This window comes from Solea senegalensis, linkage group LG20 (genome assembly GCF_019176455.1).
Source record: "Solea senegalensis isolate Sse05_10M linkage group LG20, IFAPA_SoseM_1, whole genome shotgun sequence".
NCBI lineage: Eukaryota > Metazoa > Chordata > Actinopteri > Pleuronectiformes > Soleidae > Solea > Solea senegalensis.
The window spans coordinates 5,900,146-6,007,428 of NC_058039.1; the positions used below are offsets into that span (position 1 = coordinate 5,900,146).

Sequence of the window (107,283 nt, forward strand, 5' to 3'; positions counted from 1 at the left end):
AGGAAACAAAAGTCTTAACTTATATATTTGATATTTACAAATGAAGAAATGCATAAAGGTTTCAGTAACTGTACAATTTCACAGCCCTTTAATTGTATAACTGACAAATTCAAATCTAAGCAGATTGTGTAAAGTATGGCATATATATATGTAATGTCTGATGATGTGAAAGGCAGCACCTGCATTGCCAACACTTCTTTATGGTAAATAATGTTAATATTGAATATTAAAAAAAGAAAAATGACAAAAGGAATGGCTCCAGTATTTGCCGCCATATCACCAAAGATTTAAAGAGACACGAAGAGCTAAGAATAATACAATATAATCAAATACCATTGCATTTGTTTTTGATTTATTAAGTTCAGACACAAGTGTACAAAAACATGACACCCCCAAAAACAGCAAGAGAGAAATCTTGCTAATTCATAGTTTGTGAAAAGGCACTGTTGTGATACATATATACAGACTTGCATACTTAAACTGAATATATTTTAAAAACACATGCATATTAAATGAAGCATACAAAAAAGTACAAGATGATTTACCAATTATGTTAATAACCTCAACCATCAAAGTTTGTACACTTTAACCTTTAACATTTCATGCCTTAAATACAAGGTCACTGCGCCAAAGAAAACATGCATTTTCAAGGAAACCAGAAAAAAAGAGACATACTGATAAATACTATAATAAATATGACTATTTACATGTTTGGTTCATAGGCTACATGTTGACCTGCATCAGACTTTCAACAATTAAGGCACAGTTTCTATTATGACAATTTACAGGATGTATAAAAATGCTCAAATTATGCAAATCCAGCTCATCTCGGTTATAAAAATAGTCAATTTGCTTAATGTATTGCAGTCTATTCATTCGCACATACAAACCACATGGCCAAACATGCCAACCATGACATTAAAACACTGTACAGACACTTTGAGTGTTGCCAACTTGTATCAAACCACCACAACTATTTCTCCAAAAATTAGATTAAGTGTTCCATCGAATTTTTCTTTTCATCTGTCATGCAGCCATCACCGTATTACATCTATATCATACTTGGGATGCATCTCCAAAATGTCTCTTGAAGTTGTCGGCCTAAAATTGCCAATTTTGATTTGACTCATTTTACAATGCTCTCAAAACTGCCTATTAATACCAGTACAACTATATGCTCATGAGATGCAGTGTTTGTAATTACAAGCCAATACATAATATACAAATCAACAGTGACTTTAATAAAGAGATGGGGCAAAAATGCCTCAGTGTTGGAAAATGTAACAAAAGTTAAGTGAACAATAACATGGATATAAAAAGTAAGCGAGTAAACACATAATGCACCTGAATACAAACACCAGGAAGATGAATACATTACAATCAACCAGTTAAGGCAACATGTCATAATCAATGGGAAAATATACAGATTTTCTACTCCAGACTGTAAGTCAAGAGTGGAATGTAACATGTGACTTAATGCATAGTTTTAACCTTTAGTAGCGTACCACAGTAAATTATGAAAAAGTATAGATATCACCCAGTTTCATAGATCTAATATTCAGCAGCAAAGTAAAACTCTTACTAAACCTTTGCCGGACAAATAAAAATCTGATTAGAGTAAAACTCGTTTTTCCCAGATTAACTAAAAGAACAAGCAATATTAAGACTTTCTACACGTCCAACAATATGTTACATTTTGAAAGGTTAAATGTAACATATAATACAACAAATAAACAGTCACCATCCAAACAACAAAGTAGTTCTAAAACTGACTGGCTTTGAGCCCTGGTGCTTCACCTCATTAAAATGTTGATGAGTTTAATACATGCAGTTTAAATACATATGTTCTTATCCACCCTCACTTGTATAAATACTGCAGACTCCTTCCATCATATACCTGCATCAACACCTATTCTGTCTTTTACTGCAGTTGGCATTTGTAATGCTGCACTTCTGCTTTCTTTTTCCCTTTTCCTCTCTGATTGCGCATCACTAAATCAACACAACTGACTTTTTAAAAACTACACTGAACCAATGTATTGGAATTACATCCAGAAACAGCTCTAGTTACATGCTCCATTCTACAGTTTGTTGCCATGGTGAAATGCTGGTTATACTGGTCAACCCTTGCATATTTATGACATTTCCAATATCATAAATATAATGGGGGAAAAAATGATAGTACCACAGGGTAATTATAAAGTAGACCTGGACTCTTTGATACTTTACCCAGGCCTCAGGTCACTGTGTGTCTTTTATGGTACTTTATTCACAAATGTCTGAGAATCATTTTGTTGGTCACAAGCTGATGAACTGATAGACAATCTTGCATATATATATATATATATTAAAGAAAAAAAAAAACTTTATAAAAACACTCTGACCAGAACACAAAAGGTCACATTTAAGATTCACAGTCTCTTAAAAGTATAGGTCCATTAGAACAGATGGTTCAACAAAAAACATAGTTTGAGGATCATTTCTCTCCTCCAGCATGATTTACATGTAGAGTATGCTTACAGAACTGCAATCACAGTGTATATAAAACATATTTGCATTATGAAAAACTAACCATTTTTATATTTTAAAAAATGGTGTTATATCATTTTGTGTTAAAGGTGCAGTAGGCAAAATTTCTTGGGGGCCTTTTTGGTCAATAATTCCACAATAACCATGAGAGAACACTTCTGTGGGAGGAAGTGACCAATCATAGAACAGTTCAGAGAGTGGAAGGAGACTCTTACTAATCGCAGGGCAGTTCAAAGAGCAGAGGCTGAACCACTTCACCTACTCTGCATACAGGTTCCCGCAACAACTGCCTACATGGCAAAGAAACCTTAAAATGGAAAGAGTCTCAGACACAGACAAACGCAATAAAACAATATAAGCAGACACTTTTGGGAATTGAATCGGGTCATCTGTTGTGCAAGGTACAAGTGCATCTGTCTGTGTGCCTCTGATGAGAGGAGCTCAGACACAAAACATGAATATTTAAAGAAACTGCAGGTGAAACTCAACAATTAACATTTTCCAGTGATCCTGCCTACTGCAGCTTTAAAGTGTCTAGAGTATTCTGACCTGACACACTTGCATAGGATGTGCTGCAGCTGTGTGATCATAAAATTGAAGAAACAAGACAGGAATGAATTGGAAAGTTTTGGTCTGAAATAAGGCAAAGTTCTCCCTGAATGTTACTCCCTACACTGTACCATCTTCGGTGGTGAGCATAAGATCATTATTGGATGACAAACAGCATTTAATAACCTAAGTATTAATTCACCCACACTCAATAGTGTCAGAACACACCCATTTACATATTCTTCCCATGTTGAGATTTGGAAATCAAAGTGCAAAAATAACAATAATATAAAACGATGAAAAATCCAACTTGGTCATGCTGAGACTAACAATTATGGTACCTCTAGTAACACGAAGGGGGTTATATTTCCTCTCAGCTCAATTTGGGTTCATTTGAGTCTCATTCCTGCATACATTCCTGTAAACCATAAGAAAAGGACCTGGTTAGAAAATTACTCACAGAACTGACTGAGAAATATGAGAAATTGTACTTACTTGTTTGTGTGAGGAACTACGTCACAATTGCTTTTTGGGCACCAAAGTTTTCATTAGGAACCTCCAACTGAGCTCTGAAAACAAAAACAAGAAGGTGAATTAAACTTCTACACAATAAAGATAGGTGAATTGAATAAATATAAAGATGACCTGGTTTTCCACCAAGCTTACAAGCATTTCTACAGAACTTTAAATTAGATTTAATTTTGATCACACCTTTCCTAACTTATATAATACAGTACATAAATATATACGTACATATATATATATATATATACATACATATATACATATATATATATATATATATATATATATATACATACATATATATATATATATATACATACATATATACATATATATATATACATATATATATATATATACATATATATATATATATATATATATATATACATATATATATATATATATATACATATATATATACATATATATATATATATATATATATACATATATATATATACATATATATATATATATATGTATATATATATATATATACATATATATATGTATATATGTATGTATATATATATATATATATATATATATATATATATATATACACATACATATATACATATATATATATACATACATATATATGTATATATATATATACATACATATATATACATATATATATGTATATATATATATATATATATGTATATATATACATACATATATACATATATATATGTATATATATATATCTCATATATGCTAACTTTTCTGAGGTTCTGGTTTTTGCCTTTATCCTTAAATGTCAGGCAGCCATTACCGATTTGGACAGTAAATGATTATGATTAGTTGTAGCCAATAAAAGCATGTACAGTCAAATAAAAAAATTAAGAAAGTTAAATGAATATCATAATTACATAATATGTAACATTTCTGCATTTAAATATCTAAATACAATGAAACTATTTATTTATTTATTTATTTATTTATTTATTTATTGAGTAGTGCACGTGCATTAGCCAAAATGTTTGCAACACTCCCTTAAAATCCATTGAAACCCATATTTATATTGAAGGTAACAGACTGTGAAAAATGGGAAGCTGAACAGCAACTCCAGAGTACTTTTACTTTGAAAAAAGGTACAGGAAATGTGTTTGTGATACATGTGAGCTGTTGTCCTGCAGCTCAGCTGAGATTCACCAGCTGTAGTGAGGTGTGTGATCATGCTCTCCAGTAGTGAGCAGAGAGTGAGGGAGAGTTGTTTAAAAAAAGAAAAAAAAAAACTTTAAGAAAAGGTAGCATACAAAGCTACAGAGGATCCGTCACGTCGACAGGAAGTGAGCTGAAGATCATGCTCTCACACTGCCATCTAACAAGGTCTTTTGTTATTGTTTAGATTGAGAGACCCATGATGGCAAAAATGATATACTGTGTGTTTCAATCTGGTAACTGTAGAGGATTTCAAATAATGTATGTATGTTTCCCCTTTTACCTTCTGGAGGCACTGCTCTCCATATGTTTACTCAACATTTTGTTAATATCCACTCCCACTGACTTGGATGTATCTTGAGACTGAGGCGCAGGCTGAAATGTGGGAATGAGTCCAGGCTTTTCCAAGGAGGTGGTGGTTTCTGCAGAGTCACCATCATTTCTGGGCAGTAAGGCCTTAGGGAGCAGGTCAGGACGACCTGATTTTATGACTGAGTGAAGAAGATGGGAAACATTTGTTGTTAACAGAACTACTCAGGTTGGTGATTGCTGAAGGTCTAAATCTCCACAGCTATACATAGTTTGTTTCATGTACAACATTTCAAACATTGCTTTCCTGTTCTTACCATTGTCTCCATCCGTTTCGTCTCTGGTCTCAGTGCTGATTTGATGTTGGAGAACAGCATACTGGCTGCTGCTGCTGCTGATTTGAGAGAACAAAGGAGGCCCGGCACCAGCTGGTTTTCTCGCAGGACCATGGCCCATTGCACGGCGCTTCTTAGACGGTGAGTTCTTCACTACATACAAGAGAGTAAACTGTTCATTTAGAATCAGATAAGTGGCGTATCCGTGCTCAGATACAGTATATACGTACATGAGACCTTCCTGAAGAGTGTACCACACATGAACCTCTGAAACCGCTCTGCATAAAAACCTGGTCTGTGAACAGATACAGTATCCTGAAAAAACAAAGCATTGATTATGAGTTAACATTTTAAACATTAAACCTGAGGCTAGCCTAGTAGAAATACTTTACCCCGTCGTGAACCAGTGATTTCCACGAGTGTTCAAGCCTCTTCGCAAGTCTGAAAATCGACACATAAAATACAGGTAAAGAGACATACATGAAGAGATTAAATTAAATTAAAAGAAAGATAAGTAGCATAGAAAATAAATTTTTTGGTACAGTTAATGTAACTGAATGACTACTGTGATACCATTTTCTATAAAAGTCAAATTTCTTGACTACAGTGTATCTTCTCTTTACCTATAGGATTGCAGAATGTCAATGATACCAATGTACACTAGAAGCCTCTCGCCTTTTGAGTTTCGTGCTGGTATTCCTCCAGTTCTGTTGAATACAAGAGAAATTATTGTTATAGTGCATCTTTCCTTTCAGTAAACATTTGATTGCGGTGATTGGAATTGTTCAAATCGGGCTGCCTAACACAACCACAGGACTCACTGGTCCTCTGTGTCCAGTGATCCTATGCTTGCTGTATCTGCTTGGATGGCCTCCATAGCAGTTCTGTACAGGGACTTTTGGCCTTGTGGCCTCCTCTGATCCATGGCCCCTGCCATAGCCTCCTCACTCTGCTGCTCTAGACAGGCCTGGTCTAAATTGTGGATTCCCACCAAAAGGCTGTAGTCCATTATCTTGAAACTCTGCAAGACCTGAAATGAAAACAAATTTTATTTTCAGTAAACATAACGATATTTTGCTTCCTGTCAAGCAAGTAATATGTTTACTATGGTTCTCACCAGACAGTCTCTCTGAATGGTCTTGCAAACAGCATTGTACATGTCCCCCTCCAGTAACAGCCCTTCAGCCATATCCTGCAAGAAATCCAGGTCCTTGAATGTGGGAACAGCCTTTTCCCTCTCTTTAGCTGACGCCCGTCGCCTGTAGGTGGAGCCCTTAAGATCAAACTTGAGGTGCATTCGCACTGTACTTGGCAGCAAATTGTTCATCACTACAATGCGGATGTTTTTTCCTGCTGCCTGGACACAGTAGAGTCCATAAAACTTTGGTAGTAAAGTGCGCTTGTTCTGGTTCAGGTTCTAGAGGAGGAAAGAGGGAGTAAGACTTCAAAAACAGCATTCAAGTATCAATATAATTTACTGGAAATTAAATAAGTGCCTGACTATTGTAAAAGATGGACAAACAAGTAGCTAATCCACACAATAAACAAATGATGCAGCCGAACAACACTGACATAATATCGTAGCAGCGTGTGACCAAAGGCATTCGGTTTAATTCGGTTTAATCTTCAAATCTGGGAAGCTTATAGTAAATTACTCTAAAATAAAAATGACAAACTATCACTTACATATAAATGTTTATTTGATTGTTATTAATAATTTCAGGTGCTGACTTGAACTGATTTTTGTTGTAACAGCACCAGTGGTACCCAAGACTGCATATGATAAATAAACCAGATGATAATGATTGCAATTATTCGACAGCTACCATCTTGCACTTGTAACCTCTAATTAGAACTTACCATATAGTATCCTGGAAGCAGTTTTTGCAGAAATTCTGCCTCTTTGTGCTGAACCGTTTTAATGATGTATTCATCATCACTTGAGAGGTAAAACAGTGATCCACTGGCACCAGAGTTTGACAACTCAATCAGCGACTCATTACACAGAGAATACTGCAACAAAAGCAGAGCACAGTGGTTAGACGTGCAATTACAAAACCAGACATGACAGGAAAAACTGTAACATCAACAGTCAGCCATGTCGTTTACATCACCAGCACAACTGCATGGGGGTGCTGGTTATCACCTCCCTATTTTCACTTTCTTCAGTTACAGTGTCTTATTCCTTCTAAGAAAATAAAAAGGGAGTACAGATGTGAAAACACCAAAGAAGAAAAAAATTACCATGTAGTCATCAGGACGGATTCCAAACAAGTCTCTAAAGTAACGAAAAGCCATAGGAGCATATGTCTTGAACCTGAAGTCTCCATAGTGGTGTGCTGGTGTCAAGTTGCTGCCCTCACTGCAGGTAAACAACAAAAGAGTCAGATGATTACACCACATACAAGGGAGGTTAAGAAAAAGAGACACATGACATCCTAATGCAATTTTTTAAAAAGCTTACACAACCTCACACACACACACCCTACATTGCATTCATCATAGCTTATTCTTACTTTGGGAAGAAGATGCTTTCCACCACTTCAAAGTCATGCAGCAGAACATCTCTTTCAGGTTTTTGGCTTAAGCTGCCCACCGTGTGTGTGATGCCTAACTGGATAGCACCTTTGAGGGCTGATGAGGTTGTCTGATAACAAGAGAAAAGTAAAAAATAATTTCATCTTTCCATTTAGAAACAATCTGATATCGAGTTTTGAACTGTTGATCAGAGTAAACACCTCTGGCTGATCAGTTTTACATATTTTCTGTGTTAGTCAATGACCTCCCACCTTCTTGTATGTGGTCTCCCCACTGGGATCAATTCCTCGATGGCCAATCGTCTTTTTCATGGCCTGAGACATGGTGGGGCTTGAACCCTGTCAGCAGAAGCATAGCAGAAGGGAGAATTACTGGAGAAAAAAATCATTCATTGCAAGTTTGCAGCAATAGGTTTGAAAGAGGAAGGAAATAAAGATGTGTCAACTAAATATCAGTGAATTCCTCACTGTTTGGGAGAAATGCAACATGTGTTTCCTTACTGACTGGATTACACATTTCCTTTCAAATCAGTAATCAGTCATTTCTTACCTCTGGATAAGCATTTTTACGAGCTCCAGTCGAATCTAGAATGAGAGATGGGAGAAAGCATTCAAGTAATCCCACTAAACACACAGGAAGGGAAACAAGTTGACTAAACAAATGTAGCTTTCACATTGTATGCAAAAAACATCAAACAACCCCTAATGGTGTAAAGAGAGAGTGCAGCCAAGCTCTGACGAAAGCATGCAGAAGTTCCTCCTTAATTACCTCTGAGATAATACAGTTTCCTCCACAACTGACTTTGCAGGTCTTTGCAGGTCTTTGCAAGCAATGGAAGGAATTAGATAATAAGCATTACAATTAAAGTGAGTTCACAGTGCCAGAGATCTCAATACAAAGTTATGTATCTGAGATACCAAAGTCAAGACTTCAAAAGCTCACATACAGAACTGTGCAAAAGTCTCAGGACACTCAGGCTTTGTTGTTTTTATGTCTGTTCAATTCTGAAAACTAATGGTGTGATATTTTCAAATGATTTTCTCTGTGAACTGGTGTGGGGAGAGCAGTTTGAAACCCCCAGTTTCCAGCCAGAAAGAGGCTAATGCATTTGTTTAAATCTTTCTGACATGACTCTTGAAACGCTTGTAGCTAGATATTTACATATTTCCTGTTATAACAAGCGCCTGCGGAGTACTTCTTCCCAGTGACGTCACCTGCAGTGTTCACCAAAGAGGAAACTGAGAATGTTTCCATGGGAGAGGATGATAGAGAGGACATTTCATGAGGGAGGTCAAATATGGTCGAACTGATATGCAATCTTGTGTGTGCTGCTGAGGAGGGAGAGACCAAGAGACCGGAGAAACACAGGGCAATCCATTGGGTTGGGCCAATGTAAGGATCATACTGCACTTGATGGGATGCAAATTCTTCTTCATCTAAACATTTCCAACAGGCAATGAGAAGTGCAATCCTGCTCTCCAGTTTAAAGATCTCAATCACAGTTAAAAGTTCATAATGAAGTAGACACCAGAGCACAGAAAGTTTTGTCTTCTGTCGTATACTGGCATGTCGGTGACATGGCAAGCAATATCAAAGTGATTAAAGCACTAAAATGTTGACCTTGATGTTATGTGGACTTTCATATACATTTTCATGTGGTCAATACCAAATAGAGAGTGACAAGGAACTTTGTGCATGGGAGGAGAGAACTGAGAGGATTAGAGTAGCTTTAAATGAGGGAAAGAACCCAGAAGGATTAAAGAATGTGGATGAGAATAAAAGGAAACTTTAAGCTGTGCTGAGGCCACTAAATGAGCAACAAAATCCAAAACTGAGATAAAAACATTTTTATCACATCTTTTCTTTTCAATGGCATGTGGTCCATAATAATAATAATTTACTTTACGTTACTTACTGCCATTGTGGCTCTGTAGTTCTGAGCCTGGAGGCTCTTCTGCAGCTGTGGCCATTCAGAATGTTCACTGAAATCAAGCTTGTTCTGGTGAAACTCAGATGCTGAGTTTCTCCTCGTCAGGGAGAGCTGCTCAAGTAGGTGGAGACCTGAGTGGATAAGATGACTTAATACCATTAATCATGAAACAAGCCAGCCACTTTCTGTGATGATGAATGAGTTGATCAGCATATAAACAACATAAACTATATTGAGCAGGGTAGTGGAGCTGAATCACTACGCCATTGCTGCTTGTTAAAACAGGCTGCCACACCATCTACCCGAAATGTGTGGATTGCGACATTAAACGAAATAGAGGCGCATAAGCTAGCTGGTAACACAAACGTTAACTCGTCTAAGTTAAACCAAAGAATTTGCTCTTATAACTTACCAACGACAGCACACACCAAACAGCCAACTCACTCTAAAAACGTCTGAGTGAGTTCTCGCAGTTTCCAAGGAAAGAAAACAAACTTTTTCTCTCGTAAACACAGACTACACTAGTTTCTCCTAAACTAATAAACAAGGAAGCAATGCGGAAGCGGCACTTTTGTGTTCTTCTCCGAGATTAAGAGCAAGCACAGCACTTCCGATATGAACTTCCTTCAGAATATAAAACAATGTCACAATAAAAGCATTCATTTCAAATCAACCGAACCAAACAAAATGGACTGCAAACACATGCTTAAAGTTTTAAAATGTGCATTTCCGGCACAAAATGTGTGAATCTATGAAACGTGAGATCATCAGGTGCCTCCTTATTCCTTCCTACATCCAGTAATTGTGTGAAAGCTAATGGGTATTCATTTCAGTTGTGAAAATTGCAGTGAATGTAAACTGTTTTGTATTAATAGTATAGGATACGATATTGTACAAAGGTCCTCGGTACTTTAGGAGAGGATGCAACAATAGTAAACAGATAATAAACTCAATCGACACAGAATTGAAGTGATCAAAGTGTTTATTTGTGACTGCCATTCATGAACAGTTCACTGACATGTGTCACACACTATCGTAACCAACACTGACGCCTAGTGGAGACTTGTTTTATTACATAGATGAACAGTATTCTTCGTCTTCTCTTGTCTTCCTGCTGGTGCTCGCTTGACATGTCTACCATGACACAAAACATATATTTATTTAAGCTTTTAATCTTCTAACAAATGATACGTGTAAAGAAAAGATGTAGAAGTTCATGTAAATTGGTCACAAATCCCGACAGTGAAATATGGTTTTATCTATTATAAATGTAATAGTATTCTGAATGATGGAATTGAGTGGAAAAGCAGGAAACATGCTAATGTTGGGCAATGTGTTTATTAACTCACAATTTTTGTTTATCAAAATGTGTATTTCAACATTTCCCTCCCCCATTTTACCTCTAACAAGCATTACTATCAAAGGTGAATCCTGGCTCCGCTGGCAGCTGGGGTGCAGTGTAGCCTGGTGTTGAGCTGTAGTTTGGATTAGGCAGCTCGCTGTCGAAGCATTTCCACCGTGCATCCCCTCTGTCCTCACAGCACTCATATGGGACAGTCATGGTGGAATATTCCTCAGCACAGAACTTAGACAAAGCTTGTTTCCACTGTGAGAAAAAAAACATGACAATGTCACATAGTTATGTTAAGTATTTCATTTGTATAACATTATCTCTACATATAAAATGTGCTTGTAGCACTATATGAAAAGTGTTACAATAGTAAGAATATGCTGTTTATTGTATATCATAATTTTTCACCTTAAACATTAACTTAATCATGTAAATATTACACCTACAACATCAAGTAATCTTACACCTACAGTTGTATCTGTCTCTCTTTAAATTTCAGAGACTCACAGCTTGTTGGGCGCAGCAGAGGAGCTGACTCTGCTGTGCTGCATGTCCACTGCAACACAAACTGTACCACGACTCCAGGCGGTTGATGGCATTTCCACAACGGCGAAAGTGACTTGCACCAGAGACCGGGAAGAAGCTGGCCGGGTACCTGGGTCGACCCTGACCCTGATGGCAAATGGCAGCAAGGTTTTGAGCCGTAGGACATGCGGGCGGAAAAGGGACATCAGGCTCATTGAGAGAGTGTCCTTGGGCTTCTGTGGAGATCAAACATAAAGCAGCACAGATTTGAACAACATTGCAAATGTTATAGTATACACCAAAAAATAGTCACAGAATCTAGTAGAAATTACCTCCATAAAGAGTCAGCATTGCAATGACCCAAAAACCTGTGAGGCCTCCAAGTGAAGTCATAGTTACAGAGCTGTGATGGGAACTGAATTTCAAAGAGGCTGATTTCTCTCTCTTTCAGACTGGATCAGCACACCGCTTATATCTGGGAAAAACAGAATTTGTGGGCGTGCAATGCCTGGAAGTGGAGTTGGAAGAGGTGAGGAGGAAAGATGGTATGTATGAATGGAGGTTGGGGGAGTCACTTAATACTGAAACATGTCAAGATGTAACACTTCAGTGATATGTGCTGGTGTCTGCAATGTACAAAACCATTCCTCTGAGGTCTTTAGGTCCTTAGTCATTTGAACATTAAGACACCAAGGTCAGTGGTGGAATATTTTATCTCCCCCAACTTTGGCAGTTTCGGTAAACTCCCTCAGTTCTTGTTTTCAAAAACTGTCTGATTGTTCCTCCTGTTATCAGACGGGATGGTTTGCGCTCTCCAAAATACACCTCTTTGTTTTGACTCGCTGTACATGAGTGGAACGAGAGGTGCACTGACTTAAAGTCATCAAATCTGCATACTACTATTTCTGCTGTCTCTATTGTGCTTTTAGTTAGTTACTGACCATTTGACAGCTCATATTGTTAATATTTGTTACATTTGCTTACAAACTGTTCAGAAATTTAAGACCCTCCCAGAGTTTTAACTTTATATGACTTTTCACTACCACTGACATTGCGGTGTTATCATAAACACATACTGTAGCTGTACAGTAAAGACACCATTACATTTATATCCTGCTGCTCACAGTAACCCACATTATATTTATTGAAATCTGTGTTTATGATCTTTGGCATGGCTTCATTTACTTAAACTTACCCAGTGAGAAGAATTCAGTGATGAACAAATAACTATGTGCATCTACATCTAAATATCCACACTATAAAACTATTATTTTACACATTTGAAATACATTTAAATGTGACTCAGGTCCACATTTTTTCTAAATCTCATCATGTTTACTTAATAGCATATTCAAAATACTTAGTTTTAAGTTACTTGGCACCTGCGCAGGTTCACACCTTCACTGTGTAACCCAGACAAACAAAAGGGCATCAACCATGATGCCAATTATCCAGATCCCAGGTTTTGTGCTTCAGGTGCAGTTATTTATGAACTATTTTTAAGACATCTAAAGGATTGGCAGTAATAATCTCTCAAACAAATCCCTTCATAAATCTTTAAAATCACATCACAATCCCATAATGTGGTTTATTGCAATTGTAGGATAACGTTCATCCAAAAACAGTAGGATAAGTTGTGTTGTCCATGTATATGAATTGTTTTCAGTAGTCAATTTTGAATGTAGGCCTTGAATGAGGATTTTGTTAAATGACAGAGTCAAAAGGTGATACTTTATTTGCCTACCCTCCTCTTCATGCAAAACCTCAGGAGTAGCCTGGAATACTTTTCTCAGTTGAGGTTGCAACGCTTCCCTCTTTACAAGGCAGCACCAAGGTCAAGGTGACTGCCATGGGTGAGGTTGAGGCATGATGTTCTTTATAGTCACTCCCTCCAACTCTCGTCACCAAATACCAAAACTAATACATTCACCTCTGAGTTGGACTCAAGTCTAGGGGAGATATTACTGGAAAGGACGCAGAGTCAGGAGAACCTGAGTGGTGCTCAGGTATTCTCAAATTATGGGTAAGGAAAAAGAAAAATAGTCTTGGTGAGATAAACTACATGCAATCTATATTTGTTCTTGAAAACTCCACAGTGGAGCTTTAGCATCTGTTATACATCAATTTGAGAGATAAAGCATGTTAGTTCAAGAACTGGGGGTGTTTTTCATATCACAGGGCTACATAGAGTCCATAGAGAGTGTCCAATTTGCCTAATCCCCAAATCTGTATGTTTTTGGATAGTGGGTGGAAACTGGAAAACCCGTAGAAAACCCACACACACTCGGGGAGAACATGCAAACTCCATGCAGAAAAACCCTTGTTCTGATCGGGTTGCAGATCTGGAAAGTTCTTGCTGCAAAGGCAAGAGTGCTAACCACTACCACATTTATTCACAATAAGAGAATTTGCTCTCTCATCATCCTCCTCTTCCTCACATATACTTCAGACACTGATATAATGAAATTAGATTAACATGGCGTAAGAGATAAGGTAACTCTAATTATTATTATTTAAATTAGTTTTGTTGCAGTCTGATTACGTACCCTGGTCTACACAGTAGAGCAGTGTTTCTGATTTTCCTCCAAGTACCACCAGAGGAAGCTTGAGAACCATAGTTCTAGAAATGTCACATAGTGGCGAATGGATCTTCTACTTCTCAGTGGCATTATCAGGGGTTTATAATCTGCTGGCATGTTCAAGGTTATGACTAAAAAGAAGGCAGTGTGACTGGTGTGAAGAGCATTGTTTACACTTCTGAGTCTCAGGGTCACTGACGAAGACCTGGCTAGGTATTTCAAAAGGTGTGGTTCAACAGTTTGAGAAATGCTTTGCCAAACTCGTTTGTTCACTTGTTTAAAGGGCCAAGGGAAGATTGTTGCCAGTTTCGTATCCATACATTGGTTAAGTCAGGAGACCATTAGCTTAGCTTTGTGCAGTGCAGTGCGGTACACCTCAACTGTCATTTTTGAGTCATCACAAGGCAGTGAAGATCAGTAAAGTTAGACACATGATGAAAAAACTCTAACCAGTTTGGTGACCTTTGCATCTTTTCCATGTTCTGTCATGGTGTAATAATGTAATTGAAGGCAGATGAAGATAAAATATTACCATACATTCACTGAATAAGTGATACTTAAGTAAAAGTACAAGTATCTTTCCCAGAAAATGACTTTGGTAGAAGAAGTCACTTTTTAATAATATTACTTAAGGAGAAGTCTGAAAGTATATGACATTTACTGTACTTCAGTATCAAATGTAATTGTCTGATATAAAAGGTGCTTAAGTTTTAGAAGTAAAAGTATTAAAAAAGTGAGGAGTTAAGATTGAGCCATAGTCGTGCAAGTTGTCTTTCAACTGGAAGGTTGTATGTTCAATTCCTGGCTCTGCTTGGTAGTAACAAAGACAGTTAGAGGAAATGTAGTGGAGTTAAAGTAAAGGTTGCTAGAAATATAAATAACAAAGTAAAGTACAGATACGTGAATTTTGTACTTAAGTACATTACATTACAAGTTACATTACAACACTGGTATTTACTCATCATACTTGTGAGACTGCATGTGAAGGTGTAGGAACAAAGTCATCTGTTTATTGTCCTGCGGATCATCGTTGATGTTGATTATGTATATATTTTTATTTTGAAGAAAACTGTTATAAAAAAAAGTTATAAACACTAACAGATAGAGGCCATATAGGGAGATATTTTAAAAAAACAAGCAAATACACAATGATATAAGAAAATAAAACATTCAGAAACAGAAGACCAGAGTCAATGCTTGTAATCATTTACAAACCATCACCACACAGATTACGCTCAGAGCAGACTTGCAGTACATCATTTTTACTCCTGAACCTGAAAATCCGGTGGCACTGTGACGTCTGTGGGTAAACCTTTGTTTCCGCTTGACTGTCTGCTGTAAGTGACCTTTCTGCTCACTTGTTTAAAAGTGTATTTTTAATTTGCACATTAAAAATTGGCTAAAGTACCAAAGATCCTGCTCGACAGATTGGATTAAAAAACAGATATGAAAATCTTTTTTGATGTATTTATTTTTTGTAAAGATGACGAGACCAGTTCTTTCTCCTCTTTATTTTTAAATTTGCATTTAACATCCATGTGATCCACCTGTAACATTAAAACCCTGTGTTTTGTATTTGACACAACAGAAACCTCACAGAAAGTTGCCAATGTTCTGATCCCTTGCAACAACAACAACATTTCCTGATGAGCGGGTTAAGCCGCCCTCCTTTAATGAACTACAAATATGAAACGAATGCACAGATGTCCATCTGACATATTCATTAGTAATGCGGCAGTTTAAAATAATGTTTTAAATATATTTTTTTAAACCCCTTATCTGTTTAAATACTGTGGCTGTGAATTCAAGATTTTCTTTGGAGGCAAAAGGACAGAAACTCAATATACAATATATATATATATATATAGATTTTTCTTATCTTAGATTTGAGAGATGTTTCAGTGTTTGCATTTTCTGCCCATGAACAAGTTTCAACCACAGTTTCCTATTTCTGCAATTTTCTCTCAGAAGCTAAATTTAATCTTCAAAAATATCATGATTAATCATGATTGATTGATTTTCAAAATGTTTATCGTGAAAACCATTTCGGCCATATATCACCCAGAACAGAGCATTCTACTTTACGTGGAATAAAACAGAATGGCAAGAGATACACACAGGTAAGGAACCCCCATAGGGTCAGGTAGGGAACTTTTTTAGTGTGAACTTTAGCATTCCTTCGCCATTCTTTTGCATTTCCTTCGCATTACTTTTGTTCTCTCGCAATATGTTTCGTTCTCACTCTCCATGCCTGAGTAGACCTATTCTCCCTCCCTCACTCATACCTCATCTACAAATATTGCGAGGGAACACAAAGGTTCTGTTTAAAAATGTTTCCCACCATGAACCTACGTGGGCTCTGTACACATTATTATTATTTTTGAGTATCAAAAATAAAGATCTGGTTCAAATCCCTGGACAGGTCACAAGGGCTGGAGTGCCCCTGAGGTAAGTACTGCCCACTGCCCCTGTCCCTGGATTATGTGTGTTCACTACTGCTGTGTTAAAAGGATGGGTTACATGCACAGGTGGAAAATGTATTTAGGTAAATGTTAATTACATTTTTTGGAAGTGCTGTACTTAGCTAGGTTTTCAATCACATCTGTTACTGAGTAAAAGAAAATGTTATATTATAAAAATATATATATATAATCTAAATAAAAAACACGTACCGGAAACTTTGGCAGTGAATGATGAGGACAGGTATGAGTGAATGATGAGGAGAGGTGAGTGAACGATGAGGACAGGTGAGTTAACGATGAGGACAGGTGAATGAATGATGAGGACAGGTGAATTGGCATTAAATAACCTTTGACCCATTTTGACTAATACATTGTATGTACATGTGTTTACGTATTTGTATTTTTCAGCACTTTCATTTGTAAAGGTTTGCCTTAGTTTCCTTTTTGCATGACACAAGAAAAAAAACAACTTACTTTTTAAAAAAGTAAGTTACTCAAGGTACTTTTTTACTTTTAAAAAATGCTATCAAAATAGTGGCAGCCTACTTTTACTTGAATAGATTATTTCAGTACTCTTTCCAACTCTGGTTACATGCTCTCAAATTCACTGTCACTAATTGGTGTGTATGTGTGTGCAAATAAAATAATTCTAATAATTCTAATTGTGAGTATTAAGAATATTAAGCAGCAGTCACTGGAGAAGCAGGTGCAGTTACGAGGAAACGCTATAAGATGCCAAATGGCTGTCAGTGGAGTCTCTGTGACAGGGAAGCAGGAAGTTGACAGCAGGTGACTCGGAGTGCAGAGTGCAGGAAGCCCGTTGCCCATCGTCACACCCTCACTAGTAATACCTGTTCCCAGCGTCGAGCATTGGTTTCACAGGTGTCGTGTCTTCTCCCCTGCACACACCGCCACGATGCGCTTTCCGTGGATTGTGACCGTCATAACGGTCATGGTCTCCATGGGTCTGGTGGTGGTCAACGTGGGACAGCATCAGGAGATGCGCAAATTAGAGCCGATTTTTATGAAGCAACTAAAGGAGTTGACACTCAAAACCGAGCGAGCGGAAAACCAGCAGACCTTCAGAACGTCCGTGGAGTCGCTGCTGGTGGACGCGACGAAAGCTGCGGAGGGCATGGAGGCGAAGTTGAAAGACCTCGTCTCAGAGATGGAGAAGAAGAAAACAGAACTCAACAACTGTCAAATGGATCAGGTGACGTGTGTGTATTTTAGGGCTGAACAATTACTCGATGAATCGATTACTAAATGAATCTGCAGCATTTTTGATAATCGATGTTTTTTTGCTCCATATAACAAAGAAAATAAATCACTCAAACTGAATACTTTTCAACAAGAGGAGTTATTGAGAACACTGTCCTTTCCAGGTTTTGCGAAGCACTAATCAACATTTTCTAACTTTTTATGGACCAAACGATTACTGGATTAATCGAGATAATAATCAACAGATTAATTGATTATGAAAAAAGTCATTAGTTGCAGCCATAGTGTATTTGTTACCTCTTGAGTTCCTTTACTGGCACAAAAACTGACCTGGTCAGGACCAGTAGTCCTCATGGAGACTAAATTCTGGTCTTAAAGAGGCTTCACTTCTTAGCAACCGGTTTTTAGTTAGTTTTGCATTGTGGTGAGGTTTAGGTTATGACACTAAGGTTACAGATAAACAAAACACAATTTTTCTTTTCCTTCTGTAATGAAGTTTTATATGGAAGAGGAGAAAAAGAAAAAAGACAGAATTCTGACTTTAATCTCAAAAGTCAGACTGTTTTCCAATTTTATTTTACATTTGGCCCTAATCCTCTTTCTTCTAATCCACCTTTAAATAAAAAAGAAGCATATGTTGGACTTTAAAGCAACACATTAATATTGTCTAACTGGTTTTAATGTTGTGCCACATCAGTTCATTTCAAGCCATAAAGATATGGAGGATAAGCCAAGCCTACAAAATCACTCTCAAATCACAGTGGTGATGGTTCAGAATGAATCATGTTCATATGTACACCACAGAGAGTCACACATAAACATGAAAATCAGCACCTGGTTTTAAAAGAGTGGTTCATCGGTGCATGTTAGTGTTGAAAAAACTGGTTGCTCCCAATGGAGTGTGTAGTGTGAATGCTCATAAAAAAGCCATTGCCTCGTTGACGCTCCTTGTCACATTACAGTAGGAATAGCTAGTGGTTCCATCCGTTTTCTAATCTCAATTTCCAAAATAATTCAGTAAAAATATGTATCACAATATCACCTCAGATGTGTGAGATATTTCTGTGTTTTACAGTTATTTGTTGTGTTTTTAGACTTAGTGACATCTAAATGGTGAGACTGTAACAAACAGCAGACTGCTCACCTTAGTCTTAGGTTGGGGATCACTGAACTGATGTTAGGTGAAGTTCTGATATCGCAGTTATTGCTAAGATGACAATAACTGTAACCAAAATATGGAACTCCAATTAAGAAAATAAACAATTTTACCTGAAATATATAGATGTATATGTATATACTGTATATAGATTTGTAAACTTTGTGTCCTTGTGTAAGAAATAGCAATACAATTTCCATGAGTGTTACTTCTGCATTGTTTACTTTGCTGCCAAAACTTGAGTATGATTGTAAGGGTGATGTGTAGGGGACTGAAAGCGTTTGTTGTGTGTATAATACAAGTTTTGTGTTTTTACTGAAACTGCTCCTTTTGTTATTAGAAAAGGATGAATGATGAGGTGGAGGTTGGAAAAAAAGCAAACACCGAGACTGAAGGTAAAAAACACAACTGCCACACAGATTATTTTTTTGCCATCGTGTGGAGAAATGTGGTTCTGAAATGTTTCATCTCTTGTTTGTCCTTAAGCTACTTTTAAATCAGAGGCTGAAGCCTGGAACAAGGAGCTAGAAACCCTGAAACAACAGATGAAGGGTTTTAGTCCAGTATGTAAGCATGTGAAGCAGGACCCTATGGCAGAGTAAGACACAGAAATTGCTTTTCATTACAATAAGTCAAACATTTGCAGACATGGAGCCTAAATAAGTGGAATAATGTTGATATGATTTTGTGTTTTAGTAAATTATGTGGCATAGAACGAACTGAGGCTCCAGCAGCCCCAGAAGCTCCAAAAGCTCCAGAAGCCTCAAAAGCTCCAGAAGCCCCAAACGCTCCAGAAGCTCCAGCAGCTCCAGCAGCCCCAGAAGCTCCAAAAGCTCCAGAAGCCCCAAAAGCTCCAGAAGCTCCAGAGGCTCCAAAAGCTCCAGAGGCTCCAGAAGCTCCAGAAGCCCCAAAAGCTCCAGAAGCTCCAGAGGCTCCAAAAACTCCAGAAGCCCCACCACCCCAGTAGCTCCAGTAGCTGCCGAGGCAACAACAATAAATGGATGAAGATCTCGGCAATAACTGAACTTGTCAGTTTTTATCAAAGTTATTTTTATATTCTCAGTGTCTTTCCAGGTATGAGTTGATGTGATATGTTCTTGCACTAAAAGGTATGACATACTGGCAATAAAACAATTTTTACTGAATATGTTTGAGTTTTCAGGGGATTTTTTTAAAAAAAGTTTTATATTAAAACCATTTTAAACATTTGAAAAATCTCTTTGCCCACCCATGCTTGATGCCCCCCTCTCTTTTGTGCTTGTATTAGATGTAACACAGACAAAACAATGAGAGCAAAGAAAGGCACAACTCAACTACCTCAACCCTGATCACCAGGATCACAAATTCACGTTAACAAGTTTTTCTGAGCTAAATTGACATGAAGTGTTGACATGTCAACAGATCTGATAGTGTTTTAACATCTTGTGTCTCTATTTGGCTGAAATGAGGAAATGAGGGTGTTGATAAGCATTTCCTGGGTAGTGATTCAATGTTGGCACAAAAAGCACCTGGATAAGGCTCAGTGAATATAATGTTTTTTCTCAAATGTCAGAATCTTGACACTGCAGAGCCTCTGTTCTTGGCACACAGGAACATTAAAACACACAGGGAAAGATTATACAAACAAACTGCAACCTTTGGCCTCTGTTTGCTCTTGGACTTCCTTCCTTTGCTTGACATAATGTCTTGTTTGCAGTTTTACAGGCCGACACCAATCATTCTCTATCCGCGGTTAAAGATTTGCTTCAAATACTTTCCCGCATTCTTTTCTGAACAGATTGTACACATTAAACATTTGTGGGAGACCAGACTGGCTTTGCTGTACTGGTTTATATATACTGGGTTTAGCACTCAGAATGTGCAAATGTTTTCTCTATTTTTTTACATTTACATACTGTTGCTGTCCTGTGAGCATGTCAAAAAAAACCCACCCAGTTTTAAACTTTGATTATGGCCTCAAAACAGTGATCAGCCGGAAGATTAAAAGCAGTCACTGGTTTTAATCTTGTGGCTGATCATAGTCTACAATCTGATCTGTGTATATTTAGTATAGAAAGAATGTCAGGGGAAAAAAGGATAAAGGATATGTTTGAACGCTTTTTTGTTTCACTGTTTTATTTATACAGATTTTCAAAGTGGTAGAAAAGAGAAAGTATGTGTATCACAATCAGGGGAACACTTTGAATCCAGCTTCAGCAGGTTGAATATTGTGGTTTCTACCGATGATTTCACATTATTTAACCATCCAAAATTTTTTTATTCAAACAAGAACAAGTTATGACACAAAACACAACTCGATTATTGGACATATAATAATAGGGACAGTACAAGAATTGGCAATAATCACTAAATAATAATACATGATATCTAAAAAACCTCAGAGACTGATGTTACTTATCTTAGTCTGCCCAGATGTATAATGTTCAAATGTTTTGAAAGCTTTGATTCGAAACCTAAAAGATCACCTAAAAGAGCCATATGAGTAACAACTGTACTTTACCTTTCACAATATGTCAAAATGGCTGCCATCCACTCCCTGTATGCTAGAACAAGGAGAGAAGGATAAATAAACAAGTCAGCCACACTGCACTTGGTGAATTATACTTTAATTTTGTGTTGTTGACATGTTTGGTTACTTTATCAGCTCACAGGTGAACTTTGACCATAAACTGATCAAGCTCTAGGCGTGACCCAGTACGTCGGTAATTGTGGCTGCAGCTTCTCCAGGGAGTGTGTGTGTGTGTGTGTGTGCGAGTAACAGGTGTAAATGTGAGCTTGACGCCTGCCACTGTAAAGAGTGCTTCACTGACAACAGTGAAATATGATCTGTTGGTACAGGCTGTCTGTCATGATTCCATGACCGGATCTGTTTGCAAAATAGGTAAATACCAGGGATGAGAAAGCATTATCTGCCAGCGACCCTGAGCAAAGCTTCATGTACACATTTATATGAATAGACAGGTGTGGCTAAACTAACATACGACTTTGCTCTACATTCACTGAATTTGAATATGGTACGAGTGTAGCAAGTGTGCCAATCTTTTAGTGTCAAAAAAAGAAGCTCTGAACAATATTTCCCTCAGGAGTTGGGTGGAGATCAAAACAGAGCTAAAACTGGACTTTGTATTCACCAGCATGGCTGTATGAAGTATGGACTCACATGTTATGTGATTGTTGACCAATAACAGAGAAAAACAGATTTTTGTCTGGGAGACTTCAAGGCATTAAATGATGCCAAATGCTTGTATTAAGGGACCTTGCAGTGGAAAGGTTGAAACTTCTATGTGTTTGTGTGTGCATGTCTTACCTTTTTGTTTATATTTGTACTAACTACATTTAAACGAACAAACTAACTTTATAAATGCTGCATTGGGTTTGCATGCTGAAGTGCCCTTGGGCAAGACATCCCCCCACCACGTTGCTGTGGGGGAAATGTTGTGCTATATAAATACAAACTATTGACCATTATGCAATAAAATGACCCATTCACACTGATACCTAATCACTGTGTATAATATTTTGTAATATAAAAAGGAAGAAGTAAAGAGAGACAAATGTTCACATCAATCAAAGATTTCTGGTTCCCTTGGTTTATCCATGATGAATAATAAAAGAAACCAAGGTTGTCTAATAAATATAAAAGCAATAATGTTAGGCATACGATTTAAAATAATTTTTCGCACATGACAGTGAATGTCATGGGCCTTTCTGCATGGAGTTTTCATGTTCTCCCTGTGTGTGTGTGGGTTCTCTCCGGGTTCTCCGGCTTCCTCCCACAGTCCAAAAACATGCAATGTGGGGAATAGGTAAATTGGACACTCTAAATTGACCATAGGAGTGAGTGTGAGAGTGAATGGTTGTTTGTCTCTATCTGTGTGTGGCCCTGCGATGGACTGGCGAACTGTCCAGGGTGTACCCCGCCTGTTGCCCGATGTAGCTGAGATTGGCACAGCACCCCCCGCGACCCTCCGGTGGAGGATAAAGCGGTAGATGATGACTGACTGACTGAGTGACAGTGAATGTGTCATCATAAAAAAACAAAAATACACCTCTTCACTTTTAAAACATAAATATTATTCTCAGTATTTCTCCCTGAATCAATGTTGTGGGGGTTCAGTGATTTTGTGAATGTATTGTATTTTAAAGATTAACTGTAAAAAAATGACATGATTTATTAAACAAATACTCAGGGTAACTTTACACTTCAGGACCTATAACTAAGGAATCTGGCTAGTGCTGAACTGTCTTCTGCGTAACTTGACCTGCAAACACATCACAGCTCTGTCCCAGTGTGAGGACAAGAGGGTGGGAGGGACGGTGCTTTACAGCAGGGGGGAGGAGGAAGTGGACAAGGAGAAAGAGGGAGGAGAGAGGTGAGAGGACACAGTTGTGGCAACAAGCCGATTACAGAAGGCCACTGAGCCCTCTCTCCCCCCTCCTCTCTCACTCTCTCTGTCTCTATCTATCTCTCTCATGATCCAGCAGGAGACAGACACACAAGCTCAAGTTTTCACCATTTCACCTCAGGAAAATACATTTTTAAATGGATGCTGCAACTTTTCATGGATTTTCTGTCAAAACTGATGTGAGGAAATTGTTTTATATTTAATTTTATACTATGCTATACTCTACTACTTACATTACTTTTTATACTTTCAGTTGCTGTCATCTTTCGTAAATTGTACATCATTCATATTAAGTTGCTTTTATCTATAGTTTGAAGGAAGTTAATGTTAATTTCTAATGTTTTTTTTGTTTTTTTTTAGTTTACCTATATTGAGGCTTCTCAAACCTTTTTTGTTTAGCTCATTCTAAATGCAAGGTTTAAAAATGACCAGCCTCTCCAGGAGTATTGAAGACATAGGACGAGGCACAGGTGAGAGCCCAGCTCACAAACCAGAGACACACACGTATCGCACCTGGAGCAGCCTCCGCTTCTCAAGATGGAGAAGTGCCTCACAGAGGCCAAGTCCCCCCAGCACCCCCTCCCCGAAGACAGGCAAGAGGAGCGACGTGACCAACACCCTGCTCTCCCTGGTCAAAACTCACAATGATGACTATACAGCTGACCCCGACGGCCTGCTGGACTCCAACGAGGAGGTTGATGGAACAAGCGATGACCTTACACAAAACAAGTCCACCTTCTTCCACAGGCGGTTCTGCTCCTTGCTGCAGCCTGGGGTCAACAAGTTCTCCCTGCGCATGTTTGGCAGCCACAAGGGTGTTGCTGCTGAACAGGCCAGGGTCAAGAGCTTTGGAGTGTGGATCATCCACCCCTACAGTGACTTCAGGTAATGTTGGGGCTCATTCATATTGGTTAAACTGCTTTTTATTGGGGGTTTGTTGACCTTTTTATTGCACAAGCCAAAATTACCCAATTAAATACCCTTAAAAGCATGTTCCCCCTAACTAAGGCGTGTGGTTGACCACTGTGATTCAGCTTTTCCAAGGTTGGACTAGAGCTGGTGGTTCTTATGACATGATAAGGAGATGAAGAGATTTGATTAGTGATGTAGGACAATATCGTCTGGATTAATGACCCCTCTCTCTTGCGACTCCCTCTTACCCTGTTTACATGGAGGGACAACTATGTTCATTGATGCAGATAATTTCAGCGGTTTTGTCAAAGGAACTTTGCTCTAATTTTGTTTCACTTTGGAAAAATTTGTCTCATCGTTCAGCTTTTTGACCAAGTATCATCTTAGCAGCGATTCTCCGGCTATTCAGCTCTGTCTTCGGTAACAATAGCCTCCATCAATTTAAAACCATTTTCAAACCACATTCTGTTGCCAGACAGAGAGGATAAACCCATGCAGAGGGATTATTGCCCATAAGAATCCCTGTAATTCCAATCTTGCTCTATTATGCAATAATACACAGACAGCTGAGGGAAGGATTATTGGAGGCCCATTATCCTCAAACCTTATGCTCCATCTTCCCCTTTAAAATTGATGAGTTGGTGCGGCACATCTGTGATGCTCAGCTTTCCTGTTTAGGGGTTAAGGTCATGCAGCTGCTTACCTTCAGCATCTTGAATCCAATCCAAAGTAATTTAAGCTCCTTTCAGACCTGCACTGAGGAAAGATTGATACACAAATGTCCACAGAAGTCACTCTGGACTTTCTTTAAAGTTCAGCTCCCTAGTTAAAAATCTCTGGATAATGTGCATGAACTCATGTGACAATGCAGCAGGAGAACTTCTGGATAATCCACAGCAATTGAATGGGCACTAGTATAGCCTCTCACATGCTTAAACATGGCCATAAAACAAAGATTAATGTTTGACTTGATAGTGACAACATTTAAAAAAGTAAACCACTCAGCAAAATGTTCTTTTTACACAGTTGCTTATATTATAGTTATTTTCATAACTTCAGTAACCTTAAACCCCTCTTGCTCATTCAATTCAGGTGTTCCAAGAAAACAAGCTCATGTACCAATAACAACACAGGTGCACAAGTCTGCTGCAACATATACTTAAACAATAGTTCCAGTTCATTTCATAGGCAAACGTGTCAAAAATGTGATGGTAGGGGGGAAAACTTGAGCATCATTTAAAGTCACCCACTGGGGGACCATGGATAACTGCACATTATGACTTGCCAATCCATGCAATAGTTGTTGAGATATTTCAGTGGTTCAGAATTAAAGACATGGTCAAAGAGCATGTTATGCAAGAGCTATTTCACCATGTATGCAAAGCAAACAGCAGGGAAATGTTAATCTTCAAAGCAACTATCTAAGGTCTCTTTAAATTTAATTAACTTTAATATTAAATGAAGATTAATTTAGCTAATGAGGAGATTCACTCCTATTGTACCAGCTAAGACGATACAGAGTTGTGTGTGCAGACACAGAGGATGTGGCTGCAAGAGAATGATGGAGGGATGAACTTAAATATGGATGAGGAGCAGATCTATTGTTCCTGTATCTCCGTCCTGTCCGTCTGAATAAGAAGGTTGTTCTCTCACAGGGTTCATATTGCGATCACCGAGCTGTGACAGTAATCAAAGGTAGTCTGGTTCCTATTCTGTTAATGTAACCTTGCAATGAAAGAGAGACTTGGAGCAAGACAGAGACCAAAAGTGATTGACACTTGATGGAAACAAACTGTAAGGGAATCCAAACTGTACATATAACAAGACACTGGCATAGGTCGCCAGTGTCTTGTTATATGTACAGTCCCTTAAGTGGGGCCTGTGTGTCATGACAGTGATGCACAGCAGATCGTGTCGAACTGAGCTAATACTTGAAGCATTAAAACACACTTCTCAGGAGCGACACCGGTGGCACAGTGACATTTTCTTTTCTGCAATTTCCACATGATAGCACTGTATATTCAGCCTGATGAGGAAAACATTGTGTATTTTTAATGAGAGGGGTTCCTTCCTCCTGTGACAGGAGAACATAAGGGTCACTCTGAAGTGGGTCATTCCCCAGATTACCCAGATCGGGTTACTTCACTTTGCCTTGATTGCTGTTTTTGCTGTTTCAAAATCTCCATCCTAGATTAAAATGATTTAACTCCCTCATTTACACCTGATATTAGCAACAAAAATGCCTCTCAGATTAATGAGATCATTGTCCATTTTCCATCATAGTTGACCAGTGTTTTTTCTTTGTTTATTTGTTTCAGTGTGGCTTCCTCACATCAGCACACAATCAAATGTGCAACAGGAAAATGTTGCTTTCATTACTCTTTATAAAAGTTAAAAACACTTGACCTGAGTCTATATCAGCTCCACATGACTCTCTGAGTTTCTCAGTATGAGAGAGTTTAGATCTTGCGTCACCTGGTGACATTCCTGCCCTGTACACAAGAAGTGATTCGTTTTATGTCAAGCAGATGAAGGCAACAGCAACATTGTATGGGTAAAGAGAGGCTTCAAACAGGTTATGACACAAAGATAGAAACACAAAGAAGCATCCATCAACTTGACACTTCTGCCCTCCCCTGTGCTGCCAGTGTACACAAAAGTCAGGTCAGGCACTATTGTATCGTTCACAAAGGAGGTTCACTAAGACCAGAAATCAGTATGTTAAATATACACTTAATCTCATTCAGTCCAGACTTTGTTCGCTGTGAGGATATGAATGATCTGTGAATTTATCAAGTATGCACCAAAAAAACGTGTGTGTTTATATCCTTCTAAACACAAACAGAAGAAAGGTTTGGGGTTCACTACGTACCAGCTCAACCCTCCACCGTCCCTGTTCTCTCCAGGTTCTACTGGGACCTTGTGATGCTCCTGCTGATGATGAGTAATCTGGTTATGTTACCCTGGGGAATCACCTTCTTTGAGGACCAGAACACAACACCCTGGATCACGTTCAACGTCATATCTGACACCCTCTTCCTCATGGACCTGATTTTCAACTTCCGCACCGGCATCCTGGGAGAGGACAGCCACGTCATTCTGGACCCCAAGGAGATCCGTTCGCAATACCTTCGCACCTGGTTTGTGGTGGACTTTGTCTCCTCCATCCCAGTTGACTATATTTTCCGCATCATTGACTTGGAGTCGAGGCACGAGACTTCGGATGTTTACCGCACGGCACGTGCGTTCCGCATTGTGCGTTTCACCAAGATCCTCAGTCTGCTGCGTCTCCTGCGACTGTCTCGCCTCATCCGCTACATTCACCAGTGGGAAGAGGTAAAGAAAAGGCAGGAGAGAGAGTACATGCTCTGAAACATACAACATTACATACACAACACAACAACAAAAGTGGCATCCAGTAGTCACATCAACCATAACTCCAGTTTTGAAGCCTCCAGGCTACAAACTGATTGGTGATTTTTTGAGGTTGGTTCACCTACAACCAGACTCCTATTGGATGATGCTAGCTGTCAATCACACTGGTGTCCACTCACAGACCTGAAACTAGTGGTTAAGACAATTAACTCCTCAGGAAAATGTTTACTGACATTGTAAATCAAGTGAGATGTAGGCTCATTTTACCACAGACTATCATTGAAACAGAGTTCTTTTTGCAATCCTTGGTGGCTTTTCAATATATTTTTAATATGGGTCTGCCTCAGACAGCAAACTGGAGGACTATATCCACCTTTTATAAATGGCCTATGGTAACATATGACAAATAAATCTTTTCTCCTTTGTTAGATTTTCCATATGACCTATGACCTGGCCAGTGCAGTGGTGCGTATCGTCAACTTAATTGGCATGATGCTCCTGTTGTGTCACTGGGATGGCTGCCTGACCTTTATGGTGCCTATGCTACAGGACTTTCCCGCAGACTGCTGGGTATCCAAAAATAATATGGTGGTGAGTCCAGCTCCTTCAAAATAGAGTGAAGTCCACAGTGAAATTTTTGTCTTAGAATTAGCCTTTTATGTGTTTTTAGGGTGTGAGGAGAGAAGCTCTTTGCTTGTTGCACTCTGCAGTCTCACCAGTAGATGCTGCTAAGTCTTACACACTGGACTTTTACTGACATCTGTATGTCCAATTTAACTACTACCACCATGTTAAGCATGTTTTATCATTACTTTCAGAATGCTACATGGCACTTACAGTACTCATATGCCCTCTTCATGGCCATGAGTCACATGCTGTGCATCGGATATGGTGCCCACCCTCCAGAGGGCATGACTGACGTTTGGCTCACCATGATCAGTATGGTTGTTGGGGCCACCTGCTACGCCATGTTCCTTGGCCATGCAACCAACTTGGTCCAGTCCTTGGATGCTTCACATCGTCAGTATCAAGAGAAGGTAAACATCTCTGACTCCAAATGTTTGATCTAGACCTCCCAGGGCCTTCACATGGATGATTTAAAGTTTATCACCTCAACCATGCCATGTTTGTTTGCTTGTTCTTAGTCTGTGAAGATTATGCTAAATGTCTAATGTGTATTAACTAATGGACTGACCCTTTTCAAAGGATTTTCACTGTCTAAAAACCGCATTGCCTTTGTTATGGATCACTGTTTGCTAATGCCCATTACAAATGAGTTTGTAATCCACTTAAAAGCTTGAAAACAAAACAGAATGAGTGCATAATTAATGCGCTGAGGAATAATTCAGCAAACACATGGTAGAAAATATGACAAACTGAAAGCAAAGCATGTGGACTTTGTACTGTAAACTCACCATGGAGGTCAGCTTATAATCATGTTCTGTACAAATGTTGTGTAGTATAAGCAGGTGGAGCAGTACATGTCATTCCATAAACTGCCAGCAGATGTAAGACAGAGGATTCACGAGTATTACGAGCAGCGGTTCCAGGGCAAGATGTTTGACGAGGACAGCATCTTTGGAGAACTCAGCGATCCACTCAAGGAGGTGTGTTATTCAGTCAACTTCTAATTTACTCGTTTCTAATTTCCCTATAATCTTTTTTTTTGTCCACACAGATGATATTGTTGGCCTGAATTATAAATAAAATAAAACAGAAATGATATATCTAGGTATTACTCATTATTAGTCTACGTCCATGTCAAAAAAACCAGACCATTCTTATTTCCCAGCGCCAAACCAAAACATTTTATACATTCTGTTTACAGTGGTACAAACAATATATTTTGATTTGAATTTCTGAAATAATAATTGTAAAATGTGTTTACCAAATTATAATAATATATTAACAAAGTTTCACAGTTTTTTTTTATCAGCTACAAATATTTGTCTTTCATCATTCAAATGTTTTCAATCATCTTAGTCATATCTGAATTCAAGATTCACTAAACTGAATCCTTCTGTTTTAGTTGGTTTTATTTGGGGGGAAAACATTTCGGAATATTTCCCTGTAATAGTAAATTAAATGCATTTAAACAAAACCTTTTTCTGAATATGTTTCTCTGGTTTCTCTCCCCACTCACCATGCAGGAAATAGTCAGCTACAACTGTCGTGGGTTGGTAGCCAACATGCCACTCTTTGCCAACACTGATCCTCATTTTGTGACTGTGATTCTCACCAAGCTCCGTTTTGAAGTCTTTCAACCCGGAGACTTGATCATAAGAGAAGGAACTCTGGGTCGGAAAATGTACTTCATCCAGCACGGTGCTGTCACTGTCATCCCACGCGGCAGCAAAGAGATCAAACTCAGCGATGGAGCGTATTTTGGGGGTAAAGGACGTCAACTTGTGGTTCTTGCAGTTTTTGAGTTTATCTCTTGTTTGTTCTAGAAATGTTATGAATTTTGTAAACAGTACACATCACAGCTGTCAACTCATGTTGACAGTTATAAGGCCATAGAATACATAAATGCTATGTAATCATAGTCAAAAGTCAAAGTTAATTTGATAAGCCGAGGCCATCAAAGATGTAAATCTAAACTTTTACATTATTCCCTTCACCAATAGGCCATGATTTTCTTAGGAAACTTGTGGTTTGATTTACAGCACTAAGAAACTGTGTAATTCAGTGTGCTATCCAAAACAATGAAGAGAATAGCTTTCACCTGGTGTCTTTCATGTTTCCCATGCAGTGGTACTTATTTGGACACAATAGTATGCAAGTTAAACATAACATTTGTTATGTAGTTCATTTGTAATTCTGCTTATGTTTTTCCTCAGATTGAGCTCCCTAAGCCTCCTGGCTCACAAATAGTGTGATGTGTCTCATGAGGGTTATTTATTATTATTTATGTTATGTTTATGTGTGTCTTTCGTCTGTTGGCTATATGTTTACTTAACTGCACACTAACTATATCAAATTTTTGATGTGTTTTTTTGACACAATACTTATAATGACCTTTTCGAATCTTGCACCTGGCAAATAAAAATACTGTTGTGGGTGCAGTTCAGACTTGAGTTTGCTATCAATCCCCTAATCAAACCATTAAGAAGAATAGAATGCAAACTATTTTTTTTACTATACATGAAACCATTTGATGCTTTTACGATCAAACTCTCTGCCTGATTTCAGAGATCTGCCTGCTCACTCAGGGACGACGCACAGCCAGCGTGAGCGCTGACACCTACTGTCGTCTGTACTCACTGAGCGTGGACAGTTTCAACGAAGTCTTGGAGGAGTATCCTCTGATGAGGAGAGCCTTCGAGAGTGTCGCTGTGGACAGACTGGGACGGGTTGCTCGCAGGCCCAGTTATCAGCCTCCCCCTGCAGAGTGACCTCCTCATACTAGAAACAGAGAGAAAGACAGAGGGACACTCATGGAGGAGAGTCGTCCCGCTTTGACTGAACTGAATGCTGTTGACCTCATGGAATATATTTATTTATTATTTAATATATGAATTGAATTTTGTTACTTGAATCTCAATAATCCACAGCATCATTTTGCATTAGACATTTTTGAACTCTTCACCTTAGATAACTATGGAAAATTCACAAGCTGGACGAACTCTGGTGAGAAAGTGATCTATTGTTTCTTAAAGCAACCTACATTTTTCCTACATGTCAATGTCACGTATGCTTCACATACAGAATATTAGAAGCACCAGCTGCTAGATACATGCTGCAGATTTATGTCGCTCAGATTCAAATGATCCCTCAGGTCTGCATATGATGGTTTAATACCAGTGCACCCTGAGGATAAGCTGCTGTGATGTAATAACTGTACAGAGACGCTTTATATGCAGTTACACAGTACATCACTGTTTAAACTCCTATATACAGTATCATGGCACACTCACATTGCAAGTTGTTCCTTTGATAATATTGACTCAGTTATTTGCAAATTCTACTTCTGCATCTCTTCAATTTAGTTTCCATATTACTGGGTGATTTTTTTCCCCCACACATGAACCCACAGGCTGTCATTTTCCTTTTAAAACACACTATGAACAGTTTCTTTTAAAATTGCATTGAACCAAAAAATTTAATAAAATAAACCTTAACCGTAAACAAGTTGGTTACCAAGAAGATGTACACCACCATTACACATTACATCAATACATTATAAATGGCACGGGTCTGTTTCATGACCCTGTATGGTGGAAAAAGTAACTGCATTGATACTAATACTGATAAAAAAAAGGAAGTGTATTGTAAAATATTGTGTTTTTCCTTATTCTTGTGCACTGCTCTCACTGTTTTGTCCAACATGACTTCCTTTAAGACAGTCAAACATGTTGTTCCATCATCTTGTGTCATGTGACAAAGATGACATCACTGGTTCAGCAGTGACTCACAAGTAACAAATCGAGGTTTTGCCTGGAAAGTGAACACATTTCATTTTCACCGGCATGATATATATAAATAAATAAAAATAATTTAAATATTAATAATTTACCCTGCAGTTGGCATATAAACACATCACAGGCGTGGATCATTGTGGACTCATCAAGTTCACCATCATTAAAGAATACACTCCAGTGTTGTGTTATAGTGAAGTGTTTACTTATCTGTATCATTAGAATCATTTCACCCAATCAATGTTTATGTATTGTAAGTAAAATGGGGTGGAGTGATGATACTATTCACTGTATCACAATGCTCCTGAATGAAACCCTTATTCCTATCCTATAGTTGAATTATTATGACTGTTTTATTCTGAATTATTACTTTATTATAGCAGAACTATCATTATTGAAGATGATGTGGTGAAAGTGCTGGACAAGTACTGTACCTTATATGGCCACAAGATGGCAGCACAATCCGCGATATTACAGTAGTGTGGCTAGATTTAAGAAAAAGACAATAAAAGCTCTTCATGAAGGTGATAGAGAAACAGAAACAAAAACAAGACAACGCCAGACTTTTATTATCTTTTTGTTTTTGTCAGAATCACATGACCTGGTTCTGACATGTACTGTACCTTACATGACCACACGATGGCAGCACCATCCACAAAAATAAAATTAGAATGGAAAAGTAGTGATGGATATACAGTAAAACTATTGTGCTTGTCTCAATAATTATATAATCTCAATATAATATAATCTCTGTTTCTTTCTTCATTTTGCTGTTTTTTTCTTCCACATTTTATTGATTCCATGCTCACAATATATGAGTCCCAACTCATAACACTATTTTTGTCTTGCTAAATTATATATATAAAAAAAAACAATTAAACATTTAGACTACTAAATTAACTTATTTGCTTAAAATACAAAATTACATTGCATGTGCTTTGAGGAGACTTGAAGAGACTTAAATTAAGAGAACAAATTATGTGCAGAGACAGGACTGGGAATGCGACACATGTGATATTTGCCAGGCACTGAAAAACCTGTTGGCCCATTCCTCTCTCCTTTTACTGATGAATCCCTCCACTTATGAATAATTTAATACAGAGCAGTGATATCCTCATTATGCAAATGAACTTCCACTCTGCTGCTGCAAGACTGAAGTGTTCTGTTGGTCAAAACAATTCTTTTGATTAGATTGTGTATCAGGAAAACTGTTCTCATGGTCGGTACATTTTTAAAATGAGGGGGGAAAGAAAATAAATGGAGCAACAAAGGAAGTTGCAGCTGAATTTGATGTGACATCAAATTTCAAACAAAAGCACCACAAACTAAGCCCAATGATGCAAAGCTACAGCTACAGCTACATTTAATGCACATTTTACTCCAAAGAGCAAAAGAAAGACGTGCTACAAACGGTCATCATGAGTTGGAACTAAATGTCTTTCTAATTAAACAAAGTCTAACATGAATTATTCAACACAAAAAAATCCCATTTTAAATGTAATGTTTAATATTCAAACTTTCATATAGTGTTTGATTGTCTCTATAATGCAGATTAGTGCACCTTTAGTGCAATTTTGTTCTCTTCAGCTCCCTCTAAACTCCAAATGCTCATTTAATGAATGCACTAAACTTCAGGCATGAATATATCACTGCTATTTTGTTTTTTAATATTGAATGGAATACGGTCCTGTATGGTCCATTTGTTGTGGTTGCCCTGGTAAAGTTGCTGGGGTAACTCCTGACACAGTATACTCGTCTAAGGAATCAATAATTTAGAAACCAGCGAAACTTTCAAATGCTTCCTGCAGATGCTGCTGTTGTAGGAACGGCAAGTGTTCGTTCACAGGTGGGATCAAATTGGTAAGAATGTCCAAAAGAAGATGGGTGGAATTCAAGATCTGCCAGACGATAAGCTGCTCAGCTCCTGTCAGCCGGAGACGAAGAGCATCGTCTCCTGCTACAGCTGCTGCTGCTGCCACCACTACAGGTACGTCTCCAGTCAACAATTTAACTACATTTTAGGAACTTATAACCTGAGAGATGTGGGTTTTCCTGTGGAACCACAAGATAACTAATAAGCAGGTGTCTGGTTAAAACTGGGGGCAATTTATTTTTTCCATGAATTTTAATTTCTATTTGAAGTTTGTTTTCTTAAGTAAATGTATTAAATGTATCCAAGTTAAACTTGAATGAATGAAGAAAATGTGAAAACATAAGAAACTTTTCCAAATTTCTAATGACAACAGGATGAATTTTAACTTCATAATAAAGTTATGTGATCTATAAGGTAGTAATCTGTATATCATATTTCTTCTATGCTTTAACAAAATTTCAACAAATGTAATATGAGAAATTAAATAATGTTAACAAAAATAACAGTGGCCTTCAAAACTCCTGCCACGACCCTCTGAATTGCTGCCCACACATTCAATTATTATAGTGTTTTATATAAAAAGGACAATTACATTGAAATCACACTTGAGTCTGAGCATCAGCCTTGTTTGTCACCATTCTCTGTGTTCAGTCAGTGTCACTGAAATGTCTGCAAAGCGAGCTCGCAGATTACGTGACATTGCATCATCATATCCTGTGTTAGTGACATGTGAATCCTTGGACTCAGACCTGTTCCACATGGAGGCTGGAAGTGAAACATTGTGCCGTGCGTCCTGAATCTTCCCCATCTGCTCTAGAAACTGATGTTTAGTTATGAAACATAAAACATCTGTTGTGATGAAGCCTTCACTAGGACAGACACGACCCACAGCTCTGAAATGAAAATATTTAGTGTTCAGTCTCAGTTGGGACAACATTTCCTCCAGTTGCCATAGAAACTGTGCAGACACTCAGAAATCAGACTGCACATATATGGCATACAATTACAAATCACAACATAAAAGAAATTAAGAGAGTTGTGAATCAGAGATGTTGCTTTCTTTTTGCGCCTACCTTTAACCATCTCATGACCACCTGTCAGATGTGTCTTGTGGTCCTTGGAGGGATTGACCCTTAGGCTGAGAAACACTGGACTGAATTAACTGTGTGTAGTAGTGAAAACAGCTCCACCTGAAGCAGCCATAACAGAAGAATTGACACATTGATGCCTGCAGGGTTTATAATGCAATTAATTAAAGAATAAGCACCTCTTCTGGCAAAACAAACGTTTTTAAAACATTTAACTAGCTGCTTAAGTAGGGTTTACTCATTATTTTTGTGTTGTGGAACTGGTTGTTTTTGGTTGTTGCAAAGGTTGCTAAATGTTCACCTGCTTAGTATCTCTTATAAAATTGTAGAGCTGTGTCATAAACATGCTGACATTTTTAATTTGCTTGTGTGTACATATACTGTACTGTACTGAAATCTTTTAATGATGGAAGATGTTTTTATTTGTTATGAAAAGAAACACTTGTACTGAACTATTGTTATCAGAATAGCCTAATTTAAAGCTCTGTTGTTGTTGTATTATTGTGGTTTTGCCATGTTTATCTGCCAGATAAACAGCTAATATCCAAATATTATAACTGTAAATTGTGTGCTGTGTTACGACATTGACAACATACATACTTTGCCAGCACAAATAATTTTTCTGTGGAGGAAGAATATTTATTTATTTATTAATTTCCTTTCAAGGTCAAAACTGGCTGTCATTTTACTGCCCTGTAAGCAGCCATGTTTAAGTAAGGGCTATTTAATCTAGTTTAATTAAACTGCCTCTCAAAAACTTCTCTGTTTGTCTTTCGGTAAAATTCCGACATTTCTTTAGGCACGTGAAGGCACCACTAATGGAATGTCAGTGGGCGTGGTACTAGTGCCTGCACGACGTCATCATAGTTGGGTGTCATGTTTACGTGGAAAACATGGCGGCGGTCTACCAGCAAGGAGACAGCACTTAGTGTAAAAGCCTTCTGAAGTGTGTGACAGCGAGCGAATGCCAGACATTTTCACTTCAACCTTTTTCACGCTGGTGTTTCGTATGACGCAGCTTCACCCTTGTTTACGCCACAGGGACAACGATGATGGAGGACGAGGAGAGGCAAAAGAAGCTGGAGGCCGGTAAAGCTAAGGTAGGACTACTCTCAGTTTTGTGGTGCTAGCTTAACTCTGTTAACAATGCTGTCACTGCTGTCAAGTTGTAACTCAACGCTGTTGACAACTTGTGTTTTCAAAGCTGGCTCTGTCAGCTGTTTTCCTGCCCCCTCCGCCAACCCCTCGACCCCCCCACCTCGCGTCTCAGCTGTCAGTCCCAGAGAACATGCGCTGTGCTCTGTCAGGCAGGGGGTCAAGTGTGTGTGCTACCACGAGCCACGGTGTCCTTTGTCATACTGCAGTTACAACAGATGCATGTAACACAGAATGTACGTTTTTTAATACTCTCATCACTCACCCTACATGTGCACATAATGCATTAGTCCATAGCCAATATAGTGCCAGTTTACAACAACTTCTGATGCCCTTTTCTCATTATAGTAGACAGTGACAACAGCTGCACTCAATGGCCACTTTATTGGGTACACAGTACACGCAATAATGTAGCAGGAGTGTCATCCAGGGTGGTCTGCTTCTGTAGCACATCTGCTTTAATATAATTTGACATGTTGTGCATTGTCTTTATTGTTATTGTTAAGTATTTATTTGAGTTACTGTTGCCTTTCTTCAAAGCTGTTGAGTATTTATCCATTTGCTTCTTTTTCTCTTATATGTTGTATTTTACAAGTGTCTCATATAGTGCTGCTGTAACACAAGAATTACAATTTTCTATCTATCTAGAACCAAACTGGTCATTCTTCTCTGCTCCCTGTGATCCTGTGATCCACAAGGTATTTTAGCCCAGAGAACTGCTGCTCACTGGATGTTTTGAATTTATCAATAAGTCTCTTTAAACCCCCAAGACAAGATTGTGTAAAAAATCCGTGTAGATCAGCAGTTTCTGGAATACTCCATCTGGCATCAACATCCTTGTCGTGTTCAAAGTCACTTTAATGAGATTTTTTTCCCATTGTGATACTCGGTTTTAACAGGTCATTGAGCCTTGTCTACTCGCCTTAATGCATTGACTCTCTGCCATGTTATTGGGTGATTAGATGTGTGCTTTAACATTATAGGGAACAGGTGTCCCTAATGAAGTGGCTGGAATATGGCACTGCTCTTTGATGAGATTAAATATCTTTGCTGTTGTGACGTTAATGATTTCATTATCAGATGATAAGTAAATTAACAGTTGCATGCTCATACTACTACTTAAGGCATCATTTAGAGTATATTGTACCGCGCTGTGTACTGCATATTTTTTGGTGTTCTTATTGATATAAAGCAACATGCAGAGTGAATGCTTGTTAAGTATTTGTAAGTGTGCCTGTACCTGTTGACATGACATGATAAGACATCTTATTATGTCTCGATTAATGTGCATGATGATAGTTCTGGAAAAAATGTATGGACTTCTCTTTGTGTCCTTAAAGTAAGTCAAAAAAGATGCAGAGTGTCTCACACCTTTTCACCATTGTCATCAATGCTAACTACTATTCACTCTCAAGTGAAGACGAGAAAAGCTCGTAGAAGGCTGACAGGCTGGTGGAACAGGATTTACAGGGCACATCCCCATGAGGTAGAGCAAACATTGCCCCACATCCAAGACGTGTCTTCCTATTATTGACTTTACAAAAAGCAGCATCAAAAATGTGGTCAGGACTCAGGACACCCCTCACCCAAATATTCAGCTATGCAAAACATTATTGCTATAGAAAAGCAACCATGTCACCATGTTTAATGTTTTCACATAAATGAGATAAATGAGCACTGTTTTGGTCGGGTCATTTCTCTGACTGGTGAAGTGTTGCCTGACTTTGCAGTAACAACAGCTCTATATTTGTTGGTATCTGTGTACACAAATAACTCTGTATATGAATCCTGTAAGACTTATCATGTGATATGATCATTTGAAGCAGGGCAATGTGTTGTGTGCAGACCCACATGTTAGTCAAATACACTATGTACGTCATTGCCTTCTCCAAGTAGGCTAGGTTTTCAGCTGTTTGTTTGTCTGTGAGCAGAATAACTCTAACAGTAAATGATGGATTTTATGGCCCAAGGAAGAATATTTAGACTTTGGTGGTGATTCTGTAACAAATCTGAAATCAAGATGAAAAAACAAAAACACAGTTGTTAGACAGAGGAGTGTATTAATACTAGAACTGAGCAGCTTTGGTGGAGGTTTGCACAGTTTGAGTATTTTCTCTGTAATAGAGTCTGATTTAATAAAGCCTGTTTGCAAGTACTTACAGTATTACTCTTAATTATCGGTTCTGTCCCACAACGATTCTCTACAAATCACACACATTCATAGACATTATAATAAGACTTGATATTGAGAATCATGACTTGAAAAGGTGCTGCATTCAAAAATCAACAAAACATTCCGTCTTGACTGTGCAGTGAAACCTCTCAAACCTCTAATGTGTTGTGTTGGTCATTTGGTCACTCCTAGTTACACACTGGTCCTGGTGCTTTGGCTTTCAGGTTTGCACAGTGGGAGAGACCTCAGGAAAGACCATCTCCTTAGTTATGGCTTTGGCATTTTGGTTTATAAAAGGGGTCTCTGTTGTGCAGGATTTCACACCTTCTTTCTCCATAGTACCTCATCGGCATATCCTCACAAGCAGGGAGAAAACATCCTGATAGACTGCATGTCAGAGTCAATTAGCAAGCAATGGTGAAAAAATAAAGCAAATACTGTACAGGTACTGGGCGTTTTTTAAAGCATCCATGTCTGTTGTATATCTTGCTTGAATTAATGTCCGTCCCAAGGAAGTGCTGACTCACACTAGACAATGAGCAAAGTGCTAACTGTGGATTAGTGTTGTTGAGCTACTGTTCCAGGATATGTACTGCTAATGTATTGCTGCTGTTTCCCAGGAAAAGAAAAAGAAAGTGACATTATTGACTTTCTTTTGCAAGACTTGGGTTACATGATGGATCTTTTTGAGACTCTTGAAAAGCACCCACCACTGCTATGATGAGCACAAGATGGTGTATGATTGTGTCAGGTCAAAAAGAACTCGCAGGCTCATATGGTTGTCACCTTTTACAATCCCTGGGGGAAAGTCTGCAATTTGCTTGACTTGATAGAAATTGGTATTTATTTATTTATATTTATCAATTCCACACACACTCTACAGATGGTGTAGTCTATTGCCATAACACTTTATTAATTAAACACTACCAATTAGATCTGAATGGGCATCAACGGTAAAAAGGTCCAGTACATTTACAAGAGTTTATTGGCAAAAATTAAATATATTATCCATAAGTATGTTTGTTGTGTAAGTGTGTAAAATTAAATGAAGAATGCGATTTAATAAGCCTTTTATGTACTTTAGGCAAAGAGCCTTGGGTTATGGAGGCTATGATTCTACAGAGCCAGAGTGTGTTTGACATTTTGAGTTACGCAAAGTAAGTAATACAGCATCCTTTCTTGTATGCAAAGGCCACGTAGTTCCCTGTTATAAACTGGACTTTTAAGGTTGTCTCCAACAAATCATCTCAGGCTTTTTATACTTTTTGTCTGTTGGTCCATTAGTCTGTCACTCTCTGAGCAGCACTGATGTTTAATGTTACTTCAGGGAGAAACATGTGCCAGTCCATTTGTTGTTCTAGCATTTTCAGAATGATCCTGATTGTCTCAGGGGGAGAGCTCATGCAGTGTCTGCTCATTTGGCCCACAGGGATGTAGCCCTCATGCTTATTTGTCTCCCTGCTTCTCTGATGTGTCTACTGAGCACATATTATTAATAATATGTTAGCTTCTATTGTTGTGATTATGGATAGAGTGTGTTTATTTTTCTGGCAGCTGCTGTTAGTATATCTCTGCAAAATGAGGCCTCGGGGGAGCGAATATCAGATGCACACTTATAATAATACTTGTTGTTGTGATTTTAACAGGTTATTGTCATACAGTATATTTTGGCCTTAAATAAATATCTTATTATCATATTGATGGAGACACTTGCTGAAACATGTGTAAAAGAAATACTTTTTCTAAGTAGGCTTAGAAAAACCAGTCAAGGTCAGTGTCATTGTCGGGCAGTATTTGAAGAAGTACAAGTTGATCTACTTAGCTAAGGCCTGAATAGTAAATCCTCCAGGTGACTAAGCATGAACATACCCTGCATCACTCTGTGATGAATGGATTATGACCAGCATGATTTATTAATTGGCTGCAATGATACCGGAGGGTTTCACTTTCAAGCTACATTATTTATCATCTCTAATTTAAACAACAAACACATACTTTTGAAACTCCTGTCTTTGGCACCTTGTCCTGCTTGAGGAGGGATTTCCAGGTGATTAATTCAATGTGAAGGTCTAATTATTAGCTACAGCCTGGTTTATGTTCACATCTAACTTTTTGTGCAGTTCTAGAAACGTTTATGGTGTTTAAGCGTATTTACATATTAATACTTGTTTTGACCTCACACTGTATTGTTTAAAGTTGGTAATAAACATTTATATCTTGGATTTTACTGTCAGCACAAGATAAGGTAGTCTATTAGTCAATATACAGTAGCTCATTTACAGCTTTAATGTCAGTAGTTTGCTAGTTTGTTTATAACAAGATTAAAGAATGTTTTTTTTGCAGTTTCTATTAGTCTTTCATTTTCTTCCATCATGCACTACAATTCTTATACCAGTCTGTTTTGTGCCAATTAATAAGATTAGAAGTGTTTAATCTTCTAATCTGAGTTTCAGGTCAACTCCAGTAATTTCAACAAACTACAACTGGAAGAAGTCATTCATTTACTGTGTGCAATTTTGTGTTTTTCTTGACTATCTTGAGAACCACACTATATAAATAATAATAATTATTATGATTATTATTGTTATTATCATAGGCTGCATTCAAACCTATCATGTTGTACGTGCACTTCATCTGCCAAAATCCAGTTATTATCTTATTTATCTTGGAATTAAATAATGTTTTTTGCCAAAAAATTTGCAAGGAGATTGTTTCTTAAAGAGAGCTCTCTGCTCACTGTTTCTGGAAAGGGGGCATTGGCTGCCGTCATTAGGAGGATGATGGTGCACAAGCACCTCAGTAAGAGGCTATAAGGGTACTAGAAATTGATTGTGGCTTAGATTTCTTGGAAAGGAAATGGCCTGGTGGAGGAGGATGAAAAATAAGAAGATATTTCAAAGAGAATTGAGGGGGATTTTTCTGTCTATAATGGTTTTTCGGACGGTTGTTTCGACAATGAGAACAAAATCCTCAGAGGTTAATGATTGTGATTTGCTGTTTGAAGAAGCACCTTCTCTGCAGCTGTGCTTGTGTTGTCACAGTAGTGAATGACCTCAGTGTAATGTGTACATAACTACAGTTATGGATATAACTGATGACAATTTATTTGGCCCATATTTAGCCTATTTGCTTTTTTTCCTCCATCTGATAAAATGAATTTCAGAAAAGAGTGTAAGTGGAGACCAAATGTACAGTACTGTATATCCATATTGTCATCGTCCTCCTGCCTGTTTGACATTTATTGTTTTTCAGATGTAGCTCCAACTTCTGAATGATTCATCGATCATTAATTGATTGCAAAATAAATGGCTAACTATACAGTCTAATTAATTTATGAAAGATTATTAGTTTATGAAAATATTAGTTAGTTGCGGTTTCACTGGTGATGATCCAAGCAGAACCCTTGTGTAGCGAAGTGTTGACTAACACAGTGTTTGTGGCGGGTCACTGGCACATGACATGATATAGGAAGCTGTGAACTTCCCTTCTGGGCATGAGAAGACTGCAACAGCAGTGTTTTTTCTAAGTAGGCTTAGATTTGTGATATCTTTAACTTCTTACTTCTTGATGTGGATGTGTTGGTACAAATGTTGGTACAAACTTTGTTCTAGTGACAATTTACAGGAACGAGTAAAACCTAAAAACCAGCCAGACAGCGTGTCTGTGGCATTGTATGTAGGAATGCAAAATATGGATGAAATATTTTAACCATGTATAGTAAATAATAAAATTTTGTGTGTGTATTTGTGTGTGTATATATATATATATATATATATATATACATATATACACACATATATGTATATCTGTTTCATCAGATAAATAAGCAATTTGCACTGATGTAAAATCATAATTTCATTGATCTGCTCTTCCAACATAGGTCACAATGAATAACTTTATATAACTTGATATATATTGTAATATCTCTAAACCCTGTTACTGTTTGTTTGCTATATGTCCTCAAACGTATTCTTCAAACACCTTATTCTTCTTCTAAAAAAATGTCTTGTATTTCCAGAGTGACTCAAGACTGAGACACATAACTGTTTGTTGTGACAGACACAACATTAATGATTGTAGCGCCATCAACACTACATTCTTCAACATTAAATTACAGTCACAAATGTGTGGATCTCGCCACTGTGAAGATACGTCATTGTTGTTATTTAGTTAGCTACTTTTTTTTTTTAAGTGCACTTGTTGAATGTTTTCAGACAGCAGATGGTGATACACCTACGTAGTCTCTGTTTCCCAGATGGTGATATAGCAACACAGGCTCCATTAGTCCATAAGCTCAGCCAATGCTCATGTCCGCTCAGCTAAACAAGGCAGCCTGCTACAATAAGTAGCTCAATGAGAGGCAGGGTTTCACTTAAAGTCAGTGGTTTTTGAAGTGCTTTCTGCTGGCATGTTCTCTGAGTATCACATAGAAATAAAGGACAGCCATGTTGCTGTCATTTGAACACCAGACAAGGAAGTTCCTATTCTTTGAGCCTGACATTCATTCATGTCACACTCCATGTGCCCTGGTATTTGATAAAAACTGAAAATACAGGTAGGTGGGTATATTTGGATGAGAGACACAGATCAAGAGCCCTTTGAGCTTTTTAGTCGTGTGTTGTAGGTGGGGGACGTGATCATGACACCCACTCACAGCACTGTTGTGTCCACCTCTAACCTTTTGTACGGAATCACCAAACCAGTCAAAAAAAAGGGTGCCTGCTTTTAAGCTGCCTTTGCTCCTGCAGGACTCAGAAGTAGCGGTTACCTGATGTAAAATCTGTGCTACAAATAGGTTTGACACTGATATGATACTCAGAATTGGTGTTTGTCCGAGACTGGGCAAATTCACTGGATCAGATATCGAAAAATAGGAAAATATGATTCGTAAACCTAAACATGCTTCATTAAAATCAGGCAATATGCTTGTGTGCCTGTAAAGCAAATTTAGTGTTTCTCCTCATTATACTCATCACTCGTTATATATGTCAGAAAATAGTGGCTTGGAACAAAAATCTGTCTACTAAATAATGGCGTAAAGCCTAAAAAAAGTTTCCCCTTCAGTTATGAGTAACTACACCTGCTTACCTAGCCGACATCTAGCTAGCTGAGATGTCTTTGTCTTGAAAATAAAGGACATCAAGTAGAGAAGAAGAACAGAAAGAAGAGCAGACTCCTGCTGTGAGGCTGCAGGTAACACTGATAGAGAAAGAGGAAGACAGAGAGCAGAGAGTCTTTGTTTAGAATGTGTTGTTATATTGCAACCAAATTGCTGAAATCGTCATTTCTCTGCATGTTTGTTAGGCACGCTGTTTGATACTGGAGCATTTATTTTAATATTCTCTACAAACAAAGATGAACAGCAGCTTTTGTTGAATTTGGATCCCACTAAAGCAAAAAAAAAAAGGTTTGAGAGAGGACACAACTACTCCAGTGAACATGGACATGTTCACATACATGTTTTAAGTTCAGAACAGGTTTTAAGTTCAGAACAGGTGAACGTTGCTTCTCCTCATATCTGAAGGGCAGGAATTTTGATAACAGAGTGTTTACGATTACATTCTCTACAAACAGAGACATTCGCAGACTAAAGCTTATAAACCAGCATGTATGTGTCCCTCAGTGGACACCCCCCATTGTCTCAGAGTAGAGACTCTTGCTGAATTTTACATAATTTGAAACTTCATTTTAAAACACTTCTTTTAGCTTTCAGATTTGGTGGTGGTTAGTAACATACAAAGTAATAAGAGATATTTGCAGTTCATCACTTTCCAGACACTTAAAGAGAGATGTCTGCCTCCACCAAGATGTAAGAGAGCTTCTGTTAAAAGAAGGAGGTTTATTTAAATATTATATTTTTCTAAATAATCACCTGACTCCTGATTGTTAATGGGGTCTAGATCTATAGCACGATGTCTTGTCATGGCAGAGAGCCATTTCCCTGACAGGTAAGCAGGCACTGGCACTGTCTCCTTGGCAACTGACTATCAATATCTACAGCAATCCATGCAGCATCTGTGGTGTGGCACCTGTAGCTCCTGCTGTCTGCCCTGCTCAGCTGAGTCTGCCACCCATTTTCTGACACCTGCTGTTCATTTATAATTGACAACTGAAATACTCACTGTTTAAAGAGACAGAGAAGGAGAGGAACCTGGAAATTAGATTAGGGCAGCACACATGATCATGTAATGTATGGCTTCACCTCATAATTATAAGTGTGGGCCAGGTGATCACATTAGGTTTACAGGTTTTCTTAAGCTATTTCAACATGACAGGGTGTAAAATGCTGTATAAATGTTTCTTGGAATTGTCCTTGAAACAACTTTCTAATTGAAGGGAAAGCACATGGTCACCATATACAGTATATTCTTTACATATACACGTCCAACAGATAAGAGGACTTAAGATGATAAGTGAGTAACATTATGAAAATGAAGATTAACTTAATTTTTTAACATCATTTGTACCACATTTTATAGTTTTGTAAAGAAAAATAGATTATTATATATTATGTAAGAATAGAAGATTATATATGAAAAACATATTTTGAGGAAAATTTATAGTCTGTGACTGAGACAAAAACACTCAGCATGACACTGTTGTGGAGAAAATTACTGATTAGTATGAGCTCCAACTGCAAACATGAAACCTCATTACACTTAAGTACTCTCATGTGGAGATTGGTGCTTTGAAACCCTTCAAAAAAAGTTTGTAGATGTTCATAATTTAAAATATTTGGACCTCAGTGTTAAAGGGCTTGTTTTGGTGCTCAGAAAATCAGAGAATCAGAATTTGAACACTGTTCGGAAAAACATGTTATTGGCTCTTTGATTGGATGACTGACATAGTTTTAACATGTAATCCCTTTAGTTAGGATTAGCACCTGGGATGGCAAGAGGCATGTGTCGGGTCATACGGACACAGGGAGGAAGGATTCACTTGTTAGTTGGGAACAAGCCTTTTTAGGGGCACATCATGTTTCGCTTGACTTTCCCCAAACTGTGCAGAGACAGCGTAGGTTTATATTCATATATGTTAGCTTTTTCAGATGTATTTACTGCATAGTCAGACAAAAAAATGTGCTTTAGATACATTTTGTGTGTTTATTTTTGTTATGTCTCGGTGTCAGGGTTGGAAAAACAAATGGAGGCAATGACTGGCAGTGTAAACTAATACTGAACACTTGACTGATGCATTGTTATATCCATGGATAACCTTTTGAACTATTTTTTTATCTTGCCTGTTTCCCTCTTTCCTCTCCAGCTGGCTGAGTACCGCCAGAGAAAAGCTTATGCTGACTCCCAGAAGAAGCAGAAGAAGAAGAAAAAAAAGAGGACAGGGGAGGACTCAGAGGGTGATTCACAGGGAAGACTGGAGGTCGACCCTGATCCGTCTGCAGATGTGGACGAGGTCTCGGGTGGAGGACGAGATGGATCGCAAGAAGGAAATAAAGACTCTCACACCACAGAGTTTACCTTCGCAAAGACGCTGCGAAGTGGAGAGACTGTGAAGCATGACCAGACCTATACTATAGAGGTAGATTCTAATTTCCTATTAATCAATACTTCATAGATAGTTTTTACATTCACCTATCCTTCTTCTGTCTTTGATGCTGCACTTGATTTTGTTCATGTTATAAATGCCTCTCCTGCAACAAGAAAATATCTAACTTCAAGTATTTTGTACTTCTCTTCTAGCTTCATAGCCATAGATCTATGTGGAAAAGATAATAGATAATAGAGTTTTTGTTTCCTGGAGATTAATGAGCCATGACAAGATGTGTTCATTACATTTAAAGAGTCCAGTTAATTTGTTTTATTTTTGACTAAAATACACACAACTCAAGAAGGCGAGTTGAATAAATTGGTATCTTGTGATGAAAGCAAAGAAATGGTTTCCAAATATTTGGTCTTTCTGCACTGTATTGACATTTTTTCACGAGCATATAAAATTATAAAAAAATTATAATTTTATCATTCACATAAAATTATAACATTTTTATCATTGAAAAAATATCAGATATTTTATATCTGGTACTATTTGTGATTTTCCCATAAAAAGCCTTGAAATTGTATTGGGTCTGTAAACGTTTTAAACATATGTGACCTTGAAACCTGAAAGAATTCCTATGGGTAAATGAATAAATCAATATTCCGGCTGTTCCTTTATCCTGTAAAATAAAAAAATAAAAGAAATACATGCCCTTCCATGTATTTTTTTGGTAACACTTTATATTGGGGAACACACATTCTACTTATATGCATGTTAGTAGGCACGTATTTAATGCTGAATATGTGTTCCTAATATAAAGTGTTACCGTTTTTTTTTCATTTGAGCCGTCTGAGTCACTTTTTTATCGGCACCTTGCAGCCTCTTTTTCCCTGAACCCTCTGTACATTTGATAAATTACATGCTCAAAAAACTACTGGTTGCCATGAAAACAGACAATTGCCTTTAAACCAGTTACGATGTGTTAGTCTTGTGTGACCAAATCCGGTGGCCTTGCAACACTTTTCATCAGAAATTAAGGGTTCATTTTATAGTATCAGTGTTATTATTAGTATTACTGTCATCGGTATTATTGATAATAATAATGATTATATATATATGTATGTATATATATAAATACATGAATGTCATATATATATTAAAAAATCATACACAGTAGTGACCATGAATTATAAATGCAGATGCATTGTTTAAACACTCAAAGTTGAATGCTTTGTTTGCTCCCTATCCTTGTTATTGTTCTCAGTACAACAATTGTTTTTACCCCAGTCAAAACGGTCATGTATTGGATGTGTTCTGATCTCTTGGAGAGATTTTTACGATGATTTTTCTGTCTGTGTGCTTTTAAAGAGTTGCTGTGGAAACAAAGTTTTCCTTAATGTCACTACTCCTCTTTCACAGGCATCTGAAAGACATAATTGCAAATGCAAGTGTTGACTCATTGATGCCTCTTAGACATTTGAGCTTGACTGAGCACTTTGTATCAAGCTTACTTATCAAAGATGCTCTGCACACATATTATGGCCATGTTTAGAAATGAGATTCAGTAGCATTTTATCAAATTTACCACATCTACTTATTGAATCTGATTCCTTTTTGGTGTCATATTACTAAATTAAGGTTAAAAGGCCACAGTCTAAAGAAAAAAACATTGTAATGGCTTCCCAAATAATGTGTATCTTGAAAATTAAACCATTAAAAAATATTGAACTGTATCTGGCACATTTAATGGATCGCTATGTCACTAGATACTCAATCCTGATACTGATATTGTAATTAATTATTATAATCATTATATTATAATATAAATGGTGGTGTCTATCATTTTAAACCAAAACCGTGAACCAAATATAAGAATCCTGGCAACACATTACCAATTGCTTTGAAAAAATGGGGTAAAGAACTGAAATCAACAAAACCTTGTATTATGTAGTCTAAACTGGATCTGGCTTTTGCAATAATCCACTTTTATGCATGTTGCTGCTCACAGTTTGAGTTAATGCTCAACTTTGGCTCTCAGTTAAAGCAAAGTCCAACATCATTTCCCAGACCCTACACAGTTTCATTGTATGACTGAAGAATTAAATTGAAAATGGAATTCAGTAATGGCTGTCATTACTCTGTGGGGCCGGGAAACACGTGTATGGAAGAAGTGGGTTACACCCATGTTTGAATGCAAAGTGCCTTCTGAAATAGGACAGAGGATAGTTTTAAACTCTGGAATCCACATTTCAGAATGTGGATTTTATATTGTAGGCCTATTGCACAGGTCTTTAATGTATACTCTGTCAATGTTTATATGTGCTGTGTTGATTCATTTGTTTTTATTTGTTTTCTGTTTCAGCCGGAGAGCGAAGTGTCCACAACTGCCGAAGATTATTCATCAGAGGTTAGACGACCTTTCTCAGCCTATTTACATTTATTTTGATGTGAAATCAAGATGTTTCTCACACTGTCAGATTTACATAAATGTACATTAAGCACTGGGATTGATGGTTTCACTGGGAACAGGGAAGCTTTTGATCATATTGTGTGAAGAATTAGCATGAGGCCTGCTTGTAGTTGGCCATGTTGCTCTTTATCTACATGTAGCTTGTTAAAATAAAAAAAAATAATATTCCTGCTGTTTTCTTTGGACATGGTTCTAGAGAAACAAGCAAGGAACGAAGCAGATTGTTACAGTCATTCAGTGGCAGTGCCATCATTATCTGTTTAGTCATTCAGATTGACAGGTGATATGTGATGATAAGTAGTGCATAATTAACTTTGAAGTGTGTCTCCGCTGGCCCATTTTGTGCAGATAATATTGTGCATCCCTAAACGTGTGTGTATATTCAGTCAAGCCAACATTCAGGATGTTTTCAAAGAAAGATAGAGAATTTCTGAAATAACATTGACTTTGCAGTTTTCAAACATCACTGACAGTATTGTAAATTATCAGGTGAATGGGCTCCATGATGAGATGATCGAGAATCTCTTGATGTCTCCGAAGGATTTTATCTGGGTACAGTAATCTGATCAGGCAGTTCTTTAGGCACTGCTTGAGACTCTGCTAGCAAACACTCTGGCTGCTGTATTGACTCTCCGTTTGCATAACATCGTCGTCTTCTGCAAGATTTCCTGTAACCCACTAACCGTGTATGTTTCATGCTGTAATTAACCTGACCATATATCTATATACTGTTTGGTATGTTGGTTACCATGGTGTATAACTACTGCAGTATTAACCTACAGTTATCTTAACATTGTCATTTTGAAGCAGGATTTTATGACGTTGAGTTGGACATTATGTCTGAAAGCTAAGGATGATGGTGTGAGGGAGGCTGAGTGGTGGAAATGAAGTGACAGAACAGTCAAGTGCTTGAAGGAGAGAGAGCAGGAGATGTTACACAAAGACCTGTACTTTCTTAATGAATAAAGCAGACAGAAATGTGCTGATCAACACCTACATCAGGGAGAGTAGAGAGCCAATCTTATAACTTGAATAATGAGGCATTGGAGATGAGTACTGGTGCATTAGGCTAGTCAGAATGAATCTGTAGTACCAAATATTGTTGAAACATGTCAGTGTGCCTGTAAGAACTTTGATAGAACTTTAACTGCACTTGTTTTCTGATTAACAATTATCAGATGTTAAGCTGAATTTATTTGCCTTACTTTGAAAGACTTTACTAAACTGCTTTGTGTTGTGGTTTTTCCGGGCATTTTCACCAACATCTGTAAAGCTGCACAGCAGCACAGCAGTATTTTTTTATTTATTTCAGTCATCAATATATATTTGCAACAAATTTCTTGATATGGCTCCTTCTGTTACTAACTGCTCTTGCCCTGGTGGTGACTAAGCTCATTCTTTAAACTATTGGATGGGTCATTTACTAAAGCCTTGTAAAGCCTTTGTTAACTCATTCCATTATATTCCTGTTCAGGAGGAGGTGGAGCATCTCCAACAGGTGACTAAGGGAGGTACAATCCAGGATATGGAGGATGCACTTTCCGCCAAGACCCAGGCAGTGCAGGAGCTGAGTCAAGAGCTTGAAGAAATAAGAGCCACCTTTGGTACAGAGGGAGTCCAGCAGGTAGACATCTCATTGATATTTATTACAGTATTATCGATCATACACCTGGACTTCAGCGTTTGTACATCGTACTTTTGCTGTTGTATGATGCCGACATTAAACTGTATGTGAGGTCTAATTACATTTTACCTTTATAGCTGCAAGACTTTGAAGCTGCTCTGAAGCAGCGAGATGGCATCATCACCCAGCTCACAACTAACCTTCAGCAGGCTCGAGAAGAGAAAGATGAGATTATGAAAGAATTCCTGGAACTGACAGAACAAAGCCAAAAATTACAAATTCAGTTCCAGCTGGTAGGAAGCCTGAAGTTGTTTTTAAAATATTTCTTTTGTCTCTATCTTTTTTACACAGTCATTACCTTGCATTACTGTTTTTTATTTATTTATTCAATTCACAAGTAATATGTGTGTTTGAGGACGAGCTTGAACATACTGTATGTATGGAAGTAAAATCTTTTTCTTTTAATTTTGTGGATCCTGACTACCCTTTTCTCTGGCTAATAATCGTAGCTGCAGGCAGGTGAGACACTGAGGAACACCAGCCACAGCAGTACAGCAGCTGATCTTCTGCAGGCCAGGCAGCAGATTGTCCACTACCAACAGCAGCTGGAGGAAATGAACTTTGAGGTCAGAAAGCATCAGGAGAGGAGCAGTGAACAACAGGAACACATCAGCCAGCTACAACTCAAAGTCACCAAGATGGAGATGGTAAGGAGTTAAAAATGTGTTACTGGTAGCATGTCAGATATATTTTAGACATTTATTTTATGTTCTTTGTTTTACCCTTTGTTTTATTTGTAGTCAGAAAGAAGCTCAGAAGAGTCATTTACGCAAAGGATAAACAAAATGGACCTGCTGATCGCAGAAAAAGAAAAAGTTATTGCAAGTCAGGAGCAGCTGCTGACCGAGTTGAGAACTGCTGAGGAGTCTTTTGCACAAATTCTGGAAGAGAAAAGTCTGTTCATTTCACAGCAAACTGCAATAATTACAGAACATGAGCAGTCATTGGTCCTGCTCAGAGAGGAACTTGCTCATGTTGGAAGGACAGATGAAAATAGTTTACAACAGTCTGATGAGAATGACTTGATCATAGCAGAGCAAAAGAGAGTCATTTTAGAAAGGGACTGCTCCCTTACACAGCTCAAGGTTGAGCTTGAGTCTTCTGAAAAATGCCTGCACGGTCTCCAGCAGCAAATGTCTGTAAAAGAATCAGAGCTTCAAAAAAGCCTGGATGAGTTGGAGAACACCAAGTCTGACTTGGAAAGCTGTAGAGGTGAAATGGAAAGTTGTAAATTAGAACTAGAGAAAGAGCGAGAAGAGCTGGAAATTTGTAAAGATGAACTTTCAACCTCTAGACAGAAAGAGCGAATGTCTTCGAATGAAATCATGCAGCTCATGGGCACAGTGGAGGACCTACAGAAGCGCTGTCATCAAGGCAGCCTGTCTGAAAGTGACGCCATCCAAAAAATGCAGGATGAGTCTGTGAGGAAGCTTGAAGTTCTCAGGGCAGAGCTGGATGAGATGTATGGCCAACAAATTGTCCAAATGAAGCAGGAGCTTAATTTGCAACATGCAGCGAAAATGGAGCAAATGACCGAGCTACATAACACTGAACTTGAATTACTAAAAGCACAACTGTCTCAGAACTCCTCCGTTAGCACTTCTGACATGGGCAGTCTCAATGTGAAGATTAATGCACTTCAGGAGACATTAGAAGAATCCCAAGCAATGCATGATAAAACTAAGCATGAGCTAAGTCAAGTTACCCAAGAAAAGTTCAACCTGCAGGTTCAGGTTGAGGATCTTCTCCAGAATCTTCATTCTGCTAATGAAAAAGTGGAGCTGGTTTCTCACAATCTCCTATCTCAGGAAAGTCTACAAGATGAAGTGCAGCGCCTCCAGGGGATGATTGACAGTCTGAAAGGTGAACTGGCTGCTGCTCAGGAAGCTGCACAAGAAACAGAAATAAAACACGAGTCAGAAGTAACCAACTACAAGATCAAGTTGGAGATGCTAGAAAGAGAGAAAGACGCAGTACTGGACCGCATGGCTGAGTCACAGGAAGCAGAGTTGGAACGGCTAAGGACTCAGCTTCTGTTCAGCCATGAGGAAGAACTCACCCATCTGCGGGACGAACTGCAGAGGGAGAGCTTCTTGTACACAGAAAACCTCCTTAATGAAGCTGCTATCAAACATCAGAAAGCATTGGATGAGCTACGCTTGAGTTACGAAGAAGAACTGCGTTTGTCTCAACAAGAAAAGTGTCATTTTGCCACAGAACGAGATGAGCTTTTGCATCAAATATTTGACTTGAAAGAAGACCTGAAAGTAGCTTTGCATAGCTCCAAAGCAGACAAGCTTGTCCAGCAGCTCCAAGAGCTTCAAGGGGAGCTTGAGGAATTGAGGAAGGGAGGAGAAGAACGAGCTAGAATGGAAAACGAAATTCAGACATTAGTAAAAAAGACAGATGTGCTTGAAAAGCAGACAAAAGACAAAGAACAGTCCTGGGAGAACAAATGGAAACAGGTTGAGTTAGAAACTAAGACTTTAACAGAATCTAATAACACTTTAAAGGAAGAGTTGGACTCAAAATGCTTAGAAATTGAGACACTGACAACAGAGAAAAATCAAATACAACAAGAAGTAGATTTGCTTAGAGAAGAAATTGAAAACCAAAAGACAACTTTTTCTTTTGCTGAGAAGAATTTTGAGGTAAATTATCAGGAGCTGAAGGAAGAATACATGTGCCTCATTGATGCAAAGAAACAGTTTGAAGAAAGGACACTAAATGAGACACTTAAGTTTGAGGCAGAAATTACAAGCCTTCAGTCACAGATTCAGGAGCTGAAGAGCAGCACAGATATCAAAATGGAGGAAACTATTACAGATGGTAAAGCTTTGGTCCAAAAAGATCTTACTGAGCTAATGGAGAAGCTTAATGTTACTTTGACAGAGAAGCAAAGCCTGGCTGGGAAGCTTTCTGAAGTTGCAGAGCAACTGATGTTCACAGGGATCAAAGTGGAGCAGCTGGAAGAAGAGCTGACAAAAGTAAGAAAAGAAAACACAAAGGTTATTTCCCAAAATGAAAGCCTAGAAGAAGAATTGAAGAAAAAACAAGAGCAGATGAGGGGGCAGGATGCCCAAAGAAAAGCTCAGCTCCAGAAAGAAGAGCAAGCATCTAAGGATCATCACTCTCAGATTCAATCTCTGCGAGAAGAGATAATGGCTCTTCAGTCCCTGCTGCAGGCAGCTGAAGCTGAGAGAGACAACATCCGACAGACCCTGGATGTCCAACAGCTTTCACAGACTCCCTCTGCAGCAATCCAGTCCTCGGGGGAGGGACCTGTTGAAGGACGATCCTCGCTGCAGAAGCCCGCAGCCTCAGGGTCAAACAGGCGTAAGAGACGGCAGAGGTTGAAGCAAGAGCGCAAACTGGGCACTTCTCCGTCAGACAGTAGAGAAGAAAGACACAGGGAGGACGAAGAGGAGGCAGAGGCAGAGGCAGAGGAGGAGAGAGCTACAAGTGTTGCAGCACAGGAGAATCAGCCTCAGATGGAGAGGCAGGTTATGTCATGTTCACAGGAGAAGTCCAGTAAGGAGGACTCCACCGACGAGTACCAGGGAGATGGAGACTACATCAACAAACAGGTAGGCACTCACATGCATCCACTGCACCACTTCTCACTGAAACAGTCGCACTGCCTTTTATGTGTGTAAGACAGATTTAATTACAGGTTTGAATGATTCAGTGGCTTTTCAAAAACTGTGTCCAAAGAAAGAGAGAGTGCAGTTTAAATAGCATTTATCACACTCACAATAAATCCTGTGATATTTAAAATCATTACTAGTTTAATCAAAAATGCCTGCACTGCATTCACAGCCACATAATGCTTTAACATGAAAGCTAGAATGGCTGAGGCATCAAAGCACTGTCATGATTTCTCTATAGTCACAGTCATGATTAAAAACTGACTGCAAGCTTGTTCCCAAAGGTAGCATTGAGCTGAACTGCTGTCTTAAAAGAGATTTTTTTATCAAGTTTGTGAAGAACATTAATCATTGGGAATAAATGTGGAGACTGTGGGAATAATATTGTAGAAGAGAAAATAAATACAAGTCTCTATCTGTATTCTGCTCATTTCTACTTTTAAAGGTGTACCATACAATATTTATGATCTGTTCTCATTTGATGCTCCTAGTCCACTGATTCTGATTCTCACTTTGGTTTAGGCTGAAATCAGGATTATGGAAAAACTATCACCCACAGTTTTCTGATAGATTTGAATCATTGCCATTTTGTAGAAATGTGTACATTCTAGTTTCTCTCCATCCTGCAGGGAGTGAAGGGTTTGAGGTGAGAAGCCATTTTACCCCAGTCACTTCTGTGTCTGTGTCACTTCACGCTGTGTCTTAGTTACACCAGGCAAAAGACAGTCAACAGTGTCTGACTACCATTCCACATCTGTGTTTTGTATTGTCACCTCCTGGGTTGGAACATCTTGTTTTCAGTTTAGTGCGGTGACTAAAAACACTTGAAATCTTATCTTTGATTTGTCATATTTAGTGTTAGTTTTTGATGATTATTGATGCGGGAAAATTACTTTTTATTAGATTCTGTCTGTCATTGTTGTTCTGTGAAAATACATTTGTACAGTCTACACTAGTACTAAAATGAGGTTCTGTGTACTCGCACACAATAACCAAATTCATGAGCTGATATGCACATAGTAAATATAACTCTGAAACAGAATTTAAATTAAATAGATAATGCTCAATATTCGTTCTTGACAAAATACAGTGAATCATTTTTAGTCCTTTCCCTCTCAGGAAGTGATCCATAATGCTGCATCCTGTCCTTGTTTCCATCATATATGTATTTGACTATATCTGTATAGGGATAATTTTTTAAGAGTATTTAATAAAATTACAAAAAATATACTTTCTTTTTTAGGTGAGCGGACATAGGACAGACAACCACCAGACTGAGCCTGTTGTGTGCCAGAGAGTAGAGGAAGAAGACGAGACTACTGAGCATGTAAATGTCACTTAAGCTTACATCCTGCCTGTGACTTAGCTGAAGTACATCATACACTATCCACCTCAATAAATAGATGCTAACATATGTCTTGTATTTTTCGGCCTGATGTATACCAACTCTTCATACTGTCATTATATTTGCTCATGTGCGTTATCAGCGTTCCCTAATAGTTTCACTTGAACCACTCAAATGAAAGCTGGAAAGTGAAAATGGGCAGTTGTTTAGTAGGCTTGGTGTCAATAGTTGTAGGAAAATGTAAGAAGTAGATGTAGAGAAAGTGGATGAGTTTAAATACCTGTGGTCAACCTACCAAATCAATGGACAGAGCACAATAGAGGTGAAGAAGAGAGTACAGGCAGGGTGGAGTGGGTGGAGACAAGTGTCAAGGGGTGATGTGTGACAGAAGGATAGCAGCAAGCTGCATGGCAGGAGGAGAGGAAGACTACAGAAGTATAATGGGTTTGGTGAAGGAGGACATGACAGAACAGTCTGTAACAGAAGAGGACACAAGGGATAGAGAGAGATGGAGGCAGTTGATCCGCTGTGGCAACCCCTATAGGGAGAAGCCGATAGAAGAAGAAGAAGAAGAAGAAGGTGTCCGTAGTTGTAAGACAGCTCTCAAAATATGTACAGCTGCGACAAGAAGGATATAACGTACATTATTACATTGTTGGTTTGTGGCGGATGATTATTGGGCAGTGACCTTGCACAGCTTTTAGAGTCAGAAAAATGTTCCTTGCAGCTATTACTGTATCTAAGATCCTGTGCTATGTGATCTTTAAAAAAAATTAATTCTGAAACTTGTGGAGTGCTGCAGAGTATCATTACATGACTCATACAGCAGGTTTGCATCAACCACCCTAGTGGACCCCACCAATTTCACAAGGTCCTTAATCTCTCGACGGCCAATAAATGCAGCCTGTTTTCAAAGGGTTTTATAGTATAATTTTCATCATTGAACTTATTCTGCTTGCTGGGGTTTGTGTGTAACAACTGCCATCTGTTTGTTAGTCACTTACTGTCTCTTATGTCCATGTTATTGGGCAACAACATGTGAGTGCTTACAGCTTTGAAAGGACCCCCCCTCCCTGTCAGGATTCACTACTTAGGAGTACAAAGCATCTCAAATACCGCTTAATTAAAATGAAGAGTGCTTGGTGCACTTTAAAAAAAAACATTTGACATCAAAGGTAACTGAATCACAAATTAATTATTGTGTATCCCTGACAAATTTGTGCTAATGCATAATGCATACTTCCTTTTGTTGTCTGTTACAGAATTAATAATGGCAGACCTCTCATCCTGAAAACAGCTGGCTTGTGCCCCTGCATAGACATAGAATCCGAATTAGGTTATTTAATTATTTAGCTCCATTCATTAGCTGCAGCCCCCTAAATAGTTTTGAACTGTCATTGACATTTTTTGTTTGAATCTTACACTTCTTCCATCACAAAGTTTAGGAATTTACTGTATACAAGTGTCAGGTAGTAGTAATAGTTTATCAGTACCATTCATTGTTGTCGCGTTGGCAGTTTTTAGGATTATTAGAAGAACTGTCTTATTCCAGCCAGGTTAAATACTGTGATATGTTCTTCCTGTGTCTAGGGTGAGTGCAGGTTGCAGATGGAGGCCCAGCGCATTAGCCTGTCTCAAATCCATGCTGCCCAGCTCGAGCTGCTGCAGGAGGAGACCGATGCCCGCACACACTCTTTGGAGCTGAAGCTGCAAAGTGTTCGCAGTGATCTCGGTGAGCAGATGTGGTGCCAGTTGCCTTGATGTTTGTAGCAAAGCAGTGGGTTCCCCCCAAGATGCTTTGATGCATCATTCATAATAGATCCAAACAGAATGGGATTTTGGTTGGCTGATTATTTTGTCATAGCTGGATGTGTGTTTTTTTTCCTGAAAAGTTGAAATATTAAATCAACTGTGTCTAATTGTATACATTTTTTTTACAGATGAGCCAAGAACTCTCAAATATCAGAACATGTTACAAGCTGTGTCAGAAGAATGCAGTGAGATCATTCTGGTAATTATGTGTTTCTGTGTATATGTAGTTGTACAGTTGTTCATTTTTAAATGTTTGTGAATTCATTTCATGATCTAAGCATGATACTGTATCTCTTTCAGTCTTTTAGAAAGATATTTGGTGGAAGGTTTTTGGAGAGTGTTGATGATGCCGGTTGCCAGCTGCCCTCAGAGGAAAGACCGGAAACCAGTGAATCCACCTCCATTATACTGGAGGCCAGAGGTACATTTTGTCAAAGAGCTATAGAAATTACACATTAACATGACACTGCATTTTGTATATAAACAGCAAAAACGTTCAATTTTTATGTAATCTAATTAAACAAAAGAGTATTAAAAGGGATCCTGAACCAGTTTATCTGTTCTAAAAATACACATTTGTATCATTGTAGAGCTGTACATAGGTCTTCAGCAGGTGAGGGAGAGGATTGAGCAGGAGCATGAACGACTGTCACAAATCCAGGCTCTGCTGAGAGCTGATGGGAGCAAGGTAAGCCTGTACACTGGGTTTGTTTAATAGATAGAGGGGAGGAACAGTGTGAACAGAGACAAATATTAACTCACCTGCTGGTGATGCAGATGATCGAGTTGCAGATGACATATGATGAACTGAAGAGCAGCAGTGAGAAGGAGATCTCTGACCTGCGTGTGCAGGTTGCCAGCTTTAGCTCCTCTTCAATCAAAGGTAAATTTAGTTAAAGTCATTATGAAGAGCAACAGTAGACCAAGCAACATGGAATGTGCATATTCTGTAAAATGTGCAGCTAATTTCTGTTTTTTCTTGCCAATATAATGTTTTAATTAGTTTCTCTCTGCACACATTTCTAACTTAATGAAGATTTAAAGAGGAACCTCATTTTTTCAAGGATCATTAATGTTTCATCAAGTCCAGGTTAGCATTTTGAATTAAACATTTCACCTTTGTTAGGGTCACAGGAGCAGACTGGTGCACCATCTACCCCCATAACTGAGGAATTACTGAGGCTGAAGGTTGAGGCTCAGGAGAAGCAGCTGCTGCTGGAGCAGAGTCACAGACAAGAGATGGAGCATCTCAGAGCTCACTACCAGCAGAAGGCCATCGAGGCTGAGGAGCGATCAGCCACCGAGCTCTTCATGCTGCAGCAGCGGCTGCATGAGGTCACAGGATCGCAGAGTCACTACAGGTGAAAACACTGAAATAACCCAACAAATTCCCAAAGGCAGAGGCCTTTTTAACAGAAAACTCTAATAACTTAATTATTATGGACTATTATTTTATCAACCATAAGAAATGTTGTTTAATATTTGCGTTTTTATACTTTCACATTTCAGCTACATCTCTGTGATTATGTATCAAAAGAAGATAATATAACTTTGAATTTGCTCCAGTGTTCACATAAATTTCTTGGTTTGGTTTTCAGTATTCTCAAAATTACACAAACCCCCTGTAAATAGTTATTCACTTGATCGATTCATAACGTACATGTGCTACGAATAGGTGCACACTGTGCTACATGATCCCATACAGATGACCTCTAATGCAAGCTGGTCTGAAGCATGCTATCTAACATGCGGACGCTACCTGACCTAGTTCATCTGACAACAATGACTCGACTAATGAAATATTCACTAGGTTATTTAAAGCGTTATTCATGTCTTTTGTTAGTCCAATAACCTACAAAAGAACCTTTTGAGTCATGGTTTCCTGAGGGATGTAGAATAGGAATGAAGCAATCAGTAGTTTAAACTTAATTAGATTCTTGATGAACTTCAAATGACAAAAGCATTACTGTTATTTGCATATAACATAGGCTGCAGATAAAGATCATTATATGTAATCTATGTATAGATTTATGGTATAAATTACATAAGATATGCACCAGTGTGTAACTATTTTACTTAACCACTCATTTCTCTGATGTACTAGCTTTATATACACATAGAATAATGTTTATTAAATGAATTAACTAGGTCAGTTTGGGTGAGTACACTGTAAAAAACAGGAGATACTGCCCTCAACTGTTTGATTTTATAAATACACCATATATTTATTTGTTATGTGTTTTCAAGATCATTGCAAAACCTGGGTTATGTTAAAGAAATATACTTTCAAACATACAGTACTGTAAAATAGAATCACACACAGCAATATTACTTATATCCAGCTACACATACATACAGTATTATGTAAATATAGGTCCACTTAAAATTGTTTCAGTCAGTCTTAAGAAACAGCAGAGTAATTGGCAATAAAATTGTTAAAATTTCTTAAATTCGTGTTGCATGAATAATCATTATTTCAGTATGTTTCATTGCTGTTTTTCAACATCACATTGGTTAAATATTGACTTAAATACTCAAAAATGAAAGAATGTAAGTTTAACAATTTTTGAGTTATGCCCTTGATTTATATAAATGTAGGTGGGATTGTTTCCATTGTCATTTTGCTGTTGAACATGTATTTGTGGATAATAACAGTAACTCTACCCCAGAAAACAGCTTCATGTACCTTATTGTTTCAATTTAGATATTTACATTAATTCTTACCTCTAATATATTAATAATAATCTGCAATAACCTCTGGATACCATTATTTTTATATCTGTAACGGTTTAAATTTATATTAAAATTCACAGAACAACTAATTGTTATGACATTTATTTTTGTTTTCAGCCTGTCCACATTTTCAGAGTCCAGCTCTGAGAGGATGGAGGAGCACAGCCAGGAACTAAAGGTTTGGCTGTGACATTTTGGTGTCATCTAAATATTTCCATGTCACATGCATTACATGTAACATGACTTTCAACGTGCCCATGCATTAAGACCTGATGACAGTAAGGCTTGTTGGGAGGGGGCAGTTTCAGCCTTTAGGCTAAAGCATGCTCTAAATCCCCGGCTTTGCTCCAGAAGCAGCATCATGAGTGAACCTACTGTACAGTATATCTAATAATTAAAAGAACAAGACATGCCATAACATTTTAGTGTGTAACTTGTGAACCAAGTGGACTTACTATGTTCCTGGTGGCTTCATGAAAAGAGGATTCTGTCTTGCCTGAATGAACTGCACTCCATTTAAGCCGTCTCTCTCACATCACTCCAACTTCCATAATTTCATAGCCTGTCACTCTCAATCCTTCCGACCTCCACGACTCCCGCCTTTGAGCCTCTGCCATCCTCATGCAGAGATCAGTGAGGAAGAAAGTGGAGGACTGGAGGATGCAGGGGAGGAGCAAGAAACTGGGAAAATCTGGGCATTATACTTATAAAGATAGTATATATTTGGATTGGAAACGATAAGCTTGAGGCGAGTGCTATTAAAGAAACTTAATGATTTTGAAACAGACAAGACAGGGATTCATCATGAGACAGAGCAGTAGTTTGCTGGGGGAAGAAGTTGCTGTAATACATTGCAAAACATCTCTTTATCATCATATCATCCCTGGAGGGGCGGGGAGAACAAAATAGTGTATTTATCAGTGGTGGGCTAGGTTTAGATACAGAGAAGAAGAGCTGATTATTTCAGAAACAGTGACAAACTGCTTATCTTTATTGTATTTATAACACAAAGTTTGCTGTAATCTTGTGCTTTGCTTTTTAATCTTTGCAACTCATCCTCTCCTCCTCTTCTCTGTTTTCTTATTCTTCACAGGACCTGGGAGAAGAGGAGTTTTCAGAGGAACATGTGAAGTTGTATTTGCCTACCAGGTCGGCAGGTCTTACTGCACAGCTGCAGGCACTGAGGAAAGCACTCTACCATAAGTATGTCCAAGAGGTGGCCACTCTCAAAGAGCAGCATAGCAGTGAGCTGAGGAGACTGAGAGAAGAAAGGGAGCAAGCGAGTACGAGAGAGGAGCCTCACAACGAAAGAGAAGAGAGAGAGCAGGATCTCGGTGGAATTAACACCGCTGGAAACTCCAGTGAGAGGAGTGGGGCTGCCGAGCAGGTCGTGCTTGAAGAGAAACCACACTGGGAGAGAGTGGAGGAGGAAGTTGCCAAAGTAGGTGTTCAGGCATTTTGTTTTTTATTTGAAACAAACGTGTGAAGATTGTGTCAATAAATCAGTAACAGCAGACAGACGTACTTTGGATTGATATGACTGGATACATTTGGAGCTGGAGAAATCGTGAATGATTCCATAATTATTTAGTTAATTACAACAAAATGTACTTTCCTTGTGTTGTTTGATAGATAAGCCTATGACTCTGGGATTTGAACTGTAGATTTAAAAAAATAAAACATGTAGAGATGTGATGATCAAACGGATAGAATCTTAATATGTTCCTCATCACAGAATCCTAATGAAATGACCTTGAATCCATGTTTATAGGTCATAGTTCAGATGTCGGTGGCGTTTGCACAACAGACTGAGATAGCTCGCATTAACAAGCACACCTGCCAGGCAAGCACCTCCATGCAGACCCAGTCCTTGGGTTCCAGGCTGGAGGAGCTGGAGAGGGAGAGACTGGAGAAGGACCTGGAGGAGAGGAACCTGGAGATCCAAAAGTTGAAGGAGGTGCTGCAGAAAACTGAACAGGTGTGTTGATTCACTTACCATACTCCACAAGTTTAATCCATTTGATCTCAAAATTCATTACTGCTGTCATTGTTTTCTCAATGCAGGTGTTGCATCAGTTGGACTTAATATCTACAGTATCATCAATTTTCTATGCCTATGAATAATGCTGTTATTGTGCTCCTTACCAGCTCACAACAATTTTGTGTCCATATACCACAGTCAGTAATTAGGTCAAGGCTGTTTTATTGTGCAATTTTTTGGAGCCAGGATTCTTGAGCAAAATTGTACAGCCACATGTTTTGGCTTTCAAATAAAATATTAAAGTTCTAGTTCTTAACTTCTAAATACAAACAAATGTATGATACGTTCAAGCCATTGTCAGTTATAAACCTGCAAGTAGAACTTTGCAAGTGTATTTTAATCACAATCACAGAATGTGATTGTCTGATATTGAGAATGCATCCATCAATCAATCAATCCATCAATACAGTGCAAAGCAAATCAGCCAGTCCATACACAACTGCTTCCATGTGCCAATCACAACTGCTGCTGTTCCAGCCCCACACAGCTCACAGGCTTCCTGGATGTGACCTGGACAACTATGGGACAACACATATTCAAATAAATCATTCAAATAAAAATCATTCTTGCACAGCAGATGGCCAAAAGCTCTTTCTCTCTCTTGGTGAAGGTGGGAGTGGTAAATACAATGCAGTGAAAATACACTAAAGCCAATTCATCACTTTGATAAATAATTAGATTTCTTTATTGACATAAATAATCCGGCTTATTATTTTGGCCATGATGATGGGATAAACCATTATTGTAACTTGGTGGTGGAGAGGTGGAGGTGGTGTGAGAACAAGACTGGCAGTGATTGGTAATTACCAATAGAGGTTTGTCTCCCAGTGAAGTAATAGCATCCTGCAGGGCAAAACATCATCATTACTTTAACTCTTTTATCATTACCTCTCTACAGTGAGACACTAACATGCATTGAAACCACTCTTTTAAGAATCTGTAATAACCATAAACAGTTTTAAAGAAAAAGACCTTTCTTACGGACTTCTCAGGCATGATTTGATGCAACATGCACTCGGTGGTGATTCAAAAATGATCATTTATTAAAAAGAAATGTTTTGAAGCTTCTATTGTTAGCTTAGATTCATTTGAAATATATTCACCCAGCTAAGACGTCCACAGGCACTGTGTTATTCTCGATTGAATCCTCCTGAATTAAATAAAGTTGATTTAGAAAGCCAGGTGGATTATTTATTTAGACATTTTTGTCTAAAATATTTGATTTTAGCCCATAAAAATTGATTGAGTATGTTTAGAATTTTGGTCGTTTCAAGTTTTTTTTTATTCAAAGATTACATTTCATTCTGTTGTTATATTGTAAACATTAGATTTTTATAGGCAGTTTATCAGTGCCTGTGGCAATTCAGAAGCAGACAGAATTTATGCTGTGCTCCCAGGAGGTGGCGCTATTGTCTCTGTGCCTGAGGTGCACCTGTTGCCATAGTAGCACAAAGATAGTAGTGTTTCTCTCTGCTCCAAGGGAGAGAGTTTGTGTTTGTGTTTGTGTGCTTGTGAAGGGACAGTGTGTGCGTACGTGCGCCTTATTTGAATTCACTTTTACTGATGGTCACATATTCAGCCACACTGTCCACTCCACATGAGTTTTAAGAAGTAAGTTTATCCATGTGCTAATTTGCAATGACGGGGCTGCTATCTGTGTTTTCCCTCCTGCCTGTCCAGACCTTAAAGAAGGGAAGACATGATCAGGAAGAAATTGAGGAGGAGGAAGATCTCGGTGGGCTGATGATGAAGGAGCCTCATGCACACAAATCCGCAACATCCCCATCATCACAGGATGATGGAGAATCTTCTGATAAAGATGTTGAAAGGTAATATTGCATTCATACTTCTCTTAAACCCTCAATTAATCATTATGAAGTTATGTGCATGTTTTTCTTATAATTTTTGTTACTTTCTATGCATTAATCAGAGACAATTAATGCTAACTGCAGCCTAAATTGCCATTGTATTTATTGTGTAGTCTGACAGAGTGACAGAGAGTTAACTTTTTTTTGTTCAACTGAAATGTCCTTTTTTCCACTCCAGATCTTCAGGAAACTCTCCTTTATTGTTGTTGCATTCTCTCCTCTTTTTTAGAAACCTGTTGCGTAAAGCCAACGAGAAACTTAGTCAGGTGCTTGTTGATGTTTTGAAGACAACAGCAGCAGCAGAGGAAACCATGGGCCTCCACATGCAAAATCTTTGTGGTGCCTCTGGTGAAAGGCAGCAGGCTGCACTGTTGTCCACCGCCTCTGAGAGAGTTACCACGCAGCCCTTTGAGCCCTTTGCACCAGGCAAGTATCACAAAATCAGAGAAACAGTTTAAATAGTTAAGAAAGAGGTTAAGCCCATTCATCAAAGAAAACAAAGAAAAGCTCCCCCATTGCAGCTGCAATTCAGTGTACAGGGCCATTGTCAGACTGACATCCATATCCCAAAGCTTATATTTTATTAAGTTTATTATTATGTTTATTAAGTGTGTATAAAACAAACTAGATGGGGAGTAGACAAAGGTCAGACACAGTTCAGCTCCAGTGTGTAAAATATTACCTCATGTGTTCTTAATGTTGTCTGGTGACAGTAATACGTAAAAAAAAAAAATCAAACTTACCTTGACAGTGTTTGGATAATGGCCAAACTTATCAGTATCACATCAATAACACCATATGGGACAGATGATGCCTCCCTTTTTGAACCACCACCCATTTTCATTTATTCAATAATTTGCATTTTACTGCTTTACCAACGCTCCACACTGCTGCCTCAGTCAGTCTTTAAATGCAGTCACAGTTAGGATTATCACAGTCTTGCATTTAAATTATGGTTGGGGTTTGTCGAATGGTGTGCTTACAGAAGAACCTTTGTGTGCAATGGAGACATCACTTTATCTATTTGTGCATTTATGTAAATAACTTTCAAATGATGTAAAAGCAGGGTGACAAGACATAAAAGCACCAAGCTCGTGAGGTGAGAGTGTATCTGGCCTATTATAATTGACCACTGTCCTGTTGTCATTTACACATTATGATAGTCATTGTGCATTTTATGACAGCCCCTGCACATTATGTTCAGTAATAACCTGTGTATGCTTAAATGCCAGTCATGGCCAGGGCTTGAGGCATTTTGTTGTCTGCTTTTCTGCCTGCCTGTAGACAATTACGTCTAATTTGACACTAACTTATACTGAAGGACAAACTGAAATAGATGTTATATCATAGCCTTATGTCATAACTTAACTCAATAATTCATACACTTATTTTAAAAAGTACACTTAATTACTTCTGTCTTCACTATTAAATACGTCTGGATGGACATGGATGTAGACTGGTGTACAACCACAAGGTGATTATTGTTATTTGAGGTTGTATTGTATGTACTATTGATAAAAGTCTTGCAGCTATATTTCTGTAAGGGTTTTGAGTAATTGTTTATCATGAAAAAAATCATAAGCAGCATAAAAATATCTTCATCAACTAGTTCCTGAAATGCCTCAAGTCATAAAATAGATAAATCAGTTAATCACAAAATATCTGATGAGTTTTATAATAAACATCCGGTCTTTGTGTAATATATTTCTGCTCTCTGGTCCTCCGAACACACCAGGTCAAACTGCTGAAAGTTTCCAGGGCAGCGAGACGTGTGCAGGCGATGTGAGTTTGTGGTCCACTGAGAGGGAGGCTGATGACGGTCTGGAGGTGTCCCAGCAGATGATGGACAGCCTGTTGCTCGGAGCCGAGACACAGTTGGAGAATGAGGAATTGTTAATGGGCATCGGTACCCGGCTCCAAACGGCTCTGGAGAAGATGTTAATGGCCATCACAGATGCCACCAACCAGGTACGAGTCAAATATGAGACAAATACTGGGATTTGGTGTTATTTGCTCCCATTCAAAGCCCTGAATGACTTGCTCACCTTGTTTTCTTGCCATCATGCACATTTGACTTTCTGCTCTCCAGGTAGCTTTGATTTTGGTTAACCTTAAATTATTTCATTTTACAAAATAGATTGTAACAAAGCTGCCACTTCACTATCACCTCAGTTAGCCAATTCATGGTTTCACTGGTCAAAAAACAAAAACAAATGTGTAAATAATTCAATGGCTTACATGAAATGAACAGAGCTATTGTTATTGTGATCAGTAATACATGTATTGGCTGAGTCCTGTTTAGCTTCCTCAAGGTTCTGTCCTTACATATGGAACTGAGCATACTGCACCTGTGCTTTTCCTGCTAAGACATGTCAAAATGGCTGCTGGGCAAAGGGCCCATTGTTTATATATCAATTTAAATTTGCCCACATGTTTTTCTTGGATTAGATTAAAAAAATAATTCAACCATAAACCCAGGAATTCCTGACCCAACATCTGATGCCACCCACTTGGCACATTTAAATGCCTATCCCTACAGCCTGAAATGGTTCAGTACCCATTACTAGTGAGGGCTTGTCTTGTGCAGTTGTTTGTGTGTGCTTGTGCATATAGGTTACCAATAAACAGAGAGCCTTAGTGACACATTTAGCTTTTGTCAAAACACTTAATCACCCACACTCATCACGGTTAACCCTGTGTGCCTGTTCATGGAGGTAAAATGAGGATGAGGCTGCAGAATGTTGATGGCAACAAAGCTGGTCTGTCTGGAATTCAAATACAAAAGAGCTGCCTCATTCTCAGTCGTTGCCTGTAGATACGAGCTGTATTTACACTGATCTTTTGTTTGCATGACCAGCCCATCTTAGCCCAGTGAGACAGAACAACTCCACCCCCTCTTAGGGTGTCTATGTCACGTGCCCACTGTATCCATCATCCCACAGAGAGACTGGGCCAAGTTAACTAGGCCAATGGATGCGTTACTGTAACTGTACAGCACATCTTCCCATTGGCTGAAATGTGTGCGTTATTTATGCTTTAATGGATTTTATCTTGGAGATCTAAAAATAGCTTTAGAGAAATTCCAGGCCAAGCATCATAGCACTGTTGTATCCATCCACGCCATGGAGTGCATGGTGACAGAAAAGACATCTAATCATTTCACATTTGGGGTTTTTAGAGGCTTAGAACACACACACACACTTACATAAGCTTTGCTCTTTGCTTGGCTAATTTGTTTGTGGTTTCTTTTCAACTTATTGTGCCTTTTTCTAAATTATTACAATTAATTCATGTTATACGTTTCAGTCATTTAATTTTTTGCAGCAATTTTGAGAATCAATAAGTAGGTTAGTTTTTTATTATACTTTTTAATACCAAAACATCCAGCTTCCACATTCTAAATAGAAAATGTTTTTTGAAAACCTTCCTGGAAATATTTGAATTCTAAAAAGAAATATATATATGACGACACTGTGTTGTGCATTTTTCATACAGAGTTAACAGATTTAATTTAATTTAAATTAAAAGGATTTAAAAAAATAAAATAAAATAAAATAACTGCAGCCCCGGTAAATAACCCACTCTAGTTACTCGTGACACTGTTTGCATCTCTTCTAAGTACACACAATTACAACACAATAAAGTTGTTATCAACAAAGACGCTAATGGTTACATCAATGATTTCCTTGTTGCTATTGATTAAGTATACATTAGTCTTACTGTGAGCAGTGCTGGATCATTATGTCTTGTCTGTGAAGCAGCGTTGTGAGCTAAGATTGATGTAGCAAGCCGGTCAAGAATGTTAAGTGTCAAGTGCTGTAAATGATTTGCTCTAGGAAGGTGTTTGCTCACTCATTGCTCACCTCCCATTATCTGCTGGTGAGACGTGGAAATTCTTTATGTGCAGTGAATATGATGACATGTCAAACTGACACATTAGGTGGGACCAAGAAGCAGAATATCAGAATGTGGCTTCGTAGGAAGAGAATCCAGTTTGACAGCCTTTTGTGCAAAGGGTGTGTTTTGTCTGTGGTTATTTGTGGAGTGTGTGTGTGTGTGTGTGTGTGTAGGATTGATTAACAGATCTACCTGACACAAACTAGCCCTCAGGATTAAAGCCACGCCTGCTTCCCTCCCACTTTGCTTAGCAGTATCCTGCTGTGTGTCACCGATGTAGGAAGTGAATGAAAATCCTCCACTTTGAGTGGGGACAACTGGGATTTAAACTTTAAAAATCTAAAAAAACAACAAAAAAAAACTTGGGATTAACAGAGTAAGTGTAACAGAGTGACAGTAGCCTACCTGGGGTAAGTAAACCTCACCTGACAGGAGAAATATCTGGCATCTCTGATTAATATTATGGTGTGAGCAAGGAGCATGTGCGGAGCGAGGGAATGCCAGTCCTAAAAGGAAGTAAGACTAAAAGAGAGAGCGACTTTTCATCCGCACACTGTCATTTCACCCTCGACTGGCTGCCGCTTGGTCTAAACAATTAAAAGAGGCCCCTGGGAGGCTTCCCTCCAGGTCAGGTTGCTACGTCGACATAGTGTTGTCAAAGAATCTCCACAGGGAGAGGGAGAGGAAGAGAGAGAGAGAGTGAAAGCTGGAGCTGACATGGGGCTGTGAGCATTACAGATATGTTTTTTCCCTGAAGAAGGATGGTCAGAAATAACACAAAGAGAAGACTGATCTTAAAAGAGGACACAATAAGTAGAAATGCTTGCCTTTAGGTTTACATACCTCTTGCAGTTACGTTCAGGACTGCCCTTTAAGCTGCTGGACCAAGTTGTGAAGTTCACATGCTGCCAAGGATGAGATTATGAAGGACTCGGACAACTCACTGTTGCTGGATCGTTTTCTGTCTCAATATTTACCTGGAACCTGTTCTACCTCCACCAGGCATCATGTGATTGAGATGACGTGAATGTCACCCCCTCCAATTGTTGTTTACTCTCCTTGCATGGGGCAAACATAGAAACTGTTGCCTGGAGCTATCCACACTCTCTCTCTCTTCTTCATTCCCCACTGGATTGTATTCTCATCTCTGTTTGCTCAGCTTAGTCTGAGGGATCATGGCAAATAAAGGACTCTTTTGATGACCCCACAAAAAAGGTCAGACATAACAAAATCAGGCTGGAAGTTCTCTCTTCCCTCATCTGTCCTAAACCATGGATTCCTACCGTTCTTACCGGAACTCGAGTATGCAGAACAGCACGTGGATGGAGGGGGAGGATCGGGATGTGTACGAGGTGGAATCTCGCATCCCACTTCCACGACCATTCCCACTCTGCAGCACCTTGAATGAGAAAAATGCTGTTGTGGTCCAGACGCAGATCTCGCATGTCAATCACAGGACTAATGGTCACTTGCTTAAGGTTATCTCCAAAATCTCCCTTCCCACTCCTCCTTATACAGTAAGTTTTACACCTTTAACCCACAACCATACACATAAATTGCACAACAGATTTGTGCAATTTTAAAGAGTTAGACTTGTATAGTTCATGTAGCCGCCTGCTTATTAATATCTGATGGGCACATTTTCTTTCAACCTCTTTTATGTAGTTCAGGTCTACACATGCACTTAATTGAACGTCATTCCAAGCAGGCACACACTGCGGTAGCTCCTCTGCGCTGCTTTTGAATCAGTAAGTGAAAGACTGTATGACTTCAGTGTGGCAGGGTCACTTTATTACTTCCTGCCTCCTATAATCTTTTAATAGGACCTTTGCTCAGTGAGTTATGGGAATCCATAGAAGGCACATGAAATGTCTGTGAACACACTGGAGGTTTATTACGTTATGATGATTTCATAGCAGGAAACGCTGCTTTGGTCTTTTTGCTTTTACTTTTTTTCACTTGCCCTTTTTTGTTTAAATCAGAATAAAATATTTAATGTATTGTAAAATACTGTATAATAAATAATCTCAAATCTCAATGTTAGAAATGTATTGAAAAATATGTGTAAATTTGACTGTTTTGTGCTACTTCATACTCAAACAAAACTTAAGAAAATCCTATTTCATTAACATTAATTTATAGAAAGATTACAATGCTATTATCATGTGATCCTATGGTAAGTTTTGTTTTCTTCTCCCAGGTAATGGAGCTGTAAGTGCTGCTGTGTTTCTCAGTACTGTTGCAGATGCTGTATTTCATTAGTGACCCTTTCACATGAGATATGTTTGCTGAGATGTTTACATATCACTTTCATATAGTGGCTAGTGGCTACACTTGACAGACAGAAATAAAAAGCCTAGTGACCTGGTATTATGATCTTTATGCTCTTGTATGTATCACACTAAATACAAACTAATCCTTGATTATCCTGCCTCTTAAGGACCAACTTCAAAGACGGACCTTCACCAACAGGATGACCATCAAATCAAAAAAAGATTATTCAGTGCGGTAATGAGTAATTTCTTTCCTCCTCTCAGCTTGAACATGCCCGGTTGACCCAGACCGAGCTGATGCGGGAGTCCTTCCGCCGCAACCAGGAGATCAGTGAGCTGCTGCAGAAGCAGGAGGAGTTGCAGGAGAGGTTGACCGAGGAGGCCCGGGCACGGGAGCAGCTGGCTCTTGAGCTTCACCGCGCTGAGGGTGCGTGATTTCTTCGTATTGTCTAATTTTTATCATGATAAAGTCAACTGTGATTTTCAAAAACCATGATCGGATCAGCGAGAAATTATTTAATTTGTATATATTCTTGTAGTTTGTTTTAAATGTTCCTAATACACGTTTATGTACTCCAGGAGGTTGGCACAGCATTAGTGTTTGTAGACCTTCTAAAAGTCATTTTCTTCAAAGCACTCTCTTCATGTAAATTCCCTCACATTTCCTCTGTAGATACTGGTGGATGAGCCATTATTGACTGCAAAAAAACAGAGCTGAGAAATAAGGCATAAGGAACAAAAGTGAAAATACATGTGTGCATGTGTTTGGAGGGGGAGGTGTTAGTGAGAGTGAGGGGATCAGCTGTTTGGAATAGAGAGTAAGGGAGTGTGAGACCATCTGTTGTGAGAAATCGACAAATGGTAATTAGTGAGTGTGTGAATCTGTCTCTTTTTTGTGTTTAAACATTTGATTGGATCTGCCTGACATCTAAATTACGACGAATGGAAATAGTGAAAATAATTTTGTGAGAACAATGGAAGATCTTTAAGATTATAATTCTAGTATGGAGTCGCTTTATGGTTGGGGGTGCAGCTAACTGTACCATCCATGTCAGTGACAGCTGGTCTGTAAGGGTCAACTGTTACAACCACATCCACTTTCTCTCTCACTCAGACACACTCACATTAAACCTTGCTCTTTTAAAGTTTAATGTACAGTACAGCAGCCATTGCTTACTCTCTGGTTTTCTGACACACTGAACAATGGTGAGTTTATTTCTTCTTGAATCATTTGTGGTCTTTTACATCAGTAGGATCCTGCTACACTGTTTGTTTTTTGTTGAAGGATAGCAAATATTATCCATCATATAATCATAAACACCTTTATTGTTTTAAAGTCAAACTGACTGCAGCTAACCATTCATTTAGATTTTAAAATATTCATTAATGTCATTTGACTGTTTTTGTTAATCACCAGGAAAAAAACTAAAGCTTTTTAATTTATTGTCAACATTGTCCTGTATGTATGTATGTATGTATGTATGTATATATATATATATATATGTACATATATATATATATGTATATATATATATATATATGTACCCAACTTTTAACCAGTATTCATTCAAAAGAGTTAGAGGTCTTTTCTGGGTATGTGGCATGCATCTTCTTCATTAAGTGTGAGGGAGTGGTTAATGCCTTTCCCTCTCGGACATTTGCTTTTGTTAATGCGTATGAAGTGAAAGAGAGGTAGTTCTTTTATTGGGGTGTGGCCATTTCAAACTGGTTTTGAGTTAACCAAAGTGATCTTTACAAAGTGATGGAACAATTTATATGTCAGTGAAGCCACTAAACAGACTGAGAAATCTGCCTTTCAACCAGAGATAAGACTAAGTTTGATGATTGTCATGTCATGCTGATGTGTTTTTGTAGATTGGAGCTACTCTAGATTTCGAGGAGAGCTCTGTGTATTTGGTGGACAGTGTTTTCTTTAGCTAGTGATCATGTGCATCTCACAGCTGTGTATCATGGGAAGGTTCCCTCCTTAGGCAAACTTCACACACAGCTAAGGTTCCTGCTGACATTTATGGATTACAATGATCTTCTGACAACGCAGGTGACATTTACCTCCTGCGTCTCTCAGTTTTAGATTAGACAGAGAGCTATTTGAGCCAAAACAGGAGCTGAAAACAGGCAGTACATTCAGAAAATGTACACATGTCACTGAAGAACTGACTTGAATATAATAGAGTCTGGCCAGTGTGTTGGTGTGTGCATACCTCCTGTATGAACTAAATGACATCCTGGTGGATAATGCTTGCTGACCTGTAACAGAGCAGTACTGTAATCTCATAGAGCTTTGTATTGTGTTTTCTGCTCAGGCTTGTTCTTCATGTCAAGCAAAGTGGGTCAGACATTCTCGCTCATATTCATCCCGTAATTTGCATGCATGTCTATGCATCTCATTGTGTTTGTATATTTTTGTATGTGTTTATGTTGCTGGTAACCTTGGATTTTGTCTCCTGCTGTGAGGTGCCCATTCATCTGGATGAATACCTTTTGCATCTGTGTGACTGGAGTTTGATAACAAGCCTCAAACTAATCCCTGTATATTCTTCTGGTGATTGATTCTTCCTCCCCTCACTTTCACCACATGCAGGTCTAATTGATGGCTACACAGGTGAGCGAGCTGCGTTGGACGAGCAATTGCGTCAGAAGGAAGAGCTTCAGATGAGCCTTGAACAAGAGCTGCAGGTGAGGCATATAGCTGAGGAGAGGATGACAAATAATAACCTCTCTGTGAGGCAGCACATGACCTGACCATGTTAAAATTAGATCTTTGTGTTTTACCTCTAGCACGTCAAAGTTGTGACTCACATTTAAGTATGTCAGATTGAATTCAATCTCTGCCATTAGAGAAAACATAAAATGACAAATGTGAAGGATACCCAGGTTTTCAGTTTTTTCAGTATCATATTCATGTATCATCAAGATGTGGTGGTATAAGGAGTATTTTCTTTAAATGGCAATTATTGATTGATTTGTCTAAGATTTCTTATATATAAATGTATTTTGAATCAATTGTACTTTCATCCTGTTGCTAAAAATAAATCCATATTTTTAAAACTTCACTAATTACAAATGGGATTGGTGCTCAATGACAGTTGATAAGATATATACAGATGCACCAGCGTTTCTCCTTAAATAACAATTTATATTAAGAAAATGCCATGTTTTAATCCTACAGGTTACGAGTAGCCGGTTGCAGGAGCTGGAGCAGGAGAGGCTTCAGATGCAAGAGGAGCGAGAGCTGCTGTCACGACAACAGGACGCCATGAGGGAGGATGCTGGGCCCCGAGAGCTCCGTACGTATCTCACAACTCTCCTTAATGAAGATGAGATGATACTGCAGTACTCGCATGTCGTCATTATCCTCATGGTTGAAAGGATATTTAAAAATAATGTATTGAGGATGTTCTGACATTTTTTGTTTTCTAGACAGCACTGACAGGCTCAAGTTTTCAGTCACATTTTCATTAGTATGTTAAATAAAAGAGAAAGTGGAAACTTTATCTCCTTAACTACTGTAGTCCGTTTGATTTGACGTAAATCATTAACCCAGTGTCTGCTGCTTGTCATATAGTAGTTATTATCATCTGGGTTTTCTTTTCTCTAACTAAAGGAATATGTCTACATTGACTTTTATAATGGTTTCTTGGTGTAAAACTGGTTTAAAGGCGCACCGCCCTTAATATTGAATTCTTCTGTAGTTGTAGTCTTGCTGTGACCCAGTGAAAATTATTTCGGTTGTGGGATACTTTACGCAGCTCTGTCAGTGATAGGTACAAAGACCAAGGGTCAAAAAGCCAATAAAATATTTAATTTTATAAAAGTGAAACAATGTTGAGTTAACTGTTACAGCTTATATGTTTCTTGCTACTTCATCTTGTGACACAAGTCATAACTTTACAGGTGTTGTCCAAGAGGTGCTCCATAAACCTTGAATTTGAGAACTGTATTTGCTAATGATTACACAATAACCCCTGTATTATCAAAAAGGTGTCCCATGAGTTCAATCACTGATAATATGGTGAGTATTTTTTATCCGATGGCGTAAAACAAAAGGTGCTATTTCTATTTTGAAAACCCTCACTTTCACAGCATCCTTTCTGACGCCTTCACCCATAACTGTATGGCAAACAGAAAAGCACTGCCAGTCTTTCTTCACCATTCTCTCTCCTTTATCGAAGAGATTTCCTGTTCATGACAAAAACAAGAGCATGTTAAACTCCTGTGCTTTCTTATTCTCCTGTAGGCCTAGTTGAAGCTGCAATGGTTGCAGCACCTGAAGCAGGTGTGTCCACTTTGAGCATGGCTCAGTCATTTCTTTATGCTCTTTTAATTGTCCACCATAGCTGAACGACTGTATAAATGGCTCTCTAACCCTAATCCAGAAACTCACCACAACAGCTTGGAGCTTGCTTGCTTTGGGCTCACAGACTCACTCAATTTGATCACTAACCTTTGCTTTGGCTTTTCATTTTAATTAATTTTGTCCTGGTTTGTCATTTTTAATGTCTTGGAGTCAATGTTAGCTCTCATTTTAGCATGATGAAATGTAAGTATCTTCAGACACAATTTCTTAATTGCCAAACATCTTCACTTAATCTTTTTTAATGTTTTAGTGGATTATTTTAAATGCGTAGATGCTGTGTTTACAGCATTTCTTTAAGTAAGTAAGATGATTGGCTGTTTAGGAATTCCCTCTCCCCTGCCTGTAAATGCTTATTGGGCATGGATACTGCTATGTCTGGACTGTCCATGTGTTTGATCTATCTGTCATTTGCACTCTCTCACCTTGCCACTTTTGCACTAATCCTGTGGGGTTTGATCCTGGGTGAGGCGACGGGGGTTGTTCACTGGTGATGGCAGAAGGGCAAAGAGGCACCATGATGGGTGTTTATTTTTTGGCATTATTGTTGGGAATCTGACTGAAATGTGAGAAGAGTCTGACTTTACTTATTTCCTCAGATGGAGTGGAGTTGTAAAAGCAACCATAAGATCTAAAACTCTATAACAGTTAAATGATTATCTGAAAACCACAATGTTGGACAGGAAAGAATATCAACATTGCAAAAAGATAAATTTGCATGAAATCCAATTACAACTGTCACAGACTGCAGACTCTTCTAATCCATCTCAGCATCCGGCACATTACTGAAATCAAACCTGAATGACTTAATAACTTAATTCAACCACTTTTAGGTGCCAGGCAGTTATACCTAACCTCTTCTCCATCCCCTGCCATGTACTGTAGACCTCTTAGAGGAGACAGAGAAGCTGATGAAAGAGAAGGTGGAGGTCCAGCGTCAGGCTGAGAAGGAGAACTCAGACCTCCTGAAGCAGGTAAAGCTGCTGGAGACAGAGCTGGAGGAGCAGGTCAACAGAGTGATCGAGCTGGAACATGCTCAGACTACAGAGAACGGAGACCTGCGGCAGCAGCTCCAAGCTTTGGAGAAACAGCTGGAGAAAAACAGAAGGTTCCTTGATGTAAGTAACAAATAAAATAAAAGTGTTATTTTATAAACTACGATATATGCATTTTATAAACAACATATCACATATGTTCCTTTTTTTAAATGTTGGTGTCCAGGAACAAGCTGTGGACCGAGAACATGAGAGGGATTTCTTCCAGCAGGAGATCCAGACACTGGAGAAGCAGCTGAAGAATCCACAGAGGCTTCAGACTGGCTCTGAGCAGAGAAACCAAGAGGTAACAGGAGAAAGCTCTGTTCTCTGTGGACCAGGCAGTCATAGAGATGCTTATTTTCTGAGCATATCATTGTTGTGGCTACAACACTGCCCTCAAAATCACACAATAGAGCTGATAGAGTTACTTGTACCACCTCAAAAATGACACCAAATAGTGGGAGTGTTCCGCAGGTGAATGAGTGAGAGTGGAATTAAATGTTTCCTTCGTGATCTTTCCCAAGTTGTGTAAAAGTGGGTTTCATTGCATTGGTCCTCAAATAAAGAATACACAATTGCTAATATGAATCACTGCAATAGTACAGCTGTTCTTTAAGCCATTTATCTGCATCACATGATTTTTGGGACGATAACATAATGTGTAACATGACTCCTGCTGTCAGGTTTCGGTAGGGAGACTGGTGTCAGGTAATGATGGCGTTTCTCTAAGCTAATTTTACATAATTGTACTTCAAATAAATCACTGTGCATTTGTATAATCAATGAATGGATACGACTGGAAGTGATGTGAGGGAGGTGTAGAGCTGTACTCAAAGAGATCAGATCAGAAGCATGATATTTTTATGAGTCATGTTTATGAGTAAAAATTATTGACTTGTAACGATTGCTCCTGTCTCTTTCTCAGTCTTGTCATGAGGAGACATTTCGTCACGGCAGTTTTGATTTCAAATTTTCATGTACTTTTTCCTTCCCTTTTGCCCCTGAACTCTCCATCCTCTGATCCCCCATGCCTGTGCCTTTTCTCTCATGTGGCTTTTGCAGGTGGATGGAATAACCTTTGAGGTATTGCTTCTAGCTTACTATAGAATCCAATCTCCCCCCAGAGAGCAATCAGTGCATTTTAAGTAATCCTGCCCAACCCTGTAGCAAGTAATGACCTCCTCCATTGCTTTCATCCCTTACTATACCTCTCTATTTCCCTGTTTGGATGTTTTCTACTGATTTTACTTTTTCTGGAAGTTAGAAACACTGTCTTTTTTCACCCTCACACATCCTCCTCTCTCTCCATCAAATGCCCCCATCTAGAACTCAACAGCAAATGAAATTATGTTATAATACGTTGAATAATCAGAATTCAAGCCTGCATTTATTAAAATTTTCCAAAATCTCCCTTTTTATATGAAGCCAAGATTTGTTTCATAAATGTGCAGCTCTGCAAAATTGAATTGAAAAGCCTTGGATGCTTTAATCTTGATTGCTACATTTAAATACATTTATCTAGAAAATGTTTGTAGGTCTCCCACCATGTTTTATATAACTATAAATAACTTATTCTTAGCTCAATTACTCTGACGAAAAGCTCATGGTACACTCTTGTTCTATTAATATTTAATGGAGGGCTGCCAGTAAAGCGATGCATTTCATCAGCCTAACTACAGTTTCATCTTGGTTTGCTCTTGATGAAGCAGTGGAAATTTTATCATGTACATTTTTTTTGTCCATTAAGCACATATGACTTTTTCCTTCATCATCACCATATCCTCCTCCTGTTGACCCTGCTCATTAATGTGCTGCTGTTCTGTCATCTCCCAGGGGGATGAGTTACCTGCGAGCTGTCCTTGTGGTGATTGTATTGCTCTGTAGTTTGTGTCCCCCGAATGAAATCTCTCTCTCCACTCTGTGTCCCTGCACCTCTTTTCTCTCTAGGCCCCCTCCTTTCTCAGGTGGATCAGCTGACCTCCCAGCTAGCTGTTCATATATCAGCTATGCTGTTGCGAGTGGTGTCTGAGAACGAATCTCATTAAATCGAATCCCCCCCCCCATCTCTCTCTCTCTCTCTTCCTCTTACTACCAGGTGGAGCAGCTGACCTCCCAGCTGAAGGAGAAGGCGGATTGGTGCAGTGAGCTGCTGCTCAGCTCAGAGCAGCTGCGTCGTGAGTTGAAGGAGCGCGACGAAGAGATTGACAAGCTGGAGAGCCGCATCCATGAACTGGAGCAGGCCCTGCTGGCCAGCGCTGAGTCCCTGGAGAAGGTTAGGAAAGGGAGGGAGAGGGAAGGAGGGAGGGAGGGACGAAGGGTGGGAAGGAAGGAGGGATGGATGAGTGATGCACTGAGACTGAGGCAGAGAGAGAAAAACGACGAGCAATAGCATGTGAAGCAAGGCTCAGGGTGTGTGAGAGCATGCAGATGAAGTGACAGTGACACAGGAGGAGGGACTGGGTGCACACAGAAGGAGAACAATATGTGGGTGGGTCTACTTCAGCTGCCTCGGCAGTTTGCTGTCGGTGATGACACTTAGCTATGGCTATTAACTGTCAAGATTGCCCTCCAGTGTTCACAGAGGGTTGTGGTGGGTGAACCAAAAGATAAGTGTTTGTTGTTCGTTCTGTGCAACAGACTGCAAATTGAGTTCCACTGGCACACTACAAGATACATTATGGATTAATTGCATCGTTTCATATCTATGCATGTGCAGCTTCCTTTCATATGGATTCTACTCCAAGACTTTGTGTCTGTCTCTGCACGTTGTAAATAATTGCGGCGCTAAATACTGTGTCTGTGTTGCAGGCTGAACAAAAGAAGCAGCATGCATCCATCACTGAGACCAGACGCTCCTCGCTGGAGGCTCAGTTACAGACGGAGAGAGAAGCTCTGGAGCGGAAAGAGAAAGAGGTAGTGGTGATGTTCAGTTTGTGCTTTGAGTTTTTATCACGTCTTTGATCTTTGATAGTGAACAGAAATTGTGGGTATGGCAAAAGCCTACAGAGAAAAACATGCCAGTGTTATGAACTGATGTTTTCAAGCTCAAACATTTAGGTGCATTGTTGTCTCCATGTCGCCTTAGATCTGTAACCTGGAGGAGCAGCTGGAACAGTTTAGAGAGGAGCTGGAGAACAAGAGTGAGGAGGTGCAGCAGCTTCACATGCAGCTGGAGATCCAGAGCAAGGAGATCAGCAGCCAGCAGGAATACCTAGAAACAAGGGACAGCATGCTCCAGGTAAACAGAAAATATATAAAGAATAATGATGAAGAATCATTGATCAAGAAGAATGATCAATGACAGTTGACACTGCTATTGAATAGATGATGACACACTATATTAAAAAAAATTGTTATTCTTGATTTACCTATTTATAATTAACTTAACCACAAAACCAACAGATGTCAAAACAGATTATAGTCTTTAATATATGCTGTATATAACACAATAGTTTATTTATGAATTAATTCGATTTTTGAAATGATTTTTGCTGGTCTTTTTTTTTACATTTTGCTCACTGCTGCTTATTTAAGTTTGTATACTTAGGATTATTCATCATCCTGTCATGCAGGATGCAAGCCCGCCCCTGCAACACATTTCCTCTTTGTCAGAGTTTTTGAAATTTCAGTAGTCCACCACAAGGGCAACTCTGAGTTGGATTTTCCACGTGTTGTGTTATGTTAATAGCCATCACATTATAATCTCTGATTTTGAAGGTGATGGAGGAAAAGGACAGGGAAATAGCACTTCTTAATGAACAGATCACTAAACTTGGACACACGGAAACAGCATCTGATAACAAGGTAACACGATATGCATATGCGAAATAGCATGAAAAGTCTATTTCGAATATGCATAGCTCTGTGGTAGTGCATCAGTGTGTGTGTTCTCTGGTTTCCTTTTCACTTTTATTTTTGCTTGTTGGCTCATTTTTTTGTTGGGTTAACACGTTTTTTATCGGTAAGCAGAGTCACAGAACCATCCTTTGTAGTGAGGTAATCATTTGCTCATGTAAGGTGGCTTGTTAAACCTCTGAGTCTCTATACAGCACTGATAATCCAATTTCAGAAGAAAAAGTAAAGTAGTTATATCATTTTATTATATATTGTTTTGTGACTCAAAGGTTTAACCATATAGCTGTATGGCAATTTACACTTTAAATCTGGTCTTTACATGCATCAATAATGTCTACATTCTTCTCTACTAGGAAATAGATGAGCGAGATGACCTTATAAAAGACCTGGAGTCCAAGGTTGAGTGCCTGCAGGTTGAGCAAGAGCGCCTGAAGAGGAACAGTGAGGAGGAGCTTGACCAACTGAATGCAGTCATAGAAAAACTTCAGCAGGAACTGGTCAATATTGAGCAAAAACAGGCTGTAGTGGAAGATGAGGACATCATTGGTGAGCAAGAGCAGGAGTATAATGAAATGAAACACAGAATGGAGCTGGCCACTACAGAGCTTAATATACTGAAAACAGAGGGCAGCAAGCTTCTAGAGACACATCTGTGCTTGAAAGAGAGTGCCGACGCTTTAGCTGAAACACAAAAACTGAGTACTTCAGAGGGCGAGCTTGAAGAAGCCCTTAGAGAAAAAACTGCATGTCTTGTAGTCATGCAGGCCCAAGTACAAGCTTTAGAGCAGAGCGCAACATCCAGGGTGGAAGAGTTAGGGCTCCGTATCCAAGAGCTTGAGGACTTAGTTAGCGAAAAAGAAGGTGAGTTAAGCCGCTGTCATCTTCTTGTGCAGCAAGGTCAAAGCTATGCAGATGGTCTCCAACAGAGGGTCTCTACTTTAGAGGAAAATCTGAGGGAGAAAATTGCTGTTGCACTGGTCAGCCAAGCCACTCTGGAGGCCCTCCAGCAGCAGCAGTCACACATATCCAAAGAAAACCAGGACATTCAGAGACATTCAGAACCGCATGTGAAACCCAGTATGCAGCCACATTTACATGGCTTTGGTGACTTTGACATTCCACAAATGGATTTCAGTGGATTGGGTGAGGCAAGACAAGTTCCCACTGGGAAGGTGGTCCATCTGACCCAGAAGTTGCGAGAGCTAGAGGTAGGACTCGGTGAAATGCAGAAAGACCAGGAGCTCCAGAAGCAGCTGCTGTCCAGCTCTGAAGAGGAGGTACTGGAGTATGAGAGGAGGCTGGCAGTGCTTATGGACCTGCTCATTCAGATGAAGGCCATCAGAGGACATCACCAGAAGACTTCACCAGCTGTGGAGGTATGTGTTCAGCCAATGACTGTGGAAATAATCCTTCACATAACTTTTAATTCAATCAAAATTGTAAGATAAGATACGATAGATAAGACTTTAAAATGTTTAATTTCAGGGTTTGCTTATTATTAAAACAAGTGTCAAATTTGAATTTGAGCTGACATAAGACTGACATTGAATTGTAAATGTAATCCTTCTAAATCCTAATGTCAAACAAGATCTCCAGACATTCGTAGAAATAGCAAAGCATATTGATTCGAAATTTAATCTGATTTCAGTTTTCTTTTTCTTCAATGTGGAAACAAAAAAAAATACAGATTTTACTTTGGCTTTAGATAGACAACACACTTGAATTAAAGGTAAAGTTATTGTTGAACAGCTAAGAACCAAATGTAGTAATTTTGACTCAATGTTAGTCCGTCTCTAAATCAGTCTGGATCTTGGTGACTTTGTCAACAGGCCTCCTCTGCTGATCACCAACCTGCTGTATCTGAGCTTCTTCAGGAGTTGCAGGAGGTAAACAGCGAGACTGTGGCCACCAAAGAGCAGCTCATCAGTTACAAGGAGAGCTGCAGCACACTCCAGAATCAGCTCCAAGTATGTCATCTTAAATAATGTTTCAACATTGTACGTCTTGTATTTGCAGTATTTGTTTGGTTATGATCATGATCTTGTCTTTCTAGGAAAAAACAGTAACAATAGAAAGACTTCAGGATCAACTTCAGAAGGTAAGACAAAAATAATCCTACATAGTCAAACATTTTCTCCGAAGAATGCATGCTTATAGACCATTGCTGTCTGCAACCATGTCACTTGCAAGGTATCAACTAGCAGCTCTGAAGAAGTCAAGCTTCAAGATGAACTGATGGAGGCTCGTGATGAGGCAACAGCTGCCAAAGAGGAGCTGAACAGCTGCAGGGAAACTTTAGAGAAACTGCAGGAGCTGCTACAGGTACATTTATAATCTGTACAGTTGATGAGTCCAGTGAAATCCATCTGTAGAGCTAAATTTACTACAAAAAGGGCATCTTTGATACTTTGAGCACTGTTGTGTTATAATTGTCCCTTTACACTGCAGTAATAGTTATGCTTTACCGACTAAAACATATCAAAAAAACCAAAGCCTCAGGTTTATACACAATTATTTGTGTATAGACGATATTTAATGTGTTAATAAGTAAGATTGAGAGGTACTGATGGATTTTGTTACCTTAAACAAGTTGCTTTCCTGTTTTTTAACATTCTCTACTATGCTCAGCCAACCAGCTGTTGGCAGTAGGTTCTTATACTTACATCACCACTATTTACTTAATGTAAACAACTGTTGTTTTATCTATGCTATAGTTAAATATTAGCTAACCTACATAAATGTTATATATGTACACATGCTACATGCTAATTGTGTTTTTTTTGGGATTTTCTTTTTAAGGAGCGGGAAATGACCATTGCATACCTTAAAGGAGAACTTTTTCAAGTAAGACAAGTAAGTATTATAATTTCATATTTAAATAATCAATGATTGAATGTGCAGTATTTGACTGCCTATTTAATTGTCCACCAGGTCAAATCTGTGGAAGGAGCTGAGAGCACAGAGCTTCTACAGGAGCTCCAGGCGTTAAGAGATGAGGTGGCATCTACCAAAGAAGAACTCTGTAACTACAGGAGGCACAATGAGAAACTCCAAGAGGAGCTCCAAGTACGGGAAATTTCCATTTCGAAACTCAAAGAGGAGCAACAGCAGCTGATAAAAAATGTGGATATTACTAAAGAAGAGCTCAGCAGCTACAGGCAGCAAAATGAGAAACTCCAACAAGAGCTCCAAGTCCCAGTTTCCCTTTCTAGACACGAAGAGGATCACCAGCAGCTAACGACCGATATGGATACCACCAAAGAAGAATTCAGCAGCTACAGGCTGCAAAATGAGAAGCTGCTAGAAGAACTCAAAGTTGGACAAGTTTCCATTTCTAAACTCAGAGAGGAACATCAGCAGCTGATAAAGGACATGGATACCACTAAAGAAGAGCTCAACAGCTACAGGCAGCAGAATGAGAAACTCCAAGAAGAGCTCCAAGTGCGAGAAGTTTCAATTTCTAAAGTCAATGAGGAGCATCAGCAGCTGATGATGGATGTGGATACCACCAAAAAAGAACTCACCAGCTACAGGCAACAGAATGAGAAACTCCAGGAAGAGCTCCAAGTCAGAGATGTTTCCAATTCTGACCTCAAAGAGGAGATCCAGCAGCTGATGATGGATGTGGATACCACTAAAGAAGATCTCAGCGGCTACAGGAAACAGAATGAGAAACTCCAAGAAGAGCTCCAAGTGCAGGAGGTTTTGATTTCTAAACTCAGAGAGGAACACCAAGTGTCGATGATAGATGTGGATACCACCAAAGAAGAACTCAGCAGCTACAGGCAGCAGAATGAGAAACTCCAAGAGGTGCTCCAAGACAGAGAACTTTCCATTTCGAAACTCAAAGAGGAGCATCAGCAGCTGATAAAGGACATGGATACAACTATTCCATCAAAGAGGATCTCAACAGCTACAGACAGCAGAATGAGAAACTCCAAGAAGAGCTCCAAGTGCAAGAAGTTCCCATTTCTAAAATCAATGAGGAACAACAGCTGCTGACGAAGGATGTGGATACCACCAATAAGGAACTCAGCAGCTACAGGCAGCAGAATGAGAAACTGCAAGAAGAGCTCCAAGACCGAGAACTTTCCATTTCAAAACTCAAAGAGGAGAACCAGCAGCTTTTGATGGATGTGGATTCCATCAAAGAGGATCTCAGCAGCTACAGACAGCAGAATGAGAAACTCCAAGAAGAGCTCCAAGTGCGAGAAGTTCCCATTTCTAAAATCAATGAGGAACAACAGCTGCTGACGAAGGATATGGATACCACCAATAAGGAACTCAGCGGCTACAGGCGGCAGAATGAGAAACTGCAAGAAGAGCTCCAAGACCGAGAACTTTGCATTTCTAAACTCAACGAGGAGAACCAGCAGCTGATTATAGATGCGGATACCATCAAAGAACAACTCAGCATCTACAGGAAACAGAATGAGAAACTCCAAGATGAGCTCCAAGTGCGAGACCTTTCAATTTCTAAACTCAAAGAAGAAAACCAGCAGCTGATGATGGATGTGGATACCACCAAAGAAGCACTCAGCAGCTACAGGCAGCAGAATGAGAAACTCATGCAAGAACTGCATAATCGCGAGCTGTCTATTTCTAAGCTCAAAAAAGAGCTGCAAGATGTTCAAACAGCTTTGTCGAAGACAGCAGACTCTGGACCTCCATCTCCTTCTCCGTCTCATCAGCCACAGTCCTCTTCTTCATCCTCCTCCGCCACCCAGCCTAAGAGGAAAGGAGCCAAACAGTCAGCTATTAAGGGTAGCGCTGCCAAAGATAAACTATCTCTGTCCAAGAAAAACTCTGCTCCTTCTAGCCAGTCCTCCAGCAGATCCCACAGCTCCCTGCTAAACAGTAGCAACGAACACCAACATGTGACTCTAACAGACTCGTTCACACAGACCGAACCTCTCCAAATGTACGATCTAAGCTTGCAGAGCAAGTCTGTGGCTAGAGAGGAAATGGAGGAGGTGATCAGTGAGTTTCAGGAAAAGATTGTGCAGATGCAGGAGCTCCACGCAGCAGAAATCCTGGACATGGAGGCTCGGCATATTTCTGAGAGTGAGAACCTGAGGAGGGACACAAATGCACTGGAGGATGAGTGCAAAGCCCTTAAAGCAGTCATTGACAAGCTGCGATCTACAGAGGTGAGGGCAAAAAAATACAGAACTTTTGTTGTTATTTTTTTAGAATCGGTCAATCAGTTATATTTTTTTTTAATATTTAGCACCATTATGCAGAAAAAGTAGCTGTGATATAAACAAGGAATGATACGAATATTTTCTGATTTCTAGGCTCCCACATCTAGACAAGACCGTCCTACACCACAGTTAAAAGATGGATACACCAGTGGTAAGATAGTACATATTAATTACTGTAATAGTGTTCTGTTATTATGATTTCAGCCCTGCTGTTTGATTACTAATGTAATTTTCCCTACGGTGTTTGATCTTTCAGCAAAATAGTAATAGAGATAGTGATCTCTGATGTAGATTGTAACACTAACCCTCTAACACTCTTCACTATTCACTATTTTCATGATTTTCTTTATATTTTTGTGCTATTGCAGACAGCAGCTCAGACTACAGCCAGCGAACTGGATATGACCTCCCAAACTTGCAACAGGAGTTCAGAACAACTCCAGATGGCGCTAGAATAGAAACTGATGATCCCATGCCTGACAGGATCAAAGTAAGATCTCTTCTTATTAAAAAACCTTATCTAAAAAGATAAATTATCTATTCTATGTTTGTTTTAACTGTTTCGCTATATTTTTTTTGTTGTGTTTGACTATTTAGATGTTGCTCCGTGAGGTGCACCAGGAGGGAATGCAGGTGCTTTCTCTGTCAGAACTTCCAACCTCTGAAGGCGAGCCAGGCAACCAGTTCAACATCCAGGGCTGGTTAAAGGAAAGAGATGCTTTGCTTGCGACTGTGGAGTCTCTCAAAGGCCTCATCACTCAGATGCAGACAAGCAGAGAAACACAGGTAGAGGAAAAGGATAAAGCAGATATCATGTTGCCATCCTCGTCATTTGAAATGGACGAGTCTTCCTTTAGTTTCTGTGCTCGTTGATGTTGATTTTCGTGTCTCTGACATACTGCAGACTTCAGGTAGTGTGGACTGGCGTGCACAGCTGTTGGATGCAGTGAGGCAGGTATTTCTGAGGGAACGAAGCGTGCTGAAGATGACCCTCTACAGCCAGCTGGACCTGCTGGACACTAGTGATGCCATCATCCACCTTAATCAGCTGGAGCGCAGACTGGCTGAGCAGGTCAATAACTGAAGGGGAAAAAATGTGTTTGAGGAATTAAGCACTAAAAGTCTGGATTACAATACAAACACTACCTCGGTGCCAAATGTTTTTCATAAATTTAGGATAAATGTGCCTTTTAGGAGAAAGTTACAGAACATGACCCTAATTCATCATTTATTATTAAAATTTGATAAATTCACCATGTCATTAATGACATTTGTCATTTGAGTATTTAACTCAAAAGGAGTTTTCTTTTGGATCCTGATACAGGATGCCCACCACAGAGATGCAATGGATTCCCTCCACACTGCGGAGCGGTCTAGTCTCATCTCTGAGATTCATCATCTCCGTGGTCAGTTGGAGCAACTCCATCAAGGTAAAAGCCTAGATTTATTCCCTGGGATATCATCACTTTATTTGACCTCTGAATAATTTTGAAATCTCGTTTGTGTTCATACAAACTGTGACTGATATATTTCTAATCACTTTGATTCAGGCGCCCAGTCTGCAGTGCCTTTGGCTGCTGAATTTGACAGGAGGGAGCAGAGGGAGGGAGGAGCAGCAGAGACCAACAGGCTGCTGGTGGAAGAGCTGAAGTGCGAACTATCCCAGACTAAACTAGAGCTGGAGACGACACTGAAGACTCAGCACAAACACTTTAAAGAGCTGGACACACTCAGGTTCGACATGATGTTTGCTCCTCATTACACAAGTGAAATACTTGACAAAGACAATTGCTCTCACTGACATTGACTGTGTCTAGATTGTGAAAAGGCCTTAAGTGTTTTAACTGCTTTTACAGGTGTTCTAAGCTCTGTGTGGAATATTGTGTGTTTACAGTAGAGCAAGAGAATATAAAGTAATAGACGAGGGTGATACATGCAAGAAATTTTCCAGATCTGGATTGAATCGGATTTGCGCATCTCATCATTAATGCTCCTTCCTTACAATCATTTGTTTACAGAGCTGAGGTATCAAAGAAAGCTGCTGAGATGGACGCACTCAATGATCAGCTGATAGATGAGAGGAAGAGGAGCAGAGATCTTCAATGGGCCATGGAGAAGGACAAATGTCGGACTGGAAGGACTGAGGAGACTAAGCGAGAGAAGCTTGAGGTAAGAAGGGAGTAATTACAGGGGCATTTACAATTTTTTTTTTCTCATGACCATTTCACCTCTATTTCTGTTTTTATTTAAGGACCTCCACCTCAGTCTGGAGGAGCAGAAGAGCCGTGTGGCCCAGCTGACCCTGACTCTGGACCAGGAGCGTCAGGCCTCGTCCTTGCTCTCCCAGCAGGCTGAGGAGGAGCGTCTGAGTCTCCACAGACGTTTACAGGAGCTACAGGTCCAGTTCGAAACGGAGCATGCTAAAGCCCTGGAGATTAGCACTGCACTGGGGAGAGAGAGGGAGCTTCGGACTGGTGTCTCCTCCAACAACAGCTCCTCCAATGAGGCGCCAGTGGAGACGGACAGTAGAGACGATGGGAGTCTGCTGGTTAGACTGCAGAGGGAGCTGGATGACAAACACTCACAGGTGGGATATTTATCTGAGTTTGCTGCTAGTAGCCTCAAGACAAAAATATAAATGTTGATTAGTGGTATAATTGTCAAAAAGTTAATATTTTCCAGTGGTTATCACATACATGTGAGCTCTTAAATGCATGCATACTACTTGAAAATATACATATAATCGGCAAATATTTACCTCTTAAATCTCAAATCAACCATGTTTCTTCTTCAGGTGGTGCATCTCTTCAGTCAGGTGGAGGCCCACAAGCTTGAGGTGGTGCGGAAAGAGGAGGAGCTGATGTTGCTAAGTCAGAGGTCAAGACGGGACCACGAAGCTCTGCTGGAGGCTCGGACTCAGCTGGAGAACTTGAGAGCACAGATTTCAGGGACCCAGGAGCAGCTGGAGCAAGAGATGGAGAGGAGGAGGAGCCTGGAAGAAGAGAAGGAGAGACTGGAGGAGAGGGTAAACCAAGTCGGAGCGCAGCAAGGACAAAGGCAGGAGAGTGGACCTCAGCAGACCGACAGACACAGTGTAAGAGTTTACAGAATCCTAATCCATACATTGCTCTGATTTACAGTTTGTCTTTCTTGTTTATGTTTTTTGAGGAAGAATTAAAGCCATTTTGTGATTATCCAAACAGCCGTCAGCATTGCACAGAGACTCTGGCTTCCACACCACAGACTGGGGGTCCCAGCTGAAGTCTGGCACCTCCAACATGTCCCCCCTCCCGGAGGTCTCTGCAGCAGCTCACAGCAGTGGACCACACCATGGTCCATGGCGCACAGTCGACAAGGTCATTGGCAAACTCCACTTGGTTTCCTCGAAGATCTGCAGCATGTCAAACCAAACACCCGGCAGGTAAATAGCCATTAACCATACTTTTATTCATTTTGTAAAAACGTTTGATGGCTTGATAGAGCTTTGTTAGCATCCTTCCGCTATACTGGATGTACATCTGTGTAATCCTAACCCTGAAAGCTGCAAATGCTAATGTTACTCTATTTCCACTAAACAAGTTCAGGATATTCAATTAAAAATATGAATTGAATCCAACAAGTACCAATCAATCTGTTCATTATTTTCTTGGTTAAGAAATTAGTTTTAGTTTAGTTAAATAAAATGAAGAAAATGGTATAAAATGATGATGTTTGTTTTTCAAACATTTTGTGGTATTTGTTCAAGTATTTGTTTTGCCCACAAACCAAAGATATTCAGTTTATTGTCTTAGAGGAGCAAAGAAACGAGAACCTATTCACAATTAGTCACATGAAATCAAAGAACTGGTTTTTACCTTATGGGAAATAACACTAAAATATATAATGTACTCTCATGTGGAGGATGAAGTGGTAGAAAATGGATGGATGGATGGATAATCTATATTATTCTTTGTTTAATCAATTATTAAGTGATAACAAAAAAATGGAATGATTAATTTGCATCCTTTGCAGTTTCAAATTGTGATCTCAATTTCAATTGTGACTGGTGATTGTTTGAATTGTTCAGTCCTAATTTTGACCTAAAAAAATATTTATAGTTGGTTCAATATCAAAACAAATGGTTTAATATCAGATTGTTGAAGCTCTTTTATAGTCATTTTTATGCTGCGTGATTTACAGGACTTTTTTCATATGTGTTCTCTTGTAAATAAGCTCTGTATTCATTTGTGTATGTTCTGCACAGGCTGACTGCAGAGGTTGACAGAGAAGAGTTGTCCTGGGTGCAGTCCAGTGTTGATGAGGTCATCAATATGCTGCAACAGTTCCCAAGTTTACCCTCTGTCCCTGAGGTCAGTACATTCTGTTGAAAACATATTTGATTCATGAATTCATTCATTCACATAAACGTTGAGCTGTTGATCTTTGTTCAATAGTTAGTTTTTTGTGTGAATGTGCTGATGAGGTTCAAACATGTTTTTGTCTCTTGTGTGTGTGTGTTGTCTCTCAGAGTGTGTCCCGGCTGGCAGGAGGCTCCTCCAGCTCCTCCAACTCCCTGACAGAGCGGCTGTTGAGGCAGAATGCTGAGCTCACGGGTTTTGTCAGCCGTCTGACCGAAGAGAAGAACGATCTTCGAAACCATGTGCTCCGCTTGGAAGACGAGCTGCGGCGTTACAGACATTCTGGACTGGGATCAGGAGACAGCGTGAGTACATGACAGAAATATGGACCATGGTATTCTAAAAAGCCTGTTAGCCATGATATGGGGTGCATTAAATGCTGAGGAAATCAATTAAATATAAGTGAGCATGGGTCCTCATTCCCTCCAGGGGCCCAACAGTCAGATATTGCACCCTTGTCTGATGTTAATATGCCAGTTGAAAAGGGTAATTTACGCCTTTTGTCATAGCCTGGATTTTATTTTATGACTAAAGGTGTAAGCACCACCGAGTGATGACCATTCATTTGTTTTTTATATTCTTACTGACAAACCAGAAGACTATGTCTCCTTTTTATGTACAGCCTTTGCTTTTTAACTGTGTCTGCAACATACAAATAAGAATGAATTTAATGTACAGTATTTTTAGACATGCCATTTCAAACTGGACTCAATCTTACTGTGTATTTTTAACTTTTTTTCTGCCATCATATCATGCTGCAGTAAAAAAATTATTAATGAGTGTGATGATTTGATTCCCTCCTGCAGTCGTTCAACCAGAGATTAAAGTCAAACATGGACTCGGCCAGTACGCCGCTCGCCCATGAGCGGGAGACTTGGACTCGAGAGAAGATCCGTTTGGAGAAAGCTTTGCATCTGGCTCAGTCGCAGGTGGCTCGACTCCGGGGAGAGGTCAGGTCTGACACTCTGCGAGACATAACAGGACCTGAGGCTGACAACGCTGCGCTGAAGGTGAACTAACGGCTGCCAATAAGTCTCTGTGTTAATCTGAGATTCTATAATCTGAATCCAGCGTTGATTGTTTTTGTGCTTTCTTCTTACAGAGGATGTACGGAAAGTACCTGAGGTCAGAAAGCTTCCGCAAAGCTCTTATCTACCAGAAGAAGTATCTGCTGTTACTTCTGGGCGGCTTCCAAGAGTGTGAGGAAGCCACGCTGTCGCTGCTCTGCAGGATGGGCGGGCAGCCGTCGCTCTCCAGCCTGGAGTCGTACAGCCAGCGCCGCAGAGGGCTGACGCGCTTCCGCTCTGCCGTTCGGGTCTCCATTGCCCTCTCAAGGTAAGCTGTTGAAACTCGATTTTCAGAACGGATTCACTTTCATTCTGATTGTAATACAAATGCTTTGTGTGCTTTTCTGCTGATGCAGGATGCGTTTCTTGGTGAGGCGTTGGCACAAGGCGACAGGGATGAGCTCGACAGCCTCCTGCAGTCTGAACAAGAATGGAACAGGACAGACATTCAGTAATATTTTACTATTATTATTATTATTATTGTTATTATGATTGTTACTACGTCTACATGTTGGAGAAAGTTGTGTGGAAGGGATGTCTGTGTTTACTACATTTTTCTTTCACGCTCTCAGGTACAGAGATGAGAGATTCACCATATCTTCACCCAGGCAGTGCTGAGATATACAGAGAAAAAGGCAGCCGTGCAGGAGGGGGAGGAGGAGTCTCCAGCAGCAGGGGGAGAAGTGGACGGGAGTCTCCTCGATCAGCTGTCTCCTCCACACCACACAGGTTCAACATACACTGAGGCTGATGTCAATGATGTTATATTGATTAGTCCCTCTCTCTAGTTTGTCAAAAATAATGAGCAAAATCTTGTAAAGTGTGTCAAAGCAGCAGTTAAAAATAGATCATGTTTGAAAAGTAAATTTTTGCTTGTTGATAATTCTTAATTCAATAGTTGATCAGCTGGTTTATTAACTGGTTGTGTGAGTAGTAGTAGTGTTTTGGATCATTAAGATTAACAAAATGCTTTTTAGACAATACTTTGTACAGAAACCTTGTATAAATGTTAGCGCAATTATGTCACTATTATGTTTTTTCATTTCAATTCATTTTCTGCGGTGTAGATATCACATGGCCGGAGATCACGGAGCGCTCACCTGTTCCCACCTGCAGAGCTACGACCCTGACCGCGCTCTCACCGACTACATCTCCAGACTGGAGGCTCTGCAGAGGAGACTGGGGAGTGTGACATCAGGTATCACGTTCACCACAGTGGGCTTTACGTGTTTTAGTGACAGGGATGGTTGGAACAAAATGTATGAGTAAAAAAAAAACAACAACCCTGTTTTAGTAATTGTGGTAGGGGATTACAGAAGGCGTCTACTAGTCATTTTCCACATTTCAATATGAGGACAAAAAAATGACAAGCGATTTTTATCTATAATACTGTGAACATTATTAATGTTGGCTCAGAGGGGAAGTTTCTTGAAACTAGAGAAAGCACTTAAACTTCTGCCAAGGCCACAAAGTTTACCACCACAAAATCCACATTTTGACCAAACTACACGGTAACATAACATCTACTGCTATGTTGTGCCGTGTGGTTTTCCGTGTCTCAAATTCTTCGATCACTTGTATTTGGATCGTAGTGATTTGACTTTGACTCATTGTGGTTTTTTCTCCACAGGTGCTTCTTCATATGCTCACTTGCACTTTGGCTTGAGACGATAGACGCTGACAGTTGACTTTTGCTTGAAGAAACTCAGTTGCCTTTTCTTGTGCTGAGTGCTCTGCTGTTTTCTATCATTCTGCTGTGAGCTCGATTTCCATTTGGACCAAAACACGTTTTTTTAATGAGTGTACGACATTGTTGTATTCAGCCTTTTTTGTCGCCAGCACTTGAAAAACCGCTCCGTTTGTAATTTAATCTGCCCTCTTTGTTGTGGATAAACTTCAATCTTGTATATTTGTCTAATGCTAATTTAAGACCTCGTGATTAATTTATGTTTGTGTTGTATGGGTGGAGCGTAATGTGGAGAATGTTTGGGTTTACTGTTCAGGAGGCTGCTACTGGATAATCCTACACTACACTGTGTTTTGTTTAGGCTGGACTGACTACAGAGGACATTTGTAGAGAACGTATTTTTGTAAAGCGTAGGAGCTTTGAATTTTCTGGGTATTTTGTCAAAAACTGAAATAAAGAGGATTACACTATTTCAAAGAGTGGTGGATCTTTTCCCACTGTACACAGAGATCTCGTTGTTTCCTGCCAAAACATTTCCATACTATGTACGTCATCACTTTCCAAATATTTCACATTATTCATGGCGTATTCTTGTGCCTATATCGGTATGTTCTTGGTTGCAGTTTAATCGTTTTTCCTACATCACAAAATCTTTCAAATTTAAAGGACTGAACAACTCATTTATTAACCAGGAAAATAATAATGATAATCCGATTAACTATAATAAAAATGTGATATCTACTGTGATTTTGAGAAATGTTTTTCTTGTGGATTTGCTAAAACATCAACAACATCACTCATGAGCAACAAGTGTTTTTAAGTTTTTATTTATTTGAAAAGGCATCATAAAGCCGGGACATTCATGAACATTTTTTCCTTGTAAGAAATACAGCAAAACAGGACAAACCAAAACACTGTGCTAAACACAAAGTTGCAAAAGCAAAGGTAATATATTTATTAGTGTTTATCTCCTCTGAGCAGCAGTGAAACAAACTGTTCACACTTGTTTACTTTTTAACAAATCTTTTCTCTGTCTTTTCTTGTTTGTTACACACGTTTGTGTAGCGATAACTCACAGCTTCATTACATTTTTCATATTTGGGTGACATACAGTGACTTGAGCAGCTTTACACCTGAGTAAAGGTCTACTCCCTTAAATAACTGCAAACAGAGCTCAGGTTTCTTTTTTCTGCTGAAGCTGTAACTTAGGGTTTTCTCTTCAAACATGGGTTTTCTTGCTCGAGAGCATCAGCTGACAAACTATGAAGGGACAGTATTGTGATTCAGTTTAAGTGCTGGTGGGTTTTTTTTGTGCACGTTTCCTGCAAGAAAAGGCAAATGGTCATTTGTTGCAGTTGTGGAGCTTCCAAACATGTCACATGATCGTCCTCGGTAAGTCTCTTTTCAGACTTTTTTTCTATTTGTCTCAACCTTAAAATGAGTTTATTTCAGAAAATACATCCACACTTACACCACAAAGATCATACGACGCAGTCAAGAGCTCCACAACAGCTATGAACAAAACCTTTGATTAATGGAAAATTCACATATCACATAAATCTGAGCAACAGAAAAGTCAAATTTTCTACCTGCAGTTACTTTTCTGTGGTTTTTCTCTCATAGGAAGAGTCCACCTTGTGAATATGAACATCAGCGTTCAAGACTCTGGAAACAAATGGATCTGAAGGTAATGTTGGACTTTCAGTAAAGGGCGTGGACTGCAGCTCTAAATTAACGAACCATAAAAGTGAAGGCTTGATATTTAGTCAGAGCAAAGTTCGAGACCCAGTAAGATGGAGATTCACTCTTCTTTCCACTTTCCTCTCATCTTTGCTCCTTCTCCACCTTCACTGTCATCCTTCAGTCTCTCAGGGTTTCCTCCTCTTGTATCTGATGATGGGGTTGTGAGGTGTGTGGATCATTGTGGTGTAGTTGATGGTGGGGAAATATCCATCCACCAGCTCAAAGTCATACATGCGCAGTAAAGTGGACCAGATGGTCTTGATCTGGACGTAGGCGAAGTTCTCTCCAATGCAGCGATGACGACCTGAAAGACAGACAAGAAAATTATCAGTTTGACTCAATATAACATGTACATGTTCTGTTTTTTATGTCTGTCTCCGGCTGAGAGACAGCTTTAAGTTAATTCTTCTCACCAGCTCCAAAAGGTACGTAGGCAAACTTCTCTCTTGCAGCAGGATTGTCAGTGAGGTAGCGGTCGGGGTTGAATTCCATCCTCTCCAGCCAGGTGTCGTGCAGACGTTGGTTGACAGTTGGGGAGACGCAGACCTGGTGACCCACAGGGATGGTGTATCCTGCTGCAGTCTGGGTGGGGGGTCAGTTCACACAAAATGTCAGCTGTGGTTTTGTTCCACAACAAGAAGGAAACGTGTCTTATACAGTTCGTATAATATCTATCTATAAATTCGAGGAACATCTGTCTGTCTCTCCATCCTCCATATTGACTCTTACCTGAGGGGAGCGAGCCATTCTCATCATGGTCATGATGGGCGGCCGCAGACGAAGAGTCTCCTTTAAACAGCGGTCCAACAAACTGAGATCCTTCAGCTGAGGACGACACCAAGACAGAAGAAATCTGGGTTATTTACATGTTACTAAATATTCTAAAATCAAGGAACAATGACACCATCACAGGTACATGAGTATGGCCAGAAGGGGCAGCATCTATTCATTTTCCCTCGATGTAGTGACATGCTAAGGTGGAGACTCAGAATGTGTGTTTCTCTGAAATAAGCCACAAATCTTAAGTTTTAATTGTTTCAGTGATTTAAATGTTTGTCCTGATGACACTGCAACTGAAAAAGTCCAAATCCATCACTCACTGAAAGGGCTTAACTGTGTTTGATGTTTTATTTGCAGCTGATTTTGTACCTGATCAAAGTGCAGCGGAGGCAGGTCGTCTCCACACACAGCCTTCTGCTCAGCGTAGCATCGCTCCTGCAGAGTTCTGTCTCTGGCCATGAAGAAGCCCATCCAGGCGCTGGTGGTGGACGACGTGTGCTGACCTGCCAGCAGGAGACCGATCAGCAGCCCCGTGATCTCATCGTCATTCAAGGGACGTCCGTCTCTGAAGGATGAGCACAGTCATTTTGGGGTTTAGGAAAGGTGCAGCTGAGTGAGCAACAGCACAGCAGCACACGATTAATAATAAATGTACTGAGGACTGAAGGTGTCTTACTTGTACGTGGCATCAATGAGCGTCTGCAAGATGTCGTCCACTTTCTCGCCGGATGTCCTGCGCTTCTGAATCACCTTGAAGAAGATGTTCTTGATCTCTCTGTGAGCTTGGTCCCTCTTCCTAAAAAATGTTTAACCGTATCATCACGGATTCTAGGTCAGCAAACATTACATTATTTTTAATGGAGACTTGTCAGGCTCATTCAATTATGTTTTTAAAGTTACACACTACAGCTTTAATGTGTTAACTAATCCAGTGAGGCAGCAGCACCTTCCATCATCTCAACATCTCCCAGGTTTTGGTTGCTTTCACACATTTCATGGTTTTGTAGCACATGAATAACCCCTTTACTTCACTGGTACTGACATATTTCCCCTGCTTGTTTCGTCTCCTCCAGACAGTCGTACCTGAAGCTGGGCAGAGGCAGCCAGCCGGGCAGGAGCCAGGCAGCGTGGCTGAATCCACCGTCCAGGTCGGCGTAGAGCTGAGCCACTCGCTCGTCCAGCTGGCTGCGGATCTCCTTCCCGTGGAGGCAGCTGCTGGCGGTCAGGATGATCAACTCGCTCAAAGCCTCAAACAGGTCTGATGCAAGCAGAAGGTCATTCAGTAAGAAACAGTCAAAGAGCCAGAAAACACAGTCTGTCGATGGCTTCATTTGTTTCTAGTTGATCCAGTCGTTGACTAAGTAACTGACTAAGAAATGCACTAAAATAATGACATGTGGCTACTACTCATGACTGTGACGAGTTAGTTTATTTCTGTTGATTTCTCTATTTTCTGTTATAATATGTTATAACAGAACCTTGAAACGCTCATGTTTTAAATAAAGAGCTGTGTAAATGATCTTACTTCTCTCTCCACTGTCTCCCCATCTCTGAAAATACTCAATGGTTTCAGCCTCCATGATTTTCACGTGTTGCTTGAAATGAGCCATGTTCAGCCCCGTCTTCAACATCTTCTTTTGTTCCAGGAAAATCTACACAAACATGCACAGTGATTTATTGTTAATAAACGTAAATGTTTCTTATAATTCTTCACTGAAATAAAGTCATGTGACAGTGACAGACTCACGGGGTTTGGCACATCATAGGCTACTCCTTTGCCGAACACAGGGGTGGTCAGTCTGGAGTAAACGTCCTCAGCGTTCAGGTCGTCATTCTTGCTGTTGAACATGAGAGTGGCTGCTTCACTGCCCAGCAGGTAAGTGAACGTTTTCCCCACCATGGTGAAACTGAACACTGGGCCATACTGTGAGAGGAGAGCAGAGAAACAAGGGTTAGAAACACTGCTCCAGGGTCAGAGGACAATAAATCTGAGTTGCTGAGTGAGTCATAAAAATACATTCTTTATTTTTTTCTCTAAAGATTTACTGGACAACATACGCTTTTATTTGTGCACATTTACTAAGAGAACAAAAACATTTCTTCTGTTACATTACAAAATGTTGTAATGTCACAAAGGCATGTTACTAAGGCGACAACATTTTAATGGACATTCTGAAGTCACAAACAAGAATCTTATTAGACTGTTATGATGCAGGCTGTTGTGACACTACAAAATAAATCACTAGGACTGTGTTCTGCTGAGCTGGAAAGCACCTTCAGCTCTGATTCAGTTCTGATTTGTGTAAACCAAACATTTGCAAATAAATAGTTTCACTTCACATCATCTTACTTTTTCATAGGCCTGTTCAAGAAATTCAATGGGACTTTTTCCAAACGCGATGGCATGACCTAGGAAGGGGACGCTGGAGGGAATGTAAGGTGGATATTTCTGCAAAGACAAATGTAAAAAAAAAAATCAGCACAAAGTGACAGTGAATGAATGTATGAACGTCACAACCTGATATTTGCTCCTGTTTCCTCACCAGGTTGTCGTCAGCGGACTTTCTGAGCAGCAGTTTGGAGAAGTATCCCAGTGAGAGGGTGATGACAGAGACTGCCAGCAGCACGGAGGTCAGGTTCTCGTTCACTGTCCCCACAGTGTCCTCCAGCAGTTTACTGCTTAACTGATACAAGTGCATCGACATGTTGACGGCCAACTCACAAACAAGCTTCTCACTTACGCGACAAGTCCCGGAAGTAGCCTTGTGACTTGAAACTCTCCGCTGTGAAGAATGAGCTTTTAAATATTCACGACATGAACCGTGTTACAGCTCAAACACGTCCTCGGCTCTGTCTGGTGTTCGTGGTCTTGGACAGTTGATGATGTCTCAGCACCTCGCTACCTGTCAACACTCGTCCTGCCCCCGCCTGACCAACGGAGGCTTCCCATTGGCTGTTGGCGGCGTGGCTGTCAATCAAGGATGGCTGTGATTGGCTGCCGCTGCCTGAACCGATATCTGGCTATATGATGTCACGCGCAGCAGAAACGGACGACCATCGATTTGTGAGGATATTTTTTTTCTTTTTTGTACAACATGCTAACACTTGATTTGACATAGTTTTCCCACCTGATATTAACTTATCTTCCTGCTCTTAAATCTCAGTAACATTTGTGTTTGTAAAGTTTTTATTTTACACTGGAATGCACCAAGATATTTATCATACACAATATTAGCTACGTGCAGCTTATATTGTGTTAGTGGCTAATCAGAAAAGAGGCTACTTAACATGTTAGAAGTTGACATTGATTGCAATAATATAGGTACAACAATAATCACTTCATAAATTATACACAAAAGAAATATTTTATATGCAAAATACACTTTTAGTTATTTGAAACTCAATTGCAAGTATGAAAATAGATCCACAGTTCAAATGTATGCCATACAGTTAGGGTAAGGGTTAGTACTCAGCTGTACTCTACTGTTATTTCATCCTCAGTGTTTGCTAAGATTAATAAATTAAAAAACATATCCTGTGTGAATGATGCCAGTCAGTTATCTTCTTCAGTTTGAATCTATTTGTCCCAACAATCATTTTTCCCTTTGTCCATTTAACTGATGTCAAGCAGTTGTTTTATATGGTTTAAAATAGAATGATTCAAAAGTAACAGAAATAAATAATTCAAGTGCATCCATACAATCAGTTTATTAAAACAAAATTAAATAATGAACATATTTACAAAGCATGAAAATATATGACCTGCACAATGTGAATTTGTGAAAGATATTGATGAGACATAATCAAAATGGGGCACATGAGGGTGGTCTGAGTGATCGTCCAGACTTATTGCTGTCGGTGGAAACTGGTCAGAAGAATGTGGACTGGGCTCTTTGGCAGCTGTGGGTGTGTCGATAGTTTTCAACCGTAGGCATATTTGTCTGTTACAGCTTTATCATTTGGAGTGATCTGTCCACTCAGCTTCATTAAAAGCTTCACAATAAGGCCAGCCTGTGACGAAACAAAAAACAACAATGTCACAACATTTTCAGATTGCATTTTCATTCAGCATTTCAAACTTTAGCATCACTGCATTCATGAGTTCTTACCTGTTTTGTGTGCACAATGAAGTTCATTTTGTTATCACCACTGTGTATCTGGAAGTATTGGTCAGCGTGTCCAAGCTGCCACATGAATGTGCCATACTCCAAACTGATGAGAAGGACCTAAGGGATTTAACAAATTGTTACAGTTTCTTGTACCTAATGTTCAGTGAATAAGTACACAAAGCCTTTTCTAAGCTTAGACGAATAGTTTAACAGAAAATACACTTTAAAGCCTCCTACAGACCATAGACCGTATAGAAAAATGAACTGTCATTTTCTGAAAAAAATGTTTTACCTGCAACCTACTAGATGAGTCAGGCTGTCAATCACACTGGTGTCCACTGATATGCTATTAGTCTCTTCTCTATTTTCAAAAGTGACATAATGTTCCACTGAAAAAGACCTGAAACTTGTACCTGAGATACAAGTTTCTCAGGTACAAGTGAGAAGTGCGTTAATCTCACAAAAGTAGACTAAATCTCAGATAGATTGCCATTCCAAATGAGTTCTTCTAGCAACCAGTGGAGTTGCCCCCTGGTGGCTAACTGCCACTTCCATCCTGCTTCCTTGGCTTCACTTGTCAAACCAGTAGAATACATACATTTTTTTTCACAAACAGTCTACGCTACAGACACAGCAAACAAAACCCTAACCCTGACAAAACTATATGAATCTCTAAGCACTTGAGTTGAAATCAGGTCACACAAGAGGATTTGACACAGAGCTCTGTTGCATGTTACCTTGGTCTCCATATTCATGAGGTGCAGCCCCTTTGTGTTGACCCCAACGTAGACACGGATGACTTTGTGATTGCTGGCGCTGGCCTTGGTGTAGACCTGTCCTGTGAAGAAAGCTGCTCCATAGGTGGGGATGTCCCAGCAGTTCTGCAGGAAGAGTCGCTGCAGGTGGTGCATTTCTTTACTCACCCCTTCACTGGTGCTCAGGGCCTGTCAGAGCAGGAGGGGGGTGGAGGGGCCATAATTCACCTCAGAAGAGCATTAAAGAAATATTTACGTTGAAAAAAATTGAGCATACTTTGTATTCATGAAGAATCCTGTTGGTCCAGTGGTACGCTTTGCTTTTCACCTTTAATATTGGCACAATAGATTTCAGGTTCTCCTCGCTGTAGGACAAAACAGAAATAGAGCTTTTTGATTTGTACTGTAGGACAATCAAGCTGAATTCAAACCAATTCTGCACTGCACATGATTTAAAGGTTCAATGTGTAAGAATGAGTGACATCTAATGGTGAGATTGTAGTCTGTAACAAACTGAGGACTCCTCCCCTTCTACCCTCTCTTTTCCAACCACATTTTTCCATTCATGCTGCTGTACAGATATGGCAGTGCAAGATGGTGGCTGTCATGAAGCAAGGCCCTTGCCTGAAGTACATATAAAAGTCTTAGTCCAAGGCTATGACAAACAAAAAACAAATTATTTTGATGTTAAAGCAGTTAAATACTACCTGTGGATAGTATATTTAATTTCTCCCATAAAAGCCTCCTAAATGCTACAAACTGGATATTTAAACCCAATTACTGTCTCGTAAATACTTGTGACCTTTATGTTGCCCACACAGACACAGAAAAAAAAGGTTTCTTTTTATCATAAAAGCAGCCAATGCTGTCTGTATTTGAGCATAAATATAATCTGAAAACAGTTTTTACTTGAGGAAGCCTTGCTTGTGCTTTTTGCTTTCATAGTTGCCATAGATGATCTGCAAGAGGAGGCTGGCCAGAGTGATCAGCTTGGTGTCAGGAGCTGGAAAAAAGCCCTTCAGGAGGCAATGACGTGCTTCATCGAAGAGGATGAGGATGGCCAGCGGATCCTCCACCTGCAACAAAACATGTCGAGTCAGGACATTTTATTTAGCATATACATGACCTACTAAAATTAGCAGCCTGTTGTAAAATGTGAGCTACCTTTTTCTCAATTTCAAGAGGCAGTCGTACATCTCTGCGGAGGAACAGCTGTGGTGTTTCCCTTTGAGGATCCAGCACCGTCAGGTCTGTCACAATTTCAGTCCAGATCCGGAGATGCTGCAGGGGCTTATGGTACGGCTTCAGCTGCAGGTCTGAAACACAACACAAACACACACACACACCCCAGTTCTTTATCTTATAGTGTTTGGTTGTGGTTGGTCTCATAGCCACAGGGAGAGTGTAAGGGCTTACGGAGGTTCTCTGAGCAGATCCAGATGGTAAAGTATTGCTGGGTGTCCTGAGACAGACGCATGCCTTCCATGATCTGCTGTACCGTCGTGTTGTTGCCATGTTTTAGCTCGACAGAGCGATATGAGCCGTCCATGCGGTAGATGCGCACCTTCTCATACTGTGGAACATTCATATGCATTTATATCATTAAAAAAGCAAGTGAAACAGCTTGGTCAGTTTAAAAAGACAGAAGTCAAAAGACATTGAATAACATATTTGTAGCTTTCCTTAATGTGTATACACACATTAAAAAAAAAAAAGAAGGGGTTAGGCAAAGATAGCAATCAAACAAATTAGCATCTGCCATGAAAACTACAGACTGGACAAGTCTGATGCAGGATATGTTTCTTGTAATACAAACAGAATCTAATATCAAACTCACAGGTTTACTGCTGGCTTGCTGCAGCAGCTTCACAGTCTCCTCCCATTCGTTCTGTTTGTTCTCCTCACAGACCTGTAGAGGCGTTCTCTTCTGCTGGTCTTCTATGTGCTGTTGGTGGTAATAACTGTTACTTTTCTGCCACTGTAGCTTTACTGTGATATTTACAGTGGTGAACAACAGTACACATCCAGTACCGAGGTAGTCGCAGTCCAATGTGACGCAGAGTCTAGAATAGTCATATTATCATCCACATATATATGTATTCTGACATGCAAATAAGCCATTTAATCAAATACCTTCAGTGTCTGGGGTAAACCATTTTAGCTTGTATTGGTCTGTTAATCAGTTTCTACATGCAATATTTGGTTATAAGAAACACATGATTCCTGATGGACAGCAGTGTATATAGCTGTTGAAATATTAATTGGGACATTTGATAACTGCAGCTTTGGAGGGAAAAAAGAGGAGGAAGCAAGTGTTAAGACACCAGCGTCACATTTCATACCCTGTCGATCTCAGAGTGCTGTAGCAGGAGTTGCACTATCTCTGCGTGGCCTCCTCTTGCAGCGAAGTGCAGAGGGGAGCTGAGCTGGCCGTTAAGCAGGTTCGGATTACAGTTGCCTTTCTCCAGCAGCAGCTTGGTTGCCTCGACTTTACCGTGCCTGAATGGAAGCAAACAAATACAGCTCAACAAAAGAAACGTACAGATATTGCAATGCAGTCTCTCTCAGGTAGTGAGTCTGACTCACCAGCAGGCATAGTGAATGGGAGCCCAGTGGTCACTGTCCAGCTGCTTGACGGAGGACGCACTGTCCAGAAGCTTAGAGAGCAGCTCTGTGTCTCCTTCACAGGCACTGCGATGCAGAGGAAAGTCATCCACCCACTGGCGTTCTCTGCAAAGACAGGGAGGATGTCTGTTGAGTATAATTTTTACATTTTGCAGATCCAGATTTCAGAAAACAAAAAAAGAAATACTAAGACATAAAATGGACAAGAAGCAGATGACAGTGATGATGGTAATGTGGTCAAGAACGTCTCACTTGTCTTCTGTCACACAGTTGGGACCATGTTGCCACTTTTCCCTCTTAGGAATCTGGATCTTAGAGTAATCAGGGGCTCCCAGCCCAAAGTATGGGTTGATAATAACTTTGTCCACCTATATATAAAAGAATACAGTAGACAGGTAGAGTTTATATAATCAAGAAAAACAAAACATTTGATTTTGATATGTGATATTCACTCGTCCCAGGTTATAAATGCATAGTATGTAATCTCTGCTGATGATGACGACATCAAGAAGCAGCGTGGGATAGTAGGAAATCTTGTGTCGTCTCATGCAGTTGTGTGCATATGTATGTGCACTTAATGGCCATGAGTGACAAATACACACAGTAACATAGAAAGACAACACACTGGCTAACCAGTAGTACCAAATATGTATTCCTCGCTATGATAATTCAAAGGGGATTTGCCCCAGAATTTGTTGCAAAGATGGGCAAAGCTGATGATGTTTGTAACCTTGAATAGAAATACAGATTTCTATGGATCTTAAGAGTCTCTTGGTCCAAAAAAAATCCGCTGATTGTCTTGATACAGAAACCATTTCTAAACACCACCTCACTGCAGAACTAGGCCTCTCACCCGGTTGGTGTACTGCAGATCAGAGCCGTAAAGTGGGTTGAGGATGCACATGTCTGCCTTCTCCAGTGACATCATCTTGCTCTTGATCTCCAGGGCAGTGTAGCCCATGTGCAGACCCTCGTCACTTAGTTTGCCCTCGCTGCTATAGGCCGGGTTGCTGACGTTGGTCTTCACCCGCTCCACAGGCGCCGGCCTGAACAAAGCAGGGATGGCGTGAGGTATGGTGTGTTGCTCAGCTAACCATCTGTGGAAGACAAAGAAGAAACATATCAGCTTAATTCCACAGTGGTGTTTACTTCCAAAAATTAGAGCATCTTTTCAAACATATCCTCACTTGTCTAAGGCCAGGAGCATCTTGGAGGTGATGGAGCAGAAGTGAGCGCTGGTCTCACTGCACACACGCATGATGTCCTGGAAACAGTAGAAGCTGGGGCTCCCAGCACTGTAGACAGGCTTGCTGTTGTCTGTTTAGACATAATTAAATTGTGCATGGAGTTTAAATTGTTAAGTCATACAAGACACTATTTTCTTTACTTGTTCACCTTTAACACTGACTGGCACGATAAAAAGTGAAGCCTCTTTCCCTTCATTGTCTCCATCCAGACGAAATTTCTTCATGTGCACCACACGCTTTCCTGCAAACCAAAACTATTTTAAGAACAGGGGTAATGCCTGCAATGCCTGCAATTTACACTTCAAGAATCAGACTCACCTATGAAGCCTTGATTATTGGATATCGGTTTGATTTTGTCGTCAACATAATCCAATATGGATTTCGATTTATCTCCTCCTGCTTGGATCTTTGTCGCCAGGAGGACTTTCTTTCTTTTCTTCTCCTTCCCTTCCAAAGGCACTTCAATCAACAGAATCTTCACAAAAGTCAAAGGGAATTGACAGAATTTTCAGTTGCTTTGGAAAAAACATTTAGGATAGCAGGTGTTCAACTGCCAGACACAGCACACTTACCTCATAGGCTTTGGCTCTATACTCCTTCGAGCTCAGGCTGACTTGACTCTTTGGCCGAATGACGGCAACAAACACGTCCTCAAGGTAGTCCTCGTTGCCCATCCTGCCAGTGCCAATCTTTCCTCAGTCCTGACTAAACATCCTACTTGAAGGCCAGATGCTGTGCAGAGGCATTCCTGTCAGAGAATTGATGGTGGAGAACATGATCAGGACAAAACTTTTCAGTCAGTAACAGAATGAGAGGCTTAACAATGCAAAAGTTTTACTACTATAGTTATAGGATTGTCTTGTGCATAATAAACGTATAGCAACGTTTACACTTTATTGTGGACATTTTTACATACACATCAGGTTTAACCTGCTCAGGTTAACATTTAAGTGTTGATAATACTTACAGGTTAATACAAAATAAGTAAAAAAAAATAAAACGACAACAATAGTTTATATGACATTTAAAAAGCTTGAACAAAAGTAAATTGTCGCAGTCATCAGTTCAAAAAGCAACTTGTTGAGTTTGGACTAAGGTCACGCCCCGGAAACCAAACTCTGTTGACGTAAAACCGGTGTTATTATTACACTAAATATAATAAGACTGTGTGTTCATATCAAACACCGTATTATCCAACGTCGATATATTTTGCTTGTCTACAACACCCAGGATCAGGTTTAAGCCGTGAATCGGCAGCTGTAGCCGGGATGCTGCCTGCTAACTCTCACCATCTCCGTCTTTCCGCTCGATGAGCGCCTGAAACTTACCGAAAGCGATGCGACGCGTCGTTAAACGGAGCCAGCACAGGCTCTCGTAGTCCTCACAGAGAGTTTAATATGTTAAAATAAACACTCCTGGACCTGGACTCTGCTCCGGGTAAAACTTGTAGCGCAGATCTGAGTGTGATGAAGCGACTGTGGGCCTTTAGTTTGGGGCAGGGCTGCACAGACAAACAGAGGAATCACGTTACGTTTCTGTGTGGCAGCGCAGGGCGTAAAACAGCGGCCTCTGGTGGTGAGGTGGACTTCTGCAAAACAGAACTGCCCCAGTGTCTAAATTAAATTCTAAATTAAACCTAAAAAGGTTATATAACAAAAAAAAACATCCTGGTCCTTATGCAGAAATTAATTAGAATTCATATATTTTTTAAAGAATCCTTTCACAAGTAGGTTTGGAAAAAGCCTAGCTTACTTATGAAAACACCATCATTCCTTTTGCTTTTAGTCATATTGGAAAACACCCATCCCCAAAGACAATAAAAAGGTGTAAACAGGTGATTACAATATTGACAGTTTAACCTGTTTAACTACAGATGCTGGAATATTGTGCTTGTCTGCTGATGATGTTTTCCTTGAAAATCATCATCATTTAAAATAAAAAATAGTAAACTTTATTGCAATGAAATTAAAGGGTTACCAGGACAAGGTGATGTCTTGTTAGTCATCTATGGAAAACTGTTTGACAAAGGACGAGTATATATACTATATGTATATACACATATACATATACACACAAATATATATGGCTAGGTAGAGACACTTTTTTTAGGCATGAATACTTTTTGGTGTGGATAAAAGGCTTTCAAAAAAACACAGTGTGATCAACTAATAATTTATATATTTTATTGGAGCTATTGTATAAAACGTCAGCATTTATTGGCATACAAACAGCTGAAACATACAGTGGTCTCTTTGGAACAAAAAAATAACACACAATGTTGGTACGATTATTGAATTGCATCAATATGAAATTCAGGTGCAACTTAAATGCTCAAAAGCAAACAAGGTTTTGGTTTTATATATATACTGTATATATTTATATATTTAGAACATAATTGGTCTCCGTTTAGTGTGGTCCATGTTCAGGTAGACTTGTCTTTGCACTGGCTGAGCACCTCCTGCATCTTCTGCTGGATGTCCTCCACCCTCTTAGCCCACTTGTCCCGCACCTCATCTTCATCATCCTCTGTTACGGCTGTGTAGGCCATGAGTGCGATGAGTCCCATGTGGAACAGGTGGGCAATGTGTGAACATCGGTACTCCATGATCTTGAGGTCGCCCTCACAGTTTTCCAGGTACACCTTGAGCAGAGGTCTTCCAAACAGCGAGTTTGTACCCATCACTCCACGGTAGTATATATCCAGACTCATGTCGCTCTTGTCTTTCTCATATATCTTCTCAAAGATCTCCATGTAGCGCTGAGTGTTGGCAGGATCTTTCTTCACCTGTGCCACCATCTTGTTGAAGGCTTCGTACTGGTGCTTGATGTACTCCTCATACTTGCCGTAGGTTTCGTTCACCTCATCGATGCGGATCTTCTTCAAGCATTGGTGGTTCTTCTTTGAAATGCTCTCTAGCTTTGAATGGATCGCCTGGAAGTCCTTGTCCAGAGGGTGGCCCTCCTCTTCAACCAGGCCCTTGCGAGCCAAACCGACCAGGGAGGAGACGATGCCAAAGATGGGGTCGAAAGAGGACGCAAAACCTGATACCTTCTCCACACAGCACAGCACCTTGGCTGCAGTTTTCTTGATTTGTGCTGCATCAGCCATCACCGTTGCTTTTCTTCTGCCACTTTACGGTCTGCACAAAGTGAGTCTGGAAGCTGTAGAGATAAAAAAAAAAAGTTCTGTGAGACATACACACCCATAGTACATCAGGTGCTGACCACAACCTTTCTAGAATTGGAGCTTGACCTCAAACTTGTATTAGTTTAGGTTCATGCATCCCACGTGTCACCAGCTGCTGCGTGTGTGCCATATTGTGAAAGGTGTCATCTTACACTCAAATGTTACAAGCAACAGGTTTCCCACAATGAGGGGCTTGTGTTTCACACAGCATGAACATTTTAGCAGAAGATGAAACATAACTTACAGAAAAAATTGTGTTCTTACTGATAATAAAATCAGCCATTGTTTTTTTTACAGAAACTACTTATTAAAGTCAATCACAGTTTGTCAAAACACTTACCACACCATGAATGAACTGCATTTTTACTTTATAATTGTCTATTCATTTCCTTAATTGTTTACTATTCAATGTTCCACCACAATTAACACATTTTTTTTATTTATTTAAAGTGAATTTAAGTATTGTGTGAAATCCTTTTTATGACACATAGTTCATAACAAAATGCTTAAGTGGCATATAACAGAAGACCACAGACTCCAAACCGACTGTAATAAGTATGTCTCATAACTTTGGTATTAATCATCCTTCTCAATGTTGTCCTGCTGGAAAAATAACTCAGAAACAACAGTGGGTGTGTCTTTGTCGTTCCTAGTAACACAAGAAAGACTGGAAATAAGCAAACGGATGCAGGCTGCGACCTTTAATCCATCATCTTTACCACGTCAACGACCTCCATTAGATATTTACCACTTTTAAATTCACCTCAGGGTGGGCAGCTGTTTTCAAGCTTCCTTCTTTCATTTCCTGATTTATCGATCACACACACAACAGTCACAGTCATTCACCTACTCTCATGTTGTCATTTCCAATTAACTCAGCCATTAGCCAACATCAATCAGTGAAGAGATTTCAAAGCACAGAAGCAGCAGATGCTTACTCACCAGAGATAAAAGTGTTGGTGTTCCTCTGACTACAACAGCCGTGTTGCTTTCTCTTCCACCATTTTCCTCCCTACAGTCAAAGGAAGGACAACCCCTTCCAGCCAAATAAGGGAGTGAACACGAGGAAGTGACTCATGTAGACCCTGTGCTGATTGGATGATGGGATGCACTGCAGCCCCAACCACACGCCTGCAACCCTGCAGGACACCCTTTTCATTGTGTTATTACTGTGGGTCCACACCTTCTAAACCACGAGCTGTGACTGTTTATCACAGACATGATCAGAAAACACCAGTGGAAAATACGTGTTAGAAATAAAATCCCTTTCAGTATCACTGAGATACACTGAAGATAATGTGCATTGCATGCATTTTTCAAACAGACTCTAAATAAACAAAGACTGCCAGCTTTAATAAAGAACTTATTGTAG

At 39.4% G+C, this 107,283-nt stretch overlaps 8 protein-coding genes across 11 annotated transcripts; 3 read left to right on the forward strand and 5 right to left on the reverse strand.

Moving 5' to 3' along the window:
* Positions 1-1,220: 1,220 nt before the first annotated feature.
* Positions 1,221-10,462, reverse strand: LOC122786940 (phosphatidylinositol 4-phosphate 5-kinase type-1 alpha-like). 3 transcript variants are annotated; one of them, XM_044053501.1, is made up of 16 exons: positions 10,301-10,462; positions 9,874-10,019; positions 8,508-8,542; positions 8,210-8,296; positions 7,937-8,067; positions 7,665-7,782; positions 7,281-7,433; positions 6,538-6,837; positions 6,242-6,450; positions 6,044-6,127; positions 5,813-5,861; positions 5,651-5,735; positions 5,403-5,573; positions 5,123-5,267; positions 3,574-3,647; positions 1,221-3,496 (listed from the first exon to the last, which is right to left on the reverse strand). In XM_044053501.1, exons 2-15 carry the CDS (start codon positions 9,926-9,928, stop codon positions 3,590-3,592), a joined length of 1,680 nt encoding a protein of 559 aa, XP_043909436.1. In that variant the 5' UTR covers positions 9,929-10,019; positions 10,301-10,462; the 3' UTR covers positions 1,221-3,496; positions 3,574-3,589. The 3 variants fall into 3 exon arrangements, with proteins under 3 accessions (XP_043909436.1, XP_043909435.1, XP_043909434.1); XM_044053500.1 differs by having other exon boundaries at positions 5,096-5,267; XM_044053499.1 differs by having other exon boundaries at positions 5,060-5,267.
* Positions 10,463-10,852: 390 nt separating this feature from the next.
* On the reverse strand, positions 10,853-12,260 carry ecm1a (extracellular matrix protein 1a). Its single transcript, XM_044053508.1, has 4 exons — positions 12,097-12,260; positions 11,747-12,000; positions 11,289-11,494; positions 10,853-11,022 (listed from the first exon to the last, which is right to left on the reverse strand). Exons 1-3 carry the CDS (start codon positions 12,155-12,157, stop codon positions 11,291-11,293), a joined length of 519 nt encoding a protein of 172 aa, XP_043909443.1. The 5' UTR covers positions 12,158-12,260; the 3' UTR covers positions 10,853-11,022; positions 11,289-11,290.
* A 5,361-nt stretch (positions 12,261-17,621) lies between these two features.
* On the forward strand, positions 17,622-20,327 carry LOC122786063 (IgA FC receptor-like). Its single transcript, XM_044052080.1, has 4 exons — positions 17,622-18,018; positions 19,523-19,577; positions 19,669-19,780; positions 19,879-20,327. Exons 1-4 carry the CDS (start codon positions 17,722-17,724, stop codon positions 20,147-20,149), a joined length of 735 nt encoding a protein of 244 aa, XP_043908015.1. The 5' UTR covers positions 17,622-17,721; the 3' UTR covers positions 20,150-20,327.
* A 3,254-nt stretch (positions 20,328-23,581) lies between these two features.
* Positions 23,582-31,929, forward strand: LOC122786371 (potassium/sodium hyperpolarization-activated cyclic nucleotide-gated channel 2-like). Of its 2 annotated transcripts, none has more exons than XM_044052637.1 (8): positions 23,582-23,767; positions 23,949-24,473; positions 27,407-27,836; positions 28,305-28,466; positions 28,694-28,912; positions 29,336-29,482; positions 30,026-30,266; positions 31,068-31,929. In XM_044052637.1, the coding sequence occupies exons 2-8, from the start codon at positions 23,998-24,000 to the stop codon at positions 31,268-31,270; spliced, it is 1,878 nt and encodes a 625-aa protein (XP_043908572.1). In that variant the 5' UTR covers positions 23,582-23,767; positions 23,949-23,997; the 3' UTR covers positions 31,271-31,929. The 2 variants fall into 2 exon arrangements, with proteins under 2 accessions (XP_043908572.1, XP_043908573.1); XM_044052638.1 differs by having other exon boundaries at positions 23,988-24,473.
* A 4,195-nt stretch (positions 31,930-36,124) lies between these two features.
* akap9 (A kinase (PRKA) anchor protein 9) lies at positions 36,125-91,942 on the forward strand. The gene is made up of 56 exons (XM_044052639.1): positions 36,125-36,354; positions 45,846-46,118; positions 48,436-48,480; positions 49,033-49,095; positions 50,018-50,167; positions 50,305-50,460; positions 50,677-50,874; positions 50,968-53,814; positions 55,118-55,201; positions 56,810-56,951; positions 57,160-57,230; positions 57,332-57,452; positions 57,622-57,719; positions 57,809-57,914; positions 58,158-58,392; positions 59,882-59,942; positions 60,858-61,205; positions 61,536-61,742; positions 63,486-63,634; positions 63,903-64,099; positions 65,409-65,641; positions 70,108-70,270; positions 72,446-72,540; positions 73,034-73,151; positions 74,102-74,140; positions 75,104-75,336; positions 75,440-75,559; positions 77,351-77,527; positions 78,064-78,168; positions 78,341-78,493; positions 78,973-79,059; positions 79,464-80,486; positions 80,940-81,077; positions 81,164-81,208; positions 81,301-81,432; positions 81,910-81,954; positions 82,042-82,960; positions 82,999-84,260; positions 84,408-84,465; positions 84,683-84,804; positions 84,912-85,100; positions 85,219-85,386; positions 85,639-85,744; positions 85,865-86,048; positions 86,333-86,483; positions 86,566-86,901; positions 87,109-87,408; positions 87,518-87,735; positions 88,558-88,663; positions 88,822-89,016; positions 89,518-89,721; positions 89,814-90,046; positions 90,135-90,229; positions 90,351-90,507; positions 90,846-90,976; positions 91,409-91,942. Exons 1-56 carry the CDS (start codon positions 36,304-36,306, stop codon positions 91,450-91,452), a joined length of 13,686 nt encoding a protein of 4,561 aa, XP_043908574.1. The 5' UTR covers positions 36,125-36,303; the 3' UTR covers positions 91,453-91,942.
* Positions 91,943-92,276: 334 nt separating this feature from the next.
* LOC122786295 (lanosterol 14-alpha demethylase) lies at positions 92,277-96,888 on the reverse strand. The gene is made up of 10 exons (XM_044052490.1): positions 96,532-96,888; positions 96,339-96,437; positions 95,736-95,912; positions 95,514-95,640; positions 95,072-95,246; positions 94,665-94,784; positions 94,358-94,553; positions 93,938-94,033; positions 93,622-93,790; positions 92,277-93,512 (listed from the first exon to the last, which is right to left on the reverse strand). The coding sequence occupies exons 1-10, from the start codon at positions 96,691-96,693 to the stop codon at positions 93,334-93,336; spliced, it is 1,500 nt and encodes a 499-aa protein (XP_043908425.1). The 5' UTR covers positions 96,694-96,888; the 3' UTR covers positions 92,277-93,333.
* A 793-nt stretch (positions 96,889-97,681) lies between these two features.
* krit1 (KRIT1 ankyrin repeat containing) lies at positions 97,682-104,256 on the reverse strand. The gene is made up of 17 exons (XM_044052489.1): positions 104,053-104,256; positions 103,297-103,472; positions 103,043-103,199; positions 102,873-102,965; positions 102,665-102,794; positions 102,331-102,574; positions 101,730-101,845; positions 101,439-101,582; positions 101,195-101,351; positions 100,690-100,797; positions 100,269-100,425; positions 100,017-100,168; positions 99,762-99,928; positions 99,130-99,217; positions 98,835-99,041; positions 98,098-98,214; positions 97,682-97,999 (listed from the first exon to the last, which is right to left on the reverse strand). The coding sequence occupies exons 2-17, from the start codon at positions 103,396-103,398 to the stop codon at positions 97,910-97,912; spliced, it is 2,229 nt and encodes a 742-aa protein (XP_043908424.1). The 5' UTR covers positions 103,399-103,472; positions 104,053-104,256; the 3' UTR covers positions 97,682-97,909.
* Positions 104,257-104,885: 629 nt separating this feature from the next.
* Positions 104,886-106,941, reverse strand: rpz2 (rapunzel 2). The gene is made up of 2 exons (XM_044052491.1): positions 106,854-106,941; positions 104,886-105,886 (listed from the first exon to the last, which is right to left on the reverse strand). Exon 2 carries the CDS (start codon positions 105,831-105,833, stop codon positions 105,147-105,149), a length of 687 nt encoding a protein of 228 aa, XP_043908426.1. The 5' UTR covers positions 105,834-105,886; positions 106,854-106,941; the 3' UTR covers positions 104,886-105,146.
* Between the last annotated feature and the right edge of the window lie 342 nt (positions 106,942-107,283).

Coding starts and splice junctions, on each gene's coding strand:
- LOC122786940 (XM_044053499.1), bottom strand. CDS start 9,928: ATGGCCACAGCTGCAGAAGAGCCTCCAGGCTCAGAACTACAGAGCCAC. Junction 8,543..9,873: donor ACTACAGAGCCACAATGGCA/GTAAGTAACGTA, acceptor CTCTCATTCTAG/ATTCGACTGGAGCTCGTAAA. Junction 5,736..5,812: donor AATCACTGGTTCACGACGGG/GTAAAGTATTTC, acceptor TTGTTTTTTCAG/GATACTGTATCTGTTCACAG.
- ecm1a (XM_044053508.1), bottom strand. CDS start 12,157: ATGACTTCACTTGGAGGCCTCACAGGTTTTTGGGTCATTGCAATGCTG. Junction 12,001..12,096: donor AATGCTGACTCTTTATGGAG/GTAATTTCTACT, acceptor TGATCTCCACAG/AAGCCCAAGGACACTCTCTC. Junction 11,495..11,746: donor TCTGCTGCGCCCAACAAGCT/GTGAGTCTCTGA, acceptor TTTTTCTCACAG/TGGAAACAAGCTTTGTCTAA.
- LOC122786063 (XM_044052080.1), top strand. CDS start 17,722: ATGCGCTTTCCGTGGATTGTGACCGTCATAACGGTCATGGTCTCCATG. Junction 18,019..19,522: donor ACAACTGTCAAATGGATCAG/GTGACGTGTGTG, acceptor TTTTGTTATTAG/AAAAGGATGAATGATGAGGT. Junction 19,578..19,668: donor AGCAAACACCGAGACTGAAG/GTAAAAAACACA, acceptor TTTGTCCTTAAG/CTACTTTTAAATCAGAGGCT.
- LOC122786371 (XM_044052637.1), top strand. CDS start 23,998: ATGCAAGGTTTAAAAATGACCAGCCTCTCCAGGAGTATTGAAGACATA. Junction 27,837..28,304: donor ACATTCACCAGTGGGAAGAG/GTAAAGAAAAGG, acceptor CTCCTTTGTTAG/ATTTTCCATATGACCTATGA. Junction 28,467..28,693: donor TATCCAAAAATAATATGGTG/GTGAGTCCAGCT, acceptor CATTACTTTCAG/AATGCTACATGGCACTTACA.
- akap9 (XM_044052639.1), top strand. CDS start 36,304: ATGATGGAGGACGAGGAGAGGCAAAAGAAGCTGGAGGCCGGTAAAGCT. Junction 78,494..78,972: donor CAAGGGACAGCATGCTCCAG/GTAAACAGAAAA, acceptor CTGATTTTGAAG/GTGATGGAGGAAAAGGACAG. Junction 86,484..86,565: donor CTAAGCGAGAGAAGCTTGAG/GTAAGAAGGGAG, acceptor TTTTTATTTAAG/GACCTCCACCTCAGTCTGGA.
- LOC122786295 (XM_044052490.1), bottom strand. CDS start 96,693: ATGTCGATGCACTTGTATCAGTTAAGCAGTAAACTGCTGGAGGACACT. Junction 95,641..95,735: donor CCTATGATGTGCCAAACCCC/GTGAGTCTGTCA, acceptor ATGTTTGTGTAG/ATTTTCCTGGAACAAAAGAA. Junction 95,247..95,513: donor GGGAGACAGTGGAGAGAGAA/GTAAGATCATTT, acceptor TGCTTGCATCAG/ACCTGTTTGAGGCTTTGAGC.
- krit1 (XM_044052489.1), bottom strand. CDS start 103,398: ATGGGCAACGAGGACTACCTTGAGGACGTGTTTGTTGCCGTCATTCGG. Junction 102,966..103,042: donor CAATAATCAAGGCTTCATAG/GTGAGTCTGATT, acceptor TTTGGTTTGCAG/GAAAGCGTGTGGTGCACATG. Junction 98,215..98,834: donor TCATGAATATGGAGACCAAG/GTAACATGCAAC, acceptor TAAATCCCTTAG/GTCCTTCTCATCAGTTTGGA.
- rpz2 (XM_044052491.1), bottom strand. CDS start 105,833: ATGGCTGATGCAGCACAAATCAAGAAAACTGCAGCCAAGGTGCTGTGC.